The sequence below is a fragment of the Mustela lutreola genome, chromosome 10 (assembly GCF_030435805.1).
Source record: "Mustela lutreola isolate mMusLut2 chromosome 10, mMusLut2.pri, whole genome shotgun sequence".
Lineage (NCBI taxonomy): Eukaryota > Metazoa > Chordata > Mammalia > Carnivora > Mustelidae > Mustela > Mustela lutreola.
Window position 1 is genome coordinate 99213566 of NC_081299.1, and position 144179 is coordinate 99357744.

General features: G+C 41.7%; 1 protein-coding gene and 1 long non-coding RNA gene across 5 annotated transcripts; one reads left to right on the plus strand and one right to left on the minus strand.

Moving 5' to 3' along the window:
• Nucleotides 1-930: 930 nt before the first annotated feature.
• Nucleotides 931-22881, minus strand: LOC131809319 (uncharacterized). Its single transcript, XR_009345121.1, has 3 exons — nt 22625-22881; nt 9150-11012; nt 931-2606 (listed from the first exon to the last, which is right to left on the minus strand). It is a non-coding gene; the product is annotated as an uncharacterized LOC131809319 (long non-coding RNA).
• On the plus strand, nt 22094-101738 carry SLC22A15 (solute carrier family 22 member 15). Of its 4 annotated transcripts, none has more exons than XR_009345120.1 (12): nt 22094-22255; nt 37286-37498; nt 63341-63473; nt 64105-64269; nt 67486-67615; nt 73155-73370; nt 79614-79754; nt 81959-82044; nt 94745-94865; nt 96322-96398; nt 99374-99562; nt 99886-101738. XR_009345120.1 is itself a non-coding variant. In XM_059136274.1 (12 exons), exons 1-12 carry the CDS (start codon nt 22169-22171, stop codon nt 99973-99975), a joined length of 1644 nt encoding a protein of 547 aa, XP_058992257.1. In that variant the 5' UTR covers nt 22094-22168; the 3' UTR covers nt 99976-101738. The 4 variants fall into 4 exon arrangements, 3 of the variants coding, with proteins under 3 accessions (XP_058992257.1, XP_058992259.1, XP_058992258.1); XM_059136274.1 differs by having other exon boundaries at nt 96322-96394; XM_059136276.1 differs by lacking the exon at nt 73155-73370 and having other exon boundaries at nt 96322-96394.
• Nucleotides 101739-144179: the final 42441 nt, after the last annotated feature.

Here is a 144179-nt window from a genome sequence, read left to right on the forward strand (position 1 = left end):
CCCTCCATTCATCCCCAGTCATGACCTAATTCCCCAGCTTTCCCAGTGAGTCAGTGAGCTCCCAGTACCTCTGTGGGGTACCTTCCTTCTGCTTCTACCTGCAAGAACTGCTTTCAGTTGTTTGTAGCTAAGGTGTCTGACGGATACGCTGGCTATTTAATCAGTAGGTTGAAAATGAAGAGAGGTTTTCTCTTTTGGTTGTCGTTCTTTTTGGTGTTCTCAAGGGTTTTAAAAGATGGCCAGAGAATAAATATGCTTTACCGAAGTATAGACCCTTCAGACTTTCCCAAGTCTCTGTTGTCATGGCCCCTCCACAGTCAAGTTCAGGCTTGCCAACTGAACTTGCCTCAGGAGGGGGTATAGCCGCTGACAAACACCATTTACTGAGTATTGAATCTGAGCCAGGTACTACAAAAAGTACTTTAGTACATAAAATACTTTACTTGTTGGGCGCCTGGGTAACTCAGTCATTAAGCCTCTGCCTTTGGCTCAGGTTATGATCCCAGGGTCCTGGGATCGAGCCCCGCATCGGGTCCCTGCTCAGTGGGGAGCCTGCTTCTCTGCCTGTCCTGGCTTATGTGCATTCTCTCTCTCTAACTCACTCTCTTTATCTCTCAAATAAATAAAATCTTTTTTAAAGTACTTGTAAAAGGGGTGCCTGGGTGGGTCAGTGGGTTAAAGCCTCTGCCTTCGGCTCAGGTCATGATCCCAGGATCCTGGGATCAAGCCCTGCATCGGGCTCTCTGCTCAGCGAGGAGCCTGGTTCCTCCTCTCTCTCTGCCTGCCTCTCTGCCTACTTGTGATCTCTGTCTGTCAAATAAAAAATAAAAAGATCTTAAAAAAAATCAAATCAGACTTTAAAAGGAAAAAAAAGTTCTTGTAAAAAAGTACTTCTTAAGGAAAGAACTCCTAACAGCCCCATGAAGAAGACTGTACTGTGCTACCTATGTTTGCAGATGAGAAAGCTTGTTTGGAGACTGGTCACACTTGGTACACGTGGCAAATGACCCAGGTCTGCCTTAGGGAAAAGGCCCTGGGCTCTCTTCTGTGTAGCAGATCATTATTTTCATCTCTTTATGTTCTCAGAGGGTAAAACAACAGATGTCCCCCTACCCATCTTCATAAGACTGCTCAGCCATAATACCAAAAGCATCTATCTTGGAGTCTATGGAAGGACCATAAAGACACTGATCACCATTTAATGCAGAAGGAGGTCAGTGACATGGACACTGAAGTTACCGTGAAAGTGTGGCTGCAGGCAGTGTGCTCATTTTAACTCGCTTCCCCTGCCTGTCCTGTACTGCTTTATGGGGCGTGTCCACCCACATGCTCTTTAAGAGGAACTTCCCACCACCATCCATCCTTGCAGCCCAGGCAGACACATTTAATACTAATTGCCACTGCTGATGGGTGATGGACAACTGGCCTAAATGCCACCAATTTTGAGACAGACTAGCCTGTGGCTTATACAGCCTGTCCGGAAAGGATGGGCATCTCAGAGAGCTCTCCTAGGAATTAGGAACAGGAAGCGGGAAGAGGGAGTGAGTGAGCAGTGGAGCTGAAGTGAAGGGTGCTGGATGCCAAACAGATTAGAAAATTCATACAAAAGCTGATGTTATGAGGAGGTAAAGTCTATGCCCTGGGAAATAAAGGGCAGGGAAGTTGGTTGGCAGAGAGAAGATGACTGAGCAGATAGGCAGAGCCACGCACAGAAGCTCTGAGAGAGGACAGGGAAGGGGAGGGAAGCTGGAAAGCAGAGACAACAAAAGAGAGACCTGGCCCCCGGCTTCTGGAATCTGCCTCTCCCAGGAAACTCTGGTGGGGATCACATGATCCTGTTCAAAACTCTCATTCTATCTACTTTTTAAAAAGGAAGCATACAAACTAATTTTTCTTTCCTCATTTTGGTTTTACTCCATTCTTCTTCCTGTGACTTGCCTCATGGTTCCAAAGGCCGGAACCTGGAGAGAAGCGAAATGGAAGCAAGCCATGGGGATTCTCGACAGACCTCAAAGCAGACTCGGAAGGGAAGAGCCTGATGATGTGGGCTGAGACCCGGGCTTTGATAACTCCTCTGCTCCCCTCTGGGGATTAAGGTAGAACTGAGAGCATTTTTCATTCTATATATTCTAAAAGCAGAAGCAAAATGGAATTCTTTCTTTCTCTTTCCATTTCACGACTATCAACTCAACACACAGGTCATTTCCTTATAAAAGGTATTTTTCTGATTCAGTATTACCTGCTGTACTCAGACTAAGGTGGTCCAGACACGCACCCCAGATCTGCAAAACCAGGCAGGCGGTGGGTGAGGAAAGGCATAGTGTCCATTTCCTAGATTTGTTACCTCAAAGACTAACATGTTCCTCTTTCACATGAACTTGCTTCAGACCAGAGGCGTCAGCTAACAAAGACTGGGGGCCTCTCTTGCTCTCTGAGCCCGCGATACTGATACCCTCCCTGGAACAGCTCAGGAGTTGATGGAGACACAGAGGGTGGTGCCATCTCGGGTTGTGGGGCTTCCAAAGCTTCTTTGCCGGTCCACAGAGACGGGTCTCCTGGCTCCTCTCTGTTTCTATTCCCTCTTATAGGCTGCTGTCTTCCTTTGCCTGCGAGAACACAGACTATGAGTTAGCAAAGAGGGGAAATTGGTGCAGCACTTAAATCTCCAGACTCTGGACTTCTCACATTAAAGTCTTGCCTATGCCACTTAGAAATAGATCTCTCTGAACCTCAGTCTCTTCATCTGGAAGATGTGGACATTAGTTTCTGCTGTAAGAGAGAGTTCATATTTGAAAAGGGTCTGAATGGTGCCTATTACATAGTACACCATACATTCTATGCATAGTGTACATAGTACTCCACAGAAGCGCTTGTTAAGTCAATCAACAAACCTGCTCCACGGAAAGGAGACTCCTCCCCAAGCAGAATAGCCAGGCTGGTAGAAACAGAGCTTGGCTTCAAAAGAACTGAATTTTATCACTTCTCGGCCTTTTGGCTAAGATCAAGCAAAAAGAACTGGATTGTGTTTCTTATTATCGAGTGATTTTTTTTTTTTTTTTTCCGGGAAGGAAATTTCCATTTGCTAATTAATCTTCACTAGGCCAGTGAATATTCTAAAGTAAGGCAGTGTTTCAAATGATAGGTAACTTGTTTTTAGAAAAAAGGAAATTAAATACAGAAACACACCATTTAGGTTGAGGTTAATTAATTGGCTATTTAGAGCATGGAAATCAGAGATGCCGCCAAAGAATGGAGGACTTGAGGGAGTTGTGCCAGAAGACCTGGGCTGAATCCCAGCTCTGCGACCTTTCAGGGGACCCTTGGCAAGCCTTTTCCCTCCCTGAGCTTCAGTGTCTGCAAATTGGGACAATTTGACCCAACTCACAGGGTGGTCCCGAGAATGAACTAAGAAATGCAGCACAGGGCAGGCCACAGTGTATGGCACTTACCGACTTCAGTGTTTGGCTCAGGACCTGTGACTTCTTTAGATGCTCTCCTACCAAGCTGGGCCATCTCATTCCCTAGCCACAACCAACTCATGAAGGGGCCAGCTCATGAAGACCTCAGGGGAGGAAACACGCCGGCAAGTGATAAATGAGACAAGGCCAAAACATACAGTCAATACACAAAGAAGGAGAAGACGGAAGATTTTATAAAAATAAGAAAACAATTCCAAAGGGGAATAGTCAGTCTGGTTTTTAGTGTAGACAAAAATAGCTTTCCAGACTGAAGTCACCTCTGAGGGACTCACTGCCACACAGCCCACTGGGATGATTGACAGTCACATTGTCTCAAGCCTGCCGGTGTGCACAAAGATACATAAAGGGTATCTCTGGAAGATCCTGTGAGGGCTGAATGTGACCTGCACCACAGGGCAGAGGGAGCTGGAGGAGGCAATCGCCGTATTGTCTTGGGTTATTTGAAAATGAACCTCGAGAAGACTAGGAAAGAGGCTGCTTGGAGTCCCAGCACCTCACCACAGGACCATAAGAATTTGAAAGGCCTAGGAGGATATGCTTTCCCTAATTAGGTAGGAGAAGAATCACTCGGAGCCTAGTTAAGTTGTCCTCCTATCTGCTAGACGGAAAACTGTTTCCCCTTGAAGAAGAAATGAAGTCCCACAGAAAAGACAAGCTGGAAAGCGGGGGAATTGATCAGACCACAAGGCAGGGCTCTGGGAGAGAGACACAGTCCAGAAGGCAGGCAGCCCCTTATCGTCAACTGCTGGAGCCAGATGCCTGAGTTGAAACCTAGCTCTGACTCTTACTGTTTGCATGACCTCTGGCTTGATCCCACTCAACCTCTTTTGTGTACTATAAACACTTATAACATTGTTGTCAAGATAATTGTGTTAAGACACAGGAGGCACTTAAAAGACTGCCCGGGACACTGCCACCATTTGGGCAGTGTTAGCTGTTGTCAAATACATCCCTCCCCTACTGTTTACTTTCCTGTGCTTCTAGAAAGAGGTGATTGGGTTGCCTCAACTCCACTTAACCAAAAACCATGTTGTGATGAACATGGTTTCAAACTTTCACTCAATATGCACTTACTGCTGAGCAGTATTTCCTCTCAGTCATGGGCAAGAGTTTCCCAGAGGCGTATACCCAGGAATTGGTTGCTTACCTGAATGTTGACCCTTGCACACATGAGGGCTTTTGTTTCCTCACTGTTATGTCAGCAGACCTTGCCGTACTTTTTCACCTCTCCATAAAGTGAGATTAAGCGTGTCTTCATCTATTTGTTAGCTATCCCAATGTCCTCTTCTGAGAATTGTCTAGACATACATTTTGCCCATTTTTCTGTTGGGTTTCCTGTTTTTGTTGTTGTTGTTGACTGGAAGTTGTTTCTGATCTTTTTTAGGTATGGTGGACATTGGAAATATCTTCTCCCAATTTATCACCTTTTAATTACCTTTGCTTAGATTTTCTTTATTGAACAGAAATCCTGTGATGTACTGAAGGCAACAAACTCAGCTCAACTCCTGGCTATACTGACTTAGGCCTCCATCTCTAGGGACTGTCAGGAAAAAAGCAGCATACCTATTTCTGGACATAAATACTATTTATCTCTGTCTTGACTGTGTTTTTACATACAATGACCAGCATTCAACCAAAAATTATAAGACATATGAATATCAAAGGGTAATAACATTTTCAGGACAAAGCAACCAAAGATCCTGACTCAGAGATGATCCAGATGGTCCAATGATCAGGCAAGGAGCCTAAAGAACTACAATTATTACCCTTAAGGATCTAATGGGAAAGGAGGACAAGAAGCAGGAGGGAATTTCAGCAGAGATAGAAACTATGAGAAAGCGTCAAAAGTCACATTCTATCTTTATTCTTATGTTTATTTTTTTTCCCTCCTCTCTCCATATTTTTATTTGTTTTGTTTCTCTCAATGTTTTGACAGTGTGGCCAATTTGTCAACATCTCTCTCCCTTCGTTGGCTTCCATAGGACTGAGGCTGAGAGATGAAACAAGGTTTACCCTCTTGTCAGGGATCAGAATCCTTCTCCCATGCCTCAGCTGTGATCTTTAAGCTCTGAGAAAAGTGGTTTCAGCGAAAATATCAAGAAATCGACCCAGAGCTTAAATGGAGGACCTATATGATTTTATGAAAAATGTTCATTTTTTCTGTTGTTCCAGTGGAATATCTTATTCTCTAATAAGGCCACAACAAGGAACATTGTACATTTAGTATACTATTACTAATAGATAGTCAGATTAGAAGAACAAAACAATATAAAAGCACCTCATCAGTCAATGATTATTTGTCCTATAATTACGTCCATTTTTTTCTCTTAGTAATATCAAAGTCAGACACTATTAATGTCCACAGCCATGTGGACATATTATGTGAACATAAATATAAAACATAGAAACATAAATGTGAAATATTCAGATTTGGATCAGATATTTTAATGTTAACTGAGATTTCATTCTATTGCAATTTTTACATAGCTATATTTCCATTCATTCATTTGCTGGTGGTTTATATCCTAGATTAACTCTTTTTATATTCTAACTACAAGGTAGGAATTCTTTGAGCCTAAAGAAAGGTTGCCAAAGGAAATGGAGGGTTGGACACATTGGCCAGTTCTGCTCCATTTTGTTTCATCACCAGAAATCAAGAAAATTGGATCTTTCGAGACAGGACACTGAGACACCTCCCCCTAGGCCATTTATCCATCAGGCACTGAAGGCACGGTGCCATTAGTTCTGTCACCCTCCCAGCACCCATGTGCTGTCTTTCAGGGCCTAGATCACATTCTGGACATTTTGTCTCTTTTTCAGTGCATGGCTTATTCTCCAGCTTCTACCCCTTAGGAGAAAATTCGCATTTCCCCATTGAAGAAAATAAACCAAGACTAACAGCTAACAAGAAATCCAATAAGCAAAAATACAGCAAAACCAGAATGTATAAAAAAGAGTCAAGAAGTGCATCTAGGGGTGCCTGGGTGGGTCAGTGGGTTAAAGCCTCTGCCTTCAGCTCAGGTCATGATCCCAGGATCCTGGGATTAAGCCCCGAATTGGGTTCTTTGCTCAGCGGGGAGCCTGCTTCCTCCTCTCTCTCTGCCTGTCTCTCTGCCTACTTGTGATCTCTGTCTGTCAAATAAATAAATAAGATCTTAAAAAAAAAAAAAAAAAGGAATGCATCTAACGGTGAAGTGTCACTACTGACTAAGTACAGTTTTCTTAGTCACCCCAAAAGGCCAACACTATAGCTACTAGCTACACGTGGCTTACCAAACCCTCAAAATGTGGCTGGATCAAACTGACATACACTGAAGGTAAAAATAACACACCAGAATCACGATTTACTATTAAAACATTTTTAAAGATTGTACAAATCCCTCAATAATTATTTTATTGATTCATGTTGAAATAATGTCTTGGCTATATTTGATTAAACTATCGTTGTATTTAATTTCATTTGTTCTTTTTGCCCCTTTTTTTTAAAAAAAAAAAAGATTTTATTTATTTATTAGAGAGAGAGCACAAGCACAAGCACAAGCCGGGAGGAGAACCAGGCTCTCTGCCAAGCAAGAGCCAGATGCGGGGCTCGATCTCAGAACCCTGGGATCATGACCTGAGCTACAGGCAGATGCTTAACCAATGGAGCCACCCAGGCATCCCTGTTTTTGCTTTTTTTTAAAAATGTGGTTACAGGAGAAATTTAAATTCTGTATTTGAGTACACCACTTAGGTCATATTCCTGTCGCAGGGCACTGCACTGAATGTCACAAACACCTGTCTGTTGCAACCAGGACGAGAAGAATGGGGTTCCTTCTAGAAGCAGCTTCCTTGCTGCTGGCCTGAGACTAGGGTCTCCTTCAAAGAGCAGCTGCAGGCTTCCTGACTCAGGCTGTCTTGAATTATGTGCCTTTGGGGAGTGATCATTTAAGTTAAGGATGATTTGCCTTTTACCTGGGGATATGTAGTTTAGCAGGTTTTCAGGAGTTGGAGAAAATGGCCTGGAGCGACAACTCATTTCAGATGATTTTCAAGCACCAGTTTAGTCAAGTCAACATAGAAAAGCACAAGATCCTCAGCAGTGAATTTTTCCCTCACCTAGGAGGAAGGGGGGTACTGGGTCTGCTAAGATCGGAAACATGAAAACGTGTTGCTCAGCACTTTGCCGACCAGAAATCTCTGGGTATTTTTTTTTTTTTTTCTGACATCTCTAGAACAGATCTTTAATTAGACAAATATTTATTTAAGTTTACTTTCACTTGCCTTTCCAAAGAGATTCCTGATGCAAAACAAGACTGTTGTGTTGTTGGTTTATGAAATATTTGCTCTTGCTTATAAAAATAAAGTTTTGATCAATAAGAAAGGCACTGAGAGGCACTACCACTTAGAACCAAAGTTTGAGAGGCGCTACCACTTAGAACCAAAGTTTGTTCAGCATTGAAAATCGCTGGAGCTCTGAAAAATAAAACAAGTATAAAGAACCTGTTGAGTTCTAAAAATAAACCCTGGGGTGCCTGGGTGGCTCAGTGGGTTAAGCCTTTGTCTTCAGCTCATGTCATGATCTCAAGGTCCTGAAATCTAGCCCCACATCAGGCTCTCTGCTCAGCGAGGAGCCTGCTACCCCCCCACACCCACCCGCCTGCTTCTCTGCTTACTTGTGATCTCTCTCTGTCAAATAAATAAATAAAATCTTTGACAAAAGAAATCTAAAAATAACCCCCACACCAAGTGAATAGAGCACCTGCTTTTTAACCCACTGAGCCACCGAGGTGCCCCTAGAGCACCTGCTTTTTAATAGATGTCGTAGGCTAGAAATTCAAATTTGAGATGGACCCGCGGTAGGCTAAATTAAGGATCTTGAGAGAGAAAGATTATCCATGGTGTAGGAAGAGGATCCCGGGTTATCCAGGTAGACCCTAAATATAACCACACATGTCCTTGCAAGAGGGAGGCTGATGGAGACTTGGCCACAGAAGGGAAGGCAGTGTGAACAGGAAGCAGAGACTGGACAGGTGTATCACAAACCAAGTCGGTGGCAGCCCCTGGGAGTCTGAAGGGGCTGGGAACAGATTCTCCCCTGGAGCCTCCCAGAAGGAGACTGCTGACACCTGGAGTTTAGCCCCATTAGACTCTCCCAGACTTTCCGGCCTCTAGGACTGGAAGAGAGTAAATTGCCGTGGTTATTCAGCCACTACCTGGGTGGCAGTTTGCTATTTGTTACATGCAGCAATGGGAAACTAAAATAGGACTCCAGTGACTTCACAAAATTAACCAGGGCTGAATAATTTTTCCCTTCATTCACATTCGTTTTTGCAGGCTTAAAGCATGGAAAATAGAAATCTCGAAGGGAAAGGTCTCAGGAGAATACAAATCTAAGGCTAAATGCTCCAAACGGCATTTGCTCCCTCAGCTTTCCTGTCACCCCCATTCTCCAGCTCCGGGTTCTCCAGCCCCTGCCCTCCGTCTCCCAGTACCTTCCACCCCTAGTTCCAGGGAACCCCCGAGGTACAACTTCGGGGTTACTTTTACGTCTGACTTGCCAAACCTCCGCAGTTTAACAAAAGCATCCCGATTCTCCTTGTGAAGCTCTGTATGGTATGAGAGTTAATAGCCGTCTGTCAGCTTGTGGTGTATTATACACATCAGTTTTTTCATTCAACAAATACTTACTGAGTATTTGCCCAAATACTATGCCGGAGGACCTGGGCTAGATCCTGGCAGGACGTAGGAAGCAAGGTCCACGTGCTCCCCGCCTTCACTCACAGCGTAGTAGAGAACACGAGTTGAAGGAAGTAAATATACAAATGCGTAAAATCACCACCTGGAGTCCAACGCCCCTGCGGAGACAGAGCGCTGAGGGGACTGCGCACAGCGACAGGGGCCAGCAGAGCCGGACAGAAACTGCACTGGTGCTGTCAAGGAGCTCACTTCCTGACAAGCAAGGTGGGGGAGAAGGGAGCACCCCGCAGAGGGCACTCGAGGACCTGGGTATGGCGAGAACTTAGTGGGTTTCAGGAACAGAAAACCCCTGTGGGCTGAGCACCGTGGGAGGGGAGGCAGGTTAGAGAAGCAGGTGGACAAGCACCTAGGGATTCAGAGTTAATAGTAGAAGGTCGCCTGCCTTTCCTCCTAGCGAACAGCAGCCTGGAAGTGTCAGGGGCTCAGACGTGTCTCCCTAAGCAATATGTCAAGAGTTCAAGCTTTTCCAGGATAGACAGGCTGCTTTAAATTTATCAGAATATGCTCTAGGCCAGCACCTGAACACTTTGTTAATGCGTTGGTGCGAATTCGCTTTCTGGACTCCTTTCCTTCACCCAGCATTTCTTGCAATCCTTTTTGTGCCAGACTGCTCCATTTGGGGCATAGCAAGTGCCCTGGGTATGGAGGGTAAAAGACCCTGGCCCTGCCCTCATGGAGAACAGTGAGGGTCAAGCACAATGAGGTAAAGGGGCAGGGAGCAAATGTGAGTGGCTCGAGGAGCCCCCAGACTGACTGGGGCGAAGGAAGAAGCGGGGAGGAGTGGCCTTGGAGCCAGGAACTGAAGGATCGAGGATATGTGCAGGGGACCCAGGAGGCACATTCCAGGCAGAGGGAGGCCTGTAAATTAGCACCCCAGAGGAGCCAGGAGAGGTCCAGTGCAGAAGAATGAAGGCGAGGTGCCCCAGGGGTAACTGGCAAGACAGTGCAGGGCCTCAAAGACCCCGGTAAATGGATAAGGACTTCATTCTAAAAATGAAGAAAAGCTATTGGGGTTCTAAGCAGAAGAGTGATAGGATCAGGTTTGCATACCAAAAAGATCACTCCTATTTTGGTGTGGAAAGTTGAGATTGGAGGAAAGCAAGAATTTAGGTGAGAGAATCCTAAGGAGGTGATTATTGGTGTTCAGGTAAGGGATGACCGTGGCTTGGTTGAGGATGGTGGCAATGAAGATTGCCTGACTACAGAGCCTACTTCCTCTTTGCATTTACGCTTGTTCACAATGTAGGGCAAACAGCAAGTCTTTATCAGTGACGTTGTTCCTGTACTGGGTATGATTTTTATTCCTTTGCAAAGAAGGAGAATATTATTTGGCATATATGTGAAGTTCATTTCATCGTCAAGCTCCCATTCTTCTTGAAGTTAGAAATCTGATTTCAGTCAATTTGAGGGTCTTCCCACCTCCTTGGTATTGATCTGAATTTGGGGAGGAATGTATGCTGTGAACAATCTGGTCTCCTTGATCCTGTCATACTGGGAAGCCCTTGGTCCTGTTTGACCCATGGTCAGAGGGTCACCCGGCCTTCTGCTGCACCCTCTTGGTCCCATCTTGAAAACTCCTCGGGTCCCCTCTTCCCTATACCATGTCTAATCTGTTCTCCACGGATATAGAAAATGTTCTGCTTCTTCCCAAACCATCTGGCTGTGGACAACACTCTGAGATTGTTTCAATCCTGCCATATTAACACTGCTGTATCTCCCTTCTGCTCTAGAACCACTCTTGGTGTGCAGGCCAACAGATTCTTGTGGGGTCCTGGAGACAGATTCAGCAGATATCTAGAAGGGAAAAAAATGATTGTTTTTGGTATTCATATACATCAAGGGCAAGGCTATAAGGATGACTCGGGTGGTTTTTTGTTTGTTTGTTTGTTTGTTTGTTTTGCATGAGAAACTAGGTAATGCCTTTTCACAAGTGAGAATGTTGGAAGAGAAGCAGGTGTGGGGCAGTGAGCTAGAATCATGAGGTCACTATAGTACGTGATGTGTTTGAAATGTCCCAAAAGAGATACTGAAGGTGAGGTTGGTAATGGGGAGTCTGAAGGGTGGAAGAAGTCAAGAATTGAGAACACACACCTACACACACACACACACCTACACACACACACACATACACACACACACACGCACACAATTTTTTTCCCCTGTAAGCTAGATGGGAGTGGAGGCCATGGGGCAGCATGAGATCCTCCAGAGAAAGAGAGAATGTAGAGTGAAATGGGAAGGGCGCTTCAGGGAAACACTGAGGAATATTGAAAGATTAGGTAGAAAGAGTGCCAGCAAAACTGCTGCTGGTAAGAGCAGAACAAGTAAGGTACAGAAACAAAGTCCCAAGAAAAGAGTGTTTGAAGAAGGTGGGAGTGGCTAAGAGCGTTCAGTGCCACTACCAAGAGATCAAGTAAGACAGAAACAGAAAAGTCTCCTTTGGATGTCAGAGTTATTGGCGTTCCCATAAAGAGCAATTCCAGGATATAGAAAAGGCAAAAGCCCAAATGGTGTGAAGCGACTACAATGAACACCTGGGGTAGGACCAGACACTTCAGAGGAGTCATGCTTTTGTTGGAGGACTAAATTAGCCCTGCGGTAAAGGCTACTCCAAAGCCGCTCCAACAAAGCTTAAGAAAAAGCTTCAAAAGGTCAAGCTGATGCACAAATAGATTAACTGCCTGCCAGAATAAAACCTAATATCCTTTAACTAAGACAAACTCCAGGTCTCAATGACCAAAATTCACAATTTCCAGCATTCGATAGAAAAAAATATATACGAGAAGCAGGAATTTAAGACCTACAATCTGGAGAAAAATCAGTCAAGACAAACACACCCACCGAGGAAGAGATAACAGAATTGGCAGATTGGCAAAAAAGGACTTCAAAAGTTATTACAAATACGCCCTTGTATTTAAAGGAAAGCATACATATAATGAGAAGTGGAAGCTGTAAAAAATGAAAATATAAGCAATCCCATCAAGATTTGTTTTTCAGTTAACCTCTGGATCCCACACCACCCTCCCAACAGCTACAACTAGCCAGACAGCTTCTAAGGAGGAAAGATATTGTTTCATGTAAGTTTCTCCTTTTGTTTCCCTGTATGGAAGAATTTTCAAGTGGTCTTGGGAAACATATCATATATAATCCGGAAGGAATAAAGTGACCTTGCAGGTGCTGGGAAGCCGGGAGGTGGGTACAACTGCCATAGAGTTCTAGTGCAGTCTGGCCCAGAAAGGACATTGTTTGCAGCAAATACAGGACTTCCGGGTCTCTGAGCACAGAGCAGCTGGCTAGGGCGGAGGGGCCGAGCAGGTTGCTTGCGTCTCAGATGCACCTGCCTTGTGGTTCATATGAACCTGAGGTCTAACAGTCCTGAGCCTATTACAGCAAACCTGTCTCTCATTTTCTTAAAGATTTATTTATTTATTTGAGAGAGGGGAAGAGAAACAGACTGCTGAACATGGAGCCCGACACATGGCTCAGGACCCTGAGAACATGACCTGAGTCGAAAATCAGGAGTCCTTTTCTTTTTCTTTCTTTCTTTCTTTGAAGATTTTATTTATTTATTTGACAGAGATCACAAGTAGGTGGAGAGGCAGACAGAGAGAGAAGGTAGCAGGCTCCCTGCTGAGCAGAGAGCCCAATGTGGGACTCAAACCCAGGGCCCTGGGATCATGACCTGAGCCGAAGGCAGAGGTTTTAACCCATTGAGTCACCCAGACGCCCCCAGGAGTCTTTTTCTTAACCGACTGAGCCACCCAGGTGCCTCCAGAGTTCTCTTTAATTGCTGGCTATATTATCTTCTTTTCTTTTTTTGTTTCCCCTCCTTTTAACCATCCTTTGGGAGCTTTAAGGGTATTTTTTAAGGTACCCTTAAAATTAAAAAGGAACTATTAGTGAAAAGGAAAGCATTAGCATTGAAGAGCTCATTTGAAATATTTGTGAGTCTTCAGCATGGCTTTGCTGATTCTAGGTCAAATCAGGCAATCTATGGTCAAAGGAGAAGGGTCGAATCTTCTCGCTTACCTCTGCATCCCCATCAAGATGGTATAGGTCTCCCAGAAAGATATTCATCCCATAAACACTGCGCTCAAGGCTGAATTTTCAAATGTGAAGTCTCTCGTATCATCAGCCTTTTTAAGTGTGTTTCTAGGGTGGAGAATGCATGGGCCCCACAAGACTTTGGTTCATAGATCACTCAGTTCTCAAAACACGACTACCAAGTGTCAGCTTGAAAATTGTTTGGACATATTTTTGTTTAGAATCTTTAACTCAAAGCTCATTTATTTCTGCACTGCCCCATGCCAGTAAGGGAATTAGAGATCGTGTTTTTAGCTATTCCCTGGATGAAGGAAAATAGAAACGTGGGTCTCAGTTGAGTGCACCAAGCTGTCATGCTTGTCTCTGGTGCCAGCTGGTCACCTGCTGGCAGGGCCAGAAGAGAGCCCCAGCACGACATCCATCCTTGCCTTCTGCATCCAGCTTCCAATAGGACATCTCCATCAGAATGCCTACTCCCTGTGCAAGCCACACCACAGAAGAGGAAACTTCTCTGCTTAAGTGGTTGTCTGATTATCGGCTTGTATTTTAATATCCCACAAAGTAAAAACCAAATGAACTCTGGAAATATCTTTCCATTGTACGTTGTTCGAAGGGACACCCATCTCCTTGCAACCGAGCACGTTTTAATCTCACAGATACACAGCTGGGAAAAAGCAGGGATAAAAATAAAGACATAGACTTCAAAGGACTCAGGGATCTTTATTCAAGTATCTCTCATTGCTTGGGTTGTTTTATTTTATGCCATAGCCATTGCACTCCTAAAATCCCACCTTCTTTCACCTATCTTACTTCTTCCTTTGACCCTCCATGTATGGGCGTGGGAGGAAGATGGAGAGGAAAGGAAGGCTGGTCACCAGGACACTGTCATGACAAGGACACATCATTAGCAACACAGCCAATTAACAGACAGACTGAGAAGGCATCACTGACCACTGGGACCGAAGATCGTCATCTCCCGGCAACAACCCAAAGAACCAGTTGCTGTTTTGTCTGCAGAAGGTGCTTGGACAGTGCACCAAAGAGACAAAATAGCCTTTCATGGATTGGTAGAGGACTTAAGGAGGTGTGAATCAGAATCAGCTATATGCTAGACATTCACAGCCCAACAGGAAATATGCCTGATGGTGCAGCATCTCTGTGGCCCAGTTTTCCCAGGTCAAAAGCAGAATGGCTGTTGAGTGAGGAGTAATACAAAAAGGAAAGCTGTAACACGATTCCATTCTTCGGCTGCAAACACAACAGAGGAGAACTCATTCTGTGTGTGTTTGTGATTGCAGTCACGTTGCTGAGTTATTACACACGCCCAACTCAAGTCTCCGGCTTGGGAGACAGGCAGGTCCTGTTCAGCCCCCAACCTCAACATCACTGTGGATTCGGGCGCATATTTACTGTTTACAAAGGAATCAGAGCTCAGATGTGTTCCAAAGATAACATTGTGCTATATTCATATTTCCACGCAAGAAAAAACTGCTCAGAGATGGGGCCTGTAACCGGAGAGCAGCCTCCGGTAGTTTTAAAAAACAAAAAAGCCCAAACTTTTGAGAATTGGGGTTTTCATGTACCTTTCTACCAAGCATGTGACTTTCTCGACCTTCCTTAATCATTCTGAACATATTATCTAATGTCCAATAGCCTTAAATTCATGATTTCTATCATGTTGCGGTTGGACTAGGTGATTTTTAAAAATAAAATTGTATTCAAAATACGTGTGTGAGTGCGCCCTCTCCTGCATCCTCCTTTTCCTGAGAAAAACCATTCACTTGCATTAGATTTGTGGGAGAACACGTGACTTAAAAAAAAAGGTGACAGAAGCGTCTCAGCCCTGGTAAGAGCGGAAAATGAAGCCGAGAATATTCAAAATCTTGCGCTGGAAAACACAACTGACAGAAGGATTTGACTGGTTCTGTTCGGCTGTCCTCATTCTCACACAAATGAGGATGATCAAGAGGAGTTTATATTGTTGAAAATGCATTATGATCTTTTGGCTCAGATAGCTGTATGCCAGTAAACGAGGGATTCAGGGATTCCTTTGGTTCTGAAGATCAGGCAGATTCTTTTGTGAATTTGTGCATTATTGTAACTTTCTACTGAGTGACTTTCATTACTGGAGATGACGTTTGGTTACATTCTTCTTAAGGCAGATAAATACAGGGACTGAAGAAGATTGACTGGATTGCAAAGTGCTTTATGATTTACTTTATCCACATTGTAACGTATGGATTTGGGGTTGGTTTCATGATCAGATAGTAGAGCCAGCATGCAATTTACATAGTTGCCACTTCCTCCTCCACCACCCCAGCCATCCAGAATTGCAGCCAAGAAGGAAGTCTTCCCTGGAATGCAAGTGCCCAGGCAGAGGGAGAGGGAGAGGCGCTGCTGGCTTAATGCCGTATTCCTCACACCCAGAACATCCCCCAGGACAGAGGAGTTGCTCAGCAAGTGTTTGTCGAATGAATCTAATACTTACATTTTTGGAATGCTTTAGGATTGGCGAGCTCTCCTATCTAAGATTGAGTAGATCACACTTGATTCTCTGACATCTACTTTGGTTGACTATTTTCTGAAAGCAACGTCAGTTGTTGGTTTTAACTGGAAGAACCAGTTGTGGTTAAAATTCTCCATGTGCAGGTTATCATCAGCTTTGAGCAACACTCAACAGCTAAGGTGGTGAACACAGCTCCAAGAACATCCAGATTTTAATCTGGGGCAACATGGAAGCATTTGTCCTTGTACAGGCTAAATGTTCACCCATCCTACTGCGTTGTAGTCCCAGTTAATTGACCCCATGAGTAAAGGAAATTCATCGTTTCGGGTGTTGGGTGACTCCCATGTAAGAAATAGTAGCAGCAGCCCCAGGAACAACAACATGAACATTTTCATTCAAGCTGAGCACTCAGGAATGAGTTTGTTGAATTAAATGAATGTCCTATTATCTTAGCTCAGTGCCTCTTGGGACAGCATGTAAAATTGGACTCAGCAAGCAAAACACTCTACTGTCTAACTTCACACACAATTAATGGCTGATTTCTCTCATACTTCATGTCCCTCTACCAACCTCTTGAATTTTAGACCTAACTCTACTTATCCTCATTTGCTTTTGTTTTTAATTTAAATTCAATTAGCCAACATATAGTACCTCATTAATTTCAGATGTGGAGTTCAGTAATTCGTCAGTTGCATAGAACCTCAAGTGCTCATCACATCACATGCTCTCTTTAATGCCGGTCCTCTTTTCCTGTATTGCTAAGGTTTAAGACATGGGAATGGCCAATTTCTCTCCACTGATTTAGATTTATTTTAGTATATACTTGTCACCTACTAGAGAATGGTTCTGAATGATAGTTGTTGGTTTGGGGGGCTGGTTGATGGAGACACGTTCATCTCCCTGCCAATTCCATCTGCTTTTTGCTTCTCCTCCCTCAGTCTTCTTGCTCCTTCCTCCCAGGAGGAAGGCTTCCTTGTGATCTGGTTATTCCCATCATATTTGTGGTGTTTATATCAACTTAAGGTTGACAGAGGTATTTGAACTTTGGTTACCTTTATGAAGGTATGTTGCCGTGAAGAACTAACAATGAAAGGTTATCACAGCATGAAGGTTTATGCAGAAGGGAAAATATTCTTTAGATTTTTAAGGAAGATAATCATTTTTGGTATATTTAGGTGGATCTACGACACTGATTTCCCAGGACTTGAAACAACACTTGACATGCATGAAGTCTTATCTTGCACACCAAATTTCAATAGCCCTCCAGCTCACCAAATTACCAATAGAGCAGAAGACATGATACAGTGGGTAGGTGTGCAGCTTTTAGAATAATTTAGAAAGATTATAAAGATTGAGTCTTTTTGCCTCAATGCTTCATATAATTTACCAGATAAAGTTTACGGCTTTTCTCCTCAAATCCCCCAAAGTGTTTATTGACAGACACCCTATTTTAAACATTATTTTAATTTTTTATTATTAAAAAAAACCCCACAATGCTCACCATTCCTGATAAAGATTCAGGTACTACAAGATTGTAGTAGGAAAGGGCTTAAGAAAAATGAGAAAAGAATAGTCAGATGGGGAAAATACGCTCTCAAAATGGAACTCTTTGCTGAGAGCCACAGATGCAATACCTTGAGCCTCAGGAGAGCTTTAATTAGTCCAGCTCTTTCTTCAGCGCATGCTCAGAAGCTTTGGTGCTGACTGTAAATTAGGGCAAGGAAATCCAGCAGGGGTCTGGGTGGGTTAAGGGGGAAGGGCAGAATCTTAAAGGGGCAACGACCATTTAAAAGAGCAACGTCAGTCGGAGCCACCATTCCTGTCCTAGGCCCTGCAACCCACCACTACCAATCTACTCCAACCTCTGTGTTCCCTACCTCAGTTAAGAGTACCTCCATCTCCTGAGTCATCAAGGTCAGAAACACAGGAGTCGCTTCTGAGTTCTCTCTCTTTTGCCTGTGCAAAATGCAGTCACTATTAATTTTTGAAATTTTACTTTAAATTTGACCTCACTTCTCCATCTTTATTATTACTGTTCTGGTTTAAACCCTCAGGTCCTCATTTGGTTCTTGCCTGGGCCATTAGAGCAGTGTTTCAACTGGTGTTACATGCTTTTAACACTGCTGTCAAGTCATCTTTAAAAATCATACCACTGGGGACGCCTGGGTGGCTCAGTTGGTTGAGCAGCTGCCTTCGGCTCAGGTCATGATCCCAGCGTCCTGGGATCGAGTCCCGCATCGGGCTCCTTGCTCGGCAGGGAGCCTGCTTCTCCCTCTGCCTCTGCCTGCCATTCTGTCTGCCTGTGCTTGCTCTCGTCCTCTCTCTCTCTGATAAATAAATAAAAAATCTAAAAAAAAAAAAAAAAAAAAAAAAAAAGTTTTAAAAAAAATAAAAAAATAATAAAAAAAAAAAAAAAAAAAATCATACCACTGTAGCTTAAAACACTTCAGTGGCTCCCTATCACCTGTAAGAGAAAGTTCAAGCTCCTTAGCACTGCATACTTGGCCTCTATCAAATCTTATTTCTCCATCAGATTCCTCCATCAGATCTTATTTCTGACAATCTGCAGATTATACTTTCTGTTCTCACACTTCCCAACTGCTTTTAGCATATATGTCCATATACATCTAATATAAGATGAATTATAATATAAACTTTTAAGAAGATAAACTAAACTTACCCAATTTCTACTTAACAATTTAAGTTAGCTGTATATCATATGAGTATTAATTTATAATTTTTCATTCCCCATACATCATAATGTCAAAGAAAAATTTTCAAAAGTTAAACTGTGACTCTCTTACCAATAGATAATGAACCCATGTCAAATATTTTATTTCAATTGATGAAAGAACCAGTACTCTGGAAAAGCTGGTGCTAAGAACACCTTTGAGGCACTGGTAATTTGAGGCACTGGTAATTTCTAGAAAAAAAATAAGTATGTTAAAATGGGATTTCTAGATTTGTACAAAACTAGTGAATGTTTTATAGGGTAATTAAATAATAGGTTGTCTTTTCTGTTGAACATAATCTTTACATCTCTACCAAACAAAAATTTAAATAGAACTGCAGAGTATCTGGACTCTAATTTGTAGTAACCACAGGTAACCACAGGTAGTAATAACCTGTGTAGTAACCACAGGTAAATTCTCTTAGAGTATTAAATAACCATGTGGTTGGCCTGTTAAATGATGCTTCATTACTACATTAGAAGCACACATAGTCGTCTTCTTACTTTCTTATTATTTCCAAGTGCAGGCTAATTTTTCTTAAGAATAGAAATTTTTTAATAAAACACTTCCAAATTTTCTCCATCAATGGTTTAGTACCACAACAGTAACTTCTTGAGTCACCTAACAAAGTTTTCCAGAATATAACATCTTTATGTCCTCCTATGTTTTCTCAGATAAAGCTTTCTTGGAATTGTTGGGGAGAAAACATTTTCCTTTAACCATTCTAGGTTCTTTGGCTGGTCTAATAACATAAGGTAGATTAACAGGAAAAAAAACATTTAATTTTTTTCATACAGGGAATATGAACATGATATCCAAGGACAAGCTGGGCTTTTGGGGCTTATATGCTATCCTGAACTAAAGAATGGGATAGGGGCCTGGGACTTCAAAGGGGTAAAGGGTAATTCATAGGACAGTAAGAAGAGCAAATGTTTGGTGATTAGATGTTTATCCTGCCATACAAATAAGTCTTTCAGATTAAAAAGTTATCCTTTAGTAATCATTCTCTTTCTGGGATAGGCCTCCAATCTAGATTCTTTTAGGTAGTTTAAAAGAGAGGAAAATTTTTCTTGAGTCTGCTGTGCCTCTACTGCCTTCTGCTAAAAAGAGTGAACATGCGGAAGTGAAATATTTTGGGCAGACTTGTTCTGCATCCTTTCAGAATCTTTTGTAGGTTCCTATCAGTTTGAAAAGAGAATAGAGGTAATTTTAAATAACGATGAACATTGTAGAAGAGTGTACGGTCATGTAGATGTTAAAAATATAGGTGTAACTACCAAAATAATAATAATGATGATGATGATGATGGTGCAATCATCATGATGATGATGGTGTAGGTCCCCAAATAGCAAAAAGAGAGAAGGGCAGGGTGAAATGGCTTTCGGACTCCAACAGATTGCTAAGAAGGGGGAAAAATGAGATGATGGGAAACAGAAAACAGAAAATGAAATGGTAGAAATAATTCCACATATATCACTCACAATAAGTATAAATGGATTTTACTCACATGTTAAAAGACAAAGACTATCAAATTGGATGGACAAAAAGACCCTCCTTCCATAAACATGCCTAGACCTTGATGAACAAAAAAGGATGAAAATAAAAATTACAAGAAAAATAATACCAAAAACCCTTGGATGCAGCAATATTAACATTAGACAAAATAAAAATCAAGACAAAAAGCATTAAAAAAGAGCTATTTTATCATGATAAAAGGAACGATTCAACTGGTACCTTTATGAACCCACAGAAATAAAAAGATCTTGATAAAAACTCAAAAATGATAAACACTTCAGAAGATTTTGACACATTTATTAAAAATTGATATATCCAGTGGTAATACACATTATTTGAATACTACCAATGAGCTTGATCTAATTTATAGAGAACCTTACACCCAAACACAGGGAGAATATTTTCAACACACTCAGCCTATTTTTTCTAAAATGACTGCATATTTGGTCACAAGAAACCTCAAACAATTTGCAAGATTTAATATCATCTCTGTTCAAAAAGCATTTAAATAATTAAATTAGTAATCAACAATAAAAGGATTGTTAAAAAATAGCAATAACATTTACTTGGAAACAAAAAAAAAAAGAGAAAGAAAGAAAGGGAGCGGGGAAGGGAGGGAGGGAAAGAGACAGAGAAAGAAAGAAACTTAACAAATAGTTCACTGGTTTAAAGCGGACAGTGCATGGAATGGAATATTCCAAACTAAAAGCAACAAAACCACATGACAACACTTGTAGATCAGAACAAAGAGAAATGCATAACCTGAAATACAATTATTCTTAAAAAAGTAAAAATAAAAGCAAATAAGCTAAACTTTCAAGTCATGTAGCTAATAAGGGAATTGTACAGTAACAAATGTAAGGAGGAAAAGAATTCACATAATCCACAAAATAGAAAACAAATACAAGAAGAAAAACCGCAAAATAAAAATTGGGACTTTTTTTTTTAAAGATAAACCTGTAGCATGACTGATAAGAGTGAAAAATAAACAATAAACGGTGTTAACAATGAAAAATAGGGCATAGAGCCAGAGCACGATTTTATAAAACCTTAAGAGAACAAACTGAACAAGTTTATTATAGAACAGGAATAACAACTGATAAAGTAGAAACATTTTTAGAAAAAAAAACTAAAGAAAGAAAGCCATAAAAATTTATGTAGTATCTCCTTCTATCTACCTCTGTAATGAATGGGATCGCCCTGCAAAACTAGCCAATCCGAATGGCTTAAAGGAGAGCTTTATCAAACACTTCCACCTGGTTACAGGAAACCACTGTAAGCTTCCTGCCGAATATAGACGAGGACAGTAGGAAGAAAAGAAAACCGTAGGCCTATCTCACTCTCTTAGATGTGAAAGCCTAAATAAAACATTAGTTGGTGACCTCTTCAGTCCACATTGTGTTGGGGGTCATGGCTCCGACTAGGGAATTGTAGGCAGCTGTTAAAACCAAGCTCAGCGGGTGCGGGAATGGGGGGACTTAAGGCAGGCGACCGGTCACTCTGCCCTGCCTCGCCAATGCTGCTGATCCTTCAAACACCTTGGCATCCATCACCTCCTGTCCCACACCTTCACCTTCGCTCTTTTGTACTTCCTTTTTCCCTGCCGCCTATTTCTGTTTGCAAATGAATCTCGCAGCTTTGCAAGAATTTGTTTACCGGTGACCTCTACAAAGCTAGCACAGAGTAGGACTGCAAAGAAAGCCTGACCAGTACTCTTCCCTGACGGCTCCACAACGCCCCTAACCCCCCCCCCCCCCGATTTGGGCAACAGGACAAACAATTCAGGGCCGCCCCCAGGTCGCCCAGTTATTGCGCCCCCGCCCCCAGAGGGCTCGGGTGCCAGCTGGCGCTGTTTCCGTGTTTCTCCATCCACGAGGATGCCTCACCCCGAGCCCACATCCTCTTCCCTCGCCCCGAGAGCGGCGCGCACAGCCAGCCCCCTTGGACCCAGGACCCCACCAGAAAGCCGCGCGGCCCCGTACAGCTGGGGCCGCGCCCCGCCCGCGCAGACGCGCCGCCCCGCCCCGCCCCGCCCCGCCCCGCCCGCACGCTCCCGCTCCCGCTCCCGCCCCCGCCCCCTTCCCGCTCTGACCCCGCTCCCGCTGCGGCTCTGCTCAGCGGGGCCGAGCCGGGGCTGCCGGGCCAGGCCAGCCATGGAGGTGGAAGAGGCGTTCCAGGCGGTGGGGGAGATGGGCATCTACCAGATGTACTTGTGCTTCCTCCTGGCCGTGCTGCTGCAGGTGAGTCCCCCGCCGCTCCCCGCCTCCAGTACCCGGCTTCCCCGCCTCCCGCGGACCATCCTCCCCGCCCCCCCGCCGCGTCCGCGCAAACCCGGAGGGGCCGCGAGTCCCACTCCGCCCCGCGCGTGGGCCGGCCTGGGTCGCAGTCCGCCAAGGTCGCCGGCGGGCCTGGCCAGCGGTGCCCGCCCAAGCCTCAGAGCCTGCCCCCTTGGGCGGTTCCGCCAGGCCCACCCATCCCGCCACCTCGAGTGGGAGAAGGCGGGGGAGAAAGAGGAGGGGGTGTACTTCAGCCCTTGAGCTGGGGAAGAGATGATGCCCAGTTCCGCGGTCACCTGGACTAAGGGAATGCGCGAGGGAGTTGTTTCTCACCTGTGGCTACGTCACCTTGGAATCTGGAGCACGGAGAGAGCTCTGATCTCAGGCTTGAGAAGGTCCGGTCTAGAGCGGCCTCCTGAAGGTCTGGGTATCTGGATTCGAGGGGGCTTCCCGGCCGGAAGGTTTCCGTGCAGAGGCTTGCTTCCTCTCCGCTTTAAGTTCTGCTGGGTCATTCTGCCCAGAGGCCAACCTCCGGCGGAGACTTTTCTAAGTTGAATAATGCCATTTTACACCGTTCTTCATTGTACCGAAGTCTTGGACTGCTTCCCCACCCAGCCTAAAAATGCGGGTTTCCTATGCTCAAGGTCACTATAGATACACTTTGCCAGGCAAGAGTTACTCCTCCTTTGCCCGTCTAAATGGCCCATTTAACATCAATTACTGCTCCCAATATTCTAAAAGCAGTTCATTCACAAATTCTTTATTACCATCTGCTGTGAGTCAGTCATTGCACTACTCCTTTAGTCAACACATATTTAGTGAGTGCCTACCTACTATGTGCTTAGCAGCGACTACAGTGATGGACGCATGGAACCCCCTTGCCTTCTAGGCGCTGAGGGAGGTGGACAGGTAAATAAGTTCAATGACCCTGTGATGATAATTATCCTAGGGAAAGTACCAGGAAGTCCTGAGTCAAACCACCACTCCGCCAGCCAGTTGCTTAAACCTGGCAGAAGGCAATGCTCAACAGGCAGATGGGGGTGTGGGGGAAGGTACAGATTATCTTTCTGATTCTGTTTCCTGTTAAAATGTTTGCAAGTTTAGTTGATTCTATCACTAGCCAGAAGAGCTGTTCCAGTGATGGACAGATAGATGGTATATGTCCTTTTTCTAGCAAAGCAAGTTCTCAGTTCACCAATATACAATATTCTGAAGTTCCTTTAAGTTCATTCTTTCAGCTTTAAAAGTAATTTTCCTGCAGGAGAAAAACTATTTTCCTAAATCATAAAAGAATATTTAATACCTAGAAAATAGAATTGTATCAGTGATGCCTGTTGTTCATGTATAGTACTTTTTCTTTGAGAAAATCCTTTTTCTTTTCTCTTCTAACTGAGAATTCCCGGCACAGGACTCCTTTTCCGAACAGTGCCAACCCTGCCCCTATCCCTACACTCTGACTGCTGTCATTATCTTCTTACAGGCCTACAGAAATTAAGTTTACCTTGAGGGTGTGCAGCACTAAAAAGGCTACTGATCTGGGCTCAGGACCCGTTATTTCCCTCACTTACTTTTCTTTATGGCTGAACCAGTTGGTTGGAGTGTTTACCAAAGAACTCGAAACCTGAAAACATGACTGTTCCCTGATGCCTGCCTGACATGTGGTCAGTATTTACCATCAAAGAACCAGGTCTTGAGAGTGGTGGGAATGAGTGGCTTTATCTTTACGTGTGAGCTGGAAGGTGCCCTGTCGTTTTCTGTCCCAACAGAGTAGGTGCGTCACTCCAGGCAGAAGTGAATCCTTCCCAGCAGTACCTGTTTCTGAGGACTTAACCACCCTTTAAGATATGTAATCCACATGGTCCTGGGGTCACCTAGAGCCATCCTGGATGTGAGAGTGAATGATCACCAAAGATCTCTCTACCAAGTCTGTTGTTAGAGATGGTTTTGGTGAGGGTTGGCCTGTGGAGTGGGAGTCTGGGAGCCCCATTACACAGTTGTACCATGATGCTTTCACCGTCTTATGCAGGTTGCTTCTTCCAACAGAGAAAAAAATTAAGCCCTTTTCAGAGTAGGCTTAGATGGGAGATTGGTGTTTGCTTTAAAACCCAAAAACCCTGGGGCGCCTGATTGGCTCAGTTGGTGGAACGTTGATCTTGGCGCTGTGCGTTTGAGCCCCATGTTGGGTGTCAAGGACTTAAAAAAATAAAGTCTTAAAAAAAATAAAAAATAAAACCCAAAACCCTGGTCTCCTGTTGCCCAAGGAACGTAGAGACCACCTGTGCAGCAGCCTTGCCAGGGAGAGGGAGCCCTGCCCGAGAGCGCTGCATGTTGAGAATCAGACTGCCAGACAGAGAGTCTCTGCTACGGCAGGAGCCTTTCCTGCATCTGTGGTTTGGTAATGACCATCCCCAGCTGAGAAACACAGAACCAGAGGGCCAGAGATGGCAAGTTTATATCCTCTTGAGTTTTCTTCCCTCTGGGGCCATTAGTAGTATTTTTAGTGGTTTAACTCCCTTTCCTTCGAACATACCCAAGTGCAAACTAAAAGGACAAAACCACATTACAAAGCTGACTCTTAAAGATCTTTAGGTTAGCTGTTTTCTTGGATTATTGATAGCATCATGTGGCCCATCAAAAGTTATGTCAATATCCAGTTTCCTTTAGCTAGGAGACTCATCTTATCACTCTTTGCAAACCACAATCTTTGGAATCTTTGTAATGGTCAACTTTCAGATATGAAAAGAACAGAGGCAGATTTTGTAGATTTCTCTTCGTATGATAAGATGCAAATGCCCCTCATAATAGTGCTGTGTGGTTTGAAAATGCATGAGCCAAAAGCTTAAAGGAAAAAAATAATTGCCTTATGTAAAAACAGTTGCCTTATGAACAAGCAGTAATAGTTTGTTTTGCAGTTAGAGAAATTCTTACTCTCCAGATATATGTGCCTTCCCTCGGGTAAGAGCTATTTGTGGTACGTAAATATGAATAATTCTATGTACTTTGTTTCTATTTCCTGACAGTGACGCCATCATCATTATTTGGTGTTTGCATCTGTGTATATTTCTTTGCTAGGCTGTCTAGAGGAGGAGTGTTGGAATACAATTTTTTGTTTTAGGATCCTTTTAGACACAAAGTGAAAAGGGATCCTACTTCTTTGCTCTGAGCCATCGACTCCAGCTCGTTCATCTTCCTAGGGATTACGAATCACAGATTGTAGTTTGATTTGCACAGAATTTAAAACATCCATTAGCCAACATGTAATCTGTAACAAGCATTAGTTTCACCAGCAAAATTGTGATGACACTGTGGACCTGAGCTTAAGGTACAGGCATCTGGTATTCTGGAACGCATTATTTTAATGTAAATAAAATAATAATAATAATAACCCCAACCTTATTTATTATATCCTGGAGCTATCAGTGCATTTAAATCATTCATGCAATAAATGTCTTTCCATGGTGTCTTAGAAAGAGGACTGATTGACCAGGTAGTGTTGCCGAAGAGGAAAGTGCATCAGTCAACACGTGAAAAGATGTTTACCTTCACTGGCCATTTGGAACAGGCATATTCAAATGACTATGAAATATCATTTCACACTTACTAGATTAGCAAACATGAAATAGTCTTACAGTCCAGGTGTGATGAAAATGAGACATGGGAACTACTGGTTTAGAGAACTATTTGGCATTGCCTAGTACGATTAAAACCAAGCGTTGGACTCCCAGGTGTGTGTCCTCCCAATGTCTCTTGAACCTGGCACAAGGAGATCTGTCTAGGATGTTTATTGCAGCACCGTTTGTAATAACAAAAATGAGTAACCACCTAAATGACTCTCGGAAAGGGACCAGATATTTAAAGTGTCGTATAAATTTGATAGAAAGTGAGAGTTAAAGTGAATGAACCAGATCTATAAATAGCTACAGGAATGGATTTCTTTTTTTCTTTTTTTTTTTTTTAAAGATTTTATTTATTTATTTGACAGAGATCACAAGTAGGCAGAGAGGCAGGCAGAGAGAGAGAGAGGAGGAAGCAGGCTCCCTGCTGAGTAGAGAGCCCGATGAGGGACTCTATCCCAGGACCCCGAGATCATGACCTGAGCCGAAGGCAGTGGCTTATCCCACTGAGCCACCCAGGCGCCCCAGGAATGGATTTCTAAAACCCAACGTTAAAGTCAAAAAATAGCCATCAGGGTGTATACAATGTGACACATAACTTCATAAAACTTTGTAAAAACATAGGAGACAATACCATATTTGGTTTATGAATGTATATGGGCAATGAAGAAGTGTAAACCTATAGAGTAGAAAGCTCTACATCCAATTCTGAGATTGGTTACTCCAGGGAGGAAGGGATGGGGGGGAACAGGTGGGCTGCAAGGAGATTTGCTCTGAGTTCATAATATTGTATTTTAAAAATCTGAAGCATATATAATAAAATGAAACTAGTTAGTTGTGATGGCGGGTTCATGAATTTTATTTTGTTTTGCTTCTCTGTGTTACATTTAAAAAAAAAAAAACAATGTGGTATAGAAGATGTGCTTACTTAGAAGGAAATGCTACAGTTCACAGTATGAGATTAACCATCCACTCTCCTGTTGCTATTCCTTTAACCAGTTAGCCCTGGGAATTGTGGTCTGTGAGTTTAACATTTAGGAGCGTGAAGTAGAGGGAGTTTTGTTCAGGGTGCTTTATTAAACTCTGTGTAGAACCACTGTCACAATGAATGTGTCCCACCTGCGTGCCTTTGCCTCTGTGTCTGAGTCTCCCCGGGAGATTCATGGAAAGGTTTTTCTCGGTGAGGGGTCTCTGAGGTGGTTTCAGCCTCTGCACCACAAGCAGGTAATGAAGTTCCTACCGTCCATATTAGTGAAGACCTCACCGGGTTAGTCATTAGGGCCAGCCCCTTCTGCCTCAGGGGCTTCTCACCAGCACCAGGGGGTCAGCCATGATGAGAACGTAGGGCATTAGTAGGAGCTGCTGTGTCATGACTCCAGAACAAGGGAACCTCTACCAGGTTCTCTGCTACTCTGAGCAAGGGTTAACGCTGCCCTCACCCTCAGATTTAGTTCTCTCTGCCCTCAGAGAGTGGCCGTGAGTTTGGGTGATAATCCGGGGAACCTTTGCTGGTGTTCTTCCATCCCTTTAGATGAGTGGGGCACCATAGTTCAGAGAGACCAGATCTATGGTTGCCCCCCAAGTCTGGCCTCAGGAAAGCTGTTGTCTATAGATAGACACTGCCCCCTGGTGTAAAGCAGATGAAGTTGCAAACTGATCAGACCAGATTTCCATCCAGGGAGTTGTTGGACATACAGGGAGCCCCAGAGAGGTATAGCAAGCTCCTCTGAGTCTTGGGCATCTCAAGAATTGGGATGTGCCTTGGAAAGCAATGAGCTCGACACCTGTCCAGCACCCAGATCCCCAGCAGCATGCCTGCCTTGGCCTCCCACAGCACAGCTGCTTAGCCTGGGCTCTGACAGAGAAGATATTCCCTTAATAAGACAGTATACATACACACACACACACACACACACACGTCATTGGAAGTGCGAAAACAGGCATTGTGTGACAGAAAGAATGGTAGACTGGAATGCTGTGACCCTGTGCTGTGAGATGGCCAAGTGAGTTCATGTAGGTGAGCCCTCACTAGCCCATAGCACAATTGTGCTCTGGGAAATGGCTGGATTGTGAAGGTTTAATTCATTTGTTCTGCAAGTTCAGGATTTCTTAAAGTTGCTCAGTGCCTGGCAGTTGGTTGGTGTTGTGTCCATGTCACCTTGAGGTCTGCAGAATAGGAGCTTGGCTCATCACCATGGTCACAGGCTGCCTTAGGAGGGGGAGCCAGCAAACCCCAGGACACATGCAGCTCAGGACTCTCCTCTCTGGTTTCCTTAACCAAATGCTCAGACTTCTGACATCTGCACTCAGGAATCTTACGATGCTCATCAAGTCGTATATGGTGATTGTACAAAAAGGAAAATATAGAAAAGAGAAAAGAGGAAAAATAAAACACACCAGAACTTCGCCCATCCAGACATGAAACGTGCTCACATTTCGGTAGATTTCCTTCTAGACTTTTCATTATACAAATGCATACGTTTGCCTTTTGGGCATAAATTTGGATCTTAACCTGATTTTTGTCTCTCAACAGTATTGTGAATGCCTTGCTGTGCTCATAAATGAGCCATCACGTATTTTCTAAAGGCTAGGGCACAGTGTTCCAACATAGGGCTGTACTGGAACTTGCTTATTTCATTCTCTCTTGTTGCAAACGTAGGCTGGTTAGTTCCTCTTTTCCACAGTCCTGAAACCCATGCTCTTAGGCCACTGTCTGGCTCTGGTACGCACTTCTTCTACTTGGCTGTTGACCATGCTTCCCAAGCTCGAATTTCTCCTGACTACTTTGCTCGCTTTCTCCCCAGATGTTCTTTGTTCCAACTTTATGGGTGGAATAGAAGTGTAATCTTCCTAAATGTACCTTCTTTTTCCTTCAAAATTAATTTTGATCCTCACTTATCATTATATTTCTCCTGGTGTCCAAGAGGAAGACACCTGTCCCCTCCTTCCAGGGATACCCTCTCACCTTTGTTCTGGAGTCTCTGTTACCCCATCAGTCATTTCTAATTTTTCCTTTTTAATTTTTTTTAATTTAAATTTTGTTAGCATACAGTGCAGTATTGGTTTCTGGAGTAAAATTCAGTGATTCATCACTTACATTTAGTATCTGGTGCTTGTCATTACAAGTGTCCTCTCGTCATTGTTAACCTTCTGTCTTTCTGCATTCTCTGGTGTCCCAAAGAATGGCTGGCATGGTGGATTTAGGTGGTATATGAACGTAGTATTAAATATAGCATTAGCTTATAAAATGAGAGGGTTATTCCTTCCCTTCTTACTTAATCTGTCTTGTTTCTAAGAAGAAAGTCTCATTCGGTGCTAGCACCTCCCAAAACATTTGCCAGTATTTCTGTTTTAACAAAGGGAATGAACTACAAGTAAGAACTGTAGAAGGGGTCAGTCCTTGGCAGAAGACATTGCCTGGTTGGAATGTAATGACTTTTTTCTGTTTTCATTGTATTTATTACTCGTTTTCTTTTAAAACTTCTTTTTAAATTATGAAACATTTCCAATGAAATACAGGAAATAATGTCACAACCACACATGTACCTACTTCCAAATTTGGTAAGTGCTAATATTGGGCCATATTTGTTCAAGATGGTGTCAGTCACAGTTCAACCAGAGAGGCAGGAAGCAGAACTCCTGGGATGGGGACCCACGTCTGTGTGCATATGTGTGTGTGTAGCATATGTATTTATAGGTATAGGATTATACATGAAGTCAGTGAATAATTTATTACAGAAATTTGACAATATGCAACTGTGGGAGCTGGCTAAGCAGTCCCTGTAAAGGCTGCTGTCTTTGTGTCCGCTGTTGGAGCTTGAAGTCTGCAGGGAAGGCAGTCTGGAAGGGAAACTGTGATCTGGAAGCCACTGGAAATGACCATTAGAAATGTCATTCTCACTGCCTCCAGCCTTGATGAAGCAACTGCCTTCCATCATGGAACTAAACACACACCTGGCCCAGGAGTCAGAGATGCTGTGGGGGCGTTCAGGGGAGCGTGGCTCAGTCGCAGTCCCAGCTGCCCTGCTGCACCAACAGAGTGAGCCAGCAAGGAAGTAGCAATGTATGTGAGGCGCAGAAGCACCTGCCCCAGGCTTCTGAACAAGAAAACAAGATGGCTGCTCCCTTGTTCCTTTGCTTTCGCCCCTACCCCCCGAATCTTGCTTGAAAATCTCTCTTGTGGCCCACCTTAAATAAAAACATACTAGCCAACACTTGGCATTATGACATGGTGTTTATTTTTATAGTTCTATCTAGCTAATCATATCTCTATTGATATAAAATTGTATTTCTCTGAAAATTAAGTTAAAATTTTTGAATCGGATTTGTAAATGACATATCTGATAAAGGGCTAATATCCAAACTATAGAAAGAACTTACAAAACTCAACACCCCAAAAATGAATAATCCAATTAAAAAATGGGCAGAAGACACAAACAGATATTTTTCCAAAGAAAACATCCAGATAGCCAACAGACACATCAAAAGATGCATCACTCATCATCAGGGAAATGCAAATCAAAACCACAATGAGATACCACCTCACAGAGAATGGCTAAAATCAACAACATAAGAAATAACAGGTGTTGGCCAGAGTATGGAGACAGGGGAGCCCTCTTGCTTTGTTGGTGGGAATGCAGACTGGTGCAGCCACTCTGGAAAACTGTATGAAGCTTCCTCAAAAAGTTAAAAATAGAGCTACCCTATAACCCACCAATTGTACTAATAGGTATTTACCTGAAGAATACAAAAATGCTAATGCAAAGAGATACATGCATCTTGATATTTATAGCAGCATTATCTATATTAGTCAAAACGGCCCAAGTGCCCATTGGTTGATGAATGGATAAAGAAGATGTAATGTAATGCACACACACACACACACACACACAATGGAATATTAGTCAGCTATAAAAAGGATGAAATCTTGCCATTTGCTATGACATGGACAAAGCTAGAGAGTATTAACTTAAAATAAATCAAAGACAGATACCATGTAATTTAACTCATATGTGAAATTTAAGAAACAAAACCAATGAGCAAAGGGAAGAAAATGAGGCAAACTAAGAAACAGACTTTTAACTCTGGGGAACAACTGATGGTCACCAGAGGAGAGGGTGGGGAATGGGTGAGATAGGGATTGGGGATTAAGAAAGGCACTTGTCATGATGAGCACTGGGTGATGTACAGAAGTGTTGAATCACTCTATTGTAGACCTGAAACTAATATTACCCTGTTAACTGGAATTTAAGTAAAAACTTGAAAAAATTTGAATCGATTTATAAGGCTATCACCTAAATAATAGAAAATGAGCACATAAAACCCTCGGAGGGGTATTCAGATGACCGAATTTTGGGAAAAGGTGAGCTAATCCTGTAATACTTCTTCAGAGAACATTAAACATGGGTTCTTTGCTTTCCTGACTCTGGTTGACTTTTTTTTTCCCCCCTAAAAATTTCTTCCCCTGAGTTTGGTTTCAGTTAACCCACTACTAGCCTTTTACTACTGCACTCAGGCGTCACATTTGCAACCTTTTCTTTATTCTCCATTTGGAATTCCCATCCACTTTATGTTCTCATTAACCTCATTTCTACCATGGCTAATACCGCATTTGTCAAAAATCAGCCTTATGTTTGTAGCTTTGTATGTGTTGTCCTGACGCCAATGCATTTGCCTAGAAGGAAATAATTATTTCTTATCTGTCCTTGTTATTGCCCGAGGCTCATAATACAGTGTGTTGCAAAGTGTTGTTACTCGCTCAAATTTTTTAAGAATGAAGCTGAAGTAACAGAAGGAATGGTCAGGTGGTGGTATTCCCATTTTGTTTGGGGTAAAGATTGAGAGAGAGAGGAAAAGAGATGCAGGTTAAATCACTGTTTACCCAAATGCTTAATTTGTCCAAAGTCTTAATTAATGGTTGGAACCAGGATTAGATCCTGGGATTACTGGGTTGTCATCCATCATCATTTTTTTTTCCTCCCACACCATTCTGCAAGGAATTGGTTAACAAAATACATCATAGGTATTATATATATGCAGTGATGTGTTGGGTTTACTTGGAAGGATATAGAAATGTAAATTAGGGTTTCTTTCCTTCAGGAGAGCATCATTAACAAATTAGAATTTCACTATATCTACCCTGTTAAATAATTTTATAGAATAACATTTCCCCAGCAACAGTGTGGCCACTAAATGGATGCTTTGGAAATGAAGAAGGGAGCCATCCGTGTGGTCTGGAGTGGTTTGTTGAAGACTTCAGAAAGACTGAGCTTGAGCTTAACTTGGGAGCTTGGGTTTACAGAGAAGTGGGAAAGTCATTTCAGGTGGCAAACCACAAAACTAGGAACAAATGTGTCCAAGAGAGAACGGCTGTGTCCTTGCTACAGAAGTTGGGACCCAGACCTGCAGCCTTGTGTTCATGAGAGCTGCAAGAGGTGTGGAGCCAGGTCTCCCTCAGGCTAGAGGATCAGACCCCACCCAGTAAGGTTGGGGTGCGCTGAGAGACACCATTTGTATGGGGCTGTACAGTTTATGGCTGGCTAAAGAAGCCTCCCATTTGAACCTCAGAACAGGTTGGTTAGACATGAATGAATGAGATAAAGAGATGGACTACTAGTGTTCAATTTCACTGAAAGAAAAGTGGAAGTTTGGAGAGGTTTTGATTTGCTCAAAGTTTACTACAGAGTCTATATGCTTTTCACACCATGTGATGAGAAGTCTCATTTGCCGGGACGCCTGGGGGGCTCAGTCTGCTGGCTGTCTGCCTTCGGCTCGGGTCATGATCTCAGGGTTCTGGGTCCCGAGTCCAGCTCCCTGCTCAGCGGGGAATCTTCTTCTCCCTCTGCCTGCTGTTCCCTTGGCTTGTGCTCTCTCTCTCTGACATATAAAAAAAAAAATCTTTTAAAAAAAGTCACATTTGGGGATTTAAGTAGGCTATTACAGAAGCTGGGATGTAGATTAGGTAGCAACTGAGCCATACAGTGGAGATCTGGAATGCTAGGACATTTATCGCTAAGATAGTTATGCTGGGACATATCCATCAGTATGTTTTGGCAGAGGAGCTTCAAGAGGAGTGTCTTAGGGAGCCCTATTTGGTGGCACTACATGGATGAATTAGAGTTGGGAAGAAATAGGACTTGAGATACCAGTGATTCAGGGCATAGTAACTAAATATTTTAAATTAAAAACAATAAGTGGTATCAGTAGTCACCCAACAAATATTTATTGAATACCCAATTGGTGCTGGGCACTGGGCATTTGGTCCTGTTGTCCATGATATACTTGCTCAGGTCATGCTACTGGCTTAGTCAATTACATAACTGAGTCCACGTGCAGAAAAGACTAACAGTAATGACAACAATAAAGTCATCTTTGATTTTTCCTGGTTTGTTTGTTTTTTCCTCTGAGGAGCTCTGGCCTCAAAGTTAGATGACTCTCAGTCTCATCCTGGTTTTGCTATTAGTGTCATACGTGACCTCTAATGATTCACTTAATTGCTCTGTTGTCCATTTTTCCTGCTTAAAACATCAACGTCATATTTACCATGACTTCACAGCACAAGATGTTGTTGATGAGATCATTGATGGGGGATGTTTTTGGTTTCCGGAGTATTATAAAAGCTTATAACGCTGTCAATATAAAATCATTTTTAAAACCTTCACTTTTTTTGCAACTTCAAAAATTTCAGTCCCCTGGTGCATGTTAGTCACTTTTCTAAGTATAATGACATTGAAAGGGGGGGGAAAGTGCAGCCATCTGGCACTCGTTCTTCCCTGGAGGTAGCCTTGGAGAAGATAATGGTCTTTTTGCGATGGGGTGGGCTCCACTCTGAAGGCACTTGGGTGGTGGTTTCTGATTGTGGCTTTCAGGCCCATCTGCTGATGGGTGCCATCATTAGGTAGGAATATGTGGACGAACGTGTGCACTGTTGTCGTAGAGTAACATAAGAGACCCGATCGAGAGACTCTCCGGACTTGGGGGAGAGAAGCAGGTAGCGCCATCGTGGAGTTCCAAGCTGCATATGCCTGACCCTTCTGATGCCAGAAAGCCATGGCCCTTGGTGTGTGGTGGAGGTCCCTGGTGGAGGTCTCGTGTGCGTGCAGGGGAGGGGCAGGCACTGGCAACATTGTCAGCGGTGGAAGGAGGGCAGAGAAGATGAGAAGGTGAAAGTGCTTATTGAGGCAACAGGTTGCTGGGAGGATCCTGATGAATGACGTATCACTGCTCCCTTCTGTGAATCAGGCTACATATCAGCACCACCTCTTTGTATCTGACCTGCTTTCTTTTTTTAATTTTTAAATTTGAAAATTTAATTCCACTATAGTTCACATAAAGTGTAATGTTAGTTTCAGGAGTGACTCAGCACTTCCATACATCACCTGGTGCTCATCACAAGGGCCCACCTCAATCCCCATCCCCTGTTTCACCCATCCCCCATCCACTGGCCCTCTGGTGACCATCATCAGTGTATTCTCTATAGTTAAGAATCTAACTTGGTTTGTTAGATTCTTGGTTTGTCTCCCCCCTTTTTTCCCCCTTTACTTGTTTGTCTTCTTTCTTAAATTCCACATATGAGCCACATATGGTATTTGTCTTTTTCTGACTTATTTTGCTTAGCATTATACTCTCTAGTTCCTTCCATATTGTTGCAAATGGCCAGATTTCATTCTTTTTTATAGCTTAGTAGTAGTCCTCTGTGTGTGCATGCATGTGCGTGTGTGTGTGTGTGTGTGTTTATACACATATCACATCTTCTTCATTCATCTGCCAGTGGACATTTGGGCTGCTTCCACCATTTGGCCAATGTGGATAATGCTGCTATAAACATCAGGGCGCATGTAGTTTCTGAACTACTTTCTGCACACTGTAGCTATTGCTGAGAGTGATGGTTTCCATGAGAAAACACACCTCAGGTTTTAGGACCCTTTGAGCATTTCCTCTCTTACCTAGACTGTGGCTCATCTTAGAACAATCTGGATAAAATATATGATGTGTGAACAGTTCCTGGCACGTAGTTAGCATCAGAGAAGTGTTAGCTGTTGTTCTAGTGTTCTACCCTGCTCATTTATTCATTCATTCAGTCACTTGAGTGTGTGCTACCATGTATCAGGCCCTGAGGTGTTTTCTTTGGAAACTCCGGGCTGGATCATACAAAGATGCTGTCGTCAGGGATGGAATATTCTGGTAGGAAAAATAAGATGAGCAGACACATCAATATCATGGAGTGAAGAAAGGGATACTTCTCTAACAAAGGTCGAGCATGGAGCTTTGAGGGGGTAGGCAGAAGCTGGAGAGGGCCTCCGGAGGGCTGGAGAGGAAGGCAAGCTGGGGGGAGGTGGCACCTGAGGTGCCTCTGGGAGAATGGGGAAGGTTTAAAGACTCTGCTGAACCTCGTGAAGTGCTTTCCAGGTGAAGCAAATGGTAAGACCCAAAGCAGAAAATAGCACATTTAGAGAGAAAATATAACTTGTTTTCTTTGCCCGATTGAAGGCTGTGTTCTGAACATGGGTTTTGCCTCAGCTCCAGAGTTCCCTTGCCCCATATTTTTTCATTTCTTTACCCATCAATTAAGTCCAGCAGATTGTAATAAGGAGGGGCAGTTCCTAAAACGATGCAAGCGCTCTGTACTTAGAGTGGCTGCTAAATGTGTAATCTCTCTGTTCTTATAATTATTCAGGTTTTTATTTTTGCAAACTGATGGCTGCTTCTCCCAAAACTTCCTTAATAGGATGTAGATAGGGGCCAGGAAGCAATAGAAATCCAGAAACATGATTTCCTTTGCATTCCACAATAAATCACCCATGCAGACTGACCCCTGGTGGCTTGGTACATCTCAGGAGGCTCACTGTCACTTGCCTCCAAAATAGATTGGGGCTGCCTTCCGTCTCACAGGCTTTCCCAGAGTGCAAAAATCACACCTTGGGTTTTACATTAGCTTTCCGCTGTGACACCCCATGTCATGACTTCTTTTCTCTTTCCTTGACAGTAATTCCATCATCTGCTTATGATAATTCATTCTGCCTTTGGCGTTTTGGCTTATCCATTTAACAGCTGAATATGCCCCTCCGGAGTGATGTGGAAGAAGCTTGGGGTTCCCTGGTGGGTGGAGCTGAAGCTGTTGGCAAGTCTTCTCTCCTTTGTGCCTCAGTCAACACATCCATCCAGTGGGGCTGTTACTGTAGGTTGTGGAGAAATCACAGCTTTGTATTTCATAAACACTTGTTCTGCTTAAAGGTATTTTAAGAAGCCAGGTTCTAAGTTAATAGGGGTAATTTCTTAAAATAAGAGTGCCTCACTTAGGGAGATAGTTCTCACTGCAACAGACGAATTCTGTGTTTTCCTAATTCATTTGAAGCTTGAAATAAACATCCAACAACAAGAACTAATATAAATGGAAATTCATAGCATAAAAAGACTGCATAGGGCTCAACAGCTTATAAACCCTAGTGTGAATAGCTATAAGGCCCAGAACAATCAAAGACAAATGGCATATGTGCTCTATAAAGATTTCTTGAATGAATTTTCCCCCCCTTGGGAAAATCATTCTTTAGATTAAGCAATGATTAAGGAGGGCTAAGGGTTATAAAGTGATTATCTCTTTCTGGAATTTGGATTTCTTTACATCTTACAAGTTGCATACTGTGTTTTAAAATAGTACCTACTCAAGTACATATTATGATTACCTGCTCTAATAAAGTGTTTTTGTTGGTGCTCACCCTCTGTATTATCTAGATATATATACTCTGTCTATATACTTTTTCTCTGTAGAGATACTCCTTGTACTGTATGTTCTCTCCATATATTCACATTGTATATACTCTATATGATAATGTATATACTCCTTGGATATACTGTATATATTTTTTTACTATGTATATAACTATATTTTCTCTATATATCCTGTTTTCTGAGACATTTGACTGTGCTACAAAAGACATAGTTTAGATTGTGAATCCAAGACCATGATACTGGGGGCTCTGGTGCCTGCTTATCTGAACAGAGGGTGGAGTGTTGCGGGGAAGTAGCTGGAATGTCGTCAGTGTTATAAATCACAGCTAGTAATATCGCCCCCCCCCCCAGCCACCTTTGCTAATGGCATTGAACCATCAGTGTTTTGTTTCCTGAGCATTGGAAGTACCTCAAATGCAGAACGAGATCCCCCTGGAAAAAACCTTGGGTGCTTTACAAGGGGGATCGCTGATGACTCTGTCAGTGGTGGATCAGGAGGAAGCTTCCTTCTCATGTTTCTCTCCTTTGCTTTGATGTGCCCCATTGTCTGTAGCTCAGAGAAACACAAAAAGCAGGACACAGATCTCTTGAGGCTTATCAGCCTGCTGATGGTGATTCCGACACAGCTGGGTTTGTGTGTTTGCTCCTTCAGCTCTACGTGGCCACTGAGGCCATCCTCATCGCCCTGGTGGGGGCCACACCCTCGTACCACTGGGACCTGGCGGAGCTCCTGCCCAATCAGAGCCACAGCAACCGGTCAGCAGGGGACGACCGTGCGCTCGGGGACTGGCTGCTCACGGCCAACGGCAGTGAGGTCCGGAAGCACGTGCACTTCAGCGGCAGCTTCACCTCCATCGCCTCTGAGGTAAGGGAGGAGGGGCCACAGGGGAAACAGAGGCAGGCCCATTCCCGTGGCGAGATACACCTTTCTCCTGGGCCACGTGGAACCACTTGCCTGTCTGGTTGATTTCATGTCAGCCCCATCTTCAAGTAGCTGCCTGGTAAATTTGAGAGTTAAAGGAGACTATCCTAGGAAAACACATTCCTTTTCCTTCTTGCTACAAACGGGAAAATCATGAGCCTCCCCAAACCGGTTAGGTGAAGTAAGACATGAACTCCAGAAGAGAGAGTGTCCTCTGAAAAAGTGAATTAAAACTTTCGTTTTTTTTTTTTTTTTCTTACCTACCCCTAAGTTAACAAAGTCAAGAGAGAGAAGTGTGATGACCATCCACAACACCCACAGTTCATGTGGTGTAGACCCCATGGTGCCCCTTCCTCGTACAACACAGAAGCCAGAGGGTACCACTGTGTGGGGGGAGGAAGCTTTACTTTGAAGGGGGCTCTGTGGTCAAGATGGTTCTGGTAAGGACAGTGGCTTCTAAGCCATCCTGAGGGACATAAGCTGAGGCTGGATAGTCAGTGAAGGGAAACCCTGGGGTCAGAGGGGCAGGGCTCATGCTCAGGAGACTAGCATGTGTATTGGGTGTTAAGAAGTGGGAATACTCGGTCCTTTGTGTGCTCCCCACAAGCTATCCATTTGCCACTGCAACCCTGGCCTAGCCCTTGGACCCAGTGATCCAGTAACTATAGGATTAAAGCCTGGTGCGCACAGGGTCTCCAGAACCCTTTCCAGCTCTCAGTGCTGACTGCCGTGCTGGGTAGCTCCCCCACATCCATTTGGCTGCTCCCTTGCACTGCTCCTGGGTTGCTTGCTAGAAGGCCTGCCTGCATCCCGTGTGCCTCCTTTCTGCGTGTCTGCACATAGGTCTCCCGTGTGTGCGTGTGTGTGTGTGTGTGCATGCATGTGTCTGTATGTGTGTGCGTGTGTGTGTGTGTGTGTGTGTGTCTGCACCATGGTATCAGCTAGTCTTACCCACTGTTGACTGTTTTAGTTACCACCATTTGGATGGGATGTGCTAAAAAACAGAAGAGCCACGAAGGCACTATTTGGCCTTTCCTTCAGAGTTTCCATTTGAAGGAATAATTACTGGATTAATTTTTCAAACTACCACCTCGGCAGTCTTTTTCTATGACAACAGTCCAGTCTTGTCACCCAGTTCTCACTCAGGACCTCCCATGATTCTCCCACTGCACGCAGGAAGCAGAGACTCATTCCATCGCAGTGGCACGTTCAAGGCCCTCCCCGCTCCACAGCTTGGCCCAGGCCCCATCTGCATTTCCCTCTGCCTTCCCCGTTTCTCACGCAGGCCCTGAGTGCTTGGCCCACCTGTGTCCTCGGTAGGTAACCCACCTTGGAACATCCTTGCTCACCCTTGCATCCACTACGTGAAATCCTTACCTGTGGTTGCTCACCTTCGCTGTCAGCTCCCCTGTGCAGTCCTTCCCAACCCACTTCCCAGAAGAAGTAAAATATGCTTGTTCCCTCTCCGGTGCCATTTTGTTTGCACTTACGTTACACACTGTAGATTGTGGTTCAACTCTATTTTTAAAGTCCCTTGAGGTCAGAAAACACGGTCTGGTCATCTTTGTATCTCGTGGCCTAGAGCAATAGCCGCCATCACTGCAGGTGCTAACCAGATACCACCACCGCTAACCTACTGAGACAGCAAGTAGCCATGGGGAACGGTGACCGCATGTAGGTGTTGGGGTATTTTATAGCCCTGAGCCCATTTTATGAGATAACATTATTTTCCCCATTTTACAGATGATGAAATTGAGACTTCTTGAGGTCAGATCAGCTAAGAGGGGCAAAGCCAGATTTGAACCCAGATTTGTCTGAACTTAGAGGCCTATGCTCTTAATTACGGTACTTTTCCAGAACCTATCCAATCCAAATGGGTATGCACATTTCTTGATTCCTTTTGATAGGTAACAGTAGTCACAGAACTTAATTTCTTTTTTAATTTGGAAATAATTTCCAACCGACAGACATTTCAACACTCATACAGAGAATATCCTTATATCCTATAATTTCATGAATCATTACCATTTCAATTTTCTCTAAGCCTTTTGAAAGTTCCATATACAATACTGTTGTTCTTTTATGCCCAAATGCTTTAGCATGTATATCCTTAAAAAAGGGCATTTCTTATGTAACCATACTATAGCTACCAACTTCTAGACATTTAACATAGATTGATTCTTTTTTTTTTTTAAGATTTTTATTTATTTATTTGACAGACAGAGATCACAAGAAGGCAGAGAGGCAGACAGAGAGAGAAGGAGGGGAAACAGGCTCCCTGCTGAGCAGAGAGCCCGATTCGGGGCTCGATCCCAGGACCCTGGGATCCTGACCTGAGCCGAATGCAGAAGCTTTAGCCTACTGAGCTACCCAGGCACCCCCATTGATTGATTCTGTAATTAAATAGACCACCCATACCTAGTTTTGTCACTTGGCCCTATACGGTCCTTGATGCAGAGGTTCCCCCCATCTTATACTCATTTACGTTTTAGGGTCACAGGTGACAGTTGTCATTTCTCTTAGGGTCTTGTCACCTTCAGCCTTTTCCTTTTATCAGATTGATGCCTTTGAAGAAGACATACTCCCTCTGTTTTAAAAAATGAGAATGTTCTTCATTTTGGTTCTGATGATTTCTCATTAAGGTTGTGTATCCAAAGTCAGAATAGTAATAAGTAATGTTGTGTCCTTCTGGATCATGTCTGGGTGTATCCAGATGTATCCATCTGCCCCTTTTTGGTGATAATTTTGACACACTCCAGGGATTGCTGATTTCTCCCCTGTACAGTTAATAGTCATTTCATTTCAAGGGACAATCTATGGAAAATTACTTTAAGAATATGCAAATTTATTATTCCTTTCAGAACACCCCACCCCAAATTTAGCATCTTTGGATGATCCTTTTGTAAGCCAAGTGAGACTATGGTGGTTTCTTTACTGTAGCTCTTCTTCCATATTTACCAGTTGGCATTCTGCCTTTTTTTTTTTTTTAAGTATAATTGACAGATAACATTGTATCACTTTGGGGTCTATGACTTGCTCCATATTTTTATGCATTGTGAAATAATCAGTGGTTAACATCCATCACTGTACATAGTTACAAAATCTAGCTAATATCCATCTGTAACTATATATAGTTACAAAATTTTTTCTTATGAACTTTGAGGATATACTCTCTTAGCCTCTTAGCCTCTTTCAGATCTGCACTCACAATATTATTAACTGTAGTCCTCATGCATCCCCAGGACTTGTTTATTTTATACTGGGAAGTTTGTACCTTTTGAACTCCTTCACCTACTTTATCCACTCCCAGCCCCCACCTCTGGCAACCAATCTGTTCTCTGTATCTGTAAGCTTGTTTTTTGTTTGTTTGTTTGTTTTTAAGGTTTCCATGGCATTCTGCTTTCAGCTGTAAGCCCTTGTCTGTCTGTATGCCTGCCTGTGTGTATCTATCTACCTACTTACGTTTTTTACGTATCTATCATTAGTATGTATTCATGGATTCCTGTTCTTTTCATTTATTTATTTATAATTTATAATTGTTTATAGTCTTTAATTATTTCGATGCTCAGATTTTCCCCAGGTTATCAGTGGGAACATCTTCAAGCTGGCTTTTGTGTCCTTTTTTAAAAAAATAAGAGTTTTTATTTTGAGATAATTGTAGATTTACATGCAGTTGCAGGAAACATTATAGAGAAATTTTGTGGACCTTTACCCAGTTTGTCCCAATGGCATTGTGCAAAACCATAGTATAATATCACAGCCAGAGTAATGACACTGATATGGCTAAGGCACAGAACATTTCCATCACCAAAAGGGTCCCCCATGGTGTGTGTGTATGTGTGTGTGTGTCTAGCCACAACCACTTCCTTGCCAGCCTGTCCCAAATCCCTGGTAACCACTAATCTGTTCTCCTATACTTGTGTCATTTCAAGAATGTTATAAAAATGGAATTGTATTGTATATAGCCTTTTGAGATTGGCTTTTCTCACTCAGCATAATTCTCTGCAGATTCTCAGTTGAGTTATATTATTTTAGTTATATAATAAGTTCTGGAATTGGGTAGATTGATTCCTTTTTATTCTTTCAAAATTGTTTTAGCTATTTTAGTTCTTTGGACATTCCATATAAATTTTAGAATAATTTTTTATATACCTACAAAAAATCTTTTTGGGATTTTTGATAGGAGTTTCAGTAAACCTATATACATCAATTTGGGGAGAATTAACATCTTTACTATGTTTTGTCTTCCAATATATGAACACTATATGTGTTAGAGATTCTTTGATTTCAGTGTTTTGTAGTCTTTAGCATATAAGTCCTATATGTATTTTGTTAGATTTACACCTAAATATGTTCTTTTTTGGAGTGTCTGTAAATGGTATTATATTTTAATTTTTGGTGTGCACATGTTCATTGCTAGTAAATAGAAATATAGTTGATTTTTACATGTTCTTCTTGTAGCTTGTGATCTTGCTGAACTCACATATGAATTCTGGGAGACCCTTTGGGATTTTCTAGATAATCATGTCAAAAATCTCCCTTTCCAGTCTATATGCCTTTTATTTTATTCTGTTGCCATATTGCTCCCCCCTAGAACCTCCTGCACTATGTTGAATGGAGGGTGAGAATGGACATCCCTGCATGTTTCCAGCCATAGGAGGGAAGCTTTGGTTTTCTAGTGTACAGTGTTGCCTGTAGGTTTTGTAGAAGTTCTTTATTAAGTTCAGGAAGGCCCCCCATTCCAAATTTTTTTTTAAATTTTGAACATGTATTGAGTTTTGTCAAATAAATCAACTTGCAACTTTCTGCATCAGTTGCAATGATCATAGGGGTTTTTCTTTCCACCTTCTACTATGGTGGATTGTTGGAATTAACTTCGAAATATTGAATCAGCTTTGCATCTCTGGATGGTAGATCCTCTTTATATATTGCTGAATTCTATTTGCCAATATTTTGTTAAGGAGTTTTGCTTCTGTATACATGAGGGATATTGATCTGTTGTTTTCTCTTTTTTGTACCTTTGCCTGGTTTTGGTGTCAGGGTAGAATTGGTGTTCTTTAAATATTTGGTAGAACTCCTGGTAAAATCATCTGGGCCTTCTTTTTTTTTTTTTCTTTTTTTTTTTTAAGATTTCTTTTTTGGGAGTTTTAAAATTATGAATTCAGTTTTCTTACAGATTATAGGGATATTTAAATGGTTTGTCTTGAATTGTGAATTGTAACAGTTTGTACTTTTCAAGGAATTAGTCCATTTCATGTAAATTGTCAGATTTATGTGTGTTGAATTGTTCACTATATTTATTATCCTTTTGATGTCTGCAGAGTCTGAATCAAATCTCCGCTCTTATGCCCTGATACTGGTAATTTGTGTCTTTTCTTTCTGATTTAATTACTTGTCTGTCATATGGGTTTGTCAATTTTGCTGATCTTATCTAAGAACCAGGATTTTGTTCATTGATTTTTTCCCTATTATTTTTCTATTTTTAATTGTATTGATTTCTGCTCTTACCTTTAATCATTTCCTTTCTTCTGCTTGCTTTGGGTTTCTTTTTCTTTTTTAGGTTATAAACTTGGTAGCCTAGATTTTTAATAAGTCTTCCTTAAGTGTTTAGTGCTATAAAATTTCCCCTCAGGACTGCTTTAGCTGTGTCCCACAAATTTTGATATGTTGTATTTTTATTTTCATTTAGCTCAATGTATATTTTTTCTCCTTATGACTTCCTCTTTGACCTAGTGATTATTTAGAAGCCTCTTGTTTAATTATCTAGTATTGAGGGATTTTCCTCTTAACTTACTGGTTTTGCTTTCTAGTTTTATTTCATTATGGTCAGAGGACACTCTTTATGATTTCAATTCTTTTAAATTTGTTGAGGTTTCTTTTATGACTCAGGCTGTGGTCTCTCTTGGTATATGTTCCATTGATGCTTGAAGCAGTTGCTGCTGTTGGGTGGAGTGTTTGATAAATATTAGATCCTGGTTGGTTGATAGTATTGTTGATTTCTTCTGTATACTTCCTGATTTTCTGCCTAGTTATTCTAGAGATTGTTGAGAGAGGAGTGTATATGTCTTCTATTATTACTGTAGATTTGCTGGATTTTCCCTTATACTGCTCCCAATTTTTCCTTTATATATTTTATAGCTCTGTTGTTTAGTCTATACATTTTGGTGATTGCTCTATCTTCTTGGTGGATTTACTTTTTTTTTTTTTTAAAGATTTTATTTATTTATTTGACAGAGAGAAATCACAAGTAGTCGGAGAGGCAGGCAGAGAGAGAGAGAAGCAGGCTCCCCGCTGAGCAGAGAGCCCGATGCGGGACTCATCCCAGGACCCTGAGATCATGACCCGAGCCAAAGGCAGTGGCCCAACCCACTGAGCCACCCAGGCGCCCGTTGGTGGGTTTACTTTTTAAAGAATAATTTTGTAATATACCTCTATGTCCCTAGTAATTTTCTATGTTTCTATGTTCTATATTTTGTAATATACCTATATGTCCCTGGTAATTTTCTATGTTCTATGAAATGTGGTTTGATACTAATGTAGCCACTCCTGCTTTCTTCAATTAAGTCATTAGCATGATAATGTATTTTTGCCCTTTTTACTTTCAACTTGCATATATCATTATGTGTGAAGTGAGTTTCCTGTAGACAGCATAGAATTAGGTCATTTTTTAAAAAGATTTTATATATTTTAGAGAGAGAGAGAGCGCGCATACACAAAGGGAAGAGTGGGAAGGAGAAGCAGACTCCCTGCTGAGCAGAGAGCTCAACGTAGGACTCAATTCCCGGACCCTAAGATTATGACCTGAGCCGAAGGCAGCCACTCAACCGACTGAGCCACCCAGGTGCCCAAATTGGGTCAAATTTTTAAATCCATACCATCACTGTCTGTCTTTATTTGTGTTTTTAGATAATTTACATTTAATATAATTATTTATATGCTAGAACTTACCTCTTCCGGGTTTTTTTGTTTGTTTGTTTCCTATTCTCTGTTTTTTCTTTAATTTTTCCTTTTTGTATAAGTTACTTGAACATTTTTTAGTATCTTTTTTTAAAAGATTTTATTTATTTATTTGATAGAGATCACAAGTAGGCAGAGAGGGAGGCAGAGAGAGAGGAGGAAGCAGGCTCCCTGCTGAGCAGAGAGCCCGATGCGGGGCTCAATCCCAGGACCCTGGGATCATGACCTGAGCCAAAGGCAGAGGCTTTAACCCACTGAGCCACCCAGGTGCCCCCATTTTTTAGTATCTTATTTTCACTTATTTGTAGTATTTTTGCATGTATCTCTTTGTATGGCCTTCTTAGTGATTGCTCTTGGCATTGAATTATATATGTATAACTTATAACAGTCTACCAATGTTGTCAGATCTCCAGTTTGAGTGACATACAGAAATTCTACCTCACTTTACATTCCTTTGCCCTCTTCTGTTTATAATTGTCCCAGATATTTTCCCACATACTTTTAGAATCACATTACACAGTGTTACAATGTTTGCTTCAGCCATCAAACATCATTTAGAAAACTAAAGAGAAGCTAAGTCTTTGTATTTACCTCAACTTTTCCTTCCTGATGTTCCAAGATCTTAGAGAACCTTTATTAGCCACTGTTTGAGAGTAATTATGATGGTGACACATTCTCTTAATTTTCCTTCATCTAAGAATATCTTGATTTCTCCCCATCTCTTGTTTTCATTGGTAATAAAATTCTTGTTTGACAGTTCATTTCATTCAACATTTAAAAACTCCGGTGCCACTTTCTTCTGGCCTTCATGATTTCTGATGAGAAATATGCTCTTATTCGAATTGTGTTTTTCCTATAGGGAAAGTGCCACTTCCCTCTTGGTACTTTCAAGATTTTTTAGTGTTTTAGTCACTAATGTTTAGATGTTAGATTATGATGTTTCTTGGTATGGATTTCTACAAGTTTATCCTCTTTGGGATTTACTGAGCTGCTTAGAGCTAAGGTTTACTGTTCCTGACAAATTGAGACTTTTCAGCTATTATTTTTTCAAGTACCCCTTTTTTTTTTTTAGCCCATCTCCCTTTCTCCTTTCCTTCCAGAACTCCAATGACAGAAATATTAGTTCTTTTGTTATAGCCCCAAAGAACTCTGAAGCTTTTTTCGTTTTCTTCTGTCTGGTTTATCTTTGTATTCATAGTGGATATTTTCTGTTGCTGTATTTCGAAATTTATTGATTCTTTCATCAGTCCCTTTCATTCTGCTGTTGAACCTACTCATTTTTTTCTTTTTTTTTTTTTAGTTCTAAACTTCTCATTTTGTTCTTTTTAAAATATATTCTCTTTATTTGGTGAGACTTTCTGTATTTTCACCAAGTCTATTTTGTTATATGTTTCGAGCATGTTCATGGGTGCTCCTCGATGCATTATTGTGATGACAGCTTTAACATCTTTCTCAGATAGTTCTAACATCTCCAGCATCTCAGCAGCCTTTTTTCATTCTACTTTGAGATTTTCCCAGTTGTTGGCCTCACGAATTACTTTTGTTTGAAACCCAAAGTTACAGGGGTTATGTTAAGAGGTTCTGGGCCTTAGTTAAATCTTCTGTTCTCAGACACAGCTCTGGCACAGAAAGAGGGGAGAGGTGCCTTGTTACTACCTTGTGGTGGTAGTAACCAGTCTCCCAGGTGCTCACACTGAATAGTGTGATGGTGGTGATGGTATGGAGGGTTCCTCACTGTAGGCAGCAGGAATGAAAGTGCCAGCTCCCTGCTTGTCTTTTTCTGAAACATACAAATGGAGTGAAGTAGGGTGACTTGTTACTGCCCAGCCAGGGAGGGGGGCATATTTATGTTCTCCACTTAGCCTTTGTTCCTGTGAATGGGGTTGAAGCCATAGCTCTTTTTGGGTTTGTTTTTGTTTTGTGGTGATGAATGGTTGGCATAAAGCAGTTCTTGTCTAAAAAATGTTCTGCCCTGCTGGGCTGCCCCTTTCCTGGGCCTTTGGAAAGGCCCTACCAAGCGTGCTCTAGGTAGGGGCTTCTTTTGTCGTTCCTCTTGGCATTTCTGAGTTGTTGTCTTCTCCAGCACCGAGTCTGGATCGGGTATGTGAGGCAGAGAGAAGCCCAGGGACTCACCACTGGGTCATTCCTTGGGTCCCGGGGTCCTAGCTGATCTTCTCTCCATCTTTCAGAGTTGTCTTATGTCTGTTTTGTATGTGATGTCCAGGGTTTTTAGTAGTATGTAGTGGGAGGAATAGGGAAAAGTACATTTATTCCATTTTCCTGGAGCTGAAAGTCCTCCTGTGTCCTTTTGATGTTCCCATCACTTTTGGGCTTTCTTGAGCACTTAAAAAATTTTTGGCATAAAAGATATTCCAGATTCATCTTTCATCTCCCCTACTCCAACTGTGGAATTAGCCATTTCTCCAAAAGGCCTTTGTTCTGCTTATTGCCCTCATAGGATTTTGCAGTGGGTGAAAGTGGTAAGTCTGCACCTCTAACAAACCCATTACCACATTACAATGAAAGATCAAATTCTGCCACATGTCGAAATATTTATTAACTCAATTCTTATTATCAGAGAAGCACAGAATAAAATATCTTGCATGCTTTAGAAGTCCTAGCTCTGTGGTTTTATTGGTGTTCTGAATACTGTTTACACAATAGGTCACTACAGAATAACTCTCAGTTTTCCATAGGGAGGTACTGATACTTCCTCTCCCCATCAGATGCAAGCAGACAGATTCTTCCAGAATTCATACTGTCTCAGGACCAAGGGGGGAATTTAGTCTAGGGCATCACTCCTGTATAAAGAATACAGAGTACCGTGGATCATCTCACAAATTCACAGAAGGGCAGTGAATGTCTCTAAAATATATTGAGCTAATTCATGTATGTTGGATGTCTTTAATTTCACCAGAGATCGCCCTTTTTTTTTTTTTTTTACAGTCATCATTGCTAGTCAGCAGGCCACTATTTTAATTGGATAAAAGCAAACAAGCTTGGCTGATAGAGACTTGGATGATGGAAGTCCTTGCAGGAGCTCTCTGTGGAGAATGGGCTTTCTAAGAGAAGGCCAGCTGACCAGCACTGGACAGCGCAGCCTCAACTAGAATGCTCCTACACCTGCCTGGGAGCTAAGTAATGTTTCTGCAGAATATACCATAATTTGTGCTTCGTACTGGGAGGTAAATCAGACCCCATAGCAACACTGTGCTTCAGCACAGCAGACCTCAGTACATTTCAATGGCATTGAATTAAATTAATACTACCGAAATCTATAATTGGGAGCCCTTTTACCTATTACCAGAGGGACACCACTATTAGTAAATATTCTTTGAGCACCTATTGCTTGCCTGATGCTAAGGAAAACTTGTGCCAGCCAAGGAGGGAGAGTGCCATCAGACCCAATACTCCTGAACAGCGGGAAAGGGCACCCTGGTCCCCAGGCCACGTCCTGTGCCGGCACCCAGGGGCTCACCCGTTAACAGCGCTCGGCTGGGGACTGAATATGGAGACAAGGGAGCCCAGAGACCTACTGCTCCCCAGATAAAGATTGGTAGATGCAGGAGAAATAGGATGGAATACTTTCCCAGCAAGGGCTGATGTTTAAAGCAGCTTTGAGAAAAAAATGGCGGTGGGCTAAAATGGCCTCAGCTTACCCTCCTGTCCTGTCTCCCTGATCGCAGCTGGGGCGCATCTGTGAGTCACTGTCCTTCTGCCATCTGGCTTCTTTGTCACACTGGGACTGTGTGTTGGTCTCCGTCCCTCCCTCCTCTCCTCTCCCTTGCTCTCTCTTTTCTCTCCTTTTTTCTCCCGGTCCCTATCATTTTGTCTTTTGGCACCTGGGTCTCTCTTCCCGCACCTCGTTCAGTCTGAGTCTCTCTGGCTTTCTCTTCTGCCCTCCATTTGTTTCTCTCTGCCTTTCTCTGTGTTTCTGCCTCACTCACTCTCTCTGTCCTGCCTATGTCTCTGTCTCTTTCTCCCATGTTATTGCCTCATTCTTGGTGTGTGCCTCTGCCTCGTTTTCTCTTCGTCTCTCACTTTCTTCCCCACCCCCTCACCCTCCTCCTGTTACTCACCTGCCCTTTCTCATTCCCGAGATGCACAAATACTTGGATGTATATGCCGCTATCCATCTGGATCATACGTCTGTCATTATAGATTGATCGATGCCCACCATGTTCCTCCCAGGGTGGAGAGGCACACTTTGGGCTCCCATCCCGTCAGGAGGTCAGGCAGTTACCTACCTCGGGTGGATCTCAAGGCACTGATACTCTCTGTGCAGACAAGGATCCTCAGTCTCCAACAGGTGCCCCAAGACGTGTCCAGAATGGCAGGTGCAGGTGGGAGTGGGGTGGTCTAGCTACACAGCTGGGGATGTCTGCACACCACTGCTCTGTGGGATCTCCAAGGAATGCTCCATGGGGATGCTGACATCATGATTTGGGGTGAGTTATTTTTGGAGCATCCCGGATGCTAAACCAGCTGCTTCCAGCCTGCGTGGGTTCATGATGTTTCGCGAGGGTGGTCGTGGCGTGCTGCCCACTCTGTGGATGGAGGGGTACAGACAGAAGCCCACGGTCCCCTTGGGATCCTCACCAGCAGTGAGACCATTCCATACCGAGAGCTTGGAGCTGCAGATGAGCTTCATGAGGCTTGGTAGGGAGAGGACAGGAAAGAGGCAGATAACCGTGACTACCTTTTCATTTGGTCTCTTGTGAGAGGCTTCTCCCAGAGACCTTCCCTGCTTGCTGCTTAGTGTGTCCTGCTAACAGCCCTGAGCTGTAAATTAAACAGTAGGCATGAAGAGAATTTAAAGAATTTGCCCTAAATCACATATTTAATAAGTCAGTGGTCTGGGTTCAGTGAGCTCATATTTTTTCTACTATCTCAGTGATTTTCAGACTTTTTCTGTCCCCCCATAACAGAAGCCTTTAGGTTTAATGATATCTCAGCTGGCATTTCAGGATTTAAAAGAGCTAGGTGCGGGCGCCTGGATGGCTCAGTGATTTGAAGCCTCTGCCTTCGGCTCAGGTCATGATCCCAGAGTCCTGGGATTGAGCCCTGCGTTGGGCTCTCTGCTCAACAGGAAGCCTGCTTACCCCCCATCTCTGCCTGCCTCTCTGTCTACTTGTGACCTCTGTCTGTCAAATGGATAAATAAAGTCTTAAAAAAAAAAAAAAAGAGCTAGGTGCTTCACTGCTGTCAGTGAAGAGGAGCGGGGTCCAGGGCTCCAGGGTCCCCCAGCAGCTGCCAACCATCCTGGGCAGCCCGGAAGCACCTCCATGCAGAACAGGGGGAGGAGCTTGGCTCCTCATGGGAGGAGTGGGTGCAAGCGTGGGTCAGTGCATTGATGGGAACAAAGATTAGCCAGGTGACTGTAGGACAATGGCACATGAGCAAATAAATACCTACCCTGGGCTGCCCATCACCTGTTTGGATTTACCTCTGACACAGTGAATTCTAAGGAGGAAGGGTAATAGTCATGATGTTTGTTGCAAATGGAAACATACCAGAATGTGTGGGCTCAGAATAGCTGGCGATTTCCTCAGTGTTACACAGTAAATGGAGGAGCCTGGCCACAGATTCCGGGGGCATGTGACCGAAGCAGAAGGAAAGAGGGAATGAGCCTACCTGTGAATCTTACTCCACAGCTAGCTTGCCTTCCCCAAGGTGATCATGCAACTTACAGGATGTTTGTTTCCATCCGATGAGGATTCTGGCTAGCAATTCCCCTCAGCTCTCCCCAAAAAACCCCCCAAAACCAAAAACACACAAATACTACCAGAGTAGTAATGATCCCATTAAGCTTTAGTAATTGTCAAGCCCAAAGAAACTTGGCAGTTTACTGATAGAACCAAAAATAGCCAGGGGAGGGCGCCTGGGTGGCTCAGTGGGTTAAGCCGCTGCCTTCGGCTCAGGTCATGATCTCAGGTTCCTGGGATCGAGTCCCGCATCGGGCTCTCTGCTCAGCAGGGAGCCTGCTTCCTCCTCTCTCTCTGCCTTCCTCTCTGCCTACTTGTGATCTCTCTCTGTCGAATAAATAAATAAAATCTTTAAAAAAAAAAAAAATAAAAAAAAAAAAAAAAAAAAAAAAAAAAAAAAAAAAAAAAGATTCTTTTAAAAAAAAAAAAAAAAAAAAAAAAAAATAGCCAGGGAGAATGAGGTCTGACAAGCTGCAGCCCCCGAGCTCCATGGAGGTTTGCCTGTATCGGGCTCAGCAGCCCGCTGCCCTGTGGGAGCCGGTGCCACCCACGTCTCTCCTCAGGCAGACCCAAGAGGATGCTTGTCTGCTTTACATTTTTAGTGCAGAGCTCATCTTTTCCTTAAAGCCATTGCATTTTATTTCAAGGCACAAGTGAAGTGTCCGGCTCACGTACCTTTATGCCCAGCATGCAGGGTGTGTGAGCTCTGTGCGAGTTCCCGCACTTTCCTTCTGCTTAGGACATCGGAGCCCCCCTGTGTGAGCGGTGTTCCAAGTCCAGGAGTGGTTTAAAGCAGGTGGTATGGGTGGCTTCTGCGTTTCCTGCTGCCACTACCAAACTGACAGGAGCAGCAGCGTGGGGTAAAGAATAAAGAGAAGGAGGCTCAAGGAACCGCTGGGTCCAGCCATGCCAGGTGGGCTGTTCCTTAGCCTCCGCTTTTAAGGGCTGCTTGTCTCTGCACCCCCTGTTGAGCTCATCTTTGTTTCGGTGGATGTGGTCCCCAACCAAACCCTTCATGAATATCTAGCATTAATTCAGTTTTCATGACCTCTGTAGTTCCTCAGGATCTCCTTCAAATTTCCGAAGTGGTGACATTGAAACTGGCTCTGGAGCCATTGGTAGCTTATCCATTAGTTGGTAAATATCCTTAATATACAGATGCGTGGTCTATAGACACTATATGGTTTTTATGGAAATTATTTAGTATAAAATGAGAGTTAAAAAGAAAGCAAAGTAAAGCCCATTGACCTCTCACATAAGACCCCTGAAAATAAGTATCAAGATAGAGCCTATAAAACCCTATAGTTGGAGGAGATTGTGTTAAAAATGCGTTTATTAAAACTACCTCCCCATAAGCTACCCCCCACCTGCCCCTTATTACATTCAGGTCAGGGCTTGCAGAAGTTAGTCATGGAGGGTTTGGGGAAGGGTGAATAAAAGGTTATGTAGATGTGATTAACTTGGTATTAATGCAAAAAAGAACCCCTCTGATCTAGAAGTCTTGACTATTTTAAAATGAGCTAATAGCCATCGGGGTGAATTTATGTAGCAAATTGCTGTTTGCCGTATTCAAATTCTTCCCCGAGCTCTGACTCATTCAGAAAGTACCAAATATCACGGAGGCACACAATTATCATGCTTAATTAATGTTTGCAACCAAAAAGAGTAAGGTTGGAATCTTTAATATCATCGTCAATACTGAAGAACTGAAATTGACTGATTATTATCTTGAGATTAATATATTTTCCCCAAGCCATACCCTGGGGTCAAAAGACCGAGTATTAAAACTATTTGAAAAATTCACTGCGATAATGGCTTTAGGGGCTAATTTTTTTTTAATGTCTTGCTTCCTTATGCCAGTACCACTGATTGTTATAGCCTGCACACTTCACCCATTAAGTGGTAATTCAGAGTGACAACTACATTGAAATGAAGCAAGTTAGTTAATCACCGTGAAACCATCCCTGAAATGCCTGTCCAAGCACTCCCGAGTCACTGGACGCCTCTGATTACCTGATTTTCTCCTGAAGTGAGATCTTCCCGTACGAAGCGGTGAATATGTTTATGGGGCGACAGGACGGGGGAGGGCTGCCGCTGGGTTGGGCTTGTTATCGAGCCCTGAGAATCTTCCAGAGAGCCATAAGCGGCCTGCTGCTTGCGTGCAGATTCCCTGAGGAATGGCCTGCAGGCACATGGGGAACGCCGTTACTTGCTTGTTCTAGCCCTGCACCCTCGAGACACGGACACGCTGAGGGTCTCGGTCAGGCTCTGGCCCTTGTTCTCCAACTTGGTTTTTACCAAAGCAGGACGGGGGATGGCAGAGAGCTCCATGCATTGTCTGCCCATTTTGGTTGGGCTGTCTGGGCTGCCGGGGGGAGCTTCCTTTGTCTTCCTTCTTCTTTAGGATCAAGTGGGCTCTGCCATGCGGTCTGTCCCCCACCGCAGGGAGGTCTGAGTCGGGGCTAGTGGTGGGCCTCAGGCTCATGAACAGTTCTCCTTTAGGAGACACCCAGCAGCCATGCCAGGGGCTTGGGTGCCCCTCAGACACCTGCCATGGCTCCCACCTGGCTTGCAGGCTCCATGATGCTCCGTGGGTTGTTGACGGCACTGTTCTTCCTGCCCCCTGCTTCTCTCAGAGGGCTATCTCTGGGCCCATGAAAGGGCTTGCAGGGGCCACACTGCTTCTGTCCCACAGGCTTTGGGAAGTATGTTTCAGGGGCACAGATGCTGCCTTTCTAACCAGAAAACTGCCGTAGTTCTGTGGGTGCTCTTTTTCTCCGTAGCTTTCTTTCTCATTAATGTAGAGGCGAAAGAAAAAGCCAGAGGATTCTAGATGTCAGACAGAAAAAGGAAACCCCTCTGATTCCAGATCTCCCTCATTCTTCCTGTCGAGAGAACAGCCCTCGGTGGCTCCCAGAGGATGCGGGAGGCAGTTCCTGCTCTGCCTGTACACAAGCTCACGACTTGATCCGCGAGGTCATGACATTGAGCCATTGGATGTGAAGATGCCTGTAAACCAGAGCCCTCACTCTTGTTACAGAAAGAGTTCGGCAAACACATCATGAGTGTTGGCCCCGTCTCATAAGCACTTAGACGCCAGCATGTCTGAAAGAAGGTCTCGCCATTGTACGTGAGAGACAAGTAACGTGTAGCTCACCGAACACCGTTATTTGAAGCAAAAGTAGGTTGCTGGCAGGATGGAGAATGTGGTCAGCTCCGGTGGGTCAGGTAGGGCCGGGGAGGGTGAATAGGAGCTCACTGGGGAATGAGGTGGGGCTGGGGGCACAGCCTGAGCCGAGGGCAGCCAGTTCCTGGAGGTGTCACACAAAAGTGGGGTGGTGGATGTTTGCCTTCCTATGGGGAGCTGTGCCCTCCCCGGGGCTCTGCATGCCAGTGGCCTCCATTATTCACTTGTGAGTGAGGCGTCATTTGTCTTCACCTGCTGTGGGCCCAAACAAGGACAGGCACACACAGCCTCCTCAGGAAGGGAGAGGACCACTGCTCGGATTGCTTAGGGTGCACGGTTTTTATATACCATGCACTCTCTCTTCCGTTAGAGTGGTCTGTGGCTACTTCATGTTTCTCAACTCTTACTCCATGAAATGTCACCATACATTGGCAGGATGCGGCAGGGGAAGAACACACAGTTCAGGTCACAGGAAAAAACTGAAGCAGAGCCAGACAGATCTGTGACATTGACAGAGCTGGTGAGAAGTTGCTCAGGCAGAGGCTGGATATGTGTCTGAATTCTCAAGAGTTCATTTAAGAGGGGGTTCCTTTTGCTTTTTCATCTCTTTCATGACCCATTTAAAAAGCATCTCATAATCTGTATTCTGGTGCCTTAGGGAAGGGATAGCATCGTGCTGTTCAGCAGAGGGAAAAAAGCAAACAAGCTGGGGGTGCGTTTTTGTGCCATGTGGGTATATGAGGATGTCAAATAATACATAGTAGTTCAATTAAAAATGTGGAAATTTGAGGGGGGCACCTCGGTGGCTCAGTCGGTTGAATGTCTGACCCTTGGTTTCGGCTCAGGTCATGATCTTATGGGTCCTGGGATCGAGCCTGGCATCTGGCTCTGTGCTCAATGGGGAGTCTGCTTGAGATTCTCTCCCTCTGTCTCACCTCTCAACTTGTGCGTATAATTTAAAAAATAATGCAAATAATAATGTGCAAATAATAAAATAAGATAATAAAATTTTTTAAATGTGCAAATAGTAAAAAAAAGATTTATTTTAATTAATTTTAAATAAATAAGACTTGTTTTAATTAATTTAATTAATTAATCTTTAAAAAATATAGAAATGGTAGGTATCTGTGTTTAAAACCTATACTGTGGAATGTGATAAATCCCTCCCCCCCCCAAATAAAACACTTTGGAAGCTAATTTTTAAGTGCATTATTCAGTTCTCTGCACTCCTAGCCCTCTCGTGTTCCCAAGCACAAGGCACACGTGATTTAGCTAATTCAAGCATATGGTACTCAGAGAAGGTGGTTTTGAGACCAGTATTCGCATCGGGCGCAGGCTCCCTGGTTTTCTCTAGGGTGATTGTGTCTGAGCTATGGCTGCGTCATCTATAAAATGAGAATAATAATAATAATACCTGTTATAAAAGGTGGTTGTTGGGATTAGGGGAGAATATTATGTGAAAGTTGGTTGTTTTTTTTTTTTTTAATACTGTATTTTTGGGGGTGGGGGAATTTGGGGTAGAACATTTTATTTTTATTATTTTATTTTATTTTTTCATAGATTCATTGTTTATGTACCACATCCAGTGCTCCAGGCAATACGTTCCCAACTCGATATCCACCACCAGGCTCACCTAAGCCCCTACTCCCCTCCCTGCTCCAAAACCCTGTTTGTTTCTCAGAGTCCACGGTCTCTCATGGTTCATCACCCCCTCCAGTGGTTAGTTTTTAATTATCTGGTTGTAAGGTGCTGAGCCTTCCCATTTGATATATCTCTGATACATAGTTTTCATCCGTTGGTGTTAATCTTGTTTTTAGGATTGTGTAAGTACACAGTCCACTTTAAAGCATTAATTAATTTTTTTATATCTCCCTATATCTGCCATTTCAGAAAAGCTACTACTTTGACTTCTGACATTTCCTTAAAGCTGAAGGTTTGATGATTTCAAGGGAGATGCTAAAAGACATTTTGTTACTTCCTTTAGAACTTACCTTCAAGCTTCACTCAGTTTGTGATTGATCTATTCGGTGTCAAATAAGAGCTATTCTGGACAGCTCAACCCATGTCTCGATTTCCAGCTTGAATCCATTCTCTTCTCTGAAGCCCCCGCCCCATCCAGGCTGGTTTGGATCACCGTAAAGACCTTTGATGTGTCTGTTCCACTCTCCATGTTGTAACTGGAGCACCTTTTCTTGATATCCACCTACTTTACGGAAGTGCTGTCTTATTCTTCATGTCTGAGCAGTAAGAGTCCAAATATTAAAAAACCTCCTGATGCTCCCCTCCTGCCGAGTCAGTAGTCAACACTCTTCACTTCTGCTTGTGTGCCTTTTTTCTCTTCCTTAAGAGCTGGATGGTTCTGCGTGGCATCTGGCTCTACTCAACACCAGCATTTGCCATATCTGTGTTCCTTTCATCTTTTATTTTTAAGACACCTGATGCAGATACCTGATTTTTCCCTCTGGTCTGCTTTCTTTTGATGAGTGAATGATTGTGCCGATGACTTTAGTTCTAGCCCCCTCAAATCCTTTTTGAGAATACAGTATAATACATGCCTGGCTTATGAACTTAATGATTCTGATAATCTTATGATCAAAAATACAGATGCTGGTTACAAGATAAAAATAGATTTAGCTAGGTCATCCTGAAAGTATTTTATTTTTCTGTTCTTCCTCTTCTGTTAATGTATGGGGAAAGAAGATTTCCAGCTTTTTCCATTTGCAAGTGATTTTTCAATTTGATATGAATTACTATAAAAAGGACATTCTAGCTTTAGAATTTGGCTTGTCATTTTAAAAAAATAATAGGAAAGTCATCCCTTTAATAATCTCTAGCCACTTAAGGGTTCAAATGACTTATATAAATTTATGAATTTTACAATTTAAAGCCTCATAAAAAGCACATTTTTCAAGAATGTAACAGTCGTCACATTTAGTTTTATTATAGTTTAGTTTCCAATGTCCTGGTGATACCCTGGTTTGGATTTTACCTTGGTACTAAGTATCGACCAAAGGGACAAGAACATGTGCTAGCAATTGAGTCTAGTCTGACGGGTGACCTCTTTCCAAAACTTTAAAAGTAAGTCATTCCAGTACATCTTTTGAAATACTACAGGGACCACTGTCCTAGTGTATCTTGGCTGAGCCTTGACAAAATAATAGGTATGTGATAGGCATGTGATAAATACATAAAGTATATTGGAAAGGTTTTAGAAGTTGGAAACAAAACTGTAAACCGAAATCTCACATGTTGGGGGATGGTGTACATGGAAAGCTGGTTATAAACATACTGTCCTAAGTCCTTGACTTGGCGTTTCTGAATCCACCATGCCCAGTTTACCTGGATTAGTCAGCAAGTTCTGCATTAGTCAGGGAGTTCTTTGCACGCTTTAATTTGCTTTTTTAAAAATTTAACAATGGCTTTAGATTTTTTTGCCCATTCTTGAATGTATTCCAGGAGAAATAGGAAGTGCATTACCCCAGTCAGCATTGACATGAAGAACAATTACTAGAAATCACTTTGACACATGAAACTGGCAGCCCAAGAATCAGAGTTTGGAATTTGTCAGTCAAACATCCCGTAGGCTACTTTTTCCTAAAACTGCCATCCAAGTTGACAGCTTTCCGGTTGTTGGAAGGATGATTATTATGACCTTTTTCATGGATTTGAGAAGTTCTGCAGATGTGGTCAACAGAACAGTTGATTATTGACAAGACACATTAGCCGTTTTTTATTAAATAAGCAGGAGACAGATCAGTATGAGCTTAAACATCTTGGCCATATAAACAGATGAGCAAAAATTGAGGTGCGGGATAATCAAAGCTAAAGGTGCTGGCTACGTTGGAAAGGCATGCAAACACCAAAGCAGACACTAACACCATGAAAAACATAAAAAGAAGTTGTGTGAACTTCAAGGTATTAAAAATGAGTACAGTGAGGCCTTGTTTATTCGTCATTGTAGGAGAAGGAATATCCCTGTGACAAATACATCCTCCATTTTCTAGGCCAACCATATATCTAAGATTTGATTATTTTTCCACTGGAAAAATGTCATCAGACATTTCTCACGAGTTGAAAATTCTACAACAGAACTGTCTATAACCCAAAATAATTAATTTTTCACAAAATAGAATTTCCCCTTCAAATTTCAGAACTCTTCTCATCTCTTTTACGTGAAAATTTACAATATACTTTACCCTTTTCTATACAGATCCTTAAGAAGATCTATACAGATCTTCTTACCACGATTTAATCTTTTTTTGCTGACTCAGGCCGTACTTACTGTAGAGTGTGGTAACCAGGGGTCTTGAAGAAGTTCAAGCATGTCTGGAGTAGGGTACTGGGGGAAGTGAGTTGGAAGAGTAGGGGGTGGGGGGACAGCTAGTAGGATGTTCAAAATCGGGATTTTAGAGATGATAACAGCTGTTGAGGATGACCAGGTCTAGAACAGGGGTTCTTAACCTGATTACCTATGAAAATCATCTGAAGAACTTAAAAAATATGCCAGTGCCCTGGTGCTGCCCCATTGTTCTCAGTTTCCCAGGCTCCTTTAACTTTTAACTTTCCATTCCAAATATGTGGCACTCTTCATCATGGCCCCAGGTAAAGCTCCAGCTTTTATGTAGACATTCTAAGTGGTAGGAGAGAAAGGAAGAAGGGGCAAAAGGTAAATTAGCTGTCTCTTAAAACAAAGTCTTAAGACAAAGCACCTGCCACACGGTGCTTCTGTTGGCATTCATTGTGCAGAACTTGATAATGTGTCATACCTAATTGTGAGGGAGATTGGGACATTAGTCTTCAATCTGGATAGCCATATGCCAGCAACATACTATTACGATGGAAGAGAGGAAGAGTAGTTACTTTAAAACACGCTAGCATCTCTGTCAGCTCTAGAAGGGTAGTGGATTACACCATCTAGTAATGTGATCTTCAGGTGATTTGATGATTTTGAAATTTTGGTTGTCTTCTCCCGTCCCAGGCTCTCAGGTCCATGGGTGTAGAAGGGAAAGCAGCCTCCAGCTGAGAGGGATCTGGTTCACTGAGCGATTTCTGCAGGAGATCACCAAGTTTCAGTTTAGGGCAAGAATGGGAAGTCCAGGAAAGTTAATGGTGTAGGGGATTTTTCTGATGGTGACATTATTTCTCTACCCACCATTCCCCTATGTCTGCCCTTTCTCCATAAATAGCACATATTCCATTATAATAATCACTCCTTTGCAAATCCCCACAAAGCCCTGGTGCGTCTCTCTCTCTGTAGTACTTCTCGGAAGTCTCCAGCTCCATGGAAGCTTAACTCCCAACAGCGTCTTCACAAAATTAGTAGCCACAGAGCTTAAATGTCTATTTACCATGGCTTGGCAACCCCACTGCGTTTCCCTTGAATGGGTCATGTCCCACTCCTGAGAGGAGTTAGTCCTATTCCTCCTGAAACCTGAAATCCCCCCGTCCACTTCTGCTCTCCTTCAGCCAGTGACCTCACTTGATAATTTCAATGAAGAAAAAAAAAAAAAAAATGAAGCAACCAGGTGGGAGTTTCTTCGCTCCCTACTGCTGAGCCCACCTTCTGCTTTCCTCTCTTGCTCGTTTTACTTGGCAGTGACATCTCCCAGCTTCTGTGAAAGGCTGAGCTCTCTACGCCGTACCCTCAAACCTATCCCTTCTTGCTTTTCCAGATACTTTTCTCCTGCAAGAATATCTTCTGTACTGGCTTGTTCTCATCAACATGCACACATGACACATGTTTTTAAAAAAGCCAATCAGGGGCTCCTGGGTGGCTCAGTGGGTTAAGCATCTGCCTTCGGCTGAGGTCATGATCCTGATCAGGGTCCTGGGATCGAGCCTCTAATCGGGCTCTCTGCTCAGCAGGGAGCCTGCTTCCCTTCCTCTCTCTCTCTGCCTGCCTCTCTGCCTGCTTGTGATCTCTGTCTGTCAAATAAATAAATAAAATCTTGAAAAAAAAATAAATAAAAACAAAAAAAGCCAATCATCTTTGCCCCAGATAACCTGTCCCTCCACTGTCCCATTTCTTGGCTCCTCTTCACAGCAAAACTTATGGAAACCATTTTGTAAACGGCGGCTGCCAGCAATTCTCCAATTCCTCCAATTCTTCACCTGTCTCCAATCTGGCTTCCCTTCACACTTCACTGAAATTGTTATTTTTAAGTGTCCATTTGTTTCTAAATATAACCGCTCATCTCTGTCCTTACCTTACCTGACCTCTAAAGCAGCATTCCACATGCTTGATCACCCCTTCCTCCCTGAATCAGATTTCTTCTTAGAGCGTTTGTGACACCGCACTCCTCCGCATTTTCTGGCTATCTCCCTGAGTCCTACTTACGAGTCTTCTATAATGGGTTTTTCCTACTCAGCCTCTGAACTTGGAAGCGTCCTGGTCCCCAGTCTTGACCCTCTTCCCTCTCTATAGGTTCAAACCTCATAACCTCTCCCTGGAGCTCAAGACTCATGTCCAGATATCTGCTTGGCATCATCTCTTGGCTGTTTCATAGACATCCTAACCTCTGCAAGTCCAAACAAAGCTCTTTCTTTCCCACCACATACGTGATCTCCTCTTGCCACCTTCCTCATCTCAGTAAAGGTCATCCACCAAGTGGCCCTTGATTCTCCATCCCTCACCATCTGCCATTTGTCAGCAAGTCCTGCCAGTTCTGCCCTCAAAATCCAGCCTAAGTGCTTATAATTCTCCATCCCCTTTGCTCCCACCGTCATCCAAGCTGCCATGGTCTCCTGACCTAGTGCGCTGGCCTCCCTGCTCCCTCTCTTGTCTCTTGTAATGCATTCCCTAAGAGTGGCCATAGTGATCCTTAGAATCTTACATCCAATAATCCAGGACTTTCCTTTTGCACTAGAATAACACCTCAGCTCCTCACTGTGGTCCAGGCCCTGTGTGATCTGACACCAGTGCACCTGTCTGGCCTCATGATACTGCCCCCACTGGGGGTGCACTGGGGGCACCTCACCTTAGGGTAGGGCACTTATTCTCGTGTTCTTTGGACAGCTTTCTGGAGGAGAGGGTCACTCCTTATCATTTAGGAGCAAACGTCACCTCCCCAGAGAAGCCCTCCCTGAATACCTTATTTGAAGAGGTGCCCTCCCAGTCTCTCCCTCTGTGTTTATTCTCCTGGTACTTACTCTCCCTGAGGGAAGGGACCATGTCCAGCTTCTCCACATCTGTATTGCCAGTGCTTAGTGTAGTCATTAACCTTCAATAGAAATGAATCAATTTATTGAATACCTGAGTGAAAAACTGTCTGAACATTTCTCAGATTTTTGTCACACTGCTTCCGTCCCTTATTTGTACCATGACTTCCACCGGGAGCCGTAACATCCTGATTACTATTTCTAAAAGCAGTGACACCACAGTTGATGATCTCTCAACCACGAGGGGCTGGGAAAAGCAGTTAACCAACCTCGTTAAGAACTGCGTGTGAAGGGCGCCTGGGGGGCTCAGCGGGTTGGGTGACTGCCTTTGACTCAGGTCATGATCCCGGAGTTCCGGGCTCGAGTCCCTCATTGGGCTTCCTGCTCAGGGGAGAGTCCGCTTCTCCCTCAGACCTTCCCCCTCTCGTGCTCCCTCTCTCTCTCTCATTCTCTCTCTCAAATAAATAAATAAAATCTGAGAAGAAAAAAAAAAAACTGTGTGTGGAGAATGGGGGAATTTAGAAGTCAAGTCCTGCATTAGGGAGGGGGCATTATCCTCATTTATTTTCCGGTGAATATTATTGTCCTAGTTTTATGAGTTTTGTTACTGGTACTGCTGCAGAGAGATGTCCAGAAGCTTGTCTGGTCAGGATCTTCAGCATCACGGTCTGACAGGAAATACGAGAGAAGTCAGATGTGCTCTGAGTCTTAATGACTGCTTGTTGGAGCTTGGGAAGGGAGGTCCGAGAGATGAAGGGACCGCCAAGGCAGGCACCTTTTTGCATGTTGGGACGCTCTCTGAGCCTGTCTTTACGGACTCCAGGAGAGGGGGCTGTGAAGGGGGATTGGTTTTATTTATTGTGGTAAAATATACATAACATAAAATGTAATATTTTCGCTATTTTAAAGGTACAGTGGCATTCAATATACTCATGTCATGCAGCCATCACTGCTGTCCATCTCTAGAACTTTCCAAACTGAAAATCTGTACCCATCAAACAACTCCCCAATCCCCCAACCCCTGGGAGCCTTTATTTGACTTGCAGTCTCTGGATTTGACAACTCCTGTTGAAGGAACCACCTTCCTCCCGTGCCTCCGTCACTGTCTGCTGTCTCACTGCTGACCCTTCCCTCCGCCAGATGTGTGAGGTGGAGTTTGTGGGGACAAGTGTAGTGGGTTCCCATGTCACACAGCTGTGCCACACCAGCTGGGTATCCTACGGTTCGACTCTGTTCTGACACCTTCTACCTGGAAGTAGCATTAGATCCCACCAATTTCCAGGCTCAGTCCCACGTGGCTGACCCTGTGCGTGCCTTCAGATGACAGTTGCAAGTCCACATTGTTTCCTGTGCTTCTGAGTGACCAGAGATCAGAGGTTCCTATAGTCTCCTCCTCGGATAGATTAATTTGCCAGAGCAGCTCACAGAATTCCGGAAAACCTCTTACTACGTCACTGGTTTATCATGAAGGATAACTCAGGAACGGCCAGATGGAAGAGACGCACAAGACAAGGCATGTGGGAAGGGGAGCAGGCTTCCGGTCCCTTCCTGGGCCCCACTCTACCAGCATCCCCACTCTGCTCACCAACTGGAAAGCTTCTCAAACCCCTATCCCTTTGTGCTTTTAGGGAGGCTTCATTACATAGACATCATCGATAAATAATTACATAATCAGCCATTGACAATTAATCTAACTTCCGGTCCCTCTTCCCTTCCCCCAAGGGCAGGGCAGGGGTCCTCCCTCTCGCATGGGTCTGAATGTTCCAGCCCTAGTCTAATCATGGAGTTGGCTCCCCAGCAACCAGCCCCCATCTAAGGGGCTTTTCAGAAGTCACCTCATCAAATAAACTCAAGTGTAGTTGAAAGAGGCTTGTTATAAATAACAAAGGACACCCATTTCTCCTTTAACACTCTGAAGTTATTTCAGGAACTGGGATCAAAACTTAAATATCATAACCAAAGATGCCCCTATGACTCTTCTGTAGGAAATTACAGGGGTTTCAGGAACATTAAATAGAGATTTCTTACTATAAATCACAATAACCCATCATAAGCAGAATCATACCATATTTGTCTTTTTTTGTATGCTTATTTCTCTTGGCATAAGGTTAAGGTTCATCATGACCTCACTTGCCAAAAATCTCATTCCTTTTCAAGGCTGCATAATATTCTAGTGTGTGTATCCACCACATTTTGGTTCGCCTTCATTTGACATCTGTGAATAATGCTGCCGTGAATGCTAGGGTGCAAATATCTGTTTGAATCTCTGCTTTCACTTCTTTTATGCATATACCCAGAAGTGGAATTACTGGATCATATGGTAATTCTATGATCAAATTTTTAAGAAAAATGCTAAAGGGGCTTAAAACCCGTTAACTTATTGGTGAAAAGGACTATTCATTGATTGCCTCATATATGTCCTATAAGTATATTAGGGCAGCAGAGAAATGGGAATGGATGGTCACAGCTCCTTCTCTCAAGATCTGTAAGGAGGGACATGTGTAAATAAGAATAGCTATTATATACCATATTTACTGCTGTATTAAGATGTGTATTACAGGAACATATTATACTAATAATGATTTCTAGTGTTTCTGAAGACAAAACCTCCTTGGATATTGTCCAGAATAGATGTTCTACCACACTGTGTTCTACCACTCTGCGGTAGAGAGTTTCCAGTGTACAAGTTTTGGTTGTGCATTTGTATTTTTTTAATAGCTAACAGTCCATCCACCTTTTCCATGATCTCAATGTCTTTTCTGTTTTCTCTTCCTTTAGTGGTTTTTAATTGCCAACAGATCTTACAAAGTCAGTGCAGCAAGCTCTTTCTTCTTCAGTGGTGTGTTTGTGGGAGTCATCTCCTTTGGTCAGCTTTCAGATCGCTTTGGAAGGAAAAAAGTCTATCTCACAGGTAATCAGTTAAGAGTGTTCATGCACTGAATAAGAGGACTTACTTCTTTAATGTTATTCAGAAATTGCCATGTAGAAAACAGAACTGATTTTTTAATATACTAGCACGAGGCCACACTGTAGCCAGAATTGATTCTGGCCAAGCGCTTTCAAGGCACCAGCAGCATACCTGGGGAAGGCCACGTATTTGCACCTAAGCTTTTCAGAGATGATGGTCCTTTTGGCAACTCTGGAATTCTAACTTATGCCACATTTCTAAAGATAACTGAGCCAGTGTATGAGATCTGTTTCCTTGTATCTTGTCTGTTGGTTCATTTCAAATATGCTCTATAAGAACCAGCATAGTTCTTTTAACAAGCTGAGCCTGAGCTGGGACTTTTCCATTTCCCACACTGTGGTGAATAATTGAAAACTGTGCATGAGTGACAGATTATCAACTTGTAATGAACAAAGATAAACCTTAGTTTTTCTTTATAGTTTTTAAGAGAAAATGTTTTTTTATAAAAGCATAGCTTAGAAAAATTTAAGTTTACAGAGATTTATCTTTACAGGTGTAAATTTAGTATAATTTATTACTTTGATCAAATGCTGTTTTATGTCTGGGTTATTGACTGCTGTTCCTCTAATTCTAGGTTTTGCTCTTGACATCTTATTTGCTATTGCAAATGGGTTTTCCCCCTCCTATGCGATCTTTGCAATAACTCGCTTCCTGGTGGGCGTGATGAACGGAGGAATGTCGCTGGTGGCCTTCGTCCTGCTGAATGAATGTGTGGGCACCGCCTACTGGGCACTCGCAGGTACTGCTTCACTCCGTGCACATGACAGACATGGTGAGCTGCCCCGGAAAACCTCTCAGGGAGCCGGTTGAACCCCAGAGGCTAAAATGCACTTGGACTTGAGGCTCCCCGTCTCACCATTAGATTTGCTTTCCAAAGTTTGTTCTCTATGACCTTGAACAAGTCATTTTATTCATATTGCTCTGTAGACAGTCTCCCCTGGGGCCTGCCTCATAGATGGTGAGCTTGCCTCCAGATTGTTCCAGGAGTGTCACTTTCTTCAGAAGGATATTAACTGTTTACACCTTAAACTGAAAAGTGGCACAGACGTAAGAAAGCCTAGACGTTCCTTTCCCAGTGCCTTCTTACTGTATTTTATTAAATATTTATCTCCTGGGCAGGGGAGAGACAAGTTGGGAGGACCAGTTGATATCGGGCCAGTGCTGGGCTAAATGAGAAACTTGTTTTTATTTGAAATGCAGTAAGAAGCCAGTGGGTGAATTAAATAGTGGAGCTATAGGATCAGATAGGATACAGATGGACAGCTATGGCAGAGGTGTGGAAAGTGGCCCATTGGAGGAGGAGAAATTGAAGAGCCATAGAGGAGGTGGTTGTGGTTGGCTTGTGAAACACAATGGGGGCTTGCTCAAACACAGTGTGGGGAGAGGAGTAGGGAAGTGGGCCATGTGAGCTGGATTTTGGTGGGGCAGCGACTCGCTGAAGGGTCAGAGTGGGGAGAGAAAGAGGAATCAGCAGGACCTCATGGCTTTGCTTGCAACTGGGTGGATTGCTAGTACAATTTACGAAAATGAGGTCTAAGCTACTGAAATTTAGTTTTTACTAGTGTGAATCAAACAAACGTAGCACACTTGAAAATGAAAATGATCTAAAAGAAACAGGAAATCTGACAAATAGGATCAATATCTAATAGCCTGTAAACAGAAGACCACCGGTGACACTCCAGAATTATAACATGCAAAAAGGAGTGATTTGAAATGTTCACTTAATTAGTTTTTTGACTAAATAACCTAGAGCCTTCCCATATCTGCATCTCCACACCACCTCTGTTGTCATATCTAGGCAAACATGTGCAGCTTCTTGCTGGATATGAGATCTGAATGTCACTTGGACCCTCAAATAAAAACTATTGCTTTCTTTCTCCTAAAACCTTTACCTTCTGGGACCTCTGTCTGTGGTAGTGTCATCACAGCGTTTACGGTCATTAAACGAGACGCATTCAGATCCTGTCCTTTTGTCTACCATACCCAGTCGATACCAACTCTTACTGATTATAGGGGACAGAGCCTCAACTCTGATGAGTCTCTGTATATAAAGGGAAATTATGTGGTTAATATAACCAAACCCCTGAAGGTCTAGGCCTCAGAGATGCCCAGAACCAGGAAGTCCAATGCTTCTTGTTTCTGTCCCCAGTCCTCCCTGAGAAGCTTTCTCTGTGCAGTCAGGGATAGGCCCCTGTAGCCCTCAGCTCTTACTACCAAGTGTCGTATTTAAAATCTGGGCTCAGAGCTTGGACTGGTCCAGCCAAGGCCCTGCAGTAAGTGGAACTGTGGTGGGCAGCCCCGTCTTGAACCACAGGGATAAAGGAAGGGGAGGTCTGCTCTCTAGAAGAGGGAAGGGGTATTCTTGGAATTAGATAGGGTGCTAGGTAGACAGTATCTTATAGTAGGTACTCACCCTGGGAGGCTTCCCAGTGGCATTTTGGAAGGAGGGTAATAGATGGGTATAGACAGCTATAACCATATCACAGTAGGATAGTATAGCTAGTATTTGTATATGTGTATAGCAGGCATTATTTCATCCTAAACTAACAACTACCCTCGAGAAAACTGAGGCTCAGAGACGTTTAGTGCTTTGCCTGAGGTCTCACAGCAGTAGGTGGCAGAACTAGGGTCTGAACTCAGTCCCTCTGGAACAGTCCCATTCTGTGGGCTGTCTTCTTTTTGACTACATTGTTGTCAGTGGATACCAAGTGTTCGGAGCTGTTCTGAGCAATGACAGAAACTGTTATTCTGGGAAGCCAGGTGCTGTCTGATGCCCTGTAATGAAGCTGTAATAGCTATTGATTATCTTAAATTTCCAGGGAAATCATAGCATCCCCACTTCCTTCCTTATCAGACCACATGTTTGGATTTGGTGTGCTGAACATGCTGCCACTTCACTCTTCCCTCTGCTCCCCCCTTTCCCTCACTAGGGCACAGAGTAGACATGTCATTATGGCTAGAGAATTGATCATCCCTGGGCAAGAAAACAAGAACATGGTTCTTTTATAGAATTCTTGTAGAAAGTTCTTGTAGCAAGATCAACAAGGTCCTGTTGCTGTGCGTTCCCCACAGAAGCCTGCCTTTCCGTAGGAGGATGGAGAGGGAGGACAAGGACAGCTCGCAGGCTGACCCCACCCTGTGCACAGCGCCGTGTCCTAGACAGCACCCCTGACCTCTCTGTGCTGTTTCCTCTTTGTGTATGGCTCTAACGGTACCTGCTTTGTAGGGCGACATATGTCAAAAGTAGAATGCACGATAAATGGTAGCGGGTACTGCTACACACGTGGTAGTAGCAGTTATAGAAAGTGAGTCAGAGGTGTAAATTCACACGTATATCGGGCAAGCCAGGGGGACTTAATACCCATCTCAGCATTTATTTTTTTAAAAACATAGAATTTTTCACAATCCCATGGGTGATTTTTTTTTTTTTTTCCTCTAAGCCTGCTGGCAAAAATCCAGGCTTTGTGGAGACAGACAAGAAATAGAGAGCTATAAAATGTCATGTATCTGGTGCTGATACACCCAGTGGGGAAGGGCAGGAGGGAGAGCTGAGGAGGAGCCTGTGATTTAAGAGGAAGATTTGATAAGATGAAGTCCCAGCATTTCGATAATCTCATGACCTAAAAACTGTCGGGCCAGCCAGCAAAGCATCTCTCTGAGCTTCAGAGCATGCGCAGGTGGACGTCCGCACAGCCTTGGGTGCAGAAAGCACTTGGGCAAACCCTTAAAATTCATCTTGACCATGTGTGGTTTGTGTTTTTCGCCTGTCCTTCCTCCTGTTCCCTCACTCACTGGCCTCTGCCACTTTTCTCGTCTGACAGTTGCTGTGTGTGTAGGTTCTTTTCTGCTGACGCCCCCCCCACCCCCCAGGAAGGCGTTGCCTCTGTGCCTCGGGTCGGGAAGGGTGGTATGGAAGGTGCTTTCCCCAGTAACAGGCGTCTTTTCCCGGACTTAGGGTCAATCGGTGGCCTCTTCTTCGCGGTCGGCATTGCCCAGTATGCCCTGTTGGGGTACTTCATCCGCTCCTGGAGGACCCTCGCCATTCTGGTGAACCTGCAGGGAACGGTGGTCTTCCTTCTGTCTTTGTGAGTAGTGTTTCCTCTTAGAGGTTTAATTTAAGACACGGAAGGAATGTCTTAAGAGGACGTGGTCAATGAGCGGCGTTATTCCCTTTCCGGAGTTCGCCTGAGCTGACCTTGGTGAAGAGCTGTCCCACAAGCACCCCAGTGCCGGACAGCTGCTGGGAAGAGGTGCTTGATTAATTCAGGGCGCAGGTGTCCCTTGTGTCAAGTCACCTCTTCATAGCCTGCATTTTTAACCTTCAAGTTATTGACTTGGTAAGCCGAAGGCCTCGAGCCTGAAGATCTTCAGGCTGGGTCAGGTCGAGGGCTAGGCATCCGGCTCAGGTGTGATGCTGCGGATATCGCAGTCCATTCGTGGCCCGTGTGGAGCTGTACCTGTCCATCCTTCAGGTGACTCTTAATTCAGGGCCTCTACTGTGGACACAGGAAGACTCTCATATACGGGAGAAATCCTTTGGCTGGACGGGCTTAAAGCAGTAAAAGGGTGATTCCCTGGTCAGGACGGGATGCTGCAAACAGCTATCTCAGAGATTACCGTGATGCTCTAAACACTGTACGGCAAGGCACCAACTGGGAACCCTTTTACCAGGTCTTTCGTCCCGTAGCAAATACTTGATTAATAAGGTTATTGATAGTGTTCGTTATATGATATATATTACATAATATATAATAGAATGGTATTATTTATTAATATTCTTCCCTAAATAGCCTCAGGCTATTTAACAAATATAAAACAAATACTTAAGAGACATTTACAGAGTTCTTCATAAAATGAACATTAAATACTGACCATCTTGTTGGGGCCTAGAAGCCCCGTTTCAGTCATAAATACTATACTACATTCTGATCTTTAGTCACAAAGAAGTAATACTATTCCATTTCTTATTTCATCATTTTAATGATGTTTTTAAGAAGTTTGACATTTTAGGGGCGCCTGGGTGGCTCAGTGGGCTAAAGCCTCTGTCTTCGGCTCAGGTCATGATCCCAGGGTCCTGGGATTGAGCCCCACATCAGGCTCTCTGCCCAGCAGGGAGCCTGCTTCCCTATCTCTCTCTGCCTGCCTCTCTGCCTACTTGTGATCTCTGTCTGTCAAATAAATAAATAAAATCTTTAAAAAAAAAAAAAAGAAGTTTGACATTTTAGGGGCATCTGGGTGGCTCAGTCAGTTAAGCATCTGCCTTCAGCTCAGGTCATGGTCTCAGGGTCCTGGGATCGAGTTACTCATCAGGCTCCCTGCTCCCTGCTTGTGTGCTCTCTCTCTCTCTCTAATAAATAAAATATTTAAAAGAAAAAGAAGTTTGAATTTTTAGTTTTATCTCATCAGAAGTTTTAATGTGCTTATGAAGGGCTTTATCCTGAAGTATCAGACCTCTACTTTTAATCATTAAAATCTTGGGAATAAATAAAATCTTCAGAAGCTGGTATCAGCTTCTGTGCCATAAAGTGAGGGTTATCTGTGGTAGAATTTCCCTTCAGATGCATCTTTAATATAGTCCTTCTTTATTCAAGTTCTACTAATTGAGATTTGGTAGATTGAGGATTGAACTGAAATCTGTTTTTGTATTCTCTTTGAAATAAGAGAATTAAGTGCAAAAATGAGTATAATAGTAGGGTACCTGACTGGCTCAGTTGGAAGAGCATGGGACTTTTGATCTTGGGGTTGTGAGTTCGAGCCCCACGCTGGGTATAGAAATTACTTAAATAAATAAACTTTAAAGAATGAGTATAATAGAAAGTTTACCTGTATTTAGAAAGCAAAATGTATTAAATGCATTTAGTTATATGAATAACTAAATAACGAGATAATTCTACCATAAAGGGAAACTGACAACATTTTATTAGTTTGTGTATTACAAATTTTTGGAATAAATGAGTGCCTAGTATCATCCTTGTATTAATAAGCTGTCATGTAAATGTGGGTTAACAAATGAATTTTCTTTTTCTTTTTCTTTTTTTTATTTTATTTTTTTTTTTAAGATTTTATTTATTTACTTGAGAGAGAGACAGTGAGAGAGAGCATGAACGAGGAGAAGGTCAGAGAGAGAAGCAGACTCCCCATGGAGCTGGGAGCCCGATGCGGGACTTGATCCCGGGACTCCAGGATCATGACCTGAGCCGAAGGCAGTCGTCCAACCAACTGAGCCACCCAGGCGTCCCTGAATTTTCTTTTTAAATAGCTAATAATTCTCCTTTAGAGCGACTCTGATGGAGAGCATGAGCTGTTCTGCCTGTCTTTTCTTTTTTCTTTTTTTTTTTTTTCTGAAGATTTTATTTATTTATTTGACAGAGAGAGATCACAAATAGGCAGAGAGGCAGGCAGAGAGAGAGATGAGGAGAAGCAAGCTCCCTGCCGAGCAGAGAGCCCAACTCGGGCCTCGATCTCAGGACCCTGAGACCATGACCCAACCCGAAGGCAGAGGCTTAACCCACTGAGCCACCCAGGCACCCCTGCCTGTTTTTCTGAATGTGGTCTGAGTTTGTTATGGCCCCAGTGCTAGTGGGGGACATCCATACCCTGGGAAATGAATTTAGGTCAGGAAAAAACAGGAAATAGAGAAAAAAGAGCCTGTGAGCCTGAAATATATATCTATTTATTCCATTAGGCCTTCCAGTGGTCAACCTGCAGTGTATCTCCTCTGATCGTGTCTCGGCCCACTTCCCATATCCTGTCTCCTGAGCACAGCGATCTGCTTACGGTTTCTGCATCAGCGTGTCCTGTCCTACGTGTCTGCCTTGCCCTTCTCACTGCTGCCCTGGCCCTTCCCACACCCCACCCTCCAGGCTTCCCAGTTAACTCCTGGCCTTCCGGGTTTGCTCAAATGCCACCCCCCCCAAACTTCTCCCCAACGCACCTCCAGCTGCCTGTCATTTGTTTTGGCTTCTGAATTCTCCAGCACTAACCCCACGCCCTTTGAGGACTCTCTTTCCACCTCATGCTGGAGCCCAGCTCCTTCTGCACAAGGGGCTCCCTCCCTGGAGGCTGCTCAGCTCCGTCAACGTGTCCCCCAACACCGATGCCCAGGGCCTTCAGGTCCACTGGACAGATGTGGGCACAAAAACAGCTGCAGTCTTCAGAAATAGCTGTCAGTAACACAAGAAAAACTCATTATTTTAGGGTCCTACCTTGCTTTTTTTAATTTTATTTTACTAGAAACATTAGTGCATAGTTTAAAAAATCCTCAGTTTCACAATACATGGATTTAAACAGTTTTACTCTACAAATCAGAGCCCCATAATTTACAAAGATTTTCTACCTTCTGAGAAATTCACAGGACATGTTTTGAGTAGAGAAAACACTGTTAAATTAGCCCTGTAGCTTCCAAAGAGGGCCCTAGCACCATGCAGTGGTCAGCATGTTCAAGACTGCTCTTTTAAAAGCACGTCTTGCTGTTTGATATGCAGAATCGCCACACGTTGGAATTTATACTCCCAAGTCCATCCGTTGGCAGCTAGGTGAGCCTTTGTGTAAGGGAGCTTCCTGGCTTCTCCAAGTGTGGGGATGTGTGAGGTCCTCAGTTCGTGTGTGAGAGAGACCCTTTCCATGCATAAATGGTTTATTTATGCATGAATTTCCAAATTTCCAAAGCGTGACAATCTCTCAAGTACTAAAGTGATTTATAAACATTTACCAGTAATGTAAACATTTATGTAACAGCAGTTTACAAACATTCTAACATGATTAATGCTTATCAACAATTCTGAAAGCAGGGAAGTTGGAGGGAAAGGGGGCAGTGAGCTAAGTGACCCGAAGATAGTGACTGTTAGTATTTTGGCGGTTCCCTTGTCTCTTTTCTCTCACCTCCCCGTCCCCCTCGGTTTTAATTTTCATTACGACAGACTTCTGGTGTCCCAGTTCCTCTTCCCTCCCAGGGCTACTCTCTGTGCTCATCATAGTAGGCTTCTTTTATGTTCTTTGTATTCGGACTTAGAGTCCATCACGTGGTTTACATGGTGGCTCGTCAGCTGCCTGGTGAATAGGGCCAGTGGAACCACTAGTTGATCAGCGGACCTGACTTCCAGCTGAACACTATTTTGCTTGATCATCTGCTTGTGTATTAGTAACAATAATCGAATGGTAATGAAGCTGTAAATCAAGGGATTTTTTTAGGCTGTCGTAGAAGGTCTGTGGCCCTGCTTTCGTTGACGATCAGATGTGCACGAATGTTCTCTCCCCAGCAGCAAAGCTCTGGGACGATTCCCACCTTCTTGTTTCCTCTGAGCACCCACTGCATTGCTGGATACAGAATGAAAGTGCTTAATAAGTGGTTCTTGATGGACTGGCTGTCCACGAAGTTCCAAATTCCATGGCATTTGTTACCACGTCACTATGCCTATGGGAAGGCATGGAGAATTCTAGAAGGCATCTTCAATGGCCAGTGGTACTCATAGATAGAAGCTTCATGTTAAGCAAATAATGTCACATTAGACCAAAAGGTACTCGATGCTATATTTAGTAAACGAGGTATCACTGTTCCTGTCCCCGTTTGTCTTTGACAAGTCCTCTAGCCGTGTTCACAGAAGTGTGCAGAGGATGGGCGCCTGGGTGGCTCAGTGGTTTAAGCCTCTGCCTTCGGCCCAGGTCATGATCTCAGGTCCTGGGATCAAGCCCCACATCGGGCTCTCTGCTCAGCAGGGAGCCTGCTTCCCCCCTCTCTCTCTGCCTGCCTCTCTGCGTACTTGTGATCTCTCTCTGTCTTATCAAATAAATAAATAAAAATCTTTAAAAAAAAAAAAAAGCCAAGTCTTAAAACTACTGGAAAATATTAGTGGCAGTATAACTGTTCAGTACTTCATAGTTGTAGCAGAAAATAATTATTTGGTACCTGGAAGTTAACCAGAAGATGACTTTAATTCTTTAAGGCTTTAGGGGCAGGAAATACCCTGAGGACATATTAAAGTGAGCATGTCAACCGATTCGAGCATTCTGAAGCAGGAAATGCTTGAAAGTAGTTGAGATGTGATGAACCCTGTTTGATTTATGTAGAGTCTTCAAATAATCTCTGCCTTCTTAATAACATATTGCTACATTAAAATCATGTTTTAAAAATCTATTTTTTCTGACGAGACAATAAAAATTATCTTCTTTATGAGGCTTTGTCAGAACTTAAACACCTGCCATCTCTGTAGTAGTATTCTCACATTGGCTAGGATTAAGAACCCTCTCTCTTATCAACAATTCTGAAAAGCAGGGAAGTTGGAGGGAAAGGGGGCAGTGCTTTATGACCCATGCTTTATGAAAAATTGGTGTCACTCAGTATTTTAAATTTGTTTAAAAGGAAATGCATACTGCTTACTTTTTTAATTTGTTTTTTGTTTTATTTTTTACTGTTTTTGAAGTATGTTCTTGGTTTCCTTTCATAAAGCCGCTGCCTTTTAGCCCCGGCATGCTGTTGAAAGTGGCCCCTCTGTCTTTCACCTGTCACTGGGAGAGGTAGTTTTAACCCTCACAAGGAATCTGGTTGTGGTGAGGGAGTCCACATACTCCTAGGCGAATTGTCTCCTTCCTGTATGAATATACAGCCTTTACTGACATCTCTTTCAGATTCATTCCTGAATCACCTCGTTGGTTATACTCCCAGGGTCGACTGAGTGAGGCTGAAGCGGCTCTGTACCTCATTGCCAGGAGGAACTGCAAGCTCAAGTGTACGTTCTCACTAACCTACCCATCCAGCAGGAGCCACAGAGAGACCGGAAGCTTCCTGGATCTGTTCCGTTACCGCATCCTCTTGGGGCACACACTGACCCTGATGTTCATCTGGTAATTATTCCCGAGGGGTATTGTCCCAATCTTAAACTCAGGTTGCTAAAGAGCTGTTGATGATGTGTTCCTTCTTTAGGCTCACAGAAAATTTTACCTGATTTGTCAGCTTGAAGTGGTTTTCTCAAGAACAGGTCCTCTGCCTCTTGACGCCCGTGTCGCGCTCCGCTCCGCTTTCATGGTACCCTCCCGGTCGAGGAGGGATGGTGTATGGATGGCAGGTTTACTGAACTTGAGTAAATAGACAGCAGAAACACATCTTTGCTCCTGAGCTCTTTCATGTAAATATTTAAGTACCCACACCACCAGCCTCCCCATCCCCCTGCCAAAAAAGAGGAAAGCAAGCAGATTAGAAGAATTTCTAAATAGGAATTTACAGTACCTACCTTTGGTTTTAGCAGCAGGCTGGTGGGCTAGCACAGTCCAGTTGTCATGCCCCGTCCTGTACTCTGTGTGTCATTCTCGCTCGCTCGCTCGCTCACTCCCCGGTGGGTGGACAGTATTGTTCCTTGTACAAATGGAGTCCCGGGAGTGTAAAATGATGGACTGCGAGCCACCTGTGCAAATCAGGGCGTGAACAGATAGTCTCTGAATCTGATTTTCTCGTGTAGCTTATTCCTACCCGCCTCTCAGCATGCTCTCAGCATTCACGTGAATCGCACTGAATGGTTCAAGATGACTCCGCTTAAAGAATGAAGCTGAAGGGAAGAAAGTGGACGGGCAATTCATACAGGGCATGAAGTACACGTGTGTGGTCATACTGTGTAGAGGCTCTGCATTTTACTATGCTTCTCAGATACTCTGTGTTTCATGGTTGAAGGTTTGCGGCAACCCTGCATCGAGCAAATCTGCTGGCACCATTTTCCAACAGTATTTGCTCCCTTCGTGACTCTGTGTCACATTTTGTTAATCCTCGCAGTATTTCAAACTTTTTCATTAGTATCCTGTTTGTCATGGTGATCTGTGATCAGTAATCCTTGGGGTCACGATTATAATTGTTCGGGGATACCACAAAGCACATCTGTATATGACAGTGAACTTAATAAATGTTGTGTGGGTTCTGGTGTTCCACTGACTGGCCATTTCTCTAGCTCTGTCCCTCGTTGGTGCCTCTCCATTTCTGGAGATACAACAATATCAGAATTAGGCCAGTTAATTAGGCCTACCATGGTCTTTCTGTGTTCAAGTGAGAAGAACAGTCACGTCTCTTATTGAAATTCAAAAACTAGAAATGGCCCAGCTTATCAAGGAAGACATGTTAAAAGCCAAAGGTAGCCGGAAAGCTAGGCTTCTTGCACCAAACAATTGGCCAAGTTATGCATCAAAGACAAGTTCTTAAAGGAAATGAAAAGCTCTACTCTAGTGAGCACATGGATGATTAAAAACTAAACAGCCTTATTGCTGATATATTAGGAGACAGTTCTCATGGTCTGGTTAAAACATCAAACCAGCCACAACATTCCCCTAAGCCAGACTCTGATCCAGGGCAAGGCCCTAACTCTCTTCAATTCCGTGAAGGCTGAAAGAGGGGGCAAGGCTGTAGAAGGAGAGTCTGAAGTTCACAGAGTTTGGTCCATGAAGTTTAAGGAAATAAGCCATATCCGTAACAGAGAAGCCAAGGAGAAGCAGCAAGTGCTGACGTGGCAGCTGCAGTGGGTTCTCCGGAAGATCCAGCTCAGACAACCCATGAAGCAGGCTCCACTAAACAACAGATTTCCATGTCGGTGAAACAGCCTTCTTTTGGAAGAAGATGCCATGTAGGACTTCTATTGTCGGAGAAGAAGAGTCAGCACGTGGACAGTCCGACACACTTGACAGCGGCTAATGCCGCTGGTGACTTAAAATGGAAGCCAGTGCTCACCAACCGTGAGCATGCTGGGGCCTGTGCTCTCTACGGGGAACGACAAAGCCTGGATGGCAGCACTGTTTTCAAATCTGTTTACAAATATTTGAAGCCCACTATTGAGACCTACTGCTCAGAAAAAAAAAAAAAGATTCCTTTCAAAATATTACTGCTCACTGACAATACACGTGGGTGCCCAGGAGCCCTGAGGGAGATGGGCAGTGAGATTAATACGGTTTTCATGCCCCCCAACACGTTTGTTCTGAAGCCCATGGATGAAGGAGTCATTTCAACTTTCTAATCTTATGATTTAAGACATACACTTTGTAAGTTATGAGTGCCAGAGAGAGTGATTCCTTCGATGGAGCTGGTCAGAGTTCATTGGAAACCCTGTGGAAAAGATGCATCATTCTAGATGCCATTGAGAACATTCATGTTTCATAGGAAGAGGTCAAAATATCCACATTAACAGGAGTTTGGAAGAAGCTGATTCCAGCTCTCGTGGCTGACTTGGAGGGGTTCGGGACTTCAGTGGAGGAAGTAACTGGAAATGTGACAGAAACAGCGAGAGAATGAGAAGGACAAGTGGACCCTGAAGACAGGACTGAACTGCTGTGATCTCATGATCGGACTTGCACGGATGAAGAGTCACCTTCTTACAGATGAGCGAAGAAAGTGGTTTCTGGAGACAGAATCTACTCCTGCTCGGAAGACTGTTGGCAATGGCAACATCCGGTTTAGAATATTACCTTGTTGACAAAGCAGCAGCAGGGTTTGAGAGGACTGACTCCAATTCTCAAAGAAGTCCTACCTATCAAACAGCGTCACATGCTACAGAGAAATCGCTCATGAAAGGAAAAGTCAGTCAACGCGGCAAACTTCAGTCTTGTCTCACTTTAAGAAATTGCCTCAGCCACCGCAACCTTCAGCACCCAACCCCCTGCTCAGCCAGCAGACGTCGGCAGCGAGGCAAGACCGTCCATCAGCAAAAAGATGATGACTCGCTGAAAGCCCACATGATGGTTAGCATTTTTTAGCAATAATATATTTTAAATTAAAGTATCTACATTGTTTTTTTAGACACAATGCTTTTACACACTTAACAGACTACAATATAGTATATGCATAACTTTCCTATGCACTGGGAAACCAAAATATTCACCTGACTTGCTCTACTGTAATACTCACTTTATTGCAGTGGTCTAGAACCCACAGTATCTCCTAGGTATGCCCGTCCATTGTGCTCGGTTGCTGTAGATTGGGCCCAGGATTGGGTGTGAACAGCGTATTTACCAGCTCGAAGGACTGTCTTGCTGTGGTTGGCATGTATTTGCATGCAGGCTGCGTAGAAACCTACATTTTCATGTGGAGATTAAGGAGAATCATTTTATATGAAAGTGATCTTCAATGTAAACCTGTTGAAAACAGCAGATGGACAGGATGAAGCTGTGAATATATTTTGCTATATCGTGATTCTCTTTTTCCACCCAGCCAGGCAAGGCTGCCACCTCTGTGATTAGGGGCCAGGGCATCCCCTCTGCTGCCCTCCCCACAGACCCAGCACCATGCTGGAATATCCCAGATGCAGAAGAAATGTGGAACAGAGGACGCACGGTTGGAGACATGGAGATTAGGGGAACTAAACCCAGTGTAGAAGCTACTCCTCTGAGTTCGGCTTATTCCAGACATTTACGTAATATATTCAGGTGCTTTGGGCTCCATAAAACTCCACATTTGCATGTCATATAGACAGTCAAACCCTCTGCCTACTTCTTGAGGACAATTTACTTCTTGTGTTTAGGATTTGGGTTTGTTTTTTGTTTTTTGTTTTTTTTGATGCAGATTAACTTTTGGATTCTGGCCTCCAGGGGATAAAAAACAGACAAACAAAGTAGACTGGGAACCGGGGAGAACATCCGTTTATTTTCTATCTTACACAGCCAAAGGAGTTCTTCTCAAATGAACCTCTTCCCCCTGGGCTCCAAATGCTAAAATACGTAATTATAGAGACAGTGTCATTCCACATAACGGCTGTTGTTTTTGAAGATGCTGTAAAATTCTGAAGTCTTTTCTGTGGGTCTGCCCTTGAAGGCAGCCCTTACCTGGGAGTAAAATGGTACCTCCACGGTTCACATCTGTTCCTTTGGTTATTTCCCACACTCGTTCCTTTTTAAATAGTTCTTTGATGCCCTAACTATACTGTTAAATATTATGCAAGCATTCTAAATTTTGCTTGGGGCCCATAAGAAGGATTGAAATGATTTTAATAGCTGTAATTACGCATCCCAATGACCAACTTGCCATTAAGGAACCTTGCGAGCAGAGTCCCTGCCTTGGGACCATCCGCCCATGCTCCACCCCCCCCCCCCCCACCGTGCTCACCCACTACTGTCAGCTTCTGCTCACCTCTTGTGTCCTCAACTGGTTTTGTTTATTTGTGCCTGAGTTGCTGCCATCCCAGCTGTGTTTAAATATGTGTGTTTCCACGGCTGGAACGACTTCATTGGGATTTCTCTTTGATTGATTGATTGATTGATTGAGCATGCGCGAGAGTGAGCTTGGAGAGGGTGGATGGAGGGGCAGAGAGAAAGAGAGAGAGAGAATCCCAGGATGCAGGGCTCGATCTCACGAGCCTGAGATCAAGACCTGAGCTAAAATCAAGAATGGGAGCTTAACCCACTGAGCCCCCCCACCCCACCCCTGGTGCTTTCTATTTTAAGTGCAGAGTAGACACACACTGCAGCATACAATGCATAGCAGAGGAGGACGTCTACTGTGGGAAGACAGGATTCTTTAAATACTTCAGAAAGCTGCATGGGTTTGTGTTTGTTTAGCTTACTGCTTGCAGACAAGGTAGGTGCTACAGGCAAAACAGCTCAGTGTCACTTTGCATCCTTACATATGATGTCATGGCTTCGACACCGCTCATCATCCTTAGTACACGAGTGACAGCTCCACGCAGTGAGCTATAATGGGATGTAGCTGCTGCGGCCAGCTGTTTGCCAGGGAGGGAGGCCCCTCTAAGCAGTCGAGCTCCAGAGGTCCCTCTCCTCTGCTCCCGTCCCTCTCCTGCTCTCTGCAGAGCCTTCTTAATAGCCCAGGGCACCTGGCCCATTTGGCTGTTTTGGCAAAATGGAGAGAAAGCTTTCCCCTCTCCTGTTTGATCTCATTGTTGTAGCAACAGCTCATCCGACTTTTTCTAAGGAAAACAAAAGGGAAGCCAACAGAAACTTCCCTGTAATAAACACCCATCAGGTGAATTGCAAAAATGTGAAAACTGATGGACTTCCAAAGCCTGTAGTATATTGTATAAAAATGTGTAGTTTCCAAGGGACGCCTGGGTGGCTCAGTGGGTTAAGCAGCTGCCTTCGGCTCAGGTCATGATCCCAGCGTCCTGGGATCGAGTCCCATATTGGGCTCATTGCTCGGCAGGGAGTCTGCTTCTCCCTCTGCCTCTGCCTGCCATTCTGTCTGCCTGTGTTCACTCTCTCTCCCTCTCTCTCTCTCTGACAAATAAATAAAAAAATTAAAAAAAAAATGTGTAGTTTCCAAAATGCATCTATAGAACCAGCAAAGCCTACTTTTGGTGGTTTGTTTCTGTTTGTTCTATTCTGTTTCATTTTGTTTTTAATAATTCAGTTTCCTAGGCACAGGTGTTTGTTTTCTTCTCTTCCCTCTACTTGAGAAAGCCCCGATTTGGAGCTTCAGGGTGGCACTTTGGTCGGCTTACAACCCCCTCCCCCAGCTCCTTTGTTCCCAGCCCAGTGCCTGCAACCTAGGAGCCTATCCCCAAGTGTTGCAGAAACAGCACGCAGAAATAAACTGATGGCTTCTCCGAAGGTCCTTCCTCAGCTGACCCTCCTGGAGGATCCTGCCTCCGCTGGGCTCCCGGTTTTCTCTTTCCTGTCTGGGTGGGTCGAGAACCTGGTCAGGAGGTTGGAGGGCCAGTCATCTCTGGCCTGCAGGTGACCCACCGACCATCTGGTCACTTCTCAGCACATGCTCTCAACACCATGCCCTGTTGACTTTCCCCTCGGGAGCTCTTTCCTAGAGTCTTTTGGACAATAACACAGCAGTTGCCTGCGGCCAGTGTTTATAAACTGCTGGATTAAATAAAGCGAGAATAGTCATTGTCTTCTGCTGAATGCAGGTGTACTTGATGGAAGGACAGACGGTGTCTGCATTCTTCCAGGAGTAGCTACACATCTGCTTTAGAGAGCGTCTAGGCATCACTCAACCACTTCCAAGAATACATTTAGGTTGGGATGGAAAGGTCTGTGGGAACGCCAAGCTGATTGCTTAAGACAGAGGACATTATACTGAACCAGTGACTGGACCTTCTCCAGCAGATTCTCACGTGCTTTTCCTGTTGGCCTTCTTGTCTTTCACCCCAACTGCAGGTTCGTGTGCAGCTTGGTGTACTACGGCCTCACTCTGAGCACAGGGGATCTCGGCGGAAATATTTATGCCAACCTGGCCCTGTCTGGCCTCATAGAGATTCCGTCTTACCCTATCTGCATCTACTTAATTAACCAGAAATGGTGAGTAGAATTGAGTATGGAGGGCCCCACATAGGATTACACTCTCATATCCATAAATACCTAAGTATCATTGTCTTTGTCGACAGGCAGTATCCGCTCAGCACTCCAGGGTGATTAGAATTCTTTTCAGACTAAATGCAGTTGGAATTCACTTTTTAGTGTGATATAGCTTGGGTTTCATATTTATGTGGGTTTTCAATCCAGTATTAAAAGGCACTACCACCGGGTTTTGGATAGTCTGTGGGTAGTCTGTTATCCCCAAGAGAAAGGATTATTGGCTCTGTATAGAAGGAGCTCGGTCGACCCAGCCCCTATCATGTAGAGGTTCTTACACAAGCATAGAATTGGAGGACCTGAAAAGACTTTTCTTACCTCTTAAGACCCACTCGACTTCAATGAGGGGAGGAATTCATCCTGCTTTTGCTACTTTTTCATGGGGTATCTTACTACTTTTTAAAAGAATTCTCTTTTATAATAAGAGAACTCCATTTCCTCAGTTTCCCCATTAGGTTGCTTCTGTTACTGAGCCCTGACCAGGGCAACTGAAAATCCCATTCACTGTGAATCAGCTGGATTGTGCTGTTTCCCGTTCTCCAGAAATCATCATTTTCACCCAAACAGCATTCCTTTTGCACTACCCTTGGGGCTGTTGTCATGGGTGGTGGGCTCAGGGCATTATGAAGGGTGGGTGTAGAATCTGTTCAGCTTTTCTCTGGGGGCAGTCTCGGTCATCTATGCTGCCCCCTCTGTTAAGGACTGAGCTTGCTGTCACCACGGTCCAAGAGCCGAGTCAGGCTGCATATTCAGAAATCTGTCCCCATCACCTCCAGTGAGCCAGACGCCCCTCCCTTGTGTTGTCACACCTTCCTTGCCCACCTCTGAGGGCCCCTTACAAAGGGTTTAGAAGGGTGTCGTCCTGGGAAGCAGCGTCTCTGGCTTTGCATCCCCCATGCCCACCTGGCGTAGCACCTGTCCACTGGAAGGTTCTCAGTACTGATGTTAAATGAGGCACAATGACCTGGAGACCCATGTGTCGTCCTGTCTCCCTGCCACTACCACTGAGTTCAGATCTAGTCTCAGCCACGTGTTACTTTGATGACTTTGACAGATGATGGCTTCGACAGGTAAGCTTTTGCGTACTTATCCCTAAACTTGGGCTTCTAAAATTCCCTGGCAGAATTATTATACAGGTTATAAGTACTGTGGCAGTTCCTACAGGGGACCTGGCGAGTCACAGGCCCCTCGTGAAGGGAGTCTCGTTAATGCCAGTGCTTTTCATCCAAGCCTCCAGCAATTCTTCAAAAATTAGTTTCCTTGATGAAGTGTGCAATACATGTCACTTAATTCTGACATACTCACAAGAAATTTTTTTTTCCAATGTGTATTTTTAAGAGAGAGAGCCTTGTTTTACAGTGTTTAAAATTTGCAACGACATGGATAGCACTAGAGGTTATTATGCTAAGGGAAGTAAATCAGTCAGAGAAAGACAGTTGTATGATTTCACTCATACGTGGAATTTAAGACACGAAACAGAGGAACGTAGCGGAAGGGAAGGAAAAATGAAAGAAGATGAAATCAAAGACTCTTAATCATAGGAAACAAACTGAAGGTTGCTGGAGGGGAGCGGTGGGGAGGGAGGAATAGGATAATCGGCAGGCGGACATTCAAGAGGGCACTCGATTGAATGAGCACTGGGTGTGGTATGCAACTGACGAATCACTGACCTCTGCCTCTGAAACTGTTAATACGCTATATGTTAATTAATTGACTTTAAATAAAATTTTAAAAATGAGCTGCCAGAGATTCAGGTCACGAGAAGAAGTGAGCTAAAGACTCAGGTCTCCATGGTTCATTTTCTTTCTCTGGAAGATGGAGAGCACAGCGCATGCCTTACAGGTTTATTGTGAGGACTAAGTAAGATGGAGAGCATTCAGCATGTGAACCCTCACAGAAGTCGGTAGAATGGTTCTGTGTCCCCCCCCCCCCCCACTCGTCATTCGGTCCTGCCATCCGGCCAGTTTTCCCCGGTTTTGTGATGGCTCCGTATTTTATGTCCTGGTCAGTCACAGCTGCCACCCATTCCTTAAGCAACGATAAGCATATATAATGAAAGCAGGGACATTTCAGGAAGAAGGTTTAGGAGACAAAGCAGATGAATTTATAAGATCCTCAAGAGAAATGTGTAACGTCTTTCTGTTGTTTAGGTTTGGTCGGAAGCGGACATTAGCGGCGTTTCTGTGTCTAGGAGGACTGGCTTGTCTTATTATAATGTTTCTTCCAGAAAAGAAAGGTATGCCTTCCAGATTTCTACAGAAGGGTTTTGAACAGCACTTTTATTACAATGAATCTCAATATAGTAGAGAGATTACCATATGCCATGCTTCATTTCTGTGATTGCATATTATTTAGCGATTGTGTGGGCTATAATAGGCCAGATTCTTCCCATTGCCTGAACGATTCTCTGGGTGAATAATGTGCTTAGAGGTGCACTATTAATTCTTTCAGGCGATTAAGCTACCATCTGGGGTGTCTGGGCTGCAGCACTGGTGATACTAGAGTTGTTTATTTGATGATGGGGAGGACCATTTAGCTCTGCAGAGGGAGAAGCTCCGTCCAGGGCTACAGATTTGCACACTCCATTCTGGCCAATCATAGATCAGAGGTCAGAGTCCCTGGTTCTCAGAGACAGCTTTGGCACCCTGGGCATATCCAGCTATACCCCTGGGACCCCCCGATCATAACAGCAGCAACAGTAAGAGTGCTGTTCTCTGTTGGTGACAATAGACATGTTCCCAGTCTTTTTTAAACTGTGAACAAAACATCCTTAGGAAACTTTGCTATTTTTATATATTTGTAGCTTTGCTGTGCATTCTTATCTAACTTGACTTCTGTCCCTCTGTAGAAATTATGTTAGAGAAGGATGGTTCTCAGCCTTTTTTTTTTTTTTTTTTTTTTTATTTATTTGACAGACAGAGATCACAAGTAGGCAGAGAGGCAGGCAGAGAGAAAGGGGGAAGCAGGCTCCCTGCTGAGCAGAGAGCCTGATGTGGGGCTTGATCCCAGGACCCTGAGATCATGACCTGAGCTGAAGGCAGAGGCTTAACCCACTGAGCCACCCAGGCACTGCTCAGCCTTTTTTTCCCCCCTTTTTTTGCACTAGCACACCTGACACATACTAGCTGTCTTGTCAAAACCTGAGTTGGCCAGTGATTTCCAACAGTGTGGAGTGGGTCATAACGAACACGTTGCTGCTGGGGCCCTGTGTGGGAGGCTTAGGGATCTTAAGAAGTCTCCATCCCGGAGCTTTTACTTCAGGTGGGAATCATGGTGAGGTGTTTTCATGGAAGGTTTGACAGCTGCTCGGAACATAGTGGAGAATTTACATCCCAACCATCATATCACATAGGAAACTCTCCTTTGTCATTGCTTCTCACCAAAGACCCCAAGGCTATGTGTTCTGGTTCTGTAGCTCCCGGTACACTATGCGCTGGTCGCCAACTCAAGTTCTATGCCTTGATCCCAGAGGGAGGCTTGTTCACTACCAAGGATGTGACCCGTATGGTGTGTGATGTTCATGGAATCACACAAACTAGAGGATATAAGTTTGCCCGTTTGTGACTCTCTAAAGAAATTGTTACATCTGCTAATGCCAGAAAAGGGAGAGTCCTCCACTCTTGCCTTGGTGTGGGCTTACAGAAGCAAGGGCCTGGTTCTCTTTGTCTGACAGAACACAGTGGGCTTCAAATCATCATAGCTTTATTTTTTAAATACATCTATTTATTTATTTGGTACAGGAGTGTGTGTGTGTATGTGTGTGTGAGAGAGAGAGAGAGAAAGCACGAGTGGGGGGCAGAGGGAGAAGGAGAAGCAGACTCCCCACTGAGCAGAGAGCCCTCCACGACCCTGGGATCATGACCTGAGCCAAAGGCAGATGCTCAACCCAGGCATCCCAAGATCATCATAGCTTTAGATTCAGATTTTGTTTTTCACAAACAACCTGGAAATCCGTTGTTTTTATCTGGCATAGGCCAGTTCTAGTTGTCGCCTTGTAGACAAAACTTTCTCCTTGTTGCCATAAGCACCCCTGGAACCTCTCACCCTCTGCAAGCAGAGCCAGTTCATGTCTCTCCCCCTCCCACATAGCTGTGCACTGCGGGGAACCAGCCCACCGCCCAACACTCTGCACATGGTGCTTTCTGCAAAAGCCCACAGTGGAAGCAGGTGTGTGGTCTCAGCCAATCCTGGCCTCACTCTGCTCACGTGTGGTTGGTTGGGTATTTTTGTTTGTGTGTGTGTTTGTTTTTTTTAAGATTTTATTTATTTATTTGACAGACAGAGACCACAAGTAGGCAGAGAGGCAGGCAGAGAGAGAGAGAGAGAGAGGAGGATGCAGGCTCCCTGTTGAACAGAGAGCCCGATGTGGGGCTCAATCCAGGACCCTGAGACCATGACCTGAGCTGAAGGCAGAGGCTTTAACCCACTGAGCCACCCAGGCGTCCCTACGTGTGATTGGTTTTAAGAGAGAAGCTCAAGTGAGCCCTTTGTTGATGGTGCCCCCCAGGTGGACATGGAGTGAGGAGTACTTCAGGGGGATGTACCTCTGTTATACTTAGAAAAGTGGATGTCAAGTCTATTTTTAAAGATTTCCAGGAAAAGAAATCTCACTATATCCTTATAAAATTGTTTCTATTTTTAATAGCCATGAGAACGGGCTTCTTCCACTACAACTGAGCTTCGTCACTGGAGACAGAGAGATGAGCATCACCATCCCCCCCTTTTTTTTGCATAATCCTTCCTATATTTTCTGAGAGTCAGCTATTCCTGAATCTTCTCTTCTTTGAGCTGAAAAATTTGTTCCTTAAACTTTCTTTGAAGCTTTCATATTTACTCCTTAAAGCATGTCAGTGGATCTCTTTTAAATCTCAGTGTGTTCAAAGTTCTGAGCCTTAAGCTACTTCTTACAAAAGTTCTGATAAATATATATTAAGAAAGAGAACTAATAGTTTGAAAAATCCTACTAGCACCATCTTCTCAGTGCTTTTTGTACCTGTTTTCCCCCACTTTTCCCCACCAAACACACCTTCACTCTCTTTCTGCCAACATAGGTGTCCCAGTCCCTGCCAGCTTTTTTTTGGCACCTGTGTTTGATTGTGGTTCTCTGTGTCTGAGGCGCAGACAGACATACAGGTACACCTCTAGAAGAGACCTGGCATTCCACAGGCTGTGGTTTATAATTATTAGGCAAATTGTCTTGCCCGGTGCATATTCGCACATTGGTTGGCCTCCAAGTGAATGTTCTCCCTGGGAGTAGTATGACCAGGTGGCCACTAATATTTTTGTACAGATTTCTCATCATTCATTTTGATTTCTATCCTTGCTTAAAGGATCCTGATTAAACCTCCAATACTGTCGTTTCTGAAGAGTTGACTATATTCTGGGTTCTCTTCATATACAGAAGATACTACATATTACCCGCATTTGATGAGAAAACTAAAGTTCACATAGGTCAAGCAACTTGTCTATGTTGGCACAGCAAGGAGGCAGCACACTGAGGATTCAGATTTCAGGTCTGTCTGACTTTACGATCTGTGCTGTTTGGGGAATGCTGTTTTTGCCTTCTTAGAGTTTTATAGCCAAAGTATTCACTGCACATGGTGAGGCTGTTGTCTTAGAAAATTAATGCTGCCTAATTAGAGCCACTTCTTAACTCTTCAGTAGAGAGGTCTGTTGGGAATTGGCCAGGGTTCAAGGACTTGGGTTGTCAGAGTGATGCTGGGCTCTCGTTGGCAAGGAGGTTCATGGCAGCGGCAATCCTGCCAGAGACTGACTAAGGGGGAGTCACAGCACATGACCAGATCAGCGAGTTTCACAGTGGAAAGAGTATCCTCAGACTCTACTCCGAGCATCTTTATATCTCATTTCTTTTATCAACCTTGGTCTGCCCATTCTTTAGTCACTTGACTTCTCTGGTGCTCCTGTAGGAAGGACCCTATTCATAAACAAGACCTAGTCCCTGGACTCAAAGAGCTTACAATCTGGTGAAGAAAATGAATGATTAGAGAAAAAAAACAACAACAATAAAAGTCAGGAGATACCGTATGAGAATTGACCACAAAATACATGGGGACTTTAATTTCAGACCACGATCGTAATGGAGACCAGCTATCCTCCTGCCTTAAACAAGTATAAAACCAGAGAAAATACTGATTTTCATACACTGGACAATAGGCTGCCCAGGACAGACAGTGATCCCCAAGTGGAAGGAAACCAGGTGCTCCCTGTGACCTCACTTAGCATCTCGGAATCACGGTGCAGGGACGGGGAGCCCAGCAAATCCTGGTGCTATCCTAAATTCAGAAGACAGTAATATTAAAACTTGGAGAGGCCAAGATTTCTAGAATTTGCTAGGAAATATACTGGAGAGGAATAAGATACTCAGAGGAAGAACTCCAGAGATCTGCAGAAGGGGCCTCCTAGTCTTCTGGCTGCTTACTGATCTGTGCATGCGTTTGAGGAAGCTACTGAGGCTACTGAGGCCCGAGAGGACCGCCAGGAAGCAGCATTCAGGACAAATCATGGAACCCAAGGCCATGCCTACATTGCGTTCTTTTCAACCAGGTTTGCTGCTCTGGGTAGACCTCCTGGGTCAAAGAAGTCCCACACCAAAGGCTGTTCTCTGCTTGCGCTCAAAGTACTTTAAAAAGCTCAGAAGGATAAAGTGATCCCAAGTAACTTAACTGCATCCCAGAGTAAGGAGCGACAGTATTTAAAGAAATATGATAAAATCCAGCACCTAGCAATGTAACATCCACAGTGTATGGCATCCTGCCAGTATTACCAGGCAGGAAAATACCACTTATGATCAGGAGACATGGCAATAGAAACAAAACCAGAAATGACCCAGACGATAGAAGAAAGAGATAAGAATTTTAATAAACAGCTATTATCAATATATTCCATGTTTAAGAAGATAAAGGAAAGCATGATCATCTTGAGTAACAGAGGCTATAAAAGACACATGTGTGATATCTAGAGATGAAGCATCGGTTGCATGAAAAACAATGCAGTGGATGAGATTAGTTACAGAAGATCAGTGAAAGCCATAACAAAAGGAAGTATGCAAGGGGCACCTGGGTGTCTCAGAAGAAGCCCCTGCCTTCAGCTCAGCTCATGATCTTCCAGTCCTGGGATCTGGAGCCCCACATCTGGCTTCCAGCCCAGCGGAGAGTCAACTCTCCCTCTGCCTCTGCCATTCCCTTTGCTTGTACTCTCTCTCTCTCTCTCAAATGAATAAATAAAGTCTTTAAGAAAGGAAAGAACGTATTCAAAATGAAGCAGAAACAAAGAATTGAGTGAAAAGTTAGCAAAGCATCAATGAGTTGTAGGACAACACTAAGCCTAATGTATTTGTAATTGGAATCAAAGAAGGAGGAAGTAAAGAAAAAATTATTTGCAGGAAAGATGGTCAGATCCTTTCCATGTTTGATGAAAGCTAGAAACACCTAACAAGAAAGTCTGTTCATCAAGAGGATGTAATGCACTGATTGTGTAGCATCTAGTGACAGATTCAAAATACATGAAAATTGGATAGAACTGAAAAAGTAAATAGACAAATCCAACTTAGAGTTGGATATTTCAGGATCCCTCAACGATTCATAGAAAAATCAGACTGCAAGTAACTACAGATATGGAGTTTGAACATAACCTAACTGCCATTTTACAGACGCTCTCCCCTGACACAGCAGAACATGCATTCCCTCTGGGGCACACATGAAATACTCACCAAGAATGACCACGTTTGGGCCATAAAACAAGTTTCAATAAATTGAAGAGGATTGAAATCTTCCAAAAATAGTTGTTTTATGAGAGTGGAATTAAGCTAGAAATCAGTAACTGAAAAATATCAGGGAAAACCTCACATATTTGGATTTTAAAAACCGCTCTTCTAAAAACCCATGGGTCAAAGAAGAAAGGAAATTAGAAAGTATACACATATTTTTAAAAGATTTTATTTATGTATTTGACAGAGAGAGAGCACAAGCAGGGGGAGTAGCAGATGGAGAGGAAGAAACGGCTGTTTCTTGCTGAACAGGAAGCCCCATGGGGGTTTCAGCCCTAGGCCCGTGGGATTATGAGCTGAGGGCAGATACTTAACAGACTGAGCCACCCAGTGCCCTGGAAACATTTTTTTTTTAATAGTTTTTGGTGGGTTTTTTTTGTTGTTGTTGTTTTGGGGGGGGTTGCTTGTTTTTTTTTTTTTTTTAGATTTTACTTGTTTATTTATTTGAGAAAGAGAGAGCATGAGAGAGGGGAGGGTCAGAGGGAGAAGCAGACTCCCCACCAAGCTGGGAGTCTGATGCAGGACTCGATCCCAGGACTCCAGGATCATGACCTGAGCCAAATGCAGTTGCCTAACCAACTGAGCCACCAGGTTGCCGCCCTCCTGGAAACGTTTTTAATTAAACAGTAATTAAAGCATAACCTATCTCAGTTTGTGGGATGCAATAAAGTAGTGCTTAGAGAAAATTTAATTAGAAATATATCAGAATAAAGGTGTTTTCAAATGAATGATCAAACTTCTTTCCTAAGAAAATAGAAGACAAACTTTAAAAAAAAAAAAAAAAAAAGACAAATTAAGCACAAAGCCAGATAAGAAAGCAAATAATAAGAGCAAAAAATCAGTAAAATAAAAATAGGAAAATACTAGGGAAAAACCAATGAAACCAAAAGCTGGTTGTTGAGATCAATAAAATCAATAAACCTCTTGCCAAACTAATATAAGAAAAAGAGAGAAGACATACATTACCAATATCAGGAATGAAAGAGGGGAACCTATAGAACCTGTCGGCATTTGTAAGAGAACACTGAACGTTTTTATGCCAGTAAATTCAACTTAGGCAAAATGGGTCAATTCCTTGAAAGACACAAGCTGCCAAAGTATACTAAAAAACCCAGATAAGTTGAATAGACCTCTCTATTCAAGAAACTGAATCTGCTGGGACAAACATTCCTACAAGAGAATTCCTGGCCCAGATGGCTTCGCTGGTGAATTCTCTGAAACACTTAAGGAAAAGGTAACAGCCATTCTATATGTTCTTCCAGAAAATACAAGAGGAAGAAATACTCCCCCAGCCTCATTTGTGAGGCCAGCAATTACCCTGATACGAAAAACAAACAAAGAATTTACAAGAAAACCACAGACCCGTATAGATGCAATCCTGAACTAAATATTAGCAAATTGAATCCAGGAGTGCACAGCACGGGCGATACATCATGACCAAGCAAGAGATATGCTCCCAATGCAGGGCTGATTTGACATTCAAAAGCTAAGCAGTGTTATTCACCATTTTAAAAAGGCAGAAGGAGGGGTGCCTGGCTGGCTCAGTGGGTTAAAGCCTCTGCCTTCGGCTCAGGTCATGATCCCAGGCCCCGCATCAGGCTCTCTGCTCAGCAGGGAGCCTGCTTCCTCCTTTCTCTCTGCCTACCTCTCAGCCTACTTGTGATCTCTGCCTGTCAAATAAATAAATAAAATTTTTAAAAAAAAAAAAGGCAGAAGGAAAAAAAAAGATCATTTCAAAACTAGTCAAAAAAGCACTTATGAGAATTGAACATCCGTTCATTACAGAAACCAGCAGCAACTAGTAATAGTTGATAAAGGGTATCAACGGGGAACCTACAGCTAACATCATTTCATGGTTAGAAAGCAAATACTTGCTCTCGAAGATCAGGACAAAGGCAAGGATGTCCATTGTTATCACTTCTGTGGAACAGTGTACTGGAATTACTAGTGAATACAGTAAGGTAATACAAAGAAATTAAAGGGATCCAAATTGGAAAGGAAGAAGTAAAACTATCTTTATTCACAAGACTACTTGAGAGTGTCCACAGAAAATCCTAGAGAATATACAAAAAAAATCTAAAATTAATAAATGAGTTTCACAGAGTCATGTGACACAATTTTACTTCTATATATTAGCAACAATTTAAAATTGAAAAAATACCATTTTTAATAAAATAAAAATGTGATTTATTTAGATAAATTTTACAAAATAATGTTTAAGACCTATGCAAAGCTATAAAATGCAAAACTGATGAGAGAAAATCAAAGGAGACTAAATAAATGAATTGGTGGTATTAATAATAAAATAAATGAAGAGATTACCATTCAGGGTTGGAAGATCTTCTTTAAGTCATCAGTTCACCCCAGATCAGTCTATCTTCAGCACAGTCAAACCCAATAAAATTTCCAACAGACCTTTTTTTGTGGACAGATATTGACAACTTAATATCAAAATTTTTATAGAGATGTAAAGCACCTAGAATATCCCAAAATAACTTTTATCAAGAAAAATAAAGTTGAAGGACTTATCCTACCTGATTTTAGAACTTACTACAAAGTTACATTAATCAGGATAGTATGATATTGTCAGGTAGGAATGGACGTATAAATAATAGGATAGAATTTAGTATGAAATGAACCCACACATGTGGTCAGTTGATTTTTATTTTATTTTTTGAGGGGGGCTGGAATTTTGATCACCTTTTAAAAATGTTTTATCCAATTATAACATACATAGAGAAAAATGCACACAGTCAACTGATTTTTAGCAAAGAAGACAAATCAGCTCAATGAGGAAAAGATAATCTTTCCAGCAGCTGGTGCTGGAATAATTGGATGTCTGTGTGCAAGCAGTTTAACTTCAACTTGCCTGTCACTTCATACGCAGTTATTAACTCCTTGTAAGACTCCGACGTAAAGCCTAAAACTACAGAAGTTCCATAAGAGAATGTAGGAGAAAAATCTTAGTGACTTTGGTTTAGGCAAAGATTTCTTATATAGGACACACAAAGCACAAAGCAAAAAAAAAAAAAAAAAAAAAAAATCATTACTTAGACTTCAAAATGAAAAATCTGTGCTTTTTGAAAGACATAACTAAAGAAAAGCAAGGTACAGACTGAGAAAAGTAATTGCAAAACATATACCTGATAAAGAACTTGTACCCAGAATACAGAATGGACTCTTGCAGCTTAATAATGAGAAACAAACAAACAAACAAAACATGGACAGAAGATTTGAACAGACACTTCTCCAGAGGGATAAGAAAATGGTCAATAAGCATGGGAAAAGATGTTCAATTATTTAACATTACGGAAATGGAAATCAAAACCACAATGGAGATCTACCACTCCGCACCTATTAGAATGACTAAAATTAGGGTGCCTGCTTGGCTCAGTCAGTTAAGCATCTGCTTTTGGTGCAGGTCATGATCCCAGGGTCCTGGGATCCAGTCCCAGGTTGAGCTCCCTGCTCAGCGGGAAGTGTGCTTCTCCCTCTGTCCTTTCTCCCTGCTCCTGGCTCTCTTTCTTTCTCTCAAATAAATAAAGTCTTAAAAAAATAAATCTAAAAGACCAACCATACCATCACTGGCAATGATAAGGAAGAATTGGAACTCTTATATCCCACTGATAGAAGTGTAAACTGGAACAGACCCTTTGAAAAACATTAGCAGCTTATTTAAAAGGGAGACATACATGTGCCATATGACTCACCTTTACCCAAGGGAGGCAGGAGCACAGATGCACACAAAGACTTTGATGCAGATGTTCATAGTAGCTTTATTAATAATGGTCCCAAACTGGAAGGAACCCAAATACCCATCAGCTGAGGAACGGATAAACAAATTGTGACCTATTCCTACAATGAAATATTGCTGAACAACAACAAAAAGGATTGAACTGTGACCTACTGATTACACACAACAACATGGATAAATTTCAGAACCATTCATGCTAACGAAAAGAAGCCAGACGCAAAAGTCTACAAACTGAAGGATATCATTCATGTGAAATTTTAGAAATGGTGAAACTATGGTGACAGAACTTTACGCATATATGGTATTTTTCTTTAAGAGGGGGGAGGGGAGTAAATGAATTCTAGGTTCTTTTGCCCACCTGTGTGTGTATCATAACAGAGGGCATACTGCTGTCTTAAAGATTTTTAACATATGCATGAGCAATCAAAAATATTTCATAATCATCCAATGAATGAAGTAGATGATTAAGTTGAATTTTTACTATTTGGGATCAATGAAATGTGACTATAACATGCTGAGAATTTTTGTTCTGGCAACCTCAGATAGACTCTGAGGAAGCTTCTAGATAGCTAGATAGTCCTTATAGCTTCATCACTGGAATAAACTTACAACCTCTTGAATTCAGTGCTTTGAAGGATACAAGATACAAGTGTTCTGAGAATTATCTTTTTTCCCCCTCAAAGATAATTGAGTTTAGTTTCCTTTTTTTTTTTTTAAAGATTTATTTATTTGACAGAGAACACAAGTAGGCAGAGCAGCTGGCAGAGGGAGAGAGAGCACAAGGTGATAGGGAGAGGGCACACAGAGGGGGAGGCAGAGGGAGAAGCAGGCTCCCCACTGAGCAGAGAGCCTGAAACGGGGCTTGATCCCAGGGAATCATAACCTGACCTGAAGGCAGATGCTTAGCCGCCTGAGCCACCCAGGCACCCCTAGTTTTCCTTTTTTTAAACACTTTGTACTTTTGCTGGTAGTAGCCAGTAATAATCTGATTTTATATTCAGATAAAGAACCAAAGTCAGATGTCCAAGGAACCAGCCCAGGGGCTGCCAAGCACTTCTGAACATTGACTCAGGATTGACCAACTGCCCAACAGCTGCCTCAGAAAGAATAAGAAATAATTTTCTAATAAACAGAGCTACTGAAATTGACACGGGCCACCTGGGGATAAGGTGAATTCCCTGAGGTTCGGGTGGTGACTGGACTCCAGTGTCAGGAATGCAGGAGAAGTTACGAGCAGATGCTGATGGAGAGCTCTGTGGGGACGGAGCTGGAGCCTCGCTCCCCAGATGGCTTCCAGCCGGAAGTGTCCTGAGCCTCACGGGAAAGGCTTCTTGCAGCTTTGGTGTCTGTGGGCGTTTGGCTAAAAGCCTTCCGTGGTGTGCCATTTGAATTCAATTTTCAGGACAGCAATCTCCTACCCTGTTGTTAAAGATGTTACAGAGCGTCGCTCTACAGTTCTGAAAGATGCCATCCCGTACGGGTTGAAAACGGTCCCAGAGTTCATCTGCAGTAAAGCAAATGTGCAGATTGCTGTTTGCGCCAAGGCTACCGAATACCTTTTCACAACACACTAAGTTTTCTGGAAAATAACTGAAGAATTGCCCTTATTATTGGTTTAATGGAGGAGATTGTTAGATCTCTAGCGCAGACATGAATCTTGTGGTAAATGCCAAAAGGCAGCGTTCTTTTTTCAGAAGCACTCGTGGCTTCAAATAATATATTCAGTACTTAAAAGAGCTAGCATCTTCTTCCAAATTGCCTGGCAGAAGAGGAGAAAGCCCCAGATGGTCGGGTTTGGCAGTGCCTGGGCCGCTGTGCTCAGGGCACCATCTTTAAAGTAGATGAAGATTTATTTCATAGTCAGGCAAGGAAGGGGAAGCATATTTTAGGATGGAGTATTTTAATGCCTCCCTCCTTAGAAGTTGAGAGAGCATGAACACAGGTTCTTTGCACTAAATTAATCCCTATTGTAGTCCTTCTACTAATTTGTTCAGCAAATATTTAGCAAGCACCGCAGAGTATTGTCCTATGGGAGACAGTGCGAGAGGCACAGACGCGAGCCGGATACCAGCCTTAGCCTGAAGTAACTCGATGCAGACAAGATAGAGAAGGAAGCAGCTCCAGGAGTGTGTCTGAAGCATGCCAGTTGAATGGGTCAGAGACTAGGGACAGTGGAGGTCAAAGGAAGGAAAGAATATTGCTTTTGAGTTATTTAAGGAAGGAGTGGTTTCTGTGGGCCATGCAAGCAGCCCCAAGGAAGGGGACAAGTATATCCTATTTGGCAGAAATGTCAAGGAGAAAGAGAGGCAATTACTTTGGTGATTAGGACCTTGCTGTTGACCTTCAAGGGTAGGACTTTGAGGAGAGCGTGTTATCGGAAGCCAGATTGTAGTGAGCTACGGGGCAGGTTATTTGGGGAAATGGAGAATTGGTCACTCATTGAAGATGTCTGCTAGTCAAGGGGGTAAGTACAACACAGTCAATGAGATTTTATTCCTCAGAAAAATAAATTGCTATTTTGAGAGCAGAGTCTGCTGGGTCATTGAAGGGAGAGGTTAAGTATGTTTGAAAGGGAATGATTGCATTGCAAGATCCTGGGGAGAAAAATGTTAATAAAGGAAAGAACCACAGGATAATTGATAGTATTTTTGATAGGGAAATGAACTGCTATAACCTGTAGTTTTGCATTTTATGTAAAGAGATAACATTAAGAAATATCTGTAACATTAAGAAATTATCTATTCAGAAACTGAAATATTATTAGTGATTAGTAATTCAAGTAAGAAGTTGGGCAGGAAGAAAAATTAAAAGGAGTTCCATATTTAGAGCCTTGTTCTTTAAAGAACATTAATGATTTATACCCTCTGGTAGTCATTTAATGGGGTTATTCCTTATCTTCCAATGGAATACCAAGAAATGCACACTGAAGAGAGTGGTTTTCCTGGACCTCCCCTCTGCCTCTTATATCCGTCAGACTTATTCCCCGCACGCACTAGAGCTTGTCATGCTAACTACCATTTCACATCACTGGTTGGTGAGCCAGGTTGGGAAGGAGAGGCAAGTAGCCTCCATGCTGGGTAAGATTTACTATCCCCATGAAGCTTGCTTTACCACAGGATAGTTTTCCAAGAGCTCTGTCACTGAGGAGGAAGCAAGTTTAATCCCCACCATGACCTCCACTGTGGAAGATTTCAGGGGGTTGGGCAAGACACTGGGAGAATATTTGCAGGCATGTGTTGCGTGTGCTCACTCAACCTGAATGGTAACCTGTCATACTACCTCCTCACTGTTCACCATCCGTACTCGCGTCTCTGGCTCCTTCAGAAGTCAATGTGTCACTCGAAGGCATTTTTTTCCCTGAAGGACCTCACGGTATTTTACCCTTGTCCTCCTCAGACACAGGTGTGTTTGCAGTGGTGAATAGCCATTCCTTGTCTCTGCTCGGGAAGCTGACGATCAGCGCGGCCTTTAACGTGGTGTACATCTACACCTCTGAGCTGTACCCCACGGTCATCAGGTGCGCCTCACACACCCTGCATGTTTTGCAGTAGATGCTTGCCACAGCGGAGGTATGGTTCTCGTTCCACCGAGACCATAGTTAGGGTGGGCCAGCAACAGTTCAGCAGGCTGACCTAAGCCCAGAAACTGCCTGTGTGGACCGCACTCGGCCCACTTGGCTGAGGAAAACGTAGCTATATTTTGAGCTAAATTTCCTCATGTAAATTGTGAGAGAAGTCCTCTACACTAAACACGTCCCATCACCCAAAGACTGCTTGGATGCCATCTTGATTTCGGCAGACTGGATTCAGTCACCCATCCTGTGTCAGGCACCTGTCAGGCAAGGGGACTTGGTCCCTGTTGTCACAGAACCTACATCTTCACCCAAAATATACACATTGTTAAAAAGGTAATTCCACTTAGAAGTGAAGATGAGGTTTCCATACTAGTTGATAAATGTGGTTTCTAATGAGTAGGACACGCTCCTATCAAAGGGAACATACTCTGTCTGAAGTTTCCCCTCATAAAATAAGTCTGAAAACCAAATGTGGAGGGCAGGGATGTGGCTCAGTCTTCTTAGAACTGCCTTTGTGGGCCAGGCAGGGCTTTCCTAGCTTAGCACTTCCCCAGGCTTTTCAGAGATCATTCCAGATGTTTCCCTCATCCCCACAAACTTAATGATTCTTTCTGCCTATTAATTTTAAATCCCGTCCCCCCAGTTTTTCCCAGGCTGTCTGTGATGGGCCAGTCATTTCCTAATTATTCCTCTGACGTGTTTTCTTTGGCTGCCAGCTGTGATGCTAGGATGACCATTTTGTCCAAACTGGGACACTTTTGAGAGCAATTAGGCTGGGGCGAAAGGGTGATGTCTGGCCACCCCGCCTGTAACCACTCTCACTCCCGCTCCCTCCCATCACTTGCATGGCTGTACTCCTCACAAAGGTAATGCTCCTGGTTTCCTGAGAATATGTACTCAATTCCTATTCATATGCCTGGCCCTTGAATCGTCAATTAGTTGAATTTAAATAAATGGGCAGACTTCTCAGATCATAAAACTCTGGCTCTCCATGGGTATATCAATTCATAGGAAACCTCACACACAAAAACCCATTAAGAACATTGGACAAGAAATATTCACATGGTCATTTCTGCACCGTCCTCTGTGATAACTGCACTGTCCAGTGTGGTAGTTACTAGGCTCGTGTGGCTATTTAAATTTAATGAAGTAAATGAAAAACCCAGTTCCTTGTTCTCACTAGCCGTATTTCCAGCGCTCTTAGCGGCAGGTGTCTAGCAGCTTTCATATTGGACAGTGTGGCTACAGAACATTTCCAGCATCTCAGAATGTTTCACTGCTCTAAAGGAGACCATGCTGCTTCCACCTTGGGATTTATTATTAATGGCCCATTACAGGGTCTTTACATTCCCCCGCGCCCCAGAACTTACTGATTTTCCACTTTTTTTATGCCTTTCAGGAACGTTGGGCTTGGAACTTGTTCTATGTTCTCCCGAGTTGGTGGGATTATTGCTCCCTTCATCCCCTCACTGGTTGGTTTGTACCTCCTGGTTTTGTTTTTCTGGATTCTCTGCTTTGGAATTACTTGTGCCTTTGCTTACAACATGGTAACAAACATTTGCCACTGAAGATCAGCCTGCTCTGAGTGGGAAGCTTGTCTCTTTTAGATTATGTATCACTCAGGAAACAGGGGCTCTGACCCAGGATGCTCTCACCCTTGAGACTCTGAGTGTCTGCTTCTCTGCATTCATTGGAGAGTTAGCTAAGTCAGTCATAAGTCAGTCAGTGAATATTTGTGAAGTTTCTGCACTGTGCTGGGCTCTGTGCCAAGCGCTTCAACATCTGTCGCAAGCTTCACAAGAACCATGTGAGGCAGGGATAGTTATTATCCTCTATTAAAGAGGAGAAATTCAGCAGAAACGGGCTATATAACTTGCCCAAAGTCATACCATTTAGACAAGAAAATTAGAAGAGAAACATGCCTAGTCGTGGGTCTATTAAGAGCTTTTTAGCATTTTCTAAATTTTATAGTCTAGAGAAAGAGGGTAGACTTAACAGCTGCCCTGAAAATCCTTCCGGTCTTGAAATGTTCTGGTTCTGTGATGGATTAATCCACAGAGCCCCTGCGCATGTCTCTGCTGTGGCCCTCCCAGCTGGTACTCAACAAAGGGTGACTGGATGTGCTTTGTAGACAGCTGTTGTCCCCACCTCCTAGCCACGCCAGCAGGCCAGGTCCAAGGAACCAGGGGGTTCCTGCAGGACCAGCCAAGAGAGTCCTTGGCTTCACGCAGCATGGCAGTCAAGTGAGCTGGCCGGAGGTGAAACAGTTCATTGAAGATCCAGAGAGACCAGATACAGACGGAGTGACTGGGGGAGTCTCGTCTTTGTCCAGGGACCTGGGAGTGGTCTGGTGTACGTGTCCTCTCAGGCATCCAGGCATCCAGGAACCGGTTAGAACAAAGACAAGGGCACCGGTGTTATTCCTTGGAGCCAAGGGGTCTTGGCATGGAGATGTCTAGAATGTCTCCAGTGGTCTGCAATGTGCATACAATAGCTTCACCTGGTTGTTCTCCCTGGGTCCTTCCTGAGATGTTATCTGCTCTAGAGAAATCATTAAGTCTTGGCCCCTGCAAAAAGGACCTATGTGATTTGCATTATAAGCCTGTGTGAAGTCAAAGTGGGGGTGCAGGTCTGAGCACCCGGAGAAGCAGGAAAAGCAGCAAAGGGAAAACTAGCTTTTTCTCTCACAGCATCTCTTTGGTTTCCTGGTCTCCCTAGTATAGGAGGGTGTCTCTGAAATCCCACCGTGACCTTTTCGTTCTCTTTCTTTCTTCCTTTCAATCTTTCTGGTCTTTCTGTCTTTCTATCTTTGACTTGCAGTACACTTCCTTTTCATGAGTATCTCTTCACATGTCTCCTGCTTAATTTCACACGGTCAGACCCTTCCTCTAATATATATTTGTTCCATTCTGTAAAGTGTGTGGGACATTAGGGGTTTATCTCTAAAGATCTCTGGACTCTGTCTGACTCTCCTAGAACATTAGTCTACCTAGCCCTGGGTCTCTGTTCCTGCTCAGTTGAGAAGAGGTGAGAGCGTTGTGTCCCCCATGACTAAGCAGCACACCCACAGCGTTGGACCTGTGTGTGCATGTGGGATCCAGAAGTGAGATTCTGCCAGGCTACTTCCATCCCCTACCCTGCCTTGTCCATCATCTCTTTACTTCTGAAAAATCAGGCAGAGGATATCCTAACTAGGATATGACCTGGATAGTGGTCCTATCCACAGAATTTGGAAGCCCAAATAAGATAAAGCTAAACAACTCCTAATAAGAACTCAAGAATGTTAATGAGCTCAGAAAGGACCCCAGAGCAACACACCCGTGGCTGGAGAGCAGCACACAGTTTTCTGTGCTGTTATCTTTGAACCTGTTTGTGTTTCTAGAAACTCTGTACATTTTCCTTAGAATGTCTGTTGGATCTCTGAAGCAAAGCTGTTATCTCCCTGTCCGGTTCGGGTAGTTTCCAAACTGCATGGATGTGCCAGGATTCTTTAGGGTCTTCTTTTTCTTTTCAGGGCGTTCGTACCTTTAACCCTTGTCCTCCCAGGTGTGTTGCTGACGTGGGAGAGCGGGGTCCTTGTCTCACGGAGCTGAAGAATGAATCTTGTGGACAGAGGAGAGATGAAAGGGATATATTTTTTATTAACCAGGGATACAGGAGGAAAAAAAAGCTCTCAGGAGGGAGCTGCCCCTGAGAGCTTTTAGGGTAGGTCTTTTATTGACCGCTAACCAGGGAACTTAAATCTTTTTAATTTCTCTACTGAGAGCACCTTTGTGTAAGGATCAGCGATAACATCTTTAACAGCTTACTTTTTTTTTTTTTTTAAAGGGTCTGGTTATTCTCTGTTAGATCCCACGTGACTGCCATAAAAAAGACCCCCTCCAGGGACACCTAGGGCAAGGCAATCTGGTGTTTTCCCTTATCTCTGGTTTCCTCACACCTCCACATTTTGGGGATTGCTATGAACCTGATCCCAGAGCCCCCTCCCTACCTCTCCCTATGAGTCCCTCCTGTCCCTTACTCAGTGCTTAGTGAATCAGCGAGCTTGGTGGGTGGGGAGATGGTTTGGCTGATACGAGGGTGGAGAACTTTCAAGTTTATGGTGATCACGTCTTTGGGGTACCTCCCAAGCAAAGCGTATGTGGAGATCCCTGTGTTCTAAGGGAGTTGCCTGCAGTGAAAGCAGTACCCACCCCCCACTTCCATTCTGATCCGCATACCTCTGAGGCCTTTCTGTGTACTCACCCCCACTTCTCCGTGCCCAAGCAACCACTCCATGATTTTCCAGGGCAACTCTCCATGGGGGAAGAAGTGGCTTCTAGTGTATTCTAGTGGGAAGGCATGACCTGGATAGTAAGCATGGCCATGCCCCGGGCACAGACTGCTTATGTCACATGCTGGGAACTGGATACCGAGTTTTCATGTTTTTGTTCTACTCCCTGCCCCCACAGAGATATGTGCAATGGTCTTTACCTTTCATTATCTTTGGAGCCACCGGCCTGACTTCGGGCCTCCTGAGTTTATTATTGCCAGAAACCCTTAACAGCCCATTGCTGGAGACATTTTCTGACCTTCAGGTGTATTCATATCGGAGACTGGGGGAGGAAGCGTTGTCCTTACAGACCTTGGATCCCCCACAGGTATGGTGTGGTTTTCTTAATCATTCACAAGTATCACTTGGGAGGATGACAATTTGGGGGGGCGGGAGGAGAGAATGTTCTGGTTACATTTAATAGAACCAAGCAAAGCTGTTGGAAAACAAAGGTGTGGGATTAATAGCAGCTGGTTTTTTAGAGAAGTGAAGATGGCCGGTGAGTCATTCACTTTCGTAGAACACTTTAGGGTAAAATCTTAGGGGAGAAGATGTCCTAAAGATTCATTTGTCGGTTGAGTGCTAGTTAATCATTTTCATTTTAGAAATGTCATGGTGTCATGTGACCATTCTGGTTCTTTCCCGTGTCAGTCTGAGGACAAGGACGACACTGTAGGCAGTGAGAGTGAGGAAGAGGAAGAGTTCTTCGATGCGGACGAAGAAACCCAGATGATTAAGTGAAGTGGCCCCGGATCCCGCGTCCCAAGCAGACGATGTCCTCGCCTCTAGCGAAGGCAGGCGTTCCCGGGAAGCGTCGAGCGTCGTGGAGTACAGGCTTGCACACACGGAAGATCCTCAGCGCGGCTCGCTTTTTTCAGGCACAGAGGATGATGGAGAAGAGATTTCATGAGCGAGGACATCACTGTACTGAGCAAGTCGTTGTTCATTAGTCGGCAGTTCAGGTTCATTTCTGAACCATGACTTCTGGCCAGAGAGCTCCAATCCACATGCCAGGGTGGAAAGCTAATTTGTTTCTGGAAGTCTGATCGTGTTGCTTATCCTTGATCATGCCTAAAGGCAGACGTGTAAAATTCCTTCTGCCCTCTTAGTAGCATCCTTAAGATTTCATCCTAATACCATATTCGACATCTACCCCTTATCATTTGTGCCTCGCCAGGAATCTCTCGAGGCCGACTGGTGTTCACATTCCACTTTCATGCCAGAGGAAAAGCACTGAGAGGACATTGTGTGTGGCCCAAGGCCTCCAGCTTTCCCCTAACTGATGAGAGCTGGGTCCACCCCTTGCTTCCCCGGGCTCAGGGTTGGCTTGAGTTCCCTGTGTCTTGAGCCCCACAGACCGTCCCCTGAAAAAGCCAACTGTACTGAAGCAATTTTTCTTAGAGCCAGAGGTATGGCTGTAGCTCCCAGTCCACTCCCTTTGACTGTGTCACTTCCTCAGTTCTGACTTGGGCACAACTCGAGAAACCGGTCCATCTCAGATTCCAGTACCAGCAATCACTTCAGAACTGTGCTCACTAAGGGATGAAGCTTCATGAAGGTGGAGGGCAGCCACAGAGTGACAGACATGTCAAGCCCTTGAAAAGGGGCAGCTTTTATAAGGAAGAAAAGAAAATGATCTGTCACGGGTTTTCGTTCTGTTTTCCACATTGTGCAATGAGGCACTTAGGCGACCATTAAGAATTTGAACACTTCTAATCCCAGGTCAGTCCCTTGCCTCTGTAGTCAGAGTGGAAAGCAAGTAATTTCATAGGAAGTGTGGTTTTTTTTCATGAAGTACTGCCAACTTTCAAATAAGTCTGTCACACATAGTTTTCTAAAATCATATGCTGAAAGGACCTGTTTCCCTCAAAACTTGAATGCTATCTCAAGTAGGAGTATTAACCTGGAGTCAACAAGTTGGTGCAATAGGCCTTTAGGCCACTTTCCCAACCAGGAACTTTACTGTGGCTTCAGAATTTCCCATTTTACTAACTCTCGGAGAAAGAAGTTGCACTGGAGGTAAAGAGAAGACGTCATGGGGCCTGCTTCTGGAAGTCTCGGAGGCATCCCCCCCAGCTGGCTCTGACACTTCCCCAGCTGCTTCCACATTAACCTCTTGGTTTACACTCTCAGTCTGTACCTTGGTATTGGTTAAAGTATTTTTATGTCCTTGATGTCTTTGATGCTATTTTGAGCTCTTCATACATAGGGGCCATCTCTGCTGCTGTTTGTTTCTCTCTGCTGTGTCCAGAAGACGGGGGGCCTAGGCACAGTAAGGACCTAATAAATATTGCTGTTTCTGACCACGAAAACTGTCGATGTGAATGATACTTGCAATATCATTTTTATAAATCCCAGGCAAATATGACTCCCACCCCCAAACTGTGGAATCCTGCTTGTCTATCTCTGGCCGATGGAGACCCTGCCCACCACCAGGAGAGGAAGAGAGGACACGTAGAAGATCTTCTTAGTGGCTGGGCGTTAAAAATAAAACAATGAACTAACATATGTGTGCTCTTTGGTCAATTAGAGCTTTCTTTGCATTATGAAGATAATGGGTCCCATTAGAGAAAATTTGGAAACTGGAATTTAAAAAAACCATAGGCCCAACACCCAGAGGCAACCAGTGTTATGGCTTTGTTCTAATTGAAGACCAATTGGGAAACCATCTCTCTGCTGGCAGCGGGATTCCCTCTGCTTCCGGCTAAATAAGCGAGGATTCCGTTAGTTCTATCTCTGGGTCTCCTGCTTTCCCCGCTGTGCACTGGAAAAAGGGAGGGCGGATACATATGTCGCTTCAAAAGGCCAGGCAGGCTATCAGCTGCTTGAGTCAGCTGTCACTAGTAAGGTCACTGGTTCTTTCTAGATGGTATCTTGGTGAAGTTTAATAATCATAATTATTAAATTTTTCATTCTACCACCTTTTATAAGAAGAGGTTTTTTTTTTTTTCCCTTTTGATATTAACTGTTAAAGAACAGTGATTGTAGAGAATGTGTACCGTGTATATTTGCCCTGATTAAATGATTGAAAAGCTTTTAACTTACAGGGAACATGATTTGTGCAGATGATTTGTAAAAAGCATCTTTTTAAATTTTTCTTATTGTAGTCCAAATTAAATTTCTTTTCTTCTCAAAAGCAGCAAGAAAAATGTAAGATGCCTAGGAAACCCCCAGTTTCTAGGGTCAAAAGTCTTAGAACAGCTTATTCAGAATCTTGGTACTGATATGTTAAAAGAAACAGGGTTGTAGCTTCTTGATCTGGAGAGTTAAAACCAGTGCCCATTGAAAATACAGTATTTGTCATTTGGCTGCTTTCAAGCAATATAGACATTCTTTAGTATTTAGAAATGAGCAAGTAAAATACAACAAATAAGAAGCAAATGAAAGTTTCTGAAGCACTGTTTATAATCTGGGCAGGTATTTTTGTGGAGGTCAAATTGATGAAGAAACTGTTAGTACCCTTAGTATCTAATATCTAGATTTATATTCTTTTTTTTTTTTAAGATTTTATTTATTTATTTGACAGACAGAGATCACAAGTAGGCAGAGAGGCAGGCAGAGAAAGAGAGAGAGAGGGAAGCAGGCTCCCTGCTGAGCAGAGAGCCCAATGTGGGGCTCGATCCCAGGACCCTGAGATCATGACCTGAGCCGAAGGCAGCAGCTTAACCCACTGAGCCACCCAGGCGCCCCTAGATTTATATTCTTTTTTTTTTTTTTTTTTTTTTTTTTTTTTAAAGATTTTTTTTTTATTTATTAATTTGACAGAGAGAAATCACAAGTAGACAGAGAGGCAGCCAGAGAGAGAGAGAGGGAAGCAGGCTCTCTGCCGAGCAGAGAGCCCGATGCGGGACTCGATCCCAGGACTCTGAGATCATGACCTGAGCCGAAGGCAGCGGCCCAACCCACTGAGCCACCCAGGCGCCCCCTAGATTTATATTCTTAACAAAAACATTGAAATAATTGTCACTAACATACCAGAATTATTTTTTTTAAATATTTTATGGATTTACTTGAGAGAGAGAGCACACACAGAGTTGGCGGGGGAAGGGCAAGGGAGAAGGAGGGACAGAGGGAGAAGGAGATGCAGATTTCCATGCTGAGCATGTACTCCAACTTGGGGCTCAATCCCCTGAGATCATGACCTGAGCCAAAGGCAGATGCTTAACCAACTGAGCCACCAGGTGCCCGAATACCAGAATTAAAATACAGCTTTCCAAAGGACTTATTCTTCCATTACAAATGCTTACTAGATCATCGGTTCTAAAATTAGAAAAGTATCTATAAAAGTCTCTTGCAGAGGCTTCTAGGTGTGATTTAGTGTCCATCAGTCCGGTACAGCTGGAATTTGGAAGGTGGGAGTGACCTGGAGGCCGTGCTTGTGATTGTCGGTTTTTCCGGCTGGGGTCCAATGTCACAGAGGCATTCGGTTTTGCCGAGGCCATTTCAGCAGCAACATTGACAGGGGCAGCATCGATTAAAATCTTAAGAAGGTTTTAGGTAGAACATAGATCGAACAATCTAGAATCTAGATAGAGCAAGATTTTAATGTAGAACCTCACAAAATAATTCTGGTGTTCATACGGAAAACTAAAGATCCAAATCAAGACAATCCTGGAAAGTAAGAGCAAGCAGAGCAACTTGACTTTCCAGATATCAAAACTTGTAAAGAATCTATGGTATTGGTGTGGCAGTAGATAAGTAGAACAAACTGAACATAATAGAGATCCCAGAACAAGACCAAACATGTAAAAGATTGGGCATTTTTCAAAGATGGCATCGCATATCAGTGGGAAAAGGATGAACTATTCAAATACTGTTGTGAGAACTACTCGGTTTCCATATCAAAGAAAATAAAATTGGGTCCTTTCTTTTCACCATAACAAAAATAAATTCCAAGTGCATCAAAGATCTAAATGGAAAAAAGCAGAACTTTAAAACAATTAGAAAGTAATATAGGAGAGGGGTGGCTCAGTCAGTTGGGCATCCACCTCTTGGTTTCAGCTGGAGTTCTAATCTCCAGGTCTGGGAATTGAACCCCATGTTGGGCCCTGAGCTCAACATGGAGTCTGCTTGAGATTCTTTCCTCCTTCTCTTCCCTCCCCTTCTGCTTCTCTCCCCACTCATGGGTGCACGTGCACACATACACTCCTCTCTCTCTCTCTCTCTAAAAGAAATAAAAATCTTTAAAAAAAGTAAGTGATACAGAAAAATGTTTTTATGACTGACTTGTCAGATAGATGGATTTCTCAGACAAAAAATGAAAATCACAAATCATTAAAAAAAAACTGACATGTTTATTATATCTGAATTTTAAAGTTCCTTCTGGATGACTAAACATGCCACAAGTTTGAAGAAAAGCAGTAAGTTAAGAAAAAATATTTATAACTTCTGTAAGAGATAAAGATTAATATTCAGAATATATCAAGAGTAAGTGCAGTAAATTACCAATGTTAAGAATAAAAGCATAGGGCACCTGGGTGGCTCAGTTGTTAAAGCATCTGCCTTTGGCTCGGGTCATGATCCCAGAGTCCTGGGATCGGGTCTCACATCAGGTTCCCTGTTTGGCAGGGAGACTGCGTCTCCCTCTCCCACTCTCCCTGCTTTTTTTCCCTCTCTCACTGTCTCTCTGTCAAATAAATAAATAAAATCTTTAAAAAAAAAGAATAAAAGCGTAGACATCACTAAGATCCTATCGGTGATATAACATTATTATGAATGACTTTATTCCAGTAAGTTTTATAATTTAGGTGAAAGACACAAACTATGAAGCTCACCCAAGGAGAAATATATACTCTGGAGGGCCTTTATCTTTGAAAGAAATTGACGTCATAGTTACAGAGCTTTTCACAGAGAAAGCTCTAGGCCCAGGTGGCTTTACTTGTGAATTCTAGCAAGTATTCAAGGGAGTAATATCAATTCTACATAGTGTGTCAGAAAACAGAGGAGAGGGAACATCTCCCACCTCATAGAAAGATCTAAAAAATTTACAAAAACACTACTACAACTAAAAGTTGTACAAGGTGGGTGTCTGGGTGGCTCAGTTGGTTAAGTGTCTGACTTTTGATTTTGGCTCAGGTCGTGATCTCAGGGCTGTGAGATCGAGCCCCATGTCTGGCTCTGCACTTAGGAGGGAGTCTACTGGAAATTCTCTTCCTCTGCCCCTCCCCCCCACTTTCTCTCTCTAAAATAAATAAATCTAAAAAAAAGTTCTACAGGTGTAGAGATTTTAGCAAGGTGACAGGATGTAGTCCATATATAAAAATCAATTGTATTTCTATGGCCTGGCAATAAATAATTGGAAACTAAAATGAAATTTTAAATTTAAAATGAAATGTACCTCATTTCAGTGGATAACAAGCAAAAGAGTTTTATAATTAGATTGCCTGGGTGTAAATTAGGACCCTGTCATTTATTAGATGTTTGATCTTTAATAACATTTAAGGTTTTTCTTGAAAAATTACAAATCAGAAAGAAAAGTAATAGGAAGTTTACAAAAATATTGTTAGGCAATTCACAGATGAAAAGATGCTCCACTTCATCAGCAGGTCAGAGAAATGTAAACTGAAACAACATTAAGATATTTAAAATCCATTAGATTGAGGGGGAAGTTATAAAAACGAATTTTAAAGATATGAAGAAAAAGGAATTTGCTTACATCCTCATAGAAGCTAAATTTATTCATCAATTGGATTGTTAATAGTGAGGTTGAAAATGTGCATATTCTATGATACAGAAACTGTGCTTCTGGATATTTATCACAGAATAGTTTTAGATATTTTGTTTCTAACCCATTATAAGGAAAATGTTTTACACTATGACACACATAGTACCCACATCTGCATACATATCCATCTATATAAAAAACAAAGTTTCGCCAGATAATCCTTACCCTTTGTACATACATTACTTTGTATTTTCTATCTTATTTTACTTTAAAGATTTTATTTATTTATTTGACAAAGAGAAATCACAAGTAGGCAGAAAGGCAGGCAGAGAGAGACAGAGAGAGAGAGAGAAGAGGAAGCAGGCTCCCTGCCGAGCAGAGAGCCCGATGTGGGGCTCAATCCCAGGACCCAGAGATCATGACCTGAGCCGAAGGCAGAGGCTTAACCCACTGAGCCACCCAGGCGCCCCATATCTTATTTTACTTTAAAATGAAAAGAATACTGGTAAAGACCCGAAAAGTGATTTCACAATTCATAGGCAATTAAAATGTGGATTCGGTAAAAGTGAAACTTGATAAGCTTAATATTGGCCTTAATACTTGTCTAGTGCATGTGTGCAAGAAGATGTGTATAAAAATGTCGATTATAGTAGTAGGAAAATAATGAAATTAAATACCTTAGTAGTGAAATGCATACAATTTTATACTCAGAGAACATAATGAAACAGGAGTTTTATGTCTTGAGATGGGCAGATCTTCACTTTCTTGAACAAAATAGTGTGGGCAGGTTTTTTGCTGGATCAAAGTCATTTCTTCGTTAAGTTCTTTAGTGAGCGACTGAAGGACTTGCTAATTAGGGAGATTTGAGTGTTATTTACAGTCAAGACTGTTGATACTCTGTGGCAAAAAGAAAATAAATTTCATTGTTACTCTCATTTACCCTCCTCTCTATAGGGTGAAATTTCTTTTGAAAAAGAGCTTTGCTTCTGTGGAAACATTTAAACAACTTCTCAGCTGAGACCCCAGAGCTCTGTGGTATAAAGCTTAGAAGAGATTACTTATTTATTGAAACTGCCAAAGGCAGATGTAGCCAAATCAGTATTAAAATAACTTCAGTCTAGACCCTACAGAACATTTGATTTTGAAGAGAATAGATTCTGACGGAATTGCTTTGCTTCAAAATATAACTTCAAGAAATTGAATGAAATCATTGTGTAAGTTGGGCCAAAAATACACACTCAGCTCAGAGGAGAGTCTAATAAATGAATGATTTACCGAGATGTGGGCAGAGCTTCCAGAAACCAGGGAAGAGGAGCCCGTATGCGCAAGAAAGCCCCTTGATGATAGTGGATGCAGGTCAGCCTTCCTGGGGCTCAGCACAGGGGAAGAGTGGATCCTGAGACTTGGACTGGAGTTACTCAGCCCCAGGAGGCACTGGAGAGTTGGTGAAATACCCATCACGTCAGATCATTAGCGTTTTAAAATCATGGAAGCTTTAAGCTGTTCTTGCAGGTGATGGTACAGCAGATCCATTGGCTTCCTAGAGCCCCCTTAATGATTATGGATGCATTTCATATTACAGGATGTTTGCTTCCCTGTTTGCCATCATAGGCAGTGTGCATCCATCCAATTGTGCTGCACAATCAAGTTACCTGTTAATGGATATAAATGTTCATGGCTTCATTTATGTAAAAGAAGAAACTGGAATGTGTCTTTCTGTCTACACCTGGAGTGTGATCTGCCTCTCTTACCTCCCTTCCTCACGTTAATTCCTTCAGTGGGCACTGAAGGAATACCGGTAGTATCAAGGTGGGCATCTCACCACGTTGCTGATCCTTTTTGAGGCAATAAAGATTGATTGTCATCAGCAAATAATTTAAAGCCTCCTGTCTCCCCCCACACACACACACACTAATCTCAATAATACAAATAGAAAAACAGTAATCTGAAATGAACCATTACGTCTCCAATATGCCTGCCTCTAACACAGCCTAGATTGGAAAGCAGAATTCTCAAGTTTATCAGGAAGGAGACTGACAGAGAGGAGCAGTTCGCTTTTGAGTAATCTTCCCGTATTATTTATTGTAATTAATCTTTCCATTGGAGTTTCCTCTGAATGGACACTATAATGAAGGGAGAGGAAGAGAACAAAGAGTATTTTGCTTTTACGGGAGGAATGGAAACAGAAAAGACAAGTGGTCAGGAAACGCCAGTCACACTCACTTTTCCGTAAAGACTCCCAAGGTCCTCTTTTGTTGACGTAAGTAATAGGGGATCGTATTAGTTTCCTGTTGCTCTAACAAGTTACCACAAACTTAGTGGTTTTAGACAACACAAGTCTGTTCTATTATAGTTCTGGAGATCAGACTCCAAAATGAGTCTTCAGGGGCTAAAATGAAGATGTCAGCAGCGCTGGTTTCTTCTGAATACTCCAGGGACAACTCCATGCTTTGTCTCTTACAGCTTGCGGAGTCCATGGCATGCTTGGTCTTGGCTCAGCACTCCAGTGTCTGCTTCTAGACCAGGTAGCCACCTACTTCTGATCTTCTGCTTCTGTCTTAAATAAGGACACGGGGCCCACCTAGATAATCCAGGCTCATCTCTCTGTGTCTAGATCCTTACCTTAATCACATCTGTAGAGTTTCTTTGGCCATAAAGGGTAACATTCACGGGTTCTGGGGGTTAGAATGTGGGTGTCTGGGGGCAATTACGTAGTTTATCGCAGGTGTTTTAAATATACATTATATACTTAAGTATGCATTGTCAAGTGTCATGCTCCCAAGTAGACAGACGGGACCTACTGGCTCATTAGTGTATAATTTTAAGTTTTATGGAATAACCTCATCATCGTTAAAGAAGCCAGACCCAGACCATGGGTAAGAACTTCAAATGTATATTTATTGTTCATCTCACTGACCCTGTTGGCTAAGCCAAGAGTCTTTAAATTACAGTTTGAAAGAATGAACTGCTAACAAAAGAATAAATCTACTAGAATTCGTTTCTGAGTTTTATTTGCTGCTGTGTCTTCACAGTTCCCAGCAGTCTCTTATCAAAATCAGTTCTGTTATTACCTCTACCTTTGTTATGTGCTCTTAGGCATCCTATGCTTTTCCATTATAGAACTTATCATGTAATTTAATAAATGATGATGTCTTCCTTCAGCCGCTCATAGGCCGTAATCTCTATGAAAACCAGGTACATGGCTTTCTTCAGTTTTTACTAAAGCTGGCTCATTACACGGGACCCCTGTGTCCGAGGCATTCAAATATTTTTGAAGGATGCATAAATATCTCGCCACTCCTCCACATCAGCTCCGTTGCTACACTGCATTCAAAAGCAAACAAGGTTGGTATCTTACTCATCCCAGAACGAGCACGTATTTGTGACACAATAGGAATTTTAACATTTCTTAATTCTTAATTTAATTTTAAATTTAAACATTTTAAGTGAATGCATGCCCAGACACAAAACAGTCAAGATTAGCATAACTGGTCTGTCAAGTAAGGGACTCCAAATGGATAGTTCTTTCCCAGAATTAACTTGAGAAGGGGATCTATGGATTGCTTAACTGTGAAAGCTACTTGTAGATAACCACAAAGACCTTTATTCCACTTTAATCTTCTTGCTACCTAATCTCACCATTTTGTATAAAATTAGAATTAGGAATAGAACACATCCCAGAGAGAAATGATCCCCTTTAACAAGAGATGTCTGTTTTGAAAATGGAAGTAAGCAAAGAAGGGTTGACTGTTAAGTAATCTTGTCCACAAAATAACAAATGTTGGAGAGGCTGTGGTGAAAAAGGAACCGTCGTGCACTGTTGGGAATGCAAATGTGTGCAGCCACGGTGGAAACTGTATTGAGATTCCTCAAAAAATTAAAAATGGAAATAGAAAATAGGAAAAATAAAAAATAGAAATAGAAATACCAATAGAAATATTGGTCCAATAATTCCACTACTGAGAATTTACCTAAAGAAAATGAAAACACCAACTCAAAAAGATATGTGCACCCCTTTTTTATTGGAACATTACTTTTTTAGAGATTCATTTATTTAATTTAGAGAGGAGGAGGAGCAGAGAGAGAAAGAGAATTCTGAAGCAGACTCCCCACTAAGCGAAGAGCCAGACACAGGGCTCAGTCCCAGGACACTGAAATCATGACCTGAGCGGAGTTGGCTGTTTAACCGACTGAACCACCCAGGGACCCGGAGCATTATTTACAATAGTCAAAATATGGGAAGATGTGGTATATACTTTTTGTTTGTGTATACATATTTACATCCCATTTTTTGTGTGTGTATACATATTTACACACACACAAAATGAGATATTACTGAGCCATAAAAAAAAGAATGAAATCTTCTTGTTTGTAACAACAAGGATGTTGTTAGGATGGACCTAGAGGGTATTTTGATAAGTGAGATAAGTCAGAGAAACAAATACTATATGATTTTACTTATATGTGAAATCTAGGAAATGAACAAAAATCAAAAACAGACCCTATAATGCAGAGAACAAATTGATGGTTGACAGAGGGGAAGGAGTAGAGGGATGGGTAAAATGGGGGAAGGAGAGTGGGAGGTCCAGGTTTCTAGTTATGGAATGAAGAAGTCATGGGGATGTAAAGTACAGCAGAGAGAATATAGTCAGTGGTGTTGTAAAAATAATAAAAAACTAATAATAATAATCTTGTCCATGTATTTATAGACTTATTACCAAATACCATTCATCCTGTTACAGAATAAACTTTTTTAAGATTTTATTCTTTTTTTTTTTAAGATTTTATTTATTTATTTGAGAGAGAGAGAACATGAGAGCATACCAACGGTGGAGAGGGAGAAGCAGGCTGTCCATCGAGCAGGGAGCCTTGATGTGGGACTCAATCCCAGAGCCCTGAGATCATGATCTGAGCTGAAGGCTGATCTTAACTGACTGAGCCACCCAGGCGCCCCAGAATAAGAGTTTGGTGATTTTTTTTTTTTTTTTTAATGGAGACATTTCCCTGCCCCCATAGAGAGTATGATCTTAATTCCTAAATTAAGGAATTTTTGGTATAACCATCAATGTTGTAACATCCAGGTCTTCTAAAAAAGTCCATCTAATGGAAACATGTAAAAGGTTTAGAAAAGGTCTCAGTTTGATTCCTGGCATCAGTACATTCAGGGGAAAAAAAAATCATTAGGAGTTGGATCAATGTCTAGGTTTTTCTGTTTGCTAGGTAACTGAAAGACTGGCTCTTGTATGTTGACTAATATGTAGGTCACCTTTGATTTATTAGAGGAATGCTTTGTCAAAGGGATGAAGACATACCTGAAAACAACTGGGAATAAAGCCTTAGGGGGAAGTTGGACAATAAATAGTTGTCTTTATTTCTCCAGTCTGCAACATCCCAGAAGGCGCTATTCATTAATTTGTAAACAGCCTCCCAAACATCTTCACACAGAGACAAATTTCCCACACTGAAAGAATTTATAATCTTCCCAATCCAGTCTATCTGGAGACGGATGAGGCTGGGAGTGGGCTGATGAGAAGAGAGAGAGGCCTAGGGAGGCAGCTGAGAATTTGGGGGAAAGTTTTTTCAAGGAGTAAAGTTTATGTTGGTTTGGTCTTGTGGAACAAGATACTTGAGTTAAGTACAAGAATAGAATCAAGTTTAATTGAAAAGGTGTCATAAAATAGCATCCAGTAAGAAATGGGGTGGCCACCCAAGCTTTGTGTGTCTCAATTTCTTTTAAGCACTTCATACCACCCCAGATAGCTTCAAGTTTATCCTGGAAGATGTGCACAAAACATCAAAAGATTCCCTTAAGTAGTTTCTAGTATTCTAGGGATTATTTCAGGAAGCGAAAAAGAAATCACATTTATTCATCAAATATTTTGAGTATCTACTAGGTACTGTATTCTAATCTAGGGTCTAAGTTAAAAGAAATAACACATATTGAGCATTGTTCTAAAAATTTATATTCCTTGGCAAATCTAATCCTCAGAAGAAAACTTTGGAATGTATATTATTGATTCCATTTTTATGAATGAGAAAACAGTTAAGTAACTTTCCCAAGTCATGCAAATAATAATTGGCAAAGCCTGGATCATCTGACTTCACTTCTTAAGGGATTGCTATACTACTCTGATTCTTGCAGGGTTCTTGATTCTAGCCAGGTCTTGTTTCCATGAGCTGCTGGCTGATAATGTTGGCAGTGGGGATGGCAACCTTTGTGCATCAAATTCCGCCCGCCATGTCACCATATTAAATACATTCTATGGTGATGTCATACTTCTCAGAACAACACTCATAAGGAGGTTTATAATCCCTCCTCGGTTGATGAAGATAATAGACTTGGTGTCATTTAGTAACTTTTTCAAGGGCACAGCTAGTAGGTGACTGTGCTAGGTCTAGATCCCCCTTTGTCTCTTGCCAACACCCATGCACTTAATTATCCCTTTGGGCCTGCCTCTATGAAAGAGTTAATTCAAGCGGAAGGGGACACTTCTCTTTCAAAGACTTTGGGGACAAGCTTCAGGGCAAGAACAGTTAAGCTGAGAACAGACATGGGTCTTGAAACCAAAACTCAGACTGTGAGTGTGTGTGTGTGTGTGTGTGTGAATGTAGTTGACATACAACGTGACAGTTTCAGGTATAAAACTTTGTGATTGGACAAGTTTATACATTATGCTGGGTTCACCACAAATAGAGCGACCATCTGTTCTATTATATTGTAATTATAATATCACTGACTATATTCCTTAGACTCTGCTTTTTATTCCTGTGACTTACTCATTCTGTAACTGGAGGCCTGTATCTCCTCTTCCTCTCCCCCATTTGGCACAACCCTCTGGCAATCAGCAGTTTGTTCTGTGTACTTACAGTTCTGAATCTGCTTTTTGTTAGTTTAATTTTTACTTTTTATTTTTTTGAGAAAGAGAGAGGCAGACAGAGCACGAGTAGAGCAGGACAGAGAGAGGGAGAGAGAGAATCCCAAGCAGGTGTCATGCTCACCTCAGAGCTAGACAAGGGGCGCAGTCTCATGACCCCAAGATCATGACCTGAGCTGAAAATAAGAGTCAGATGTTTAACCAACTGAGCCACCCAGGCACCCCATTTGTTATTTTTTTAGATTACATTTATGAATGAATCATATGGTATTTGTCTTTCTAGTCTGATTTATTCCATGTAACATACCCTCTAGGTCCATCCATGTCTCAAATGGCATGACCTCATCTTTTTATGGCTGTGTAATATTCCATCATATACATACAACACATTTTCTTTATCCATTTGTCTTTTGGTGGACACTTAGGTTGCTTCCGTGTCTTAGCTATTGTAAATAATTCTGCAGTGAACATAGAGATGCATATATCTTTTTGAATTAGTGTTTTGTTTTTCCCTGGGTAAATACCTAATAGTGAAGTTATTGGATCATATAGTATTTCTATTTTTTTGTTTTTTGAGGAACCTCCTTACTGTTTTCCACAGTGACTACACAAATATACATTTCTACCAACGGTGCACAAGTGCTCCGTTTTCTCCACATCCTTGCCAATACTTGTTGTTTCTTGCCTTCTTGATTTTAGAGAAAGGCTCAGACATTTTGATTGGACTCCTTTTGTAGGCAGACCATTTTAAGAAATATTCTAGTTATTGTATTTTAGAACCATTGAGATTTTTTTTTCTTTAGAATTAAATGAATGGAGAAACACATTTGTCAGTCAATAATATGGATTGAGAAAAAACATAATAATATGGATTGAGAAGCTTGTCAAGATTCAGATTCTTCATTAATGGGCCAAATCCAGTTATGATCTCCTAGAGGAGATAGAAAAGTTCTTTTTGTCTCTTCGGTTGCCCTTCGGCATTACTTTTGATACTCACTCTAGGGCTACTATTAACTTGCCATTCCACCAAGTTCATTCAGGAAAGATTTATTGTGGCCTACTGTGTGCCTGTTAGAGGCTTGGCATTATCAAAAATCAGTGAGGGATCACTGGGTGGCTCAGTTGGTTAAGCGTCTGCCTTTGACTCAGGTCACGATCCCAGGGTTCTGGGATCGAGCCCCACATCGTGCTCCTTGCTCAGTGGGGAGCCTGCTTCTCCCTCTCCTTCTGCCTGCCTTCGGCTTGTGCCCTGTCAAATAAATAAAACCCTAAAAAAAAAAAAAAATTTAGGGCGGGTTGCCAAACCAGTGAGCCTTTCCCAGAGTCTTTGACCTACAATGGGATGTGGGAAGGGTTGAAGTACAGCAAAGGTGAAAAGGCCTGGGGGAGGGATTAAAAAATCTCTGGGATCCAAGTCTGGGAAACTGGCTAGTAACAGGAAGGGTTTCCTTTTCAAGGAGGAATTTCTTGAGAAGTGAAATCTGAGGCTGAGATTTCTGCTAGTGATTTCAAGGGAAGTCTAAGTCATATAGCTTCTAAGCTCTCAGTGTATGCCTTTAATTATGCCAATAATTAAAATTAATTAACGGGCTAAAACCTGTCATCTGGGGAGAAACAGCTTGCTGCTAACAGCAAAGGGAAATGTAAACATTTTCTCTTACAAATACTCTCTCCTCTTATCAGATTAGCCACAATTCAAACCGCAGAGCAAACCAACTAGGCCTTCCCAACTGCCACCATTACCCCCCCACAATTTGTCATTAAACATCTTTATTTGATGTGTAATAAATGTTAGCTTTGGAATAGATCAAAATATTCCTCAAAGATATTTCAAGTACATTTTACAGTCTTCATAATACCACATGAATATGGTTTTAGAAGCAGGTAGGCTTACTCTCATTTTCTTCTTCCTTACATGGAATGTTAATAATACCATCTTTATCGTAAGTCTGTTGTGCTGATTACCACGCAATATGTAGGTTCAATTCCAACTGCCAAGTAGGAGGGCTTCAGTAAATGGTACCGTTTAGGAACTGCCAAAGACAGTCCTTTAAGACAAGGACTTAGTACACATGTTTTTAAAAAGTGATAAAAAAAAGAAGTAAACTCTCATGGTGTCGTATTTTTTCCAAAAATGTAGCTGATCTAGAATGTTTCAAGAAAACATTATCTTTATCTGAACCACTTTATTTGGCAAGTAATCACGTAGCTCAGGAGGTAAGACTTTTGTAAAACTACTCCCCTCTCCTTTATTGTACTTGAAAATCTGCATTTCCCAATGAGGAATGCCTAGAAACTGTCTCCCTCCTCCCACTCCACTTTTCTGAGGCGGCTGGGGTCCGGAGGAGGTTGTACCCTCCGGCTGGGGTAGGAGGAGAAGGATTATAAAAAATCACTTACTCTAACCCTGCTCAACCCATCTCGTTTCTTCCCATGCTGGAACCTGCTTGGAGGGATAAGTGTGAGAGAGGTCATTGGGAAGGGTGTGTGTCTGTGTGTTCTGTTTCATCTAGACCTCTACAAGGGTACTGCAGAGAGGAAGCCAGGGGCCCTGGTTTCACCAAGCTCTGGGCCACAAGGGAGAGAGAAGGATCCTTGAGGATTCTTTGGATGTTCTCAGGAAAAGAGTTTGCTCTGCCCTGGGTATGTTCAGCATTTAAATCATATAAACCTAAGGAAGCCTTAGATAATGGACCAGGAAAACAAATTCAGTTACATATTCTATGCACCACCCTTCAGATTAATGGACAGGTCTCCTTGTAAGGACCAAGCTTTACCACCAGACTCACTCTTACTCAGTTGTTCACCTGGGTCCTAGCCTGTACCCTTCACTTCATACACTCTCTCCGAGCTTTCTCAACATCATCTGCTCTGAATATTGAGTTTGATTATATGCATAGTATATCTTTTTTCTGATTATAAAAAGAAATATATTATTTTTTAAAAGTTCATATAATGAAAAAACAGCTAATATGAGAATAAAAATTAGATATAATCCCATCACCCAGAGAAAATGACTCCTAACCTCCACATAGGGATAGGGTTTCATGACCTGCTTCTTTCCCATTTGTCAATACGTTCCTAACCTTTTTATGTTATTACTAAATGTTCTTTTACTATGTAATTTTTAAAGGTTGGATAGTCTTCCATCAGAAAAGCTCGGGGACAGGACCTGTGGGCAGAAAGAGCTGCTGCCCAGGGTTGTCAGGTGTGGCTGATTATATAGTCTGGGAAGTCAGGAGAAAAGGGAGGTTTCAAAAGAACTTTCAAACGCTAAAGAGGATCTACAAGATAATGGAGGCCTTGCCATTGTCAAGTTAAGGTCGCTGGGCACTTCCTGGAGGAACAGTTCTCTCTGAACAGTTCCCTCTGCCCTGCTTCTCTTATCTGTCAATGGGTTGCAAGTCATAAGGACATTTAACAGTATCTACATTTCCTTCTGGAAGCTAGGTTATTGATAGAAATGCTTTATTCTTGTAAATTGCTAACACATTTGTAAACTGAGGGAGACTCATGGCTTACAGAATTGTGATCTCTCCAAGTTAACTAATTTTTTTTCCGTTTCCTTAGCTTTTGGGCGGCTAGGAGTGCCTGAGGAATGTCACTTAAATCCTGTGGCGGGTGGGGGTTGTGTGGAGTCAGCTTCTGCTCTGTCCTAGCTCTGCTTCTGTTCCCTCATCAAGCTTATACTGCAGTTGTTAATATATGAGGACAGACTCCTCACAGCCTCCAAAACACTATTACCTTTTTCTGATTTTTACCAAATTACTAAATTGGTGGGGAGATGAAGGGTGTATCTCATTGTTAGAATGTTTACATGTTTGCGGTAACTGGAGATGCGGTAGTTTTCGTGTTTGTTAATCATTCCTTTTGTGAATTGACTATGTAGGTTCTCTGCTTGTTCTATACTGTGAAATTATGTTTTCTAATTTTGAAGTTTTGAATCTTCAGTTGAAATTTTCTACACCTTCAGCATGTATTCCTCACACACACAAGCTTAGATAAATGTTCATCTCCTTTTTTTTTTTTTCTGGTTCCTTCTATGATTTGTTTTTAATATTTAACTCCTTAATTTACTTGGAATTTATTTTGGTATATGGAGGAATGTAGGGACCCGGCTTTCTTTTCCTCTGAAGAAGTGAGCCTGTTCCTTTCCATCATTTGCTGTTGTCAATCTTGTCCTTACTGATTAAAAATGCCACCTTGATCTCAGAGCCTGTAAGCATCCGGAGCTCAGGAGGGGACAAGGTTGTTTGGGTGGAAGAAGGGAAGTGGGTAGGAGGGAATGGTGTAGAGAAAGACAGTAAGAAGGAGATTTCAATCTTATGAGTAGCATTTTGTCAGTTAGATCAGCGGCAAAAATGACAAATGCTTTCATTTGTAAAGTCTGGATGTATGCCAAGGAGTATTTTCTGTTTTTCTGGGGCTCTGTTAAAAAATGTATGGGAACTATATATCCCCTGGAAATTTAAAAGAATTACCAGTAAATTGAGCCCTGGACCTTCTTAACAATGTTATCGTCTCTTCTCTAGTGGTTTCCCTAGAAATGTGACTTCGTTTGAGTCAATTTTTCTAATTAATTTTTTTCTAAAACATCATCATATTTTAAATTGATTTAGCATATGGTTTAGCAGAGTAATCTCTCCATATTTTGTGTCTGTGTCTGATTCTTATTTTGTATATTGTAATTATCTTTTTACTTGGTGAGATAAGCTCAAGTATTCTATAAGTGTCTCTTTGTTTTAATTATTTAAAAAATATTTCCAAGTGGTTGGAATTGTTTTGCATATGATCACTATTTTTTTTTCCATTGTTTTTCACTGGGCAAAAGATGTAGCCAGGACGATTTCTTTTCAGAATATTTAAGATTTTCTTCACCATGATTTTACACAATTTTTAAAATTTTACACAATTTTATTTTTAAGTCATCTCTTCACCCAATGTGAGGCTCGAACCCCAAGATCAAGAGTTGCATGCTCTATGAACTGAGCCAGCCAGGTGCCCTTTACACAATTTTTATGAGCACTTAATAAGATTGCCCATTTTATTTTTGCCTCGTTGATCTGCCAAAGACTGAAAGAAGCATGTTAAAACTTCTACCACCATTGTGTTTTTGCCAACATTTTTTTTAACTTCTTAGTAATATATGTTTCATATGATTGTTTTTAATGTTAGTACTGGCACAAAAGATTCTTGTTTGACTATTACATCGTCATAGTGTTTACTAAAAAGAGGAGGAAATTGAAATCATTGCGTTCTAAGTGGGAGTCTTTGAGGGAGTTTAACCTGCTAACATTTATTGTCATAACTGATATTTTGAGCTTCTGCCATCTTATTTTTCTGGCTTGTATATTTCCTTACTATGTTATTCATAGTCTATGTTTTCCTATACAGATTATGTTTTTTATTTTATTTAAAAATAATAATAAATAATAATTTATTTTATTTAAAAATAAATATTTTTATTTATTTATGTTTTTTATTTTATATGTGACAAAATATATATAACGTAAAATTCAGCATTTTATCCATTTTTAGGTGTAAAGTCGTGTGACATTATGTACATTGACATCGTTATACAACATCACCACCCGTTCATCTCAAGAACTATTTTATCTTCCCCAACTGAAACTCTATTCATTAAACACTAAATGCCCATTCTTTCTCTCCCTAGCCTCTGGGAGCTACTGTTCTACTTTGTATGAATTTGCTTACTTTAGGTATCTCATATAGGTGGAATCATACAGTCTTTGGGCTTTTGTGATTGACTTATTTCACACAACATGTGCTGAAGATTCATCCCTGTCATAGCACGGTGTCAGAATTTTCTTCCTTTTCAGATTACATTCTGTTCCATTGTATTGTACACCCCATTTTATTTTATAAACACTTGGATTGCTTCTACTTTTTGGGAACTGTGAATCATGCTTCCATGAATATAAGTTTACAATATCTGTTTGAGTTTCTGCTTTGATTTCTTTGGAGTATTTAGAATTTCTATCTCATGGTAATTATATGTGTAATTTTTTGAGGAATTGCCATACCATTTTTCACATTGGCTGCACTATTTTACATTTCTAGCAACAATGCACACAGTTCTAATTTCTCCACACACTCACCAACATCACTGTTATTTTCATTTCTTAAATTTTAGCCATTCTAATGGATGTGCAGTGTTATCTCATTGTGGGTTTTGATTTGCCTTTGTAATGATTAGCAATGCTGAATATCTTTTTCATGTGCTTTTTGGCTACTTGAAGCTCTTTGGCTAAACAATTATTCAAGTCCTTTGCCCATTTTTAAACTGAGTTTCTTTTTTGTTGAGTCCTAAGAGTTCTTCATATATTCTGTATATCAATCTTCTATCAGAGTGATTTGCAAATATTTTCTCCCACTCTGTATGTTTTCTTTCACTCTTTTGATGATGTCCTTTCATGCACAAGGTTTGAGTTTTGATATAGTCTAATTTGTTTTTACTTTTGTCACCTATGCTTTTGGCGTCCTATCTAAGAGGTCATTACCAAATGCAAAGTCATGAAGCTTTTCCCCTGTTTTCTGCTAAGAGCATTATGGTTTCAGTGTTTATCCATTTAGGTCATTGATCCATGTTGAGTTAATTTTTCTATATGTATAAGGTATAGATCCAACTTCATTTTTCTGTCTGTGAAATTCAGTTGTCCTCATGAATTTGAGTAAATTTTTCAGGATGGCTTTGTAGTTGCATGCTTTCTAAATTCTTAGTTATCTGAGAATATTTTTGCTGTCTTCATGATGAATAAGAACATTTTCTTTCAAAGCTTTGTCAACTTGCTTATAGTCTATCACATATTGCTATAGAGAAGTCTGAGGCCATTTCATTTTTTGGTCTTTTTTTTTTTTTTTTAAGATTTTATTTATTTATTTGACAGAGAGAAATCACAAGCAAATGGAGAGGCAGGCAGAGAGAGAGAGAGAGGGAAGCAGGCTCCCCGCCAAGCAGAGAGCCCGATGCGGGACTCGATCCCAGGACCCTGAGATCATGACCTGAGCCGAAGGCAGCGGCTTAACCCACTGAGCCACCCAGGCGCCCTCATTTTTTGGTCTTTTTAAGGTTGTTTTTCTCCATCCTAGATGCTGGTAGAATTCTTTGCTTATCATTTAAATTACAGAGATTTGCTTGGGCATGCCTAAATAATCCTGACTCTTCATTTATGTTGTAGGGAACATGAGTCCTTTATTCCCTAGAGGAAAATTGTTATGCCTTCAGGTTTTATTTTTTTGATTGAGATATTCATGTACAATAAAAATCCACTCGTTTTTAAAATGTACAATTCAGTGTTTTGTTTGTTGGTTTGTTTGCTTTTTAAGATTTTATTTATTTGTCAGAGAAAGAGAGAGAGAACGAACATGTGCAAGCACAAGCAGGGGGAGTGGCAGGCAGAGGGAGAAGCAGACTTCCTGCCAAGCAGGGAGCCCGGTGCAGGGTTTGATCCCAGGACCCTGGATCATGACCTGAGCTGAAGGCAGAGGCTTAACCAACTGAGCCACGCAGGCGTCACAAGTCAGTGGTTTTTTAAAAAAGCATATACATAAAGGGTGTAAACATCATGACTGTATGGGGTGAATATTTTCATCACCCCAAAAGAAACCTTGTACCCGTTAGCAGTCACTCCCCATTTCCACCTGCCCCAGCCACTGCCAATTACTAATTTACTTTCTGTCTGTATGGATTTATTTAATTATAGATACTTCATTGTGACTTCTTTTGGGTCTGGCTTCTTTTGCTTAGGTTCATTCATGTTGGAGCATGAATGTAACAGCATTTAATCCTTTTTTATTGCCAAATAATATTTCACTTTGCCATTGCCAATCAATATCCCTTACAAATAATATACCACATTTTATTTATTCATTCATCACACAGTAGATAACTGCGTTGTTTGTACTTTTTGGCTATTATGAATACTGCTGCTATGAACATTTATGGACAATTTTGTGAGAATGTAAGTTTTCACTTATCTTGGGTATATATCTAGGAGTGGAGCTGCTGGGTCATATGGTAACTCTAAATTTTTGAAGTATTGCCTGGGTAGCTCAGTCAGGAGAACATTTGACTCTTGATCTCAGGATTGTAAATTCAAGCCCCATGTTGGGTATAGACATTACTAAAAAATAAACAATTTTTTGAGGTACTGCAAAAGTGTTTTGCAGTGTGGCTGTACCACATCACACTTCTGCTAGCAATATATGAGATTTCTATCTTCACATCCCCCCAATATTTGTTATTGTCTATCTTTTTTATTATAGCCATCCTAGTGGATGTGAAGGGTCATCTCATTGTTCTTGATTTGCATTTTCCTGTTGACTAATAATATTGAGCATCTTTTCATGTGCTTATCTGTCTTCCTTACTGAGATGAGTATTCATATCCTTTGCCCCTTTCTTAATTGAGTTAATTGTCTTTTACTGTTGAATTTTTTTTTAAAGATTTCATTCATTCACTTGATAGAAGACACAGGGAAAGAGGGAACACAAGCAGGAGGAGTGGGAGAGGGAGAAGCAGGGTTCCTGTTGAGCAGGGAGCCCGATGCGGGGCTTGATCCCAGGACCCTGGGATCATGACCTGAGCTGAAGCCGGACACTTAATAACTGAGCCATGCAGGCGCCCCTACTGTTGAATTTTAAGAGTGCTTTATATACTCTGGATACCAGACCTATCAGAAATATAATTTTTAATTATCCTTTCCCATTCTGTGGGTTGTCTTGATAGTGATCTTTAAAGCACAATCACTTTTAATTTTTGTGAAGTCTAATTTATCTATTTTTCTTTAGTTCCTTGTGTTCTGAAGTGTCACATCTAAGAAATCAGTGCTATTCTTAGGTCATGAAGATTTACACCTAGACATTCTTCTAAGAGGTTTATAGTTTGAGCTCTTATGTTTCGGTCAGTGTTCCATTTTTAGTTCATTTGTACATGGTATAAGGTAGGGATCCAAATGCTTTCTTTTGAGTATGACCATCCATTTTCCCAGCACCATTTCTGAAAGGACTATTCTTTTTCATCTGATTGTCTTGACATTCTTGACCAAAATTAATTGGCCATAAATGTATGGAAATTTTTCTCCCTGAGCTCTGAATTTTATTCTATTGTTCTATATGTTCATACCTATGCCAGTATCACAGTCACGATTACAGTTGCTTTGTAGTAAGCTTTGATTAGGAAGCATGAATTCTTCAATTTTGTTTTTCTTTCTCAAGATTTTTTGGACTATTCTTCGTCCCTTGCATTTGCATATAGATTTTTGAATTAGCTGGTCGGTTTTTGCCCCAAAAGGTAGCTGGAATTTTTATAGAAATTGTGTTGAATTTGTAGATAAATTTGGGGAGTATTGCTATCTTTTTTTTTTTTTTAAGATTTTATTTATTTATTTGACAGAGAGAGATCACAGTAGGAGAGAGGAAGGGAAGAGATCACAGAGAGAGGAAGGGAAGCAGACTCCCTGCTGAGCAGAGAGCCCGATGTGGGACTCGATCCCAGGACCCTGAGATCATGACCTGAGCCGAAGGCAGCGGCTTAACCCACTGAGCCACCCAGGCGCCCCGTGCCATCTTAATAGTGGTAAGTCTGCCATCCAATGAAAGTGAGATATCTTCTCACTTACTTAAATGATATTTAATTTCTGTCAGTGTTTTACAATTTTCAGTGTATGAGTCTTACACTTCTTATGTTAAATTTAGTCCAAAGTATTTTTAAAATTCTTGATGCTGCTATATATGGAATTGTTTTCTTAATTTCATTTTCAGGTTGTTCAGTGCTAGTGTATAGTAATGAAAATGACTTTACTGATTTTTGTGAATTGATCTTTATCTTGTATATACCAACTTTGCTGAACTTGTTTATTAGCACTATTATGTTTTTGTTGATTCCTCATGATTTTCTATATATAAAATCATATCATCTGCAAATAGAGATCATTCCTTTCCAGTCTGGGTGGCTTTTATGTTTTTTTCTTGCCTAATTACCCTGGCTAGGACCTCCAAAACAATGCTAAATAGAAATGGTGAGAGTAAACATCCTTGTCTTGTTCTAATCCTAGGGAGAAAGCTTTCAGTCTTCACCATCAGGTATAATGTTAGCTGTGGGTTTTTAGTAGATGGTCATTTACATATGGCCTAACAAACTTCACAGTTTGTTGATTATTTTCTTTTCTTATCATGAAAGGTGTTGGATTTTTGTCAAATGCTTTTACTGCCTCTACTGAGTTTATCATGTGGGCTCTGTTCTTTATACTGTTAATGTGATGTCTTACATTATTTGGTTTTTATATGTTAAAACCACCTTGCATTCTTGCAGTAAATGAGTACCATTTACTCATCATATGTGTCTGGTCCTTATATATGTTGCTGAATTTGGTTTGCTAGTATTTTGAGGATTTTTCAGTCTATACTCATAAGGGCTATTGGTCTATAATTTTCTTTTCTTATGATGTCTTTGTCACGTTTTTGTATTAGATTAATAATGACCTCATAAAATAAGTTGTAAAGTATTTCCTCCTCTTCTATTTTTTTGAAGAATTTATAAATAATTGTTATAAATTCTTTTTTAATTATTTGGTAGAATTCACCTGTGAAGCCATCTGGTCTGAGGTGATTTTTTTTTCTGGGAACTTTTTTGATTCCTAATTAAAACTCTTTGTTTTAGGTCTATTCAAATGTTCTAGTTCTTCTGGGATCAGTTTTGGCAGCTTGTGTCTTTTACAGAAATTTGCTCATTTAGGTTATCTAATTATTAGCTACAAATGGTCATAGTGTTCTCATATTATTTCCTCTGTACTTCTATAGAATCACTGTCCCCTCTTTCATTCTTGATTTTGGTATTTAGAGACTTCTCCCTTTTTTTCTTGATTATTCTAACTAAAAGTTTGTCAATTTCATCGATCTTTTCAAACAACCAAGTTTTGGTTTCATTGATTTTTCTCTGTTACTTTTCTATTTTCTGTTTCATTTAATTCCATTCTCACCTTCATTACTTACTATTTATAGCTTTTCTTGAGTTTAGGTTGCTCTTCTATTTTTAGTTTCTTCATGTAGAAGTTCACATTATTGACTAGAAATTTTTCTTTGTTTTTAATGTAGGCATTTACAGACATAAATTTCCTGCTAATCAATGTTTTTACCTGCAGTCTGTATGTATGTTATGTTTTCATTTCTGTTTTTACCTGCAGCCTGTGTGTATGTTATGTTTTGTATGTTATGTTTTCATTTCTACTCATTTCAAAGTATTTTAAATTTTTCCTTGTGTTTTCATTTTTGGCCTGTTTGTTATTCAGGAGTGTGTATCTTAATTTTTACTTCTGCTTTTTAAAAAAAAAAATTATTCATTTATTTGAGAGAGAAAGCATGAGTCATGGGAGAGGGGCAGAGGGAGAGGGAAAAGCAGACTCCCCACCAATCAGGGAGCCTGACATGGGCCTTGGTCCCAGGACCCTGAGATCATGACTTGAGCCAAAGGCAGACACTTAACTGGACTGTGTCACCCAGGTGCCCTTTTACTATTTTTGAATTTCCCAAATTTCTTACTGTTACAGATCTTTCTTTCTTTCTTCTTTTATTTCTTTCATAGGCTCCACACCCAGCATGGATCCCAATGTGGGGCTTGAACTCACAACCCTGAGACCAACACCTGAGCTGAGATCAAGAGATGGATGATCAACTGACTGAGACACCCAGGTGCCCACTGTTACAGATTTCTAATTTAATTCTTTTTTGATTCAAGAACATACATCAAAAAATATTGATATTTTATTTATGGTCATACATATAGTCTCTTCTGGAGAATGTTCCATGTACTCTTGTGAAGAAAGTATATTTTGCTGTAGATAGGTGAGTGTTTTATAGATGTCTATCAGATCTAGTTTCTTTATAGTGTTGTCCAAGTCTTCGGTCTGCTTTTTGATCTTTTGTCTACTTCTTCTATCCATTATCAAAAGTGGGGTATTGGAGTTTTCAACTATTATTGTTTAATTGTCTTTTTCTCTCTCTGTCAGTTATTGTTTCATTTATATTAGGTCTTTGTTGTTAGGTTTAGAATATGTTTATAATTGTTATATCTTTTTGATGAATTGACCCCTTTATTACTTCAAACTATCTCTGTCTCTAGTAGCAATTAAAAAAAATTTTTTTTATAAACATTTAATATATTATTAGCCCCAGGGATACAGGTCTGTGAATCACCAGGTTTACACACTTCACAGCGCTCACCATATCATATACCCTCCCCAATGTCCATATCTAGATTGATATAACCACTCCAGCTCTATTTTTGGTTACTGTCTTTTGTTTTGTTTTGTTTTCACATTCTTTTACTTTCAGCCTATTTATGTCTTTGAATTAAAGGTATGTCTCTTATAAATGCTATGGAGTTGGATCATATTGGCTTTTATGAATTGGTTTTAAAATGTATTTTGTCATTCTCTGCCTTTTCATTAGTGCTCTTAATCCATTTACATTTAATGTAATCATTGATAAGTTAGGATTTACACTTGCCGTTTTTCTATCTGTTGCTGTATATTATGTCTTTTTTGTTCCTCTGTTCCTCCACTACTGCCTTCTTTGTGTTAGGTAGGTATTCTGTAGTATACCATTTTATAAATTTTTTGTCATCTCATTTACTATATACTTTTGACTTATTTTCTCTGTGATTTCCTTGAGGGTTGCAATTAACATCTTAGCTCATAATAATCTAATACAGATTGATGCCAAATTAACTTGAGTAGTATACAAAAACTTTGCTTCTATATAGTTCTATTCCTTACCTTCTCCCTTTGTGCTCTTATTGATGTATAAATGATGCCTTTATAGTTTATGTACCCATCAATACAGATTTATAATTATTGCTTTATGAAGTTATCTTCTAAATCAGATAGGAGAAAAAATAGTTAGAAACTAAAAACACATTTATATTTTATTTTTCCTTACCTGTGTAGGTACATTTACCATTGTTCCTTATTTTTAATATGGATTCAACCTACTGTCTAGTGTCCTTTTATTTTAGCTTGGAGAGCTCTTTTTAGTATTTCTTTAGGACCAGTCTGATAATGATAACTTCTCTCACTTGTTGATTATCTGTGAATATCATTACTTTGGAAGGATAACATTATTTGATTTAGATTCTTTGTTGACAGGCTGGTTCGTTCGTTCTTTCTTTCTTTCTTTCTTCCTTTCTTCCTTTCTTTATTTCTTTAATATTTTATTTACTCACTTGGCAAAGAGAGAGATCACAAGCAGGCAGAGAGGCAGGCAGAGAGAGAGGGGGAAGCTGGCTCTCCGCTGAGCAGAGAGCCCAATGTGGGGCTCCATCCCAGGATGCTGAGACCATGAACTGAGCCAAAGGCAGAGGCTTTAACCCACTGAGCCACTGAGCCACCCAGTGCCCTGGTTGGTCTTTTTCTTTTCCTTTTAATATCTCACATATGTCATTCCACTACTTACTGGCCTCCATGGCTTCTGATGAGGTGTCAGTAGTTAATCCTATTGAGAATCCTTTGTACATGATTTATTACTTCTCTCTTGAGGTTTTCAAGATTCTTTGTCTTTCAGCATTATGATATGTCTAGGTGTGAATCTCTGTGTTTTTCCTACCTGGAATTTATTGGGCTTCTAGGATATGTAGAATAAGGTTTTTCATCAAATTGGAATTCTTCAAATATTCTTTCTGCCTCCTTTTTTCTCCTCTTCTTCTGGGATTCCTATAATGCATTTGTTGGTATATTTGATTTCCCCACAGGTCTCTGAGGCTCTTTTGATTTTTCATAACTGACCTATCTTCAACTTTGCTGATTCTTTCTTCTTCCTGTTCAAATTTAATATTGATCTTGTCTAGTGAATTTTTCATTTTAATTATTATGCATTTAAACTCCAGAATTTCTATTTGGTTTCTTTTCATATATCGTCTTTATTGATATTTTCTATTTGGTAGACATTGTTTGCATACTCTCCTTTAGTTCTTTAGACATGGTTCCTTTAGTTCTCTGAACATATTTAAGATCATGGACTTAAAGTCTTTGTCTAATAAATCTAATGTCTGGGTTTCCTCAGGGACAGTTTCTATTAATTGCTTTTTTTTCTTGTGTATGTGCCATCATTTCTTTTTTCTTTGACTGTTTCATATTTTTTGTTGTTGTTGAAAACTAGACCTCTTAAATATATAACATGACAACTGTGGAAATCAGCTTCCTCCCTTCTCCGGTGTTTACTGTTGTTTCTACTTGTTATGATTATTGTTGTTTGTTTAGTGATTTTTCTGGACTAATTATGTAATCTGTGTAGTATGTAGTATGTGGCCACTGAAGTCTTTACCCATTTAACTCAGTGGTCAGCTGGTGATTTGATAGAGATTTTCTTAATCACCTGGAACCAATATAATTCCCATTCTTTGCCAAGGGACTCTTGTGTGTTGGGGTATTCCTTCAACAGTCAGGCAGTTTACAACTTTGCCTTAGCAAGCATTTCTTGCTTATACAGAGCTGCAGGTCAGCCAGAGGTAAGAACATAGGGGCTTCACAGCTCTTTTCTGAGCATTTTTACAGTCATGGGAATGTGCACAACCCTGTGTATAAGCATAGCCTTTTAGATTCCCAAAAATACACAGGATCTTTCAAAGCTTCTATGAACATCTCATTCACCAGCTTTTCTTTTTAAGTTCTTGGTTAGTCCATTGTTTGCTCCAACTATTATTCACCTTTTCAGACAGCCCTGAAGTTAAACAATTGATTATAATTATTTTGACAAAGGTGCTTAGGGAAAAGTCTGTTTGTACTGGAAGAATCTAGAGTGGGAGTCAGGTCAAATATAGACAGCAAATGAGGTCAGATATTGACAGCAAGGACAGGAACTACTAGCCAGATGAAATAATGATAATTCTCTGGGAATGAGGCTTTGGAGGAACTCCAGCCCCGTTCTGTTTCCTCTGGTGGCTGCAGTCTGCTAGTTTTCACCATGAATAGAGTATGTTAATTTTCAAGGCTACTATAGAGTTGGTAAGTGAAATACAGGAAAAGTTAAAACATCACAAAATTCTATCTTCTTAATGAAATTTAGCAGGTGTTCTTGAATAAATCCTGCCCAGTTTGCTGCAAGGCTTTTGTTAATTTACTGATTCCTGAAAAAGTTGATTCTGCACAACATTATTTTTCTGGAGGAGAGAATTTTTGAAGATCTTTACTCTGCCATTTTCACTGGCACCACTTGCTTCCATGCTTTTGAGGCTGTTGTTTTCCTTTCATGAACATCCTTCCCTTCCTAAACACCCTCATGAAAACTTTTCACCTTTAAGACTCAGTCAAAATGTTCCTTCTTCAATGAAGTTTTCCCTAATCTGTCAGACAACATTGCTTTTATTTACTTTAACACCATCAGTTGTCTTGTGTGTATTTATCTCTGTTGTACTTATTATCATGCTGTGTTACAAATAAGTGTCTGTATTTCTCTCATCATTAAAATAGGTCCCTTTCATCTCTCTTCGGTGAGTTTGCAACTTTTCAGTGTGATGCCATGTTTAATGTAAAGAAAAGTGTTATCAGTGTCCTATAGCGTAACTTAAATATACACAACTATTCTACAGACTTTACTTAAGACTTTAAGGTAAGAAATGCAAAATTAACTTATCAAGAGGTTAAAATCAAGTTATTGATAGGCACTCAAATTGCAGACAGATTTGTCAATTATGTATTTTTCTGTCTACTTTACCAAGCAGTCTTTCTAGAAGTAGTTGGCTTCTACCCAGTTCAGGGTTATCAACTATATGAAGAATAATTACTGTGTCCCACAGCTTGTGGAGAAAAACTATTAAAATTCCCCAGTAATTACAGCCATGGTTTGTTATATTTAACTGGATCATCTCAATTAACCTGAAATATTTATAACAGATATTTTGGTTTAGGAAGCTTCTAGAGATTGTTAATCAAAAGAAGTTATGGTGAACTGTTCTAGGCCCTCAAGCTGGAATACAGAAAACTCCAGATGTGGTTGACCTATATGCTGTTTTTTTCCTGTCCTTTTTGACAGGGCTTTTGTATAATTTATTTGTTGCATGATGTCATTCAGCACTGCCATTTATCTTAGATCCTAAAAGTTTCATTTAATGATTGAGGTATAATTAGATTGAGCTGGAAAGCTGAAGATTTATATAATCTTTTTCTTAACTGGATATTGAAGAGGAAACCAGAATCTAAGCAGTCCTTGGTGCCAAGAGCCCAAGAATCTTTGGATCTCCCCAGTGCTAATGACTGACTACTCAAGGTTGGAATAAGGTAAGAATTTACAGAGAAACAAGATTATTATTTGAAACAAAGCCACATGAGCTGGAGATAAAGGTTTAGTCTTTACTTCCTGGTTGTTCTGGCTGCTTATGACTGATGAGGGTTGTCATGGTAACGGGATAGAATGAATTGGGAGGTGGCTATGATAGGCATTGCAGTGCAGAGGGGGGATTTAATGTACATATCCTTTGTTAATAGGACTTTGTTGTAGTCTTCCTCTGCGTAGAGCTTGAAATACCACATCGACTCTCCTGATGCTAGAGTGCAAAATGAAGACAGTAAAAATACACTAAGTTCCGCAAATCAGACTTGTCTCTGTCTTCACTCCATTATCCCATGACCCCAAGGAAGCTTAGCTATGAGGCAGAAAATTGGTAATGAAAAATTTTTAGTGTTTGTATGATAAGTTTAGGAACTATAGTCAAATAGAAAAGAGTTATTTCAATGGGTACTAGTCATTTGGCATTCTGTTCCACCAGGTTTTTTTAAAATGAAATGTTTAATAATTAAAGACTCGTTGATGTTTAGGTATCAGACTTCATTAATTGTTTTCTATTTTTATTGTTGTTATTGTTTTTTATAGACGGTTTGACCTTGATCATTATTTTTATTTTTAGGGGCCCAAAAGGCCAAATTTTATTTTCTCAATACCAACTGTAGATTATAAACTTCCATAAACCTATGGTAAAAAGCTACGATTTCCTTGACATTTGGTTTCCTTAATCATGTTTCACTAACAAATATTGTGGTTTCTGAGTAGTGAAAGAGAAGTGGAGTCTGAGTGTTCCTTTCGGTGATGATGCCTCCAGTATGTTCTTTGAGAGGTTCTTCCTTTCTCAGAGGAAGGATAAGGTATTTTCTCCTATGTAGCCTTTGTGGACTTTCTTCATTTCTTAAAGTCCTGAGGGAAAGCTCAGAAGGAAAATTTTACCTTAGTAGATTCCTGATTTGGATGCCTCCATCAAGAACTCTGTATTGCCAAGACAAATCATCAGGAAATTCATTTGAAGAGTATCTTCTGAAGAGAAATAATAAAGGGGTAAGTAGGGTGGTGGTAATAGTGAGCTTCCTGTGGTTCTATCTAAGATTGAAACTCCTGAGTAGAGAGGAATGGTAATGCTCTCCCCAACTTCTGGGAGAGGTGGGAAGAGTATCAGAAACCTGTTGCAGAAAAGCAAATACACATGCACACGCGTGCACACACACACACACACACACACACACACCTCACCCTTCAGAAGGCATTAGCTGAAAGGTTGTTCCACCTTCCTGGGGCAACTGGTTGACTGATGGATGGAGGGGACAACAAAGAGTGGTGTCGCTAAGATGTTTCTCTCCAGCTCTGGGAAACCCAAGCGAGTGTGCTAGTCTGCTAGAGCTGCTATAACAAAATACCACTGAGTGGGTGGTTTAACCAAAGAAACTGATTTTCTCACAGTTCTTTTTTAAAATTTTTATTTTTAAAAGATTTTATTTATCCATTTGATGAGAGAGAGAGAGAGAGAGAACACAGGAGGGGGAGCAGCAGGCAGAGGGAGAGGGAGAAGCAAACTCCTGAGCAGGGAGCCCAACTGGGGGCTCAATCCTAGGACCCTTGGGTCATGACCTGAGCTGAAGGTAGATGCTTAACCAACTGAGCCACCCAGGTGCCCCAATTTTCTCACAGTTCTGGAGGATAGAAGTCCAAGATCAAGGTGCCAGTAGGGTTGGTTTCTCTTGAGGCTCCTTCCAGATGACTGCCTTCTTGTGTGTTCTCACATGACCTTTTCTTCATGTAGACATCCTGGTTTCTATCCTTTTCTGCAAAGGACACCAGTCAGATTGGATTAGAGCCCACTCAGAAAGTCTCATTTTAGTTTTATTACCTCTTGAAAGGTCTTGCCTCCAGTACAGTCACATTCTGAGGCACTGGGAGTTAGGAATTTAACAAATAAATTTGGGAGGGACATAATTCAGTTCATACCAAGATGGATGGGAAACTCTACCACTGGGGAGCTGGGGAGAGGGAAGCTCACAAAGAAAGGGAACTGTAATCTACATGGCAACTAATGATCATCTAGTTATAATCAAAGTTGCTGAAGTATAGTTGAAAGAATTGAAACCTCTGGGATGGTTGGGATCCTCATCCCAATTTGTCTTTCTCCTAGAGCAACAGGAGAAGGTGGCAGCAGCAGTGGGCATGATATAAAGGAAAATGGTGATGCTCCTGAGCGAAACAAGGATCAGCAACATATCCAATCAGCCATAGATAGATCTACTGAGCAGTCAAGAGAATAAAAAGGTGTAAGACACAGTCCCAGACATTAAAAACTACAAAATATTATTCAAGCACAAGGTAGGAGCATGTGGAAAGTTATTAAAGAGAAATGACCCAAGCTGTTACCAAGATTTTTGGAGACTCCTATGTGCCCAACACTGGGCATGACCCAAAGAATTCAGCGCAGAGCAAACAGAGCTGGTCCCTGACCTCTTGTGGCTTCTACTCTGGAGAGGGAGAGAGACTAGCAGCTACACAAATAATTTCAAACTGTGATAAGTGCTTTAGAAGCAAAGGGCAGTGGGACAGGATTGAGTGTGAGACAGAACAAATCCAACTCAAGCAAATTCTGAGGAACTGACATGGAAGCCGAGGCCTCCAAGGTAAGAGTTAGCCAGGCAAATAATCAAAGGGAACGTGTTCCAGCAGAGAGCATTATGTGAGCTAAAAGCAACACATCACTTAAAGAAAATAATAATGTGAAACTTTTTTCTAATTATAAAAATGATGTAGGGTTATAGAAAATATATTTAATACAGGTAAGTATTTAAAAAATTACCTGAAACCGTATTCCTTGAGATAACTACTATGAGAATATGTGTTGTTTTATATGGTAAACTGCAGCTGAAAGCCTCTTTCTCTTTTTCAGTTTCTCTCCATCCTGTCTCTTCCTCCCTCTCTGTCCCCCCGTGTGAGCCATTTGTATCCCATTTCTTAACTAATGACCACATCTGTATATTTCCATACTTTTTCCAGGTTATTATATATATACTACCTATATATACTACCCTCAGATGCTGGTTTAATTGGTTTAGGGGAGGGTCTACACACCTATGTTTTTTAAAAGCTCTCCAGATGATTCTATGTGTAGCCAGGGTTGAGAACCACTAATTCTAATTATGCTTTCAAATAGGTGCACACTGTCATATGATGTGGATGGTCACATTTTATTCAGCTGTTCCACCATTGATAGGCAATCCTTTTGTCTCCATCATAAATAATGCTCTAATAGTCATTCTTATACTTTTATTTTCTAGCTCACTTGTAAAATGGAAATAATGATAGCACTTATCTCTCTATTGGCTTGTTGTGTAGATAAAGTGGCTTAATATTTGTAAAATATTTAAAACAGTACCTGATATGAAATGTGTCTAAGATATGTTAACTATTATTATTGATGATATCATCATTATTTCTTGTATCTGATACGATTATATATGATTATTTATTGGGGGGGTTGGATTCTGAAGGGTGAGATTTCTGGGATATATTTTTTATAAAATTTTGATAGATATTGCCAGAATACTTTCCAGAAAGGTAACAATGATTCATACTTATACTAACAGTGTTTCAGAAGGATAATTCCCCCTAATCCTTGTCAGCAACAGAATTTTCTACTCTTCTTAGCATTTGCCAGTCAGATTGGTAAAAAGTGATATTACTTCTTTAATTCCTTACTTTATTTTACATTTCCTGCACTATAAGATGAGCTTAATGTCTTTCCTATTTTATTGGTCATTTTGATTTATTGTTGGTGGTGGTGATTGTGTGTGCATGTGTGTGTGTGCATGTGTATGTGTGTGTGTGTGTGTGTGTGTGTGAGAGAGAGAGAGAGAGAGAGAGCACGTGCAGAAGAGAGATTCTCCTTTTATTTTGCTTTGCCTATATTTTCTATTGGAATATTTGTCTTTTTCTTATCATTTGTGAGAGCTCTCTGTTGACACATATAGTGACCTTTTTTCTTCATTTACCTTGTGGAATATTTTATCCCGAACCATTATTTACCTTCTTAGTTTTTTGTGGTGCCTTTGTTCACGTAATCAGTTTTAATGTTTGTATCATTAAATATATCTATATTTTCAATATGCCCTCTGGGTTTCTTGATTGAAACCCAATTCCCAGATTTTAAATATATTCTCTTAAAATTTATTTCAAGATTTAAGAAATTTGAATTTATTTTACTTTAAAAATGTGGTGTGAGGTAGGATGAAGGAAACTTAATTTTTTTTAGGGTAGAGAGCCAGTTTTTACACCAGCATTTTTAAAATAAGGCATCCTTTCTAGCTTGGTGCTTTTAGAGAAATACAAAAGATAATTGGAGCTAAAATGTTATGGGAATGGAGGAGAGCAGTGGCGAGAAATAAGAGCTGAGAAGTAGTCGGGCTTCAGGTCACAAAAGATGGTAGGCATAAAAAGGACTTTGGAACTTACCACAAAAATGCGATTCCAAGGGTGCCCAGCAGTTCAGCATCTGACTGTTGATTTCAGCTTGGGTCATGATTTCGGGAGTGTGGGGTTGAGTCCCGCATCAGGCTCTGTGTTTTGCCAGGAGTCTGCTTGTCCCTCTCCTTCTGCTCTTCCCTCCACTCATGTGCATGTGTTCTTTCTCTCTCTCAAATAAATAAATATCATCATTAAAAAAATTATTTAAAAAGTACAATTCCATTTAAGAGTTTGAGCAGGAGAGTGATGTGGTCCAATGAAAATTTTAAGATTCCTCACCCCAGGAGTCTCATATCTCTTTGGGGCTCCCATCCATATATATGTAATAAAAATCAGGTTTCCCCCCCTTCTATTAAAAAAAAAAAATCTTGCTCATCCCAGTGTGGAAGTGGTGCTAAGGTACAAGTAAGGAAGAAGAGGGATGGTTTATATTGGTGTAGTCCAGGGGATATGTGATGATGATGTCGAAAAGCTGTGGACTGGTGGTCAGGGTTGGATGAATAGACCCAAGAGCTATTCTGGAGGCAGACAGGGTTGATGGGAAGATTGAATGTGGAAGGCGAAGGATGGGAAAGAGTCAAAGATGACTTCAACTTGGGGATGATGATGGGTCCTTTTTCTGATCTCCATAAAACCGGATGGAGAACAGATTTGAGAGAAATATCAAGAATTTAGTATGAAAGAAGTGAAAACAATCATAAAAGAACATTATTATGTAAAGTCTGTGGCAGTCAACTTGAGAATTTCGAGGAAATAGATGGTTTTTGAGTCAAATGTAAACTTCCAACACTGACCCTAGAAGGGGTAGAAAAATTAAACGTACCAGTAGCATTGGGAGATATTTAAAAATGGAGATTTTTCACTTTTCAAAGGAACAGACCTGGCCAGAATGCTTTGGCAGCTAAACTGTATCTAAAGCTTTGAAAAAAAAAAAATTCTTATATTACTTAAGCCACTCTAGACTACTGAAGATATAGATGAGTTGCAGTATTGTTTCCAGGCAGAAACCTTGAAACAAAGGGAATGCCCATCAGAAGTGGAGTAAGTTGTGACACTTATACCATGGACTACTATATAGCTATTTAAAGAGTGAATTCTGTCTATAGCAGCAAACATGGTAGAGCAAGGGTTCAGGAGGGATGTATATACTACATTGTTAGGGGGCAAGATGCAGATAAAATGTGTATAATACTATCCTATTTTTCTGAAAAGAAACAGCAAAGCAAAACCTAAATGGTATGTGTATACAAATGTAGAGGCAATGTAGAGTTCTTACTTTTTCTTTATATATTTCAAATGGCTTCACTTGTTACCATGAGAATATATTACTTTCATGATAAAAGATGAAAACTAATCAATTAGATTTTAGATATATTGATTTTGAGAAATCAAAATATCTAGAAGGAAATGCCAAATGGTCAAGATACCATAAGATCTGGTGTTTGGGATAGAGGTGTGAGCTGGAGATCATCAGTGAGAGAGTCATGGCAGTGGGACATTTGAAATCATGGGTGTGAGTAGGACTGCTAAATGGGTATGTAAAGTAAGTGAAACATAAAACAGAAGGCCACACTAGAAGGAACTCTGGCAAAGAAATGTCCAGTGAAAGAGGAAGGACCAATGAAAGAGACCAAGATGGAGCAACCAGAAATGCCACCAGGCAAACAAGTGTTTCTGGGACAGTAGACATTGAGTGGTGTGAGGTTCAGAGGGACCTCACTTTGATAGAAGTGGTCTTCACAGATAACCCAGAAACCCATGAGAAATAATCTCTCTTGCCACCCCTACCATTTCCTTTTCACCACCAGAATATTATTGACAACCAATTGTTTCACATCCTTCACAGTTTCTTTCTAAATAGCACAAGGACAGGTTTTTACAAGTACTGTTGACTCAAAGAAACAAAGCTTCCTTGAGTAAGCTCTCATGCTTGAACACCATCAAATGGGGTTAGAGGAAACTGGGCTGATCTATGGAGAAACCAATGCCTTCAGACAAGGCTTTGAAAACAAAATTTTCTACTAGAGGCATGAATGAGGAGCTGAATGGACCAAATTTGTAGGAAAGGCCTGTGACTATGGTAGACCCTACCCAAGGACCTCTCAGAGCAGCCATTCTGGTCAAAGTTCTAGAGACTTTATGTATTGCTCAGATCTCTCTTCTTCTTTCTAACCCTACTAATCTTACCTTGGTTCACTGCTTAGTGGGATCACCTCTGAACCAATCTCCTGTGTGTGGCTTCTCAGGTTTTCCACGTAATGGTTCTCCATGTAATGGTAGGTTGTGCACTGCACAAGGATCCCTATGTTAGGGCTGAGCAGGGTTAACATCTAATGTGCTCTACTTACCAACCCATGAGACTCTGTGTGGACTGCTTCATTCTGGAAGGTCTTGCTCACACTGGTGTGGTCAGCTCAGCAAACATTAGCCTTGTAGTATTGGGAAAGGGGCCACCCTTCTCTGGTTTGCACACTGGTGTTGAAGTGTCTAGTATCAGTTCTGAGTCCCATGACAACAACGAACCAGATACATTCTCTGCCTGCAAGGCTGACAGGCCATTTGAGATGGATAATCCCATACACAAGTAGCTGCAAAGTAAGTTACTTGATTTTTTAATATTGCTTTAAAAGATTTTATTTATTTATTTGACAGAGAGCAAATACAAGCAGGGAAAGTGGCAGGCTCCTGCTGAGCAGGCAACCTGATGTGGGACTCGATCCCAGGACCCTGGGATCATGACCTGAGCTGAAGGCAGACGCTTAACCCACTGAGCCACCCAGGTACTCCATAAAGTAAGTTACTTTAAAGAACAGTTTCTAACATATCAGTGTATTGTTCAAAATTCTTCAAAGACTTCTCCACTACCTACAAGGAAAAATAAAAATATCTTAGCCTGGAATTCAGTGTCTTGTGATTTCTCTGAACTAGTCAGGCATCCTCTAGGTGGTCTGCTGGTACCACAGTCTCTGACAATGCCTATATGCCTGTCCGGATGATATCCCTGGCTGCAGATACTCCCTCCCACCCATCTCTCATAGCATTCACCTCAGTGTGCTCTCAGTGTACTATCAGCCTTCCCCTCCATGATTCCCTGCAGCAATTTGTCTGGGCCAGCTGGAGAGCACCCATCAGTACAGGACTGATGGTACCATTCTTTATATTTTGGCCTTGACTCTCTAATTTTACCAAAAGAAGGAAGCTGTGGAATTGGTAGGATCTTTGCGTTGTTGGCACCCAGCACAGAACTTGTATCAAGCAAGAGGGTGGTGAGTTTGGTTGTGTAGTCTGAAGATTCTTTTAAAATTTCCCAAAGTACTTGCAAATATTTCTGTCAAATGCTTGCCCCTGAAGTTATATAGCTATCTTGAAAAGATAGACATGTACTGCAAAATGATTTATGAATGTTCTCTTACTGCCTCTGACCTATATTTTTGTTTTCTTCTGTTTATGTCTTTCCTGCATCAGCATGAAACATCTTAATAAAGAAAACCAGCACAGACATAAATACTTTACAGCTGCGCTAATAATATTTTCCTACTTTCAAACGTTTGTATTGAAACTGTTCTCTAATTATGCAGAATAATATTGGCAAAACTAGAAAGCAAATATAAGAGAAGCATCAAGAAATGAGCTTTTTAAAATTTTAATGACAATTTGTAGCATTTATACCTTTTGCTGATTATAAATAGCATATATTCATTATAGAAAATGTATTAAAAATGCACCCAAAAAAGCCTATAATTATTCTACCATCGCAAAATAACAACGATTAACTTCATTTTATATTTTTCTTCCCCCTCCTTTTTCCTACATCCTCTTAAAAATTTCCAGAATACCTGGTTATTAAAATGTATCATTCAGAAAGGTTACTGTCCAAGGCAGTAATAGGACATTCACATGTCCAAAATGACCCTCCTGATCTTTCTCTCATAATATTAGACTTAATTATTTCAATCTGACTTATTAGCCTTCTGATTTTGAAGTTTAAAACCATGACTAGCATTTTAATAAATAGCAGTACATGAGCTCAAATAACAAGAGTTCAAAACAAACACTACTGGATGTCTGATCTCTGATTCCACATGTAAGTAGCTTGGGAGTCCTTACTAAATGTTAGTAAATGTTAGTCATTTACTACAAGTAAAATGCTGAACATACCCAAAACATCAACTACTCTTCTTGGATTTATAAGAGAGAAGATGCCACAAGGCAGACCAGTTCCCTCCAAACTGAAGAGACAGACAGGTGAATACAGAGAGTCCCAGCTTCCCAGAGCAGAAATGTGGAGAAAGAAACCTCCCTGGGAACCAGCAGCAGGACAGGAAAACCTGAACTATGGTTGACACACTGTTGGAGGCTCAGTGCAGACAACTCTGAGATAAAAACTCCAGTGACCCAGTCATGAGGGGCCCCCACAATTTTGTGAGATTTACCTTTAGGATCACTACCAGATCCTTACAGTAATTACCAGGAAAAAAGTCCTCATGCTTCCTGCAGGGAAGGGAAAAGGAACCATTTTTAAATACACCAGAACAATCTGTTCTTTTTATCAAGGCCTGCCTTTAGCAGAAACTCATTAACCAAAGCCTATACTGCTGGGGTATTACCAAGAATTAATCTGGAAGAAGGGAAAGACCCAACTCCAATAAGCTTTAGCCCTCTGTAGGAAAAAACAAAATAGCCAACTCCTGCCCACTCTAACCATCCTGTCCCACTTCAGGAGGGGAAGAAAAAACTAAGAAACTAATGAAGGTCACAGTCTAGAGGCATAGGCTCACTGAGAGTCTGCAACATAATCATAGAACTGGAGAAGGCTTCCCCTCCCCCTGGACCTCAGCACCACCTTACTAAAGGCCTATTTACAGCAGTTCCTTTGATCCAGAATGTCCAGCTATCACGAAAAATTACAAGCACATGAAAAGACAAAAGTCACAATCAGAATCAGACATTACAGGAATATTGAAAGTATCAGATAGGAAATTTAAAACAGTAATGCTTAATATGTGAAGGGCTCTCATGGGTAAAGTAGACCACATATAAGAACAGATAAGCATTGTAGGCAGAGAGATGGAAATCCTAAGAAAGAACCAAAAGGAAATGCTGGAGATAAAAACCACTGGAAGAGAAATGAAGAATGCTTTTGATGTGCTCATGACCAGATGCACTGAGGAAAGAATCGGTGAACTGCAGACTATCTCAATAGAAATCTCCAAAACTGAAAAGCAAAGAGGACAAAGATTGTAAAGAGCAGAATAAAACATCTAAGGACTGTGGGACAATCACGAAGAGTGTAACATACATGTAATGAGAACACAGGAAGAAACAGTGAAATAAGAAGAAGAAATATTTGAAACAATAATGACTGAGAATGTCCTCAATCAAATGGCATATACCACACCACAGATCCAAGAAGCTCAGAGAACACTGAGTCCACTTAGTGCCAAATGAGTCAAACAAAACAACAAAAATAAAACAAAACAAAACAAAAACTAAATCTAGCCATGTCATATTCAAATTACAGAAAATTTAAAAAATGAAAAAATCTTTGGAAATTTTTTGGAAGAAGGGAGAAAACACCTATCTATAAAGAATAAAGGTAAGAATTATCTCTCACTTTTCCAAAATGATGCAAACAAAAAGCAGGTGGAGTGAAATATTGAAAGTGTTGAAAGAATAAAAACCACCAATATAGTATTCTGTACCCTGTGAAATTGTCCTTCAAAAGTGAAGGAGAACAGCAATCAGACAACAAAAAGAAATAAAAGGTATTCAAATCGGAAAAGTAGTCAAGCTCTCTCTTTTCACAGATAACATGATACTCTGTGGAAAACCCAAAAGACTCCACTCCCAAATTATTGGAATTCATACAGCAATTTAGTAATGCGGCAGGATACAAAATCAATGCACAGAAACCAGTTGCTTTTTATTTACTAGCAATGTAGAGAAAGAGAAATTAGAGAATAGAAAGAGAAATTAGAGAATCAGTTCCATTTACAATAGCACCAAAACCCACAAAAATCATAAGATACCTTGAAATAAATCTAACCAAAAAGGTAAGGATCTGTACTCTAGGAACTATAAAACACTCATGAAAGAAGTTGAAGAAGATGCAAAAAGATGGAAAAACATTCCATGCTCATGGATCAGAAGAATAAACATTGTTAAAATGTCTGTGCTGCCCAGAGCAACCTATACATTCTATGCCATCTGGATGAAAATATGAATGGCATTTTTTAAAGGGCTGGAACAAACAATCCTAAAATTTGTATGGAACCAGAAAAAAACCCTAATTGCAAGGAGATGTTGAAAAAGAAAAAGCTGAGGGCATTGCTTTGCCTGATTTCAAGCTTTACTACAAAGCTGTGATCACCAAGACAGTATAGTACTGGCACAAAAACAGACACATAGAACAATGGAACAGAATAGAAAGCGCAGATATGGGCTCTCAACTCTGGCCAACTAATCTTCGACGAAGCAGGAAAAAATATCCAATGGAAAAAAGACAGTCTCTTCAATAAATGGTGCTGGGAAAATTGGACAGCTATATACAAAAGAATGAAACTAGACCATTTTCTTACACCACACACAAAGATAAACTCAAAATGGATGAAAGACCTCAACATGTGACAGGAATCTATCAAAATCCTAGAGGAGAACATAGGCAGTAACCTCTTCAACATCAGCCACAGCAACTTCTTTCAAGACACATCTCCAAAGATAAGGGAAAGAAAATAAAAAATGAAGTTTTGGGACTTCATCAAGATAAAAATCTTCTACATAGCAAAGGAAACAGTCAATGAATCAAAGAGGTAACTCAAGGAATGGGAGAATATATTTGTAAATGACACTATAGACAAATGGCTGATATCCAAGATCTATAAAGAGCTTCTTAAACTCAACACCCAAAAAAACAATTAATCAAGCCAAAAAATGGGAAGAAGACATGAACAGACACTTCTCCAAAGAAGACATACAAATGGCTAGCAGACACATAAAAAATGTCCATCATCATTATCCATCAGGGAAATTCAAGTCAAAACTACATTGAGGGGCACCTGAGTGGTTCAGTTGTTATGCATCTGCCTTTGACTTGGCTCACAATCCCGGCATCCTGGGATCAAGCTCCACATCTGGCTCCCTGCTCAGTGGGGAGCCTGCTTCTCCCTCTCCAGCTTACCCTGCTTGCGTTCCTTCTATTGCTGTCTCTCTCTATCAAATAAATAAATAAAATCTCTAAAAAAAAGCCACATTGAGCTACCACCTTACACCAGTTAGAATGGCAAAAATTGACAAGGCAAGAAACAACCACCATTGGAGAAGTTGTAGAAAAAGGGAAACCCTCTTACACTGTTGGTGGTAATGCAAGCTAATACAGTCACTTTGGAAAACAGTGCAGAGATTCCCCCCAAAATTAAAAATAGAGCTACCCTATAACCCATCAATTGCACTAGTGGGTATTTACCCCAAAGATACAGATGTAGCAAAAAGAAGGGCCATTTGTACCCCAGTATTCATAGCAGGAATGGCCACAGTCACCAAACTGTGGAAAGAGCCCAAATGCCCTTCAACCATATCAATGGATAAAGAAGATGTTGTCCATATACACAGTGGAATATTATTCACCCATCAGAAAGGAGGAATACCCAACTTCTGCATCAACGTGGATGGGAGTGGCAGAAATTATGCTGAGTGACATAAGTCAAACAGAGAAAATCAATTATCATATTGTTTCACTTATTTGTAGAACATAAGGAATAGCATGGAGGACATTAGGAGAAGGAAGGGAAAAATGAAGAGGGAGAAATCAGAGTGGGAGAGGAACCATGAGAGACTATGGACTCCAGGAAACAAACTGAGGGTTTTAGGATGGAGGGGGGGGGGTGAGAGGATGGGTGAGCCTAGTGATGGGTATTAAGTAGGGCATGTATTGCATGGAGTACCGTGTGTTATATGCAAACAATGGATGATGGAACACTACATCAAAAACTAATGATGTACTGTATCGTAACTAACATAAAAAAAGAAAGAAAGAAAGAAAGAAGAAACACACACACACAAATCCAAAAAACAAAGGTGAGGGAGAAAGGAAGACTTTCTCAGACAAAAATTGAGAGATTATGTTGCCAGGTAGACTTGCCTGGAAAGAAACATTAAAAGAAGTTCTTCAGAGAAGGAAAATAACATAGGTCAGAAGCTTGGATTTACATACAGAAAAAAAAGAGCACTGAAGATTATAAAATGAACAACTTTTTTTTCCCTAAATTTTTATTTAAATTTCAGTTACCTAACATACAGTGTAATATTAGTTTTAGGTGTACAATTTAGTGATTCAGCACTTTCATACTTTACCCAGTGCTCATCACAAGTGCACTACTTAATCCCCATCACCTATTTCAACAATGCCCCTCCCTTCTCCTCTGGGAACCATCAGTGTATTCTCTATAGTTAAGAGTATGTTTCTCAGTTTGTCTCTTTTTTTCCTCCCTATGATCAGTTGTTTTGTTTCTTAAATTCCACATATGAGTAAAATCATATGGTATTTGTTTTTCTCTGACTGACTTATTTTACTAACATAATACTCTCTAGCTCCATCCATCTTGTTGCAAATGACAAGATTTCTTTTTAATGGCTGAATAATATTCCATTGTGATATAGATGACAGATATAGATACAGATAGATATAGCACATATCTTTATCCATATGTCTATTGATGGATACTGGGGCTATTTCCATAATTTAGCTATTGTAAATAATGCTGTTATATACATGGGGGGTGCATATATCCCTCTGAATCAGTATTTTTGTATTCTTTGGGTAAATACCTAGTAGTGTATTTGTTGGATTGTAGGGTAGTTCTATTTTTAACGTTTTGAGGATCCTCCATACTGTTTTCCAGAGTGGCTACACCAGTTTGCATTCCCACCAACAGTCTCAGAGGGCTCCCCTTTCTCCACACCCTCACTAACACCTGTTGTTCCTTGTGTTGTGATTTTATCTATTCTGACAGGTGTGAAGTGATATCTCATTGTAATGAGCATTTCCCTGTGGTAAGTGATGGTGAACATCTTTTTGTGTGTCTGTTGGCCATCAGTCTATCTTCTTTAGAGACATGTCTGTTTATGTCCTCTGCCCTTATTTTAAGTGGATTATTTGTTTTGGGGTGTTGGATTTTACAAGTTCTTTATATATTTTGGATACCAATCCTTTCCAGATATGTCACTTGTAAATATCTCCTCCCATTCCAAGGGTTGCCTTTTAATGTTATTGTTTCCTTCACGTTGAAGAAGCTTTTTATTTTGATGTAGTCCCAGTAGTTTGTTTTTGTTTCCTTTTCCTCAGGAGACCTATCTAGAAAAAAGTTGCTATGGCTAATGTCATAGAAATTACTGCCTGTGTTTTCTTCAAGAACTTTTATGGTTTTGGGTCTTACATTTAGGTCTTTAATCCATTTTGAGTTTGTCTTTATGTATGGTGGAAGAGAATGGTCCATTTTCATTCTTTTACGTATTTCTGTCCAATTTTCCCAACACCATTTATTGAAGAGAGTGTCTTTTATCCATTAGATATTCTTTCCTGCTTTGTCAAAGATCAATTGACTATATAATTGTGGGTTCATTTCTGGGTTTCCTATTCCGTTCTTTTGATCTATGTGTCTATCTTTGTGCCATCACCCTACTGTTTTGAGATTACTACAGCTTTGTGATGTAATTTAAAGTCCAGAATTATGATGTTTTCAGCTTTTCTTTGCTTTGCTTTTTAAGATTGTTTTGGCAATTGAGGGTCTTTTGTGGTTGCATACAAATTTTAAAATAGTTTGTTCTAGTTCTGTGAAAGATGATGTTGCTATTTTGGTAGGGATAGCATTAAATGTGTAAATAGCTTTGGGTAGTATAGATATTTTAACAGCATTTGTTAAAAATTTTATTATTTTATTCTTAACTGAGCTAACAGAAAACAGTTTGTTCAAAATAATAACAACAATGTATTCAATTGGGGCATCTGGGTGGCCCGGTCGGTTAAGTGTCTGCCTTAGGCTCAGGTCATGATCCCAGGGTCCTGGGAATGAGCCTCATGTCAGGCTCCCTGCTCAACCAGGAGTCTGCTTCTTCCTTCTCTCTCCTTTCTCCCGCTCATACTATCTGTTTCTTTTTAATAAATAAATTTTAAAAATCTTTAAAAAAACCAATGTATTCAATTATGTATGCTTATGTATATTCTATGTGTATGTATTATTTATGTGTCCTTATATACAAGTAAAATGAATGATAGCAATGATACCAGGGAGAGATGGGATGGGAGGAAGGAATTAGGATAATTTTGTTGTTATAAGGTATTCATACCACCCATAAAGTGGTATAGTGTTATTTGAAGGTAGACTTGGATTAGTTGTAAGTGTATATTGCAAACCCTAGCTCAACAATTAAAAAATTTTTTAAATGAGCAAATCAAATCTAACAACACTGAAGATACAATACCAAGAGTGAAACATAATATAAACTATGGACTTTGGGTGATAATGACGTTCATCAGCTGTCCAAATCTCTACTCTGGTGGCAGATGTTGGTGATGGGGGAGGCTGTGAATGTGAGGGGAGTGGGGAAGGATCTATAGGAAATTTCTGCACCTT

What these genes read in the sequence shown, in the direction of transcription:
- SLC22A15 (XM_059136274.1), top strand. Translation starts at nt 22,169, where the DNA reads ATGGAGGTGGAAGAGGCGTTCCAGGCGGTGGGGGAGATGGGCATCTAC. An exon ending in GAAAAAAGTCTATCTCACAG is followed by an intron (nt 63,474 to 64,104) that starts GTAATCAGTTAA and finishes CTCTAATTCTAG; the next exon opens with GTTTTGCTCTTGACATCTTA. An exon ending in GTTTCTTCCAGAAAAGAAAG is followed by an intron (nt 82,045 to 94,744) that starts GTATGCCTTCCA and finishes TGTCCTCCTCAG; the next exon opens with ACACAGGTGTGTTTGCAGTG.